The sequence below is a fragment of the Phallusia mammillata genome, chromosome 2, assembly GCF_965637545.1.
Source record: "Phallusia mammillata chromosome 2, kaPhaMamm4.hap1.1, whole genome shotgun sequence".
Classification (NCBI taxonomy): domain Eukaryota; kingdom Metazoa; phylum Chordata; class Ascidiacea; order Phlebobranchia; family Ascidiidae; genus Phallusia; species Phallusia mammillata.
Window position 1 is genome coordinate 26,425,642 of NC_137253.1, and position 120,164 is coordinate 26,545,805.

Genomic DNA, 120,164 nt, shown 5'->3' on the forward strand with positions numbered 1-120,164 from the left:
GTACGTTGCTAGGGCATGTTCGACATCATATGGAAACGCTGTTACTGCGCATGCGTAGAAGCGGCCATCGAGGAGCGCGATTGCCACCCAGGTGACTGGCGCAATCATAGCCGCTGCCGAAACTTCAGTGAGAGTCCATAGGAAGTACGTCCAAGTGGGCTTTTTTCCTCTCTGTTTGTGATTGCATCCTGTCAACAGCTTCCACATCTTTGGGTTTGAAATCATTCCAAAAACGAAAAGCGCAATGGCTGGCGCAATGATAAACGACAGACCATATCCGAGGTTAAGGAAATGGACGCACTTGGGACTTCCGATCTGAGTGATGTTGCAACCCAGTTCCTTCGAGGTAACGCAGGGACAGCGATAGACTGCTAGTGTTGTTAACTGTTCTATGCCAGCAGTAGCAAGCGCGATTCCTGTATTAGCTGCAGTGCCAGCATAATCTCCAGCTTTTTTGACAAGCTCCCCGAGCTGTTTTGCCATGACTCAGTACCTATACTGCTTTATAGAAACTTTAGGTACTTGTCTGAAGTAAAAGATTCCAGTTCAGGTTCAGGAAATACGGACTGGGTGCAGTTAAAATTTGCCCATCTGCAGGCCTTTTGTAAAATCAATTTAAAATGTTTGCCTATGCGAAGGTTAATTACAGCAATAAATTGCGCCACTGTTAACACTGAACTATAAAGTTTGCGAGCTGCTAGAAAAAATATAAGCTGTCGTAATGTTCCAAAAATTGAAGCGTTTAATCAAATGTCAGTTTTTGGTGTTGTTGCGTTACTTTCAAGGCCTCAAAATTTCCCTGACGCAATAAGAGATGACGCATTCTTGCGGAAGTTGCAACTTTGTCACATTTTATCGAATTATTATTGGAGAAACTGGTACTACTTGGAATTGTGCAAGGCTGGCTGCTATTTTGAGCATTTTGTTGTTGGTGGGAATTTTTGTGTAAAAATGATGACATTGTAACAACAAGTCATGATGTCATTGAGAGATAACAATGGATCAAAGTTAAATTAGATTTCTAATTCTGAAGAGACGTTGTTTTAGTTGCAAGTTCATGCTTTTCAGTAAATTGACTGCATTTTATGATAAATGTGTACCTTCAAAAACCTCTGCAAACAACGTTCTTGTGTGAGTTTTCAATTAACCCTTTTTCGTCGGTTAAAAAGCATTCAGGGCTGATATAAACTTTGGGCTAATTCGGGCATGCATCGACTTGATAAAGCACACCTTTTCTGAGACGTTGTTAACAGCAGTAATACATTGAAAGTGAAACTGAACATTATAATTGAATACGACATTATATTACAGGCTAGATTTAGTTTTAACATCTTGCCGACTAAAGGCCAGCTGTAAGCTATTGTAACAAATTTTTGATTGTCGATATGTGCTATAAAGCTATTGTGGCTTTGCTTAAGCACATAGCATAGGATAAAAAAATACCCACAAAAATAGGGCACTAAAGTCAATAATAATTCCTACTACAGGCCCCACAAACACAGCGGATGCACTGGAACAATAATTAGGACACCTAGAAACAATGTTTTGCTCAATCTACACGTGTGCTACACAATGACATTTAAGCCTAAATGCTGTAACTCCATTTGTAATGACCACTAATCACGTATCCCCATACTTTCAATCCTGGCAATTTATCTACATTCTGCGTAAATCTAAACAAAACATTTGCGTCATGCATAAACCATCTGATTCACTTACTAAGTTAGTCACTCCGATTGTAGCAGTAACTTGTTTTCAGTTCTGTAGTACTGCAGTTCTATGTTACCAAAGTGATGTAAGGTGGCCTGTGGTGCAACTACCTCCATAAGCGCCTTGTGCTTCAATACCAACCGGAAACTGTCAATCTGCATTACATTACGGTCAACGTTGTGGTGATTTGTTTTAAAGGCTTTGACTCAGTAACCATCTTTGCACTGGTTTACCTGTGTCAGTATTGTTGTTCTGGCTATCCTGCCTACTGAATGCTTCTGTAGTGCGAATAAACCTCTTTCAATTTATACCTGAAACGCTGTGGTTGGACCATTGTTTTGCTACTAACCTAATTTAAATAAGATGCAAAACAGTTTTATGACACACGGAAGGCAACCGAACGTTCAAACATAGTCTTTCACGTTTTGAACTGCAAGCAACCCACCTTCTTTCGTTTACAGACAATAAATACTCTATCTCACTAAGTGGTTTTATTTATCACTAACATTTCAGTTTCTGTAGGTAAAAAATATGTGTCCTTTTCTGAAAGGTCTGTTCTAATGCAGTTCCACAAGAGCTGGCAGCAAAACAATAGGCTTAGACAATGCAAGGAAAGGCTTCATGGAATTAGGGTGGTCGCGCTCTTTCCTGTCAAAAGCGTTGTGCGTATAAACCGCAATTAGAACCTTGCGTCAGCTTGTTTATTTTCGGTTCCACGCCCCCTCGCCCCCTAAGATAATTGTCCGACACTTTACGCCCACTCTGAAACAGACAACAAACGACTGTTTTGAACACTTGCACCAATGGTACTACCGGAAGTAACTAATACTTTGTCTGTATGTCACGATTTAAAATGTGTAATTGTCATAAGGTATTGCGTCATACTATTCCGTTTCTTTTTTACAACTCATGTGTTGTTTGCTCACAATCAATGCACTCCACTTGCAAAAAACTGGTCATATTTGTTTATTTGACTTTGCACTCACGCCCCCCTTGGAAATGTCTGAAGACATAAAATAAAGTTTGAATCCAAAGCATCACACGGCGACACTGTGTGGTCTATTTCCTTTTTTGGTTTGGGCAGTAGGTGACAAAACTAAGCGTTTTCTGTAATAACTATGTGCTAATTGGAATTGTGTAGTGTTAATTATATATATTAATTTTGACGGAAATGACCATGTTGATACATAATAAAGTTTAATACTTGACTGGCAACGTGTCTGGGGCAACAACGTATCCTTCGGTTTTATCCAAATTATTGTAGTTTTTTTTTTTCACCCCTCACTGTGTGTATAAATTACTTCAAGGTTTGTTTTAAAGATGAGCTGTATAAACCTAAAACAACTAAGTTACATGTTGCCCTGGCTAATAAGCCAACATTCTCATGCAGATAAGCCTAAATATTTTGTATTGTGCTTTTCATTAAGTTGCACAAGTGCTAGATGTTGATGGCACTGGATTGCCGCTTTTAATCGAATTAAACGTAGCCAAATTTCTTCATGCATTTTTAACGCACACCATTACGCCACTGTGTGATAGACACCTGTGCTTTAGGAAGTGATACCAACCAAACGGTGCTGATATCTAAGTGGAAATTTCATGCCACGGGGTCGTAACCTCTCTGCTTGAACCCTTTTAATATTTTATAGGTTATGTCTGCGTAGATTAGATTAGAAGATATTTCGTCTACTTAAGGCAGTGAATTAAAGGGTTTTAATAAAAAGTTCGTCATTACTTTTTAACACTATAGAGAACGACTATATGTGCTTGTATAGATTTGGTTATTGTTTCGTGTAAGTAGGCTGCCACGAAATCCATTGCCAGCAAAAAGTGTTGGTTATCAAATTTTAGTTTTTGAATTGACTTAAAAGAAAAAATGTATTTTAAAGGCTTTACAAAAAGAGTTAAAAATCGGTGCAAAATCTTTATTGTATATCCCCACAATCAGAAGAACACGTATATCGTAATTTGGGCGCAAAAATGTGAAGCGAAAAACAAACAAATAACACTGAATTTTTTTCGTGAATAACGGCCCCTAAAATTAGGCGTTAAATTTTGGCAACAGTTTTGAACAATGCCACCTGATAAGCCAAACATATACGTAGATTCAAGTTTTAAAGATAAGGAAATTGGTTTTACTTTTGTTCAATTGGATTTGCTTTAAGAAGAGAAGAGCATGACACTGTAATTTGCTTTGTACATAGATTCGTTATTTTGTAGCTGTTTAGATAAAGAACATTATCAAAGTGTTGACTGAACAATATTCTGTTACGATAAACGCTTTTTATCATACTTAAAGATACAGGTGGCATTTTGGCAAAGAAATTTACTCAGAAAACAGAACACACAGTATTTAACATTTTTTGCAAAAAAGTACAAATCATAGTTGACCATGGAACAAACAGACTTTTTGTTCATTTGTGACTGCAAAATCACGTAATCACAGTTTCAGCTGTGTCAGCACCAAACCCATCATCGGAAGTTGCCCCGTTGTCGTGGATAAGAAGTTCCTTATCAGGCTTACGCACAGTAGGCTTCTTCTGCTTTTGAACCCATTCATGTAGATGGGAGTAAAGAGCCAAGTTCTTCTTATCCCGGTGAAAGTCATACACCGTTGAAATCTGATCCCACTCTTCTTTAGGTCGTGGCTTTTCCATAAACTTAAGGACATTGGCTTCAGCGTCCTTTTGTGCCTATGGTAACAATTAAATTGTAAGTTTGGTGTTAAAATATGCTAAAAGCAATGATGTAACCTGAGCCAATAGTTGAAAAAACAGTTTTGTGAGAGAGATACCCAAAAAACAATACTATTTTTAAGTAAACTTCAAATCGTAATATAAATTATCACATATAAATTTATTAGTTCGTTCATTCTTTTGGCAAATTTGCTTGGATGGCTCTTGGCTACGTCCGTTAAACCCAGTGGTGGAATTCAATTTTTTTGCCAGCCAGTTCTATCACAAAAGTCATATTTTTCAGCCGATTCTGTTACAAAAGTCCATTGACAGTAACCAGTATTGCTAACCGGTTCGCTGATCTCATAAAATTTCGTGAGACGATTCTATAGAACCGGTGCGAACCGACTGAATCCCACCACTGGTTAAACCCTTCTACAGAATCTTATTCAAACTCGAAACATTTGCGTTCCATCACCAAAAGTAACACTCCTTTTTGCCCCAAAGAGTCGTTTTTATCAAACCCAGGCCACTGTACATTTACCTTCTTTTTCATTTCATCATCAAACTCCGCCACTTCATAAGCTCTGTAAAGGTTGAAGTACTTTGCGTGGTAATAGGTGAGGGGAGAACTACACTGGCTCCAGGCGTATAGGGCCATCCCCAAGATGATGGCTATAGCTAAAACTATCCAACCCAGAGTCTGAGACGCGCTCCGATTTCTTTGGTAGTGATTGGAGTATTTTGGGATTTTGTCTCCAGCAACCTGTTGCAAGCAGAACATAATATTGACACTTAAAATATTTTTTCTAACAAGTCAGTTGCTTCAAGGCGGTGTTTCTCCAAACCTTTTCTTATAACGTACCTCTAAAGAGTCTTGAACTCACATCGCATATACCACCCTTTTCAATGAGATAAATCGTAAAAGGTAATTAACAGTAAAAATAAATTCACATCTAAATGAATTAACAAACGTAGAAAGACTGCCATTATGGTCTAAGGGTAAATACAGAAGTTTCGAAACCCGATTTAAAAGGGCAAAAGCTTAAATACATTTGGCGGGGATACAGAACAAAATCCAAAAAACAACCTATAAAAGGCTTCATTCTTTATTCAACATACATTTATACCCTCCACCCCAGTCTACAAGCAAAGGTATTCAAAAATGTTGTTAGGTAGCTTAACATTTAACACAGCTTACGTACATATACGGACTGGGTATTAAGTTGCTAACTGACATGGATTTATTAAAGGAGAAGTACCAAAAGTTAAGTAAGTTTTTTCTATGCACATAAAAATACCTTTTCACAGCTGGTGTAAATTGGCGGGGTTCCAGAAACATCGAACGGGAGCGCAGTTACAGCGCATGCGTAGTAGCGTCCGTCCAGCAACGATATAATAACCCAAGTGAGGGGTGCAATAAAAGCTCGACCTCCGATGCCAAAAAATGTCCAGCAGGCTTCAGTTAAACCTCGGCGAAGCGCTTCGGTCTTCTTGCATACTCCAGTGACTGATTTCCATGTCCTCGGATTCGAAGCAATCCCGAAGACGTAAAGTGCAATCGCCGGGGCTATGATAAACGAAAGCCCGTAGCATTGGTTCAGTAACTGCGGGCGACACGTGTTTTTGCCAATAGTATTGTTGCATCCACCAAGTTGTGAAACTTCAACGCATGGACATTTGTACGTTGCTAAGGTGGTCAGCTGTTCAAGTCCTGTAGTGACGACGACTATGCTTGTATTGACAGCTGTGCCTGCATAGTCTCCAGCAAGGCCTTTAGCGTTCCCAACAATCTTTCCCATTTGTTTTGCCATGTTGCTTGTCACCTTCTCCTCAACAGGCGATGTTAAGAAACCAACTAGGGTGTAGAAACCAGATGGACAGTCTACCTATCACGTCTCTGCGAAACGCACAGTAATCGATAACGCCTGGAACGTTGTAGGGCAGAACCTTCAATTCAATTTAGGTTGCGTAATGGCCAGTGGTCAGTCGAAACTTACATACACAAATCTGGGTGATGAATAATTAAGCATTGTATTGATTACACGATGGGGTTTTAAATCTTAAAGTTATTCAAACACTATTAATTTGTTAAGCACTGGATTTTCTATGCTACAGACTCGAGACACGTCGACTTATGTTAAATATACCTTACTGCTTGCAAATTTCACTTTCCACTTGTTTTATTCTGTCGCTGTGCGCTATATCTGGCTTAGTTCTGTACAAACGGATCAGAAAAAAACTAACTAAACTAATGTTAATCCGTGTTTGTTTCATTCTACATGATCCAAACCAGAGCAAGGGGTTCTTAATTGGTAAGCAAACTATATCCCCTCAAAACGCTTTCGGTTGGTCGTGATCACCAAGCGGAAGTCATTCATAATGACACGAAATTTAGTGCCTGCCTATCTGAGCAATATAGCCTAAACGTAAATCATTTTTGGCAAACAATAAATCAAGTCAAGGAAATTTTATTGTTTATTCTGCGTTGAAAGAAGAAACAGGTCACGTAGCAAAATCTGTAACGGACTATCTCTGTTAACCTTCTGTTAACTTTTTTATTGAGGTGCTGTAAGCGCCTTCTGCCAGCAGCCTGATGACTGATCCTTAATTTAATTCTGTACATTACTTCCACCGTCCTGTGTTGGGAAGCCCAATTCTCTCGAGGCCAAGCACTAAATTAAATTCCCTTGTTACAAACTGCCAGCAACAACAAAAACTAAAAGCCACAATTTTCATAATGCAAATACTGGTTTATATGGATCTTAGCCGACGTGCTTGTATGGTACCTAAAACACTTTTTGTCAAACTTGCGAACAAGGCAGTGAACAAAGCTGTTACATGTGGTTAAAGGTATCCAGCTGTGCGACTGAGCGTCTGAAAATAATGACGTTCTCGGACTCTCTGCCTATAGTACAGCGTAAAACATGTTTCGTTCGGTCATTTCTTGGTACAATACCACTACTTGCTCTGACTAAACAGTTACTGGTCGGTTAAGCACAACCACCAGGCCTGACAAAACATACATTCTTCGTGATTTCTGTAACAACCAACCGCTAGCGCGACTTCCTGCCAATACCGGGCTGCAAATAACTAATCGTGCCGTTTTTCAGAGCAGCCACTTGCATTGAAGAGAAAATTAAATTGCCGTTTTGGTGCTATGAGACAGAGCCGACTGTAAATGGATACCGTCTGATTTTCTTTCCTTCATGAATTTTTAAACACGATTAAGTGATGTCAATGTTTCTAAGACAACCTGCTGCACAACACCTGGCCTTTTTACCTATAAGTCAGTAGCCTACACTGTAAATCGTAAAGGTGTAAACGACCACCCATACAGGTGGTTCAAAATTTCCACCAAAAGGTGGGAAGTTTTCTTAATATCCCAAGGGTAGAAACAAACCGATCTTCGCAAGCGGGTGTTTTTATACATTTTCACCCAATTTTATACTGGATTTTACTAGGTGGAATTGCAAAAATTCCACCCGTAAGTAATGAAAACGGCCTCGTAATTAAGGTGTATTTCCACCTTTCCACCCTAACATGCCATATCTTTTGGGAGGAAAACACCAATTCCACCATTGTCAAAACAATGTTCTCACCCTAAAACAACACTTCAAATTATTAACGAACACATCTTGTATTACCTTAACAAGCAAGTTAAAATGATGCACTGTAAATACTTAAACAATCTAACATGAACAATTCAAATGTAGCACTGTAAACCCAGTTTTCAAGTCATAAAACTTTTACAGCAAAGAAAGATACACACATATTTTTATGGCAGACAAAATCTAAGTCTTGGTAGCATTACAATGAGTTTATAATGCGCAGTACAGGTAAAGGTATTTTTACTCCAGATAAATTTAGAATATAGCCACACACAAATGCCATGGTTTTACAACATTGAGGAGGTATGACAACATCAAATACCCAATATGCCGCAATCAAAGTTGCAAATGCTGAAATAAGGTCACCCTCAACACAAATTTCTGTTCCATCAATGTGAACAAGAGTTGACGAAGGTGCTACAGTAACGAGTGGATATGGCCAATGGACATTCTACAAAAGTATCTTAAGTATCAGTTTGCAGATTTAAGTGACCATGTCAATTTACAATACCTTACCTCATCAAAATAAAAAAACTGCTCATTTTCTCTTGGAAAACTGCTGGTAAAAACAAGATCCATGAATTCTTCATTTCTACAGACACAAAAAAAGATATTAAAATTTTTATTTTCTAAAGTAATACCCACCAAACCTATGTTTTTTGCTAACATGTGCCACATACTACATTCATTTTTAAACTAACCTAAAATAGCATCATTGACTTGTCCTTCCCACTTAATTTTTGCTTTGATTTTTTGAAACTCATCTGCATGCAACTTTTTCATGTTAATCCCTGATACCTGTTCCATCTCCTCTAAAATCTAGAATATAAAGTATTTTAAATCACCACTGTTTCTTTATATAAAGCTAATATCAATGAATAAAATTGGCATCAAAGAACTAAATATGCACACCCATTTTGATGATTTTAAAGGTTGGTACATCTCAAGTAGGTCTTTAGCTGTTCCTTTAAAATTTCGACGAAACTCGTAAGTTCTTTTTAGTCTATCCCTTATTGTTTCCTCACAAGGTTCTCGCTTGCACGGTTCTTTTTGAAGCTGATCTACAAGGATATTTGTGGCGAAATCATCAGGCTGTGTCATATTTGCCTGCAATAAAATTAAAGTTTCAGATATCCCCACTACTCTCAAAAATCAAGTGTTTACATCAGTTTTTCTTTTTTTGCTACAGTCCTCATTTACCACAACAGACTTGTTGCTCCTCACATGACCATACTTTCGCTTCATAATTTCTCGATAACTGTTATTGGTAAACTGTCTGCGCCAGTTTGTAAACTTGGTTCTCAACATTTTCACCCATGTTGTCTACAAATAAAGTAAATGTAAAACAGCTTTATACAAATCCTTTTCAGAAAGCAAAAAAACATACAGTAAAAAGTAACAGCCAGTATTTGAGAATCGATCCCTCAGTATCGGGTATTCAGCAATGAGTGACTGACACACTTCTTGGTATTGATACGGCATTGGATATCTGTCAATGGTATTTGTTAACTCAACAAAAAATACAGCTTTAAACTTATTCTTACAAAGTATACTTGACCATGTCTTCAAAAATTATGGCCACAATCCTTCTCCTAAGTTTTCCCCCAATGTGTGCTGTGACTCCCTTCTCAACACTTCTGATTTCTGAAAAAATATGTGCCGGTAGCTCCGGAACTTTATATATCATCGGCCAACTTCTGGTGTCTTTACTTGATGAGGTAGAAGGCAACTCTTCTTTTAACTCAACTGTGTCTGATTCTGGTATGGTTGAAGAGTAGCTATTCTCCTGTTCTATATGTTGAAGCTGTTCCACATCTTTAATTATTACTTTAAGTTTGCCTGTGGTAGGAGCTTCTTGGAGCGTGTCGAAATCAACCCAGTCACTAAACTGTTCGACATAAGACTGAAGTTTAAAATCACTTATACCAAACACATTGGCAATCTCCTCATAAAGGTCACTGAGGCATTTTACAGTGACAAGTTGCTTTGTCTGGTTATGTGTCACATGAAATGTATATGACATTTTGCTGAATATCTGAAAAACACAAATGTGATAAATCTACAAACAATGTAGGTACTTTAATTTTGATGTAACTGTTGTAAAGTATAAGCATAAAAGGGACCAGCAAACTCACTGCCAAGTTTTACCACCTGCCAAAACTTGGATAATAATGAACACAGTATGCATGAAGCTGTTTGTTAACAAATAGGTCATAAATATTGCCAACTAAAAACCAAGCACGTTTAAATGACCAACCAAATTTCACTTTAAAAAAACAGGATTATCATCGACAACATTAGTCACAAACATGTCACTAATTTTGTAGTGGCAGCAATCAAAATACAAATCCATGCCACCATAAGAAAAAACATCTCCAAAAATTGAAAAACAAAAATAACTAATGCAGTAGGTAACATACTAATGTCCAACTTTTATGTGTTTTATGTGACAATTATGTGTTTTTCCATACATCATAGTTTTGTATTGTAAACAACAAATATTGTAATGTTTCCCGGCACTTAAGAAATCTTCAGTGGTAACACTGCATAGCTGCACTGGACATTGGAACGTGTCAATAAAAACAATTTAAACACAGTATACACAAACTGTTTTGTTTTTAAGAAACTTCTGATCAAACTTCTTACTGTCTAACTGCACAGCATTACCTGATTAGCATAGATAAACACAGGCTACAAACTCAAACGCGTGTTTTTCGCAACAACGTGGACTACAAAATACAAACGCGCATGCGCAGTAGTTGACCATTATTGGGGTGGTGGCGGCAGTTGTTTTCCAACGCCTTTTACAAAACTACTGAATAAAAAAACAGTAAACAACAATCAAACAAGTTGCTTTTTGCACAAAATGTAATTTAAGTAGGCTACGCCCGGTAAGAAACATTGTTGACCACGAAACTGGCACAACGGGGGGAAAACCCATATTCCACCTTTAATGTAAAGGCAAAAGGAGTAAAATATGCCCGTAAAGGTACATGTAAAAAATACAACCCACGTAAAAGGGTGGAAAAAAATCCACCCAACACAAATCCACCTTTAGCATTTACAGTGTACTACATGTGATAGCACACAACTCAGTATGGTCGATATGTTCATGCTGTATTCACCCAGTACACTTTCTCACGTAAATCACACATATCAGTTTCAGTTTCAAATCATTTTTTTTACAGAACTGCTTGGTCGAATAGCCTGTTTCTGCTGCAATTGAGTTCTCTGTACGCGGTAGTTTTAATAACGAAACTTCCGTTTTTTGTGGGCATTCAAACGTGCGACACGTGGTGCATTTTTTCATTGAAAATCTTAAGCATATTCCGATTCATGTCGTTACCACCAACTTACCACCAACGCTTATGTACAAATGTAACATGTACACAATACATTAATCCATACTGTGAGTTAACTGTACATAACTACATACTCTTGTTTAACTACACATAAATAGTCATGAAACTAGAGCGAGGGTTTTTTAAAGCATAAACTGCATGGGGATTTTAATGTTATAAGTTTGGTTAAAGCCCAGCACGTCACGTTTATCTGTCACTTGCATTAAATTTACGCAATTCAAAAGTTGGAAAGTTCAAAAAAACTGAATCGTGCTATATTTGATGTTTTTTTAGCACAGTGCTGGTGTAATCAATGTCGACTGCTGGGGATTTTTAAAGTGCTTACTACAATATTTCCAATTTAGGGTTTTTGTAAATCTACTTTATATGAAATGAGGCAAAAACATACATAAAATGATGCAAAACAACTACGCAATAGTCCAATTTCATTTATCGGAAGTTGTTCTTGGTTCCCAAAGTTCAATGTTTGTTAAGGAGTGATCTGGAATATGTGCCTATATGGTTCTATCTGATGCTTTGCATAAAATGATGCAAAAATTTGTTTAAGTGCCCAAAGTGCAACGTTTGTTAAGAAGTGATTTGGAATATGTTTAGAAACAGAAATATCCGAGGACCCTGCTATTTAATTCACAAACGCCACACAAGTTTCTGTATTCCTTAACACAGCTTCAAAATACGCTAACGTGGATGAATTTGGAAGACAAACACTTTTGTGTAAAAACGAAAAACTTGTTTAAAAATTGTGTACTTATACTTTTACCCAGCACATACTGACGTTATTTCTTAAAACTACCACTGTCCCAAAAGTGATACCTGCTGGCACCATTGTCTTTTCTCCGCAATTTTTTACGCTTTTGCACCCAAAAAACACAGGAAAGGACCCAAAAACACAGGATATTTAGAAAAGACGACAAAAAGTGTCGTTACTTCAGTTCAGCGGTTCCCAAACTGGGGTCCGCGGGCCTTTAGGGCAGGGGTCCGCAAATAGTGGGTCGCGACCCAAATTTGGGTCGCGAGACCGTCCAGTCTGGGTCGCGAAATATTTTAAATTTCCCATGAATATAAGCATCCCATCCCATTTAACGAACTTCGGCTTTTTCCAAGGTTCTAATTAACTTTTACATTGTTACGTATGACTATGTAACTGTTACATAAAGTCTATGTAACAATGCAATAAATTAAGCGCACCTGCAAGCATGCGGTTCTCATTTGTTAGAATAAATACATTCGTTTACCTACTGTTTTATGTGAAAATATCAACTGACAATAGCACAATACTAGTCTTAGTATTGACATTTAGTTGTTTAGTATTTTCCACAAACTTACAAGCTAACAAAATGCTTGGGTCGCGAGAATTTAGAGCAATTTTTTTAGGGTCGCGTCAAAAAGTATTTGCGGACCCCTGCTTTAGGGGTCCGTGAGGCAATTTTGGGGGGACCGCGAAGCGGTTGAAGTAATTCTATAATCTTATTTGGCGTCAGTTTGTGCCACTAAATAAGTTTAAATCAAAGTAGAATTGAGAATCGATTGTCTCTATTGCTAAACAATGGCCTTTATTGAATGACAACTATCAAAAATGCAATTGTTCGCGCACAAACGTAATGTATTTGTCCTGTTTGTGATGTCACATGCTGTATTTGGATGATTGTTATGCGCAATTTTGCATAACTAGCTAAAATCCTGCAATCAACTTTCGTTTTTTATGAAATACACATTTAGGCCTAAGGACCGCAAGCCCTCGAAATAATGGCAAAGGGACCGTTTTGAAAAAAATATGAAAAAGTTTGGGAACCACTGCCCTAACACAAGTCCGACACTTAACGGTTTTCCTGTATAGTTTGCCAAACAGACTTTCCATTGAATGACTTTTGTTAACTTTTAAACCAGCATGAAAATCGCCTTTAATTCTTTACACCATTTTGTACACATAATTTCTACGAAAACCTGAAACAGGCTGAAGTTGTTCGCACATTGTTACGTTTGTTGTGTCGCTTGCTTTATCCTGTGGTGTTTTCTACTTGAAAAAGTCAAAAAAACACATATATTGTCTCCTTTAATGATTAGTGCGAAATGTTGATTACTTTAAAACTTTAAATGTTGCTTTAAAACTTTAAATCTTTAAATGTTTGTTCAAGAAAGGACATAGTAGACTAATAAGCTTTCAAATAGTAAACCAATTTAAAGTTGTGTGAATGTAACAAGTTTGACAAGCAACTGGCGGATGATGAAACGACCAAACCGGTAATCAAGTCAGTCACCCGTGTTCCCGAACAGATACAAAACAGGCAAAAGTTAAACAAATAAACAGCAAGTGAAAATACATGTAACTGCATGAATTAAAACTCACGTCGACTGACGCTTAATTGATGGCATGCCAGTCCTAAACAGATTTCAATCCCCGGTCGTTTTGTCCATGTTAACGAAGCTTTATCGAAGCTACCTTGTGATGCATCTTTCTGCCATGAGTTTTTTTTGCCTATTTATTTATCGTTTTTTTTCTCATCTCTGCTACGACTTTCTGTTTGCTAACGTGCTAATATAATGCAAAAATGACGATAATTTATTTAAAAAAGACATATATATATATTATAAAATATAAATATATATATATATATATATATATATATATATATATACGGTATACAGAAATACAGTATTGGCCAGTTCGGTACGTTTATCATTGTGTAAATAAATTTCGTTATTTAGAGAGGCTGCAAAATATTTTTGGTTATTTGTGTTGCTGAAATGCAAATTAGCGATTCTCATGAAATACATTTCTTAGCTACACCAATGATTTTAAAAGTACCTTTAAAATGATTGGCTACACCTTTCGATCCTGTTTTGGTTCGGATATTGGGAATGACTTGTCAGGTAAATTGCAAAATGTCACTGACTTGTAGAGATCAGTGAAAATATTCATGATTATTATGATTTCTATGTATTTCAAAATCTCACGCGTGACTAACCTTGTAATTGACATTGTACTTTTGCACAGCGCAGGTCGCAGAGACGCAATAACATTGTTAAGTGCTTCTTGTTTTTATCGATAATGGGAAAATTAAAATTCTGTGCTAACGTATCGTGGATGTTCAAGGAATCCCCTTTCCTCGACCGATATGGGCTTGCCGCCAAAGCCGGCTTTAATGGTGTTGAGGCGGCTTGGCCATACGAATTTTCTATTGACGAATTGATTGCAGCAAAAAATGCAGCAAATATCGACCAAGTTCTAATAAATACTGGTTGCTCAGAATCCCTGGGACACGCAGCTGATTACAACAAAGTTCAAAAGTTTCGCGACGAATTAAGTCTGGGCATTAAGTATGCAAATGCTTTGGATTGCAAACGGGTGCACGTTATGGCTGGATTTCGTCACCCAGAAGCAGTGACAACAAAGGCAATGGCAACGTATGTTGAAAACCTGAAGTATGCCGCTGATGAACTGCAGGCCCATGGGTTAACTGGCCTGATTGAACCTATACAAAACAAGACAATGAAAAATAGCTACTTTATCAACACAAGTGTTGAAGCAATGCAAGTCCTGGAGTTGGTGAATAAGCCCAACATAAAGTACCAGTTGGACTTCTTTCATGTTCAATTGATGGAGGGAAATCTTACTGACATAGTAAGGTCGACTTTTCCCAAGATTGGTCACATTCAGCTTAGCCAGGTCCCAAAACGTAATGAGCCATCAACTGCTGGGGAAATTCAATACTCCTACATATTTGACTTACTTGAAATACTGGGGTATGATGGTTGGATTGGGTGTGAATATACTCCTGCTACCACCACTGTTGAAGGACTGGAGTGGTACACTAATTATATGAGTCTTTAATTGGGTGATTGACATCCAATACTTTCATCATTTGTTGTAATTTTTAAAACTTATATGTGTGACGCAATGAAGGTGCAATATGTACAACTACATTTTTCATGACCATGTTTATGCAATTTAAGTTTTTGTACTTTGTGTCTTAAATTTTTTTAAATCTTTGAACCTCTAATGGGAAACAATTATATCTTGCTCTGAAGCATACTGTATTAAGATGCATGAACTGCTTACTCAAATGCATATTATGTTGCAATGCGGTTGATCAATAGGTGAACTGTTGAAATTTTTTTATTGATTTTAGATGGTAGCTTATGTAATATTTTCAAAAGTTCCTAATTTTTTTTTGTGCTATTAGGTTTTTGAAAAACTAAAATTCCTTAGTTGCTGATGCACAGAAATGTGTTTGTTGTGTTTATGCCAAATATAAAAGTAAGTGAATCCATACTTTGTTCAAAATGCTATATGTGCTGTACATTTTTTGTTTTCTCCCCCAGGGTTTAGTTGTTGCACAGAAATTTACCTCAAACAAAGCCATAAAGTTCTGTGAAGAAAACAGTGGAAACCTTTTTATACAACTGCGAGCAAAACCAAATGCAAAGAACAACCAAATAACAGGTAAAATATGTTTCTTGCCTTTTAATACTTGTACACATACTGTTTTTTGAGGACTTTTTTAACATTTGTTTGCAGGTTTGACTGAAGAGGGTTTATCGGTCTCAATATCAGCTCAGGCACAAAAGGGTGCTGCCAACACTGCAATTTGCAACTTCATTGCATCAACTCTTGGAGTCCACAAGCGCCACATTACCATTGAAACAGTAGGTTTTCCTTTCACAAATGTCTATCACTTTATAATGATTGGGCAAATGCCAGATCTTTTAGAATAAAACATGCTGCTTTGTTTGTTGTTTTGGGCTAGTGAATATATGATTAAGTTCAATTACTTTACAAAACAAATGCTTAAATGTAACATTGTTTAATGTCAATAAATAGGTTAATTGGTTTGTACAACTGTTTTTTGTTGAATGTTTAACCCAGCGGTTTTTAACCTGTGGGTCATTATTAGTAATAAGTCCAACATGATGGTTTGACTTGTTTATAGGGAAAGTACATTGTCTGTTTGTATTATTACGTCATCCTTATGTGACGTTGTGGTTTGTAGTTTTTTGAAGAGGAGGCAAATGTAATTCGTCTGCTAGTTCTCAAGAGTAACAATAACAAAAAGGTTAAGAACCACTGATTTAACCCATTTGAACCCTTAACAAACATTTATTATTTACTTTACAGGGAGCAAAATCGAGAAACAAACTACTAAAGATTTCTGCCGACGCTAAACTTTCTGCAGACGATTTCGAAATCAAGTTGAGAGCAGCCATTAACGACAACTGACCATGAGTACTCCCTACAGACGCTTTATTTCAATTTGCACACTGTGGCCCAAACTGGAAACAAGATCTGCATATTCTGTAACTTTGCTCGATCACATAAAGAAGATAGGAAAGGCTAAATTTACTCACGAAGATGCAACACAACTTAAAGAGCCAGAAAAGTGTGATCGAATATTAGTAAGTTTAGAGAGAATCACAGATGATCATTACAAAAAAATGTATCCCAGAAAAAAGGATGCAACTTATACTGGATACCCGTTGGACTTTTTGACCCAAGGAATCGACGAGTTGCTGAAACGTGGGCAAAAGCATTTGAAAAAAGAAAAGAAATAATTTATTCTGTTTACTTCCGGCGTTTTGTTTCAATATATTTAACTGCAGCAAGTATCACTTTTGAACTAGAAGGGTGGCTTAGCACATATTGCCCTTGCATATACACTATAACCTATTTTAAAACATAAATATATTTCCTATGCTTATTTTGTGTTGGGTCCCATATTAGCCATCGTCTTTTATAACTTTAGTCGTTTCTGGAGGCAAAAACTCATGGGTCCCCACACATGCAAAGTTGAAAATAATGCAATTCAAGAGATAACCATGAGAAAGTCGAGTGTTGTAAAGTAAAACACAGTGATCGGCACTGGGCTTAAATAATAATGCTATGTAGAATACAAACTATAAAATTAGATTCACCCCAAGTATTGTTTGAAGTATGTCCTATTTAACGTTTTAAAAAACTGACCCATTTTAGGGGGCTAGTAGGGCAACTAATTGGGTTCGACACACAAACTAAAAAATATATAAAAAACACAATGACTCAGTCAATAGTACTGCAAAATTTCATCCCAATCCGCCAATGTTTAAAATTTCGACCACTAGAGGTGTTTTGAGCAACAACCGTTAATGTTTCTGACGTCATAGGGCTGTTAACAAGCCGGCGCAAAAACGACCACCAAGCAACATACAACTGGTTGCCCTTGTAGCACTATTGCTCCTAAGAAATCTTTCGTTTGTGGTGCCCAGTAACATACAAATACGTTTTACACTTTAGGGCAGTGGTTCTCAAAGTATGGGTCGCGCAGGGTCAAAAAATGGGTCACACTATGGTGGTTCAATTCTGTCCCCTCACTCGACCACGTTGCACAGTAAAATGAACTAATCATTGACAATAGCCTTCTGATTTTTGCTGTTACGCACATGGCGATTGTTACGTCATAGCACGGGGAATAAAAGTTAATCATGCAAAACTGAACGTGGATATGTACCACTGTACCAGTTAGCGTTTGAGGATGAGTATTCGTACACGGAAACATTTTTAGATTTGGGATTCACTTCTATCAATGACCATGGTGCTACAAAGCCACAATGTGTGTTGTGTTATGTAGTATTGTCGAATCGAACTCGTTAAACCTGCAGCCATTTTGACATGGGCAGACTCATATGCGGCGACAACGTGGCCTCGAAATTGTTACATTTTTTGATGTTTGAGGCTTGGGTCGTGAGATGTTCATAAAACTCAGATTTGGGTCGCGGTCAAAAAAGTTTGAGAACCACTGCTTTAGGGGCTTGTGGGGTAAATGTTAGGACTACAGGGTTGAACACAACAATCGACACCTATAAATGGCATACTATAAAAGAAATCCAAATTTCAGCCAATTCTGACACTGTTTAAAAACTCACCCATTTTAGGGGGCCAGGGGGGGTAAATACTGGGGTTATCAACAAAAACAAAGTGGGATGCACATCTACATGAATATATCTACCATCTGTGTAAATTTCAGCCAAATCCATCAAACATTTGATGGAAAAACGAGTCGGACAAACTTCCGGGTATAAAGACCCATTTTAGGGGGCGAGCGGGGTAAATACTGGGGTTATCAACAAAAACAAAGTGGGATGCACATCTACATGAATATATCTACCATCTGTGTACATTTCAGCCAAATCCATCAAACATTTGATGGAAAAACGAGTCGGACAAACTTCGGGGGAAAAATACCCATTTTAGGGGGCTAGCGGGGTAAATACTGGGGTTATCAACAAAAACAAAGTGGGATGCACATCTACATGAATATATCTACCATCTGTGTAAATTTCAGCCAAATCCATCAAACATTTGATGGAAAAACGAGTCGGACAAACTTCCGGGTATAAAGACCCATTTTAGGAGGCGAGCGGGGTAAATACTGGGGTTATCAACAAAAACAAAGTGGGATGCACATCTACATAACTATATCTACCATCTGTGTAAATTTCAGTCAAATCCATCAAACATTTGATAGAAAAACGAGTCGGACAAACTTTAGGAAGAAAAACAAAGAAAAAAAAAAAAAACAATTCGAGTAAAATCAATATTTGTCCCCTTCAGGGAAGGGGACCCATAATTAGCGACTGGCAGACTTAACCAGGTCGCTTTTGGCGTCGTAGCACTAGGGTCAATTTAGCCCAGAAGATTTAGTTGGGGTTGAATTTTTCGGATAACGGTTAACCGATTAACCGAAAGGTTTTTGCTATCCGATATCCGGATATGTTTTGTCGGTTAACCGAATAATCGTTTTTAAGCAATTTTAGAAACCACGCAAAAAATTAGCGCACGGTTTTCTGTTCATCCTAATTTAGCAGTAGGCTGTATTTAAATTGGTATTACGTACTACATACTGCAGGTAAAACCCAAAAGAATTAACGATAAATATATTTCACACATAGCAAAGGCAAACACGACATAGGTCACGAATCAAAACAAGGAGACATTCTCGTAGTCGCCACCCAAACGTTCAAGGAGGCGGTCTTACAGTCGTACTAGAAGTTAATAGCCTATATTACTATAATAGGCATCGTCGGAGATCCTAAATGTATATCACCCGCAGCAAAGGCAAAAACCCGGCCGGGGACTTTTTTGATGGAAAAAATGACAAGCAGGCAAATTATGACACTATCGATGTGTCGCGCTTTGCGTGTCGAAAAAACTAATGCCCTTCCGCCCAAGGATTGCAGTACGGTACGGTACGCATTAGATTTCATCAAAAAGTACGGTATGTAGGTGCGGTACGCAAAGAAAGCTGGGGTACGGTACGTGGTACGGTCCTTCACTAGAGCGTACCACCGTACTGGTACGCATAATAAATGTTGATTAAACGATCATTTTGAACCGTTACCATTTGCAGATAATATCAAAATTTTCTAAAACTTGAATTTAAATTGTTTCTGACATGATTTTGTCAAAATGTCCCTGTACCGATATAGTGCTCAAAAATGTTTATGACGTCACTGCCTAATATTTTGTGCTTACGGGCTGACCGCTATGGAAAACGAGGGTTACACGTCCTGTAGGCGCATTATTAAAACGCGCACATGACAAGAACAGAGAGTTTCTCGGCATTTGTATTGGATTCTCAAGTTAGTTAAAAAAGCTAGCTAGTGTTGTTGTTGTCTCTTTCGCAGCAATGATTTTAAGAAACATGCTGTTGAAAATTCCACACTGTCGCTGCACGAGCCCATCGTAGAAAAAACACATCAACCTTTCATTTCGAATAAGCTGATTGTAGTGGGACAGCTTGTTTATAGAGTTTAGACACCTCTCCTTAAGTGCATGTCATAAAACATATCCAACCTAATCCCGATTGGTTTATTTGAAGGTACGGTACGATTTTGCCTACCGTACCTCAAGTACGGTACGGTGGCACGGTACGTTTTGATTTTTGACATTTGGTACGGTACGCTCTACGTAACGAGGTAGGCTACGTGGTACGATGCAACACGTACCGTACTGCCATCCTTGCTTCCGCCACCACAATAAGAAGACAAGCAAGTTAATTTCGCTACCATATGTTGAACATATGTAATACAAAAGAAAATGCGACAAAGTTTAGACTAGGAAAAGTCAAAAGGTGCCAGCAACAAGAGGTGCAAATAACAGCAATTGTTCCTATCACAAAATCGTGGTGCAAGAAATATGGTTGCTTCGTCACAGCCAGATGAACGTCATCTCGAACGCAACGATTTTTTAATTATAATTCAATTAAAAATTTGTAACGCAAGAAATGTGTTTGACTGTTTGCTTAAAAATAAAAAGTTATTTTTAACGAAATATTCTGTTTGTTTTTTCCTCTTCTTTACCAACCTGACCAGTGACCAGTGACCACAGCTTTTCGTCAACGTGAATTGCCCTCATTGGATATGCAAATTGACAGCCAGCAGTCTGCGAAAGTTTTCAACAGCAAGTTTTGCTTGGCGTGCATTTTGTGAACATTTTTTTAAGTAATAATAAATTGCTGTATAAGTTTTAAATGGTGAAGTATAGTCTCAAGACAATGATGAATATCAGGTAAAATTTAGTTAGTGCTACTAATGACTGTAAAAGAGCAGGCCATAATTAAGAGTTACGAAACAATCTGAACATTTTATATTATAGAGAGATATTGTTAAACTAAACGTTGTTTGAATGTATTTTGCGTGTTTGCACACTAGCTTAAAAGTTGTGTTTGCTTTCGTGAAAAAAATGAAGTTTCAATTTAAGTCAAAGATTCTATTTAGTGAATTAGACAGATTTTAGTTTGTCCTTCTTTATTTTGCATGAGATTTGCAATTTTAAATTTTTGACATTCGTTGCTGCAAGTCAGTGCATGACTGCATGCATGCAAGACATGTCTTCCTTCGAATTATAAAGCCATTGTTCTTGCTTGGTTTTGCTATAGCCATGTCTTGATTCAAGGTTTCTTAGTTCCTTTCATTTGAAAAGAATGATCTAAAAGTGAATTCATGTGTGTGGCCGTGTGGCATGATAAAAAAATCTGGCTTTGTGTCAAAAATTATGAACTTTTCATGCATTTATATGGATTTTTTTCAACTTTAAAACCTTTCAATTCAGTTTTCATGTTATGATTTTATTAGTTCAGTTTAAAAAATGCCCAAAGCAAAATATGCAATACACCATAACTGCAATGGTAAATATATTGTGTTTATGCATAAAACTATTTTCTATTTTAGAATACATGTGTTTTGATGTAAAACCAGTAAAAAGTTCATAATGGGCAAACTAGGGTTCCTCTATTTCTCGATTTTTTCGTTTTTCTGTTGTGTGCATCGAGGTAACAGTTTTTGCGCTACCAAAGTGTCAACAAATTAAGCCACTTTAGGTCATGTAATAAATGTAACACAACCAAGTGTGATTACTCGTTCTTGACAAAGGAGAAAGTTTAGCGGTAATGCACGTTGAAAATCACTCTTTTGGAAGCAAAGAAAGAAACTCATGTTCCAATATGCGTTAAAAGCAAGATAAAACAGAAAAAAACGTAGTAAGGGTTGCCGCAATAATGTTTTGTTTTTAAAACGTGACATAATTTCTCATGAGAAAATTTAATTCATTTCCTGAGAATTGAGACTTATTTTTTTTGCCGGAGTGACCTTGCTTCAAAGGTTAATTCATATATATATTCAAAAAAGCGACTCTGACTAGCTAAATCCAACACTGAATTCCAACTATATTCCACAAACTTGACCCATTTTGAAACTTTAAATCTGATTTCCAGAGAATATGTATATACTTGAAGATTGTTTTAAGTTAGCATGTTGACACATTGATCTGTAGCAATGGTGAGCAGCAAGCTATCTGACAGAGAACAAGTGATGGATTCAGACCAAGACAGTGATAATGATTCGGAAGAGGATTATTTCATTCAAAGAGGCACAGGAAGACAGCGACGTTTTTCCAGTGACTCTTCAGACGAAAGTGAGAATGAAGAATTGTCAGATAATGAAGATGGCGAAAACAGCAATGATTCGAGAACCTATCATGTGCCACAAGTCGGAGGTATGTGTACAAGTTTGCAATAAAACTGTTTGTTTTCTTAAAATGCTTAAAAGCATGCAACAAGCCATAACCATATTGACTGTTTGGTTCCTTTCTCTCCATATTTTTACATTTTTAATTCAAAAGTGAAGGTGGTGTTTTAAAATAAAAGAATACTTTCTAAAACCACTATATTTAAGTATATATGTGATGTAATAAATAACACCTAAACTCTACAAAACAGGTAGAAACCTATAAGATAGTGCAGGTAATTTCACTTAGATCATGATCTTTGGCTTTTTTGGTGAAAAAACTTTTAATTATGAAAGCTTGGCCATTTTGCCAAATGATAATCTAAATTTATATGCATCTAATTTGCCATAATGGGCTGTCCTCATATTGCACCACAGGTATTTATATGATTTATTGGGTTTCTTTAACAAATTATGTTTTCCACAGCTGACCCTTCCTGTCCAATTTGTCTCAATGATTTCGCACGTCAGCACATCGGAGTGCCAGCCAACTGCAAACACATCTTTTGTGTTGACTGCATTTTGGAATGGACTAAGGTGTGTACTAGGGATTGGCCGAACCAAGCCAGAACCTGAGTACTCGGTTCCAAGCTACCCCTGTACAAATTCAAAGACAAAGATTATTTATTAGTTGCTGTTGTTACTCAAAAACATGGGTGTTTCACTCAGCGTTTACTTGCCTTACATGCACAGGAGTCCTCTTAGAGCTTAAATATGGCCCTAGTGTCTAGATACAGGGTTCCCGCGGGTATGGAAAACCTGGAAAGGTTTAAGTTAAATTTGTATTTTTAGGGCCTTAAAAAGTTTTGAAAAAAGCCAACTTTTGCAAAAGTCATTGAAAAAGTATGAAATTTGGCGCTTGTTTTACCCTGAAAATGCCAGTTAGAACTTCAAATTGCCTAATGTTTATATATCTGTTGCAAGTATGGTAAATTGGCTACATCTACCAAAGTCCCTTTACTAGTTTTATGATGAGAATTGCTCTATTTTTTCGAATAACGTTGTGGAAATTTGTTTGTTTTTCTTGAAAAGTTTTGGAAAAGTCATGGAATTTAAAAACAAAACTTGCGCGGGGACCCTGTAGATAAGGGACCTTAAAAAAAAATTAACGTGTATATTGGAATGGTTGATAAATCACAATACACAGAGGGTGGTTGTTAGCCGAAATATAACACTTGCAGTTTTGGCCCATCCCTATTGTGCAACAAATGATGCATCTACATTTTTTCACCTAGACATAATTACAGTCCAGTACAAAATTTAGTATATGGTTTCTGTTCTATTTTCCTCAATAAGAAAGTTTCCAACAATGCTGTAAACAAATGCTTTTGTTTAGAATGTCAATTCATGCCCAGTGGATCGAATCGACTTTGAAAAAATCCATGTTTATGAACACATCGGTGGATTGTTAATCCGAGAAATGGCAGTGGAGGGCAAAGTTTGTAATACAGAAGAAATCACAACTTCCTGTGAAGTATGCGGCCAGGGAGACAGGGAGGACACTTTACTGCTTTGTGATGGCTGTGACATGGGGTACATAATACTGGTTTACATTGCTGAATATTTAAACCATAATCTGTTTCTAAACTCATTAATACTAATGTAGAAAATCTGTTTTGTTGTCACCAAATATGCTGATTATAGAACAATGTACAATTGAATTGGCCGCATCAATGCAAACAGTACTAAATAATTCACAAGGCAGGATTGCATAAATTAAATTAATTTTGTTAGGTTTGTAGGTTAAAAAAACATATGTTGTTTATAACACTGCACATGTTGCCACAAAAACAAAAGATCCAAAGTACCTATTTGTTTTTGTCCGTATTTTTTTTTCTTTTTTTCTGTCCAACGCTGGTTTGTGAGATGCTTTTGGTCAAGAAAGAGTGCTTTAAATTTATTCAAATTTGCACAGATGTTAGTTATTAATCCAGATTTAATCCTTCAGAAGTGATTTTTTTTAAAAACGGCTGTACTGACTAAAATACATCATTTAGGAGTTATATGCTTTGTTGTTTGGTGCAATGTAAGGTATTTTAAAGAATTTTCTACGTTAAAAAAATCATTTTCACCCCTTAAACCCCGAAATATTCGTTTCTGTCTAACGCTGGTTTGTTAAACGCGTTTGGTCGAGAAAGAATTCTTAAAATTTATCCAAAATTGCACAGATGTTAGTTATTAATCCAGATTTAATCCTTCAGAAGTTTGACCCCGAACGACCCAGCGGTTCACCCACAGGCCCCCAAAACGATTTTTTTAAAAGGGTTGTACTGACTAAAGTACATAATCTGAGAGTTTCATGTTTTTTTGGTTGGTACAATGTAAGGTATCCTAAATAATTTTGTAACTTTTTATTGGATTTACCAATTTTCACCCTTTAAACCAGGGGTGGGGAACCTACTTAGTACTGCGGGCCGCATGAACTGCACAACATTTTCGGGCGGGCCAAATATTTTTTTTATTTTTAAATTCCGTGTAAAAATACCCTAAGCACACGTGATTTTTTATTTCATCGCTCCAAAATTTGATTTTTTTCTTGCTGTTACTTGTTTGCAACAAACAATGCATACAGGTTTATCACCTAATTCAAATAAAAACTGTCCATTCTTTCTGGAACACCCTAGCTCCATTATACCGAATATATTTTATGTAACAATATAAGGATCCACGCTAATAGCTCTAAAAGCAATTTAAAACTAACAACACATGGCAAACGATTTGTTACTGCAAGGAGAAACAATCGAGTGACTGTTACATCACAAATACAGCAAGTGGTTGGATGTGTGGGAATTTTAATAAGTTTGGCATCAAATGTGGAAATGTCGAAGTCTTTTCAAGTAAATATTTGTACATAAACATTTTATTGCGGGCCACATTAAAAAGGCAAGCGGGCCGCAGGTTCCCCACCCCTGCTTTAAACCCCGAAAAATAAGGTTTAGTTTTAGGCCACAAATACAAGCTCAAATCTCAAATCTCGTAGTTTATTGGTTTACGATTAGGGCGGGTGAATGCAAAGCGGGAGGGCTCAGCTTAACATCCGGACGGGCTTTTTACGAGACAGTTGTTTCGGTGATTAGAAATCAGCTGTTTTTGTGCAGCTATGCTTTGTCGTTTTATTAGGTTATCACGCACATTTTTAGATTTGAAAATTGTTTTCAAAAACTGACCTTGAAAGACAGTATCTGGGTCAAAGCATAAGATTAAATTGAATGTATTTTTCCCGTTCCTATTTACTGTTTTTTTTTGTAATTATATGACAATAATGATGCAAAAAGAATACGGACAAAACTTAAAGTTGGGTTAATACCTTTTGAAAGTTTTTCCCTAAAAATCTAAACATAACCGGAACATTTGTTTACCGTAAATCCGCATAAATGCGCATTTGGGGACCCATTTGTTTTTGCTTGCAAAAGCAATCATATGTGTAGATCAAATGATGTGTATAGTAAATTGGTAAATCGATATAGAATATATAGAGTGGAAGTATATTAGAAAGTCACCTTTCTAGTTAATGAGGATATTGTTTTCTATTTGGTAAGAATATTCTACACCCACTAGGCAGTAATCAGTCATTTTTCCTGTTGGGAAAAATCATTAACTGACAAAAAGCCAACATAAGTCAACATAAACACATGTCAACATAGTTAAGGTTTGGTTTATCTATTAAGGTACCACTGTGCTTGCTTGCAACCTGCTTTGGACGCAGTTCCAGCTGATGAATGGTTTTGTCCCAATTGTGCCAGACAGAGAGAACCAGGTAACCCCAAGTTTCATTTTTGGGTATAAAATGTGTACATGTGCTATGTTTTAACATTCTGCTTTTTGCCTATTTAGCACCTGTCCCAACAAGACAGAATAGACTTGTTGGTCGAACAATTGCAACAGAGCGTGTGAGAAGTGAAATTAGCCGATCTCGTCTTCGCCACTCGGCCACAAACTCTAGTTTAGATAGGGTAAGTCAGTTCTTGATGTTGTGAGTTATAATGGCTCCTTGCAAATATTTTTTTTACACTTTTAGCAACTTGACGCAATTGTTGACGACATTCTAATTAATGCTGGACGAAGATTGAGGGTAACCATAGTGGGACGAGGTCAACGAAGGAAGTCAAGAAAAACAACCAAATCAAGATCAAAATCGAGATCAAGAAAATCTAAGTCAAGTCGGCGAAAGAAATCTCGATCAAAGTCAAGAAGAAAAGCAAAAACCCCTTCGAAAAATGGTTAAAACAAAATATGTTTAAAAAAGTTTTTGTCAATAAGAGAAAATGTTCTTTGATGTAGTAAAACATTGATCTAAATCTCAGTTGCCAACTGTCTATATATATATATATGTTTCTATTTGCCAAGGCCTAAAAACATAAAAAGCAAGTGTGATTGTGGTGCATTGATGTTCCGACCACAGAGTTGAAAATAATACAATATACAGTAAATTTTTCCACACAAAATTAGACCTCCGGTTGATATGATAAACTTTACTGTTGTGTTTATTGGATGTAAATCTCTCAATTGTGTTACAGCCTGCAGCAATCGCAACAATGTGAATGTGAATCGACCTACGGCATCAGGCGATATTGAAAATCCTGCTTTCAACTCATTCACTGTTAGGGGGGTTGATGATGAATTGGATGAGTTTTATGCTGGGTATGTTAATGACCTGCATTTATCCTTATTTTGGTGCAATTTTACAAATGGCGCTTTTTTATTGAAAATATGTGAGATTGCAATCAGGGTTGCAGAGGTCGTTAAAATAACTCAGACTTTGGACTGACTTTACAACTCTTATTTTAATGTCTAGTACCTTTATTAACACACTTCACAAAGTTAAACATTCCACTTTGATTAATACAGAGAAAAGCATACGCATCTATTTAAGAGTTAGGACAAAGCGCATATCACTTTTTACATCTATTTAGGCCAGTGGTTTCCAACCGAGAAGGAATTTAATATATCTTTTACATGTGGTTTGTAAATAAACACCTAACCTCTGGACATATGATTTGTGAAGTTGAAGATCCAATTTTAAACGACCTTTTTATGGTTAAGCATCTAATATGCAGTATAATAGGGAAGAATAAACATGTTTTGAAATTGTTGATGGAGGAATTTGTCAAAAAGGTTGAGAACCACTAATTTAGGCCATTACATTTCTCATTAGAAAAGAAAGAACATATTGCAAAAAAATCATTTAAACCTTTTCTTTCTTTAGTGGTGTGACTGAAAGTGAACCAAGTTTCATGATTGCTCACAAACATCGGTTGATGTCAAGGTCAGCTCTTCGATTTAACACACCTTTGCCATCCTTGCTTCAGACTTCATCTCACAATGCAATCCAAACAAGGTTCTCTACATATTATATTGGCATCACGAATTTTGCTTATTGTGAAGAATGCGATGTGATCAAACGGGGCACAAAAGTCTGAAGTGTGGTGTCAAGCTAAAATTAATTTGCAATTTTTTATGCAAAAAGCAAAGTATACAAACATAAAAAACAAGAGTTTCACAAAAGTAAAATGTCTGGTTAATGTAATGACACCATTGGGTTATCATAATGTGCATAGAAATTGATCTGTTTATTTTTTAAAACTAAAAATGTCTTTACTTGATCAATAGACAAGATTGTTTGTGCAAAGACGAAAAACACACATTTGACATTGCATTCTTAAGAAAATTGCGGTTCTGTACACAGTCCCAAAGTTTATTGCTTGCCTGAGCATTATGAATTACGATAATCAGTAGTATGCCCCTTGGTACTGGCCTTTCCCAATAAATGTATACCATCTTATTACTGAACTCATTTACATTTTGTTTTTAATCAGGGTGCACCAGTCTTCCCCGGTTCCTGATCTTTTAGGAAGCATTCTAAGCTCGCAAGAGGTTCTGCTTGCTCCCAGCTCGAACCTTTGTATCAAGAAAGGTGGAAAACTATGCCTGAATAAAAAGTCTGTGAAATCACCTATGCATCAGGGAGTCGAGAAACCAGACAAGAACACCCGAAGTGAAGTACCTGGCAGTCATCAAAGTGCTGTCTCCCCAACCAGAAATTCCAGAAGTAAACACTGAATGATTTTGTTTTTTATTCAACTTTAAGTCGTTGTTTTAAGTAACACCTCTTTTCTACATTAACATTTTTGTACGTCAAACCTAAAAATGAATTACCCAGCTTCTTGCTTAGTTAATGTAAACTATAATAAAACAATGGTTTAAAGTTTTTTGTAGTGTCGTTTACTAGGTGTGGACTTCAGCATGACGTTAGATATTTCATGATTACAGTTTCACAGATACGATGTGTTATGCCCATTTACAGATATTGATGATGCTACTAAAGCAAAATATATATCTATATCTCAAGGACAAATGACTTGGTGTTTTACAAATTTTTACAAAACTTTACAAATTTGCATTTACTTTGTATTGATTTTTCTATATTTGTTTTGCAGTCAGTTCGCTGTCAAAGACATCCAATGTGCAATCCACTGGATCAACTTCAAGGGGTAACTCCGCACGATGGAGTACTGATAGAAATTCAACAGCATCAAGTTCAAATAATTCTTCTTATGGGGGAAACACCAACAATACAGAACATGTGGACAATAACGTTGAAAATGATTTTGACAAGGCAAATAAAAAGTCAAAAATTGAGCGTCGGCCCTCTGCAAACTCTAGCAATATAAAAGCAAGAAGGATATTAATTAGGCCAGTGTTTAATTTGCCTAACACAGTAGGAGAAAGTAGTGGTGGTAAATCAGGAAAATCCACAAAGACAGAGACATATGACCCATTTGAACCGACTGAGATTGATGATTTGGATTATGCTGAGTCATCAAATTCTGCTCCCAAACCTGAGGCTCTTTATGATCCTTTTCAGCCTACTTTGAGTGATGAAGAAAAAGATGGAAATGTGTCTAATGATGAAACCAGTTTAGAACTAAATCATAATGACAATGATGAGATTAAACAGGAACCGGTAAATGATATTCTCCCTCCTCATCAGACAACTGAACCAATTGGGGCTTCTGAAACCACACAGGAAGTGAATGTGGATGATTTACTAGATGAACAGCTAAGCTCTGTTAAGGAAGAAAAGCCTTTGCCACCTAAAGAAAAAGCAAAACCTCAAAAGACTTCATCAAAAGGAGAAACCAGTTCGAAAGCAAAAAAGGTGAAGTCTAAAGTGAAACTTGATATTTTTGCTGAGGAAGTTTCAGAAGAAGAAGATGGGATCGAGTCTTCTCAGGGAGCTGTGGAGTACCAGGACTCACTGGACATGTGGAGAGACCAAGTGAGGTCCAAATCACCAAGTGACCGAGTAACTTTACCTGGTTTTCAAGCAAGCGCCTCTTCAGTAGTGCCGATTAAGTTTAAAAAACTAAATCGAAAGTCAAAACTGGCTGCGAGTGATGAAGCAAAAAATGAAGGTCCGACAGGTAAAACTGAAACAACTGCATTACCTGCTGCTCATCAGACTGATAAGGTTGGTACTAGTCAAAATTCTAAGCCTGCAAGTTCTGTGTCTCATGACAGCAGTGAAAACATAAAGAAAACCGATGTAAGCAAAGAAGAACCTACAATGTCTGAAGGTAACACAGAAAAACGACGAATAAGCAGATCTTCAAGCAGAGAAAAGAATAAAACAGACAATAGCTCACTATCACCTAAAAAAACTGTTTCAAAGGACAATTCAAGCCATAGAAGTTCTAAACGACATGAAAGAAGTCGATCACGACATAGGTCACGAAGCAAAACAAGGAGACATTCTCGTAGTCGCACACCCAAACGTTCAAGGAGGCGATCGAACAGTCGGACTAGAACTTCAGGTAATAGGCATCGTCGGAGGTCAAGGAGTAGATCGAAAAGACGATCAACAAGCAGGTCAAGGCACCGATCCAGAAGTCGAACAAGAAGAAAGTCAAGAAGTGGCTCTAGGCATCGTTCCAGTCGGCAAAGAAGGGATTCACAAAGTAATAGACACCGGAAGCGGTCCAAGAGTAAATCTAGAGAAAAGGATTTAGAACACAAGCATAGAAAGAGTCAACATACTGATAAAGATCATGAAAAGCAGAAAGACAAGCCCACAAAAGATAAAAGGAATGATGTCAAACAGGAAACTGAAGCCATACAGGAGAGTAAGTCTGACCAAGAAAATCAGATAGACGCTAATGACCCATCTCCACAAAAAGTTACGAAAGTCAAGCGAACCAAATCTTCAGAAGCAAAAGAAACAAAAGAAGTGCCAAGAGCTGATGATGAGGACATTCTCGATGCTTTGTTCGCAATAAACTCCTCTAAATCACCAAAATCATCCATGAACAAGGATCTTGATGAAGGTACTTGGGTTGAAGTCACTAAAAAGCCCAAGAAAAAGAAGAAACACAGGACTGATGAGGTATTGGTGGACTCGCCAAAGGCTGTGGAAATGGATGTTCCTGTAAAGCATAGCAGTAAGAAAAAGAAGAAAAAGCATAAGCATGCTGACATTTCTGAAAGCGATTTGCTGGAAGACTCGGAAGTTGAAAAGACTGTTTCAAAAAAGAAGAAGCGCAAACATGCCTCAGAAACTGATTCAGAGGTGGAACCTGAGACTAAAGTTTCCAAAAAGAAGAACAAACATCGAAGGAAGGTCAACGAATCTGACTTGGAAGATACAAAACCGAGAAAGAAACACAGACAGCATGTTGAGAAAGACGAAAGCTCTGAGTTTGAAGAAGTTTCGAAAAAGCATCGACACAAGAAGAAAACTCACAGTGTAAAAAGCGAAGACACTAAGGTGGAAGTTAGTAGACCCAAAAAACACAAGCAAAAAAAGAAAACTAAGGTTAGTGAAACAGGGACGGATTCTGAAAACATGACAACGTTTTCCGATAATGATACTTCACCTGTAAAACATAAGCGAAGGAAAATGAAACATGAAGTACCTGTCGAACAAATTGATATACCAAGCTCCAAGAAGAAGAAAAAACACAGAAAACAATCAAGTGACCAAAGGGACATAGCTAGCAACGGGGATCGTAAACATCATACGAAAAAAATTGAAACAGAAATAAAAGCTGAGGCACAGCATACTGACAAAATACAGCAAGAGAATGAAACAGATATCACTACAGAACCTGAGAAGGTTGACATTGAGAATGAAGATGACTTTGTTGACCAACTTCTTGATGACCTTGCAGACCCAGCTCCCAAGGTCAGAAAAATGTCGCTGAATAAACTTGATGCAAATTCTATTGAGAAGCCTCATAACGGTTTACCTACATCAAGCCAAGAATCTCAAGAATTGGACATTGATGATCTTTTGGAGCAGCCCTATAAACATATTGATGAAGAAAAACTACAGTCACCAAGTGAGTTTAGCAATGAAGAAGAAACAACTGAAAACGTTGAGGTCGATGAAAAGAAAATGAGAAGTCCTTCACCGATGTCGCCATCACTACTTTCTCCCAACTTGAGCCCTGAAGAGGAGTCTTCTTCCAGTCAAAATGTCCAACTTAGTCAAGAGTTAACAGAGGCACCAAGCTATGCAGAAAAGTTTCTTGAGCAGTCAAGGAAGCGTTGGAATGAGACGTTGCGGAATAAATCACCACATGTGGCATCATCGCAGCTTTCCGATGAAAGCACACCTGCCGATTCCACCAAGGATATTTCTATTGAATCAGACTTACCAAAACCATCAACTGTGGTTCCTGATGTACAACTTATTGAGACAGGTTTGAATACTGAAGCAAAATTATCACCAGAAACTAACCTTGACACAGATATGTTTGCTGAAACACCTCCTAATATTGCAGAAGTTCAACATGATATTGAGGAAAAAGGCGCCAAAACTCCTACAGAAGTTTTGCCACCATTTCTGGGTGGTGAATCTCATGATACGGATATCCGCTCTTTAATGCTGTCAAGCAAATCAGAAATTATACCTGGACTTGGTGGTGACAACACAGAGCAGTCTAAAATAAAGCAATCTGAACCTGAAATGGCTGAGATTGAAGAAAAGAAAATAGAACCAGAGCCTAAAGAAGAAAAATCTTCTGCCAAGGAAAAGCCACTGAAAAAGGAATCTTCCAGAAAGGAATCTAGGCATCGGAGATCACGTTCAAGATCAAAACACAAAGACTCACATTCTAAGCGTCATGAATCACCAAGAAAGAGGCACTCAACTTCTAGAGATCGCAGCAACCGCCGTCGGCGCTCAAGAAGTCGCAGCGCCAACCGCCGGAGACGAGAACGAACCCCCGATCGAAGAAGACATCGATCACGGAGTAAAGACAAAAATCGATCTCGTTCTGGTCGCCATGCCAGTCGATCACCAAGAAAGTCTGACAGGAGAAGATCTAGAGAAAAAGCTGTTAGAACCAAGTCATCTGATAAGAGTCGCGATCGTTCAAAAAATGATTCATATCACAGTGAATCAAGATCTATTCCTGCACATACGAACCAATCCCAGACTGTGAAGCCTAGTTTGTCGCCGCAACCGATAGCAACAATTAGTGGCATATCTACTGTGAGGAATTTTAGTCAAGTTGCTAACCACAGCGCTGAACAGGATGAACCGCATATAGACGAACCTATGCATCCGTTCCAGACTCTTGGAACTGAAGCAAAGTCATCCGCTTTAATACAGATTCCCACCATTGATACAAGCAACACTAAACCAGTTGATACACATAAGGTGGAGAAATCATTAGTCATACCATTCATTGAAAAGGACAAGAAACAGCAAGGTTTGATTATAATGTATTATTTCCTATTGCTAAACTGTACGAAACTTTTTGTGCAGACAAGTTGTCAGTTACAAATGTTGGATAAAACACCTGGTAAATCATAAAAAAAGTATTTGAAAACTGTGATGTAAATTTTCTGAGAAACCATCTTAAACAGTGGTTCTCAACCTTTTGCTCATCATGACCACCTTATGAATTTTTCTATGGCTGTGTGCCACCTAAACCCTCATTGGATGGGTAGACCAAGAGATTTGCGTATTATTTTCGACTAGGCTAGCTTTGAATGTGTAGAATAAAATATAGGAATTCTTCTTTACTAATCTAGCATACTTCTAAAACTACAAGAACTGTCTAGAGGTATGAGTTTCGCCCCAAATCAGGCCCAGTTAGATGGGTCAGCTGAGTTGCAATTCTTGTCTGCTCAAATTAAGCGTAGTAAAATTGATCCAATACCACCTGAAAGGTACTGTCTTACCACAGGTTGAGCACCACTGATCTAAAATATTTGCCACTTCATGGAATGTGTACTGTTTCCCCTTTGTATTTAAATTGCAATTGAATGCATTGACAGGTATGGGTGACTTATATTCTCCATCTTGCCCGATGTCACCTGATTCAGCTGACATTCCACCAGCCCCAGCCAAGGTGACCCCTATAGCCCCACCTCCTCCCCCACCCCCAAAGACGAAACCCATAAATGAATCCCCTGTGAAGGATTCAAAACCCTCCAATGAAGTTGCCAAGGCACTTCCAGCAATTCTGCCAGGTCTCGCTGAACTGGCCAAGGTCAAGGACTTGAAAGAAGATGACAGTGTGTTAAATCCTACCCAAATTCTTAACATTGTGGGCCTGAATCCTGTTCAGCATTCAGCAGCTAAAGATGCAATTATGAGTATTGCTGAGTTATCTAAACAACTGCAGTTGGGACAGGTTTGTGAATAGGTTTTGTCCAATTTTGTGTTCATTTTTGGATTTTACTAGGGATGCGCCGAGCCGAGCCAGAACCCGAGTACTCGGTACCGAGCGTCGCTTTTTTTGATGCTCGGTGCTCGGCCGAGCAGTTGCACAAACTGACCCGAGCATTAAATTTGCATATTCATGCCCTGCTAACATATGTAACTAGTGGTCGAAAGGGTGTCTATCAACAAAAACAAATGATTTTTCAAATGTATTAGATTGTGGAAAAACGTGTACTTTTGAGGCCTGTAACAGCTTAATACACCGCTGGTGACGTAAGAGGCCTTGCAGAGCTAAAACGTAAAAAGGGGATTTTTTTTGACGTCATAATGCACCGAGCGTGCTCGGCCTAGCACCGAGCATTAACGTGAGATGCTCGGTGCTCGACCAAACAGAACATTTGCAGTTTTGGCACATCCCTAATACTTACCACTATGATAGCATCGACATGATCTCTGAAGTATTTCAAACGCTCGTTGTAAGCTTTCCACTGACGGTAACCTCTCCATTGTGCTTGTATCAAGGTAACCAAACAGAACATTTGCAGTTTTGGCACATCCCTAGATTTTACCACTTTCAATATAAGTTTAGGTTATCTGCAGTGGTAATTTTTTTGTCAGTCAGTTCTATCACAAAAGTTATATTTTTCAGTCGGTTCTGTTACAAAAACTCCATTAAAAGTAACCAGTAATGCTAACCGGTACGCTGTTCTCATAACATTTTGTGCGACAGTTCTATAGAACCAATGCAAACCGGTTGAATCCCACCACTGGTTACCTGTTAGCTCATATTAAGTACGCACAACGATGTAAATTGTCAAGGAGTTTTGTGTGCCAATAGAACAGATTATAACCTTTTCTTATATCAGTGTCTGTGTGCCTTTCTTTGCAGCATTTGCTCTACTAAATAGTCTCTACTAAACAATGAAGCTCTACATATAAAAATAATTCTTAAGTACAAAACAATTAAAAAGGGCTATCTGATTGAGCATTTCTTGTACTTAATGATAAAAAGTTACCTTAAATATGTCAGAATGTGGGACTAAAGTGTGTTTTGACATTTAAAAAAATATGTTACAGGCTAAATATACAACAGATCAAGTTTTTGTAAATGCAGATGACACAACAAGATATTAAGTTGGATTTTCTGTTTTATTTAGATTCTGAACAAATCAGAGAAATCCAAAGTCAAGGAAGAAAAACGAAAACGACGACAAAGTAACAAAGAAGCTGATGGACTTTCTCCAGTCTCACTTGACAACATTGAAAGCTCTGCTGTGGAAATGTACAACAAGGATAAAAAAGAAACAGTAAGTTACTGATTTTATTTTAAGCCACATCTGTACTATTGTTGCAAACATGTGATCCAACATAATGTTGAGATATACATGGGTTTTTCCCATGAATTTGGACTGACATAGTGTTTGTGCTTATTTTTAGTTGGAAAAGAAGAAGAAGTTCCAACAGTCTGTTGTAGAGGAGGCAAAAACAGCAATCAAACCTCACTACGAGAGAAGGGAGATCAACAAAGCTCAATACAAAATCATTATGAAGCGAGCTGTGAATAAGGTAAATTGTTACACCAGTGTGTGTGGATGAATCAAACCTGCAAGCCATTTTTGTCAGGCCTTACCTAACTTACATTATTGATTTTGTTTGACCATTCTCACTCTGGTTGTGGTAACATCACAACAACAGAACAATCACTATATAGGTATTCTGTAAAAATAAACCTTACAAAAGTTGAATTTAAAAAAAACATATGTTGACATGATAAAACTGGGTTACACAATGTAAGTGTTTATGCTGGGGTAAGTTTCAGAAACAGTCACACTTACAACCAATTACTTAACTGTGTCCGTTAGGCATGTCATTGTGTACTTTTATTCTATGTTATAGAGTAAACCTTGGTTAATACAGATTTTTGCCGAATTCAGGCAAACCTTTGGGTTAAAAATGATTTGTAATGTGGTAAGGCTTGAAGTAGTTGACAATGGTTTATCCAGATTTTCACCTAATCTGGAAAATATTTTTGGTCCAAAACGTGTCCAGATTTACCAAGATTTACTGCATTTCCAATCCACCCATGCAGTGGTGGGATTAAGCCAGTTCGCACCGGTTCTATAGAATTGTCTCATGAAATTTTATCAGCAAACTGGTTTGCATTACTGGTTACTGTCAATGGACTTTTTGTAACAGAAATGGCTGAAACATATTACTTTTGAGATAGAACCGGCTGACAAAAAATTTGAATCCCACCACTGCCCATATGTGCTTTAAAAGTGTTTCAGTATGAGCACATATTTTTGGTTTTCACAGATTTGTCAGAGCGACCGTACTATGGAAGTAAATGCTGTAAAAATCAGGAGACTGATTCGTCGATATGTGGTGTGCTATCAAGACAAGAATGAGCAGAACAGACAAAAAATGAGGACAATGTTGAATAAAAAAGTAAATAAACAGGTAAGTTACACAACTTGTCATTGACTATTTAATCGCAAAGCGTTTTTTTTGTTACTGTACACACACTTAAATTAATTGGCATGAATTTGTAAAATACTAGTTTTCATCTTTGTGTTTGGTCTCTTTGAAAATATTTCATGCATTTTTGAATTAAATGCAACATCACCCCTGCAAAACCTACATTTTTATGACAATTGCCTTGTATACTTGACATATTATAAATATATTATAATCTGTATAAATTGATGCAACTAAAATGTCGAGACTTGGTTGATTAAAGATGTTTGGTTTTTTACATGCTCCTACAGCACTGAGTTATTTCATGCCATGTGTTATGGTCTTTAAATAATTTCTTTTTTAGCAGCATAGCTCCAAAGAGATTGAACTCCCAGATAGCCCTCCTAGCCCTGTCGGCTCGCCACTAACTGCTCCAGACTCTCCAATTGACGACACAGGACCCAAACTCACCCTTCTTAAAAAGGAGCCAAGAAAGATTGTGACATTACCTGATCTGCCATTGCCTCCGCCACCTCCCCCACCAAGACCAAGATACATGATGTAAAGAGGTGTGAAAGATCAGTATCAAAACCCATGAGCTGGGTAATCAAGATCGACCATGGTGATGGACATGTGATCAGAGCACATATGGCCAAGTTGTCAGTGTGGTGCTTTTTTTAGACATTTTACTGAATGCACAGGCTGCAAATGCCTAGTGGTTGCTTTTTTTATTCAAAATTGACTGATGAGGGCTTTTGGTTGCGAAGATGAATTATGTTGTCCTCAAAACACTTAATGATATGTACAGCTGTACATACTTCATTAAATTTGTACATAACTTAGCAGCGTCAGTGTGTATACGCATTTAATAAAAGCACCACAAATCTATGCCAAAAAGTTTCTTTATCTGGACAATAAGCAATGTATATATGTACAATAATGTTGGTTGTAAGTAAAATTAAGTGGTTGCTGGTTTAGGTTCTTCTTCTTCAACCTCTGGCTTCTTAGGGGCTGGCTCTTCAGTCTTGGGCACTCCACCACTAGGTTGAGGATTAGGTCTGGAATAAAACAGTAGTTAGTCAATGTTTCTGCGGCTGGGTATGAAATCTATTTGTGGTAAGGAACTGGGACTACTGGCTAAGCTAATTGAGCTAAATTTTTAATCAATACAATATGGGGCTTAGTAGGCTTTGCTGTAGGATCAGAATTACTAAATGAAACATCCCTGTAAGTTGACTTTCTTTTGCTTGGTGAAAGACAACATAGAAGAACAATTGCACAAAAACAAACAGTATAGAGCACAAAAAATGGTGGGCACAATTGTTGGATAATGGCTGAACACGTTGTAGCTATTCCTTATTACAAACCGTTATGTGACGGAGCTCACAAGAAAATGAGTGTGGCCTGCAGTGAGTTTTTTGGCAAAAAAATATGCTAATGCAATTATTTAAAATTCCTATTGAATCCACAAGTTTTTTTTTCATGTAAAATACAAATTTTAGGAACGCAACCGGAGAAACTAAAACTAGAAGGGTGGCTTAGCACATTTTGTTGTTGCATTTACACTATAACCTATTTTAAAACATTACTATAATTCCTATGCTTATTTTGTATTGGGTCCTTTTTTTATTTTTTATTGCAGGCAGAAACTCATGGGTCCCCACACATGCAAAGTTGAAAATAATGCATTTCAAGAGATAACCATGAGAAAGTCGGGTGATGTAAGGTAAAACACAGTGATCGGCACTGGGCTTAAACAATAATACTATGTAGAGTACAAACTATATAAATTTAGATTCACCCCAAATATTGTTTGAAGTATGTCCTATTTAACGTTCTTTAGCAAAGAAAAGACAGAGTAAATAGTGGCATAATGGGGTAAAACAAAAAATGGACAACTATGATTAGCAAATTCTACAAGCTGTCCAATTTTCATTCAATTCGAACATTGTTAAAAGAGTCACCCATTTTAGGGATAGTTGGTTAAGTTGTGGTGCTATAGGGCAAAACATAACATTTGAGGACTTAGTATGTTCAATAAACTTTGCAAATTTCATACAATTAGGAAGTTTTTTAAAAGTGTTGGGGCTACAAGGTAAAACATCAATCAAAACCTACAAATAGCATACCCATTTTAGGGGGCTAGCGGGGTAAATACTGGGGTTATCAACAAAAACAAAGTGGGATGCACATTTACATAACTATATCTACCATCTGTGTAAATTTCAGCCAAATCCATCAAACATTTGATGGAAAAACGAGTCGAACAAACTTTGGGAAGAAATAAAAAAAAACAAAAAAAAAAGAAATAAAAAACAATTTGAGTAAAATCAATATGTGTCCCCTTCAGGAAAGGGGACCCATAAATAATATAAAAATAATTAAAAAATATGTTTTGGGGTTGAACAGTTACCTGTCAAAATGTGTATGTTCATCATCACTTGGATTTCCTGTTACCAAGACCCAATGGTTGTTATCCTTCTCAGCTTTGTGAGAGTCAAGGACAGTGTGAGCTGATACCTCAAACTCACGACCAAATGGAGTTCTTAAACATGGTTAAAAAGCAATAGTTAGCCCTATCAACATTTTGTTACAAAATAGTAGGATGGTTGTTAGTTTACTGCATGAAGTTCTTACTGTATGAATTTATTTGTTTTCAACATTTTTGATTTCATAAAATTAAAAATGCAATTTTTGGAAGGCAATAAAAGCATGCAACATGCAATTAATACAAATCAATAAAACACATTTGAGGGAATAAAAACCAGATTTGTTTATTCATCAGGCATTTAAAAATAAATTCTTAAAGAAACACGATTTGGGAAATTGTATAATTATCATGCAAACTAACTAACATGCCTTGAATAGATTTTGCAATTTTTTCTCATACGTATGAGGTTTTAGGTGGCTATAGCAGTGGTTCCCAACCCGGGCCCATGGCCCCCCAGGGGGGCCACGAGCTGTGTTCCGGGGGGGGGGGGGGGGGGGGGGGGCACAGGTGTAAATTCACCAGAAACATCCACTAAAAAACATTTTCTTTTTAACTTTATTCCCTAATTTAATCGACTATTTCACATACTATTTGTTTATAATTAATTTTTTTTGCAATTTCGGATTCTTGTTTACTCTATTTGACATTTACATTTTTAAGGGGGCCACAGGTCCTACAGGGTTACTTGAAGGGGGCCACAGGGCCCAAAAGTTACTTTCAGGGGGCCACAGTCCATGAAAGGTTGGGAACCACTGGGCTATAGTTTCCAAATTTGATTAACACAGGTAATAAGATTGTTTTAAAGTAGTCCAAAAAATTTAATGTCCAACTTCATGCATATTTAATTGATTGGTCTGACTGAGCATGCACTTTGGATACCTGACCAAATACTTGTCGTGGATAATCAAGTTATTTCCGGTTTTGTTGTGATGTAGGATGAGCTTAGTGTTAGCCTGGCACAATTCAAAAACAGTTCACAGCATTGTAAAGCAAAATGATGGAAAAAGCGAAGCATTAGTGATGGTTGAAAACAAAACAATAGCATTTTTTTGAAAAAGTTGAAAAAATACATATGGCTTCAGGTCACACCACACAATCCCACTGCCATTGTGATGTGTTGTACCTACTTAAGGCTAATGTCAGAGGGCACGGACATTGCGTTCCCAGTCTTGTTGTGCATTATAACAATCTTGCAATTTGCCTGACACAAATAATACTAGTTAAATAGTGTACCTATACTGTTCTACAGGGGTCTGCAACCTCCTTTTATGGCGCCAACTGAGTTGCATATTTATGTTAAAATAACAATTTAAACCTGGTACATTGCTTGTTTTCAGTTTTTTTTTATTTCATTGTCTGAACACTCTGCTTTCTTTTAATTTATGATATCTGCTAGCATTAGTCACTAATATTTAGAAAAACGTTGGCACACAATGTCATTAACACATGGAAATAGCAAGTAAATTGGCATGCATCACCTAAAAGGTTGCCGACCCCTGTGGTATATAATTGTAAAAGCATAGAGCCAATAAATGATAAGCTGCAGGCACTGCACACTGTTTCGACCTATGAGGTCTCATCAGTGCAGCTGGTGACGAGAGATCAGCCGCATTGGCTAATGTAGCCATTCAACAGCACTCCAGTTTGTTGGAAGCAACAGGGTACAAACCCATGCCTCACCTATTTTGTGCGATGTCACAACTGGGCATACAGCACATATGAAACTGGCCCATGATGACCAAGCAACTGCTTGGGAACCAAAGTGAAGTTGGCTCCGTGGCACAGTATCAATGTAAAAGCATAGGAGTGCCGTTGAATGGCTACACTAGCCAATGCGGCCGATCTCTCGTTACCAGCTGCACTGATGAGACCTTATAGGTCGAAACAGTGTGCACTGTCTGCAGCTTACCCTGTTTTATAGTTTAATACTTACTATGTGCAGAACTAAAAAATAAATAAAGTGTTAGCATGTCATAAAGAGGAATATATATGTTACTTACTGGAACAGGGAGACCCTCCATCTCAAGCCTCTGCATTGGATGAAATGCCAGGACTTGCCAGGTGCTGAGGTAACTTACTTCGTCAAGAAGTTGCACAATCTGCTGCCTCGATTTTTTGGCATTGAGGTTAAACCTAGCATGGTCACTGAATAGTTTCAGCTAAAACAGAAAGAACAAATTAACCACGTTTGAAACAAATTTAGGCTGAAAGAAACTAATTACATTTCCAGCATATCCTGAGGTTGTGGAAATAGCAAATGGTTGTCCAAATCTTAGTGGAGATCCAACTTCACTGCCATCAACACTTTACAAACAATCATATATGAGTTTATATGATAGTGTTTTTGACAGATTTTCTCACCTTGTAATGACAAACGAATTTCTAGCGCAAGGGTTAAGGATGCAAGATGCTGACACAGCACATGGTCCTTCCACCTGCTTTGCTGTGTGCATCTTATGCTCATCCATATTAATAGCTAGTGATGTTGCTGGACGTGGAGGGTCAATCTGAAAACAAATTGGTTATAAACAAGCAATAAGTGACTGCAACAAAGTCTAAACCATACCCCCTGCAGGGCCTTAGGAGTGTTCTCTTGTCCTGGATTTACAATCATAATGGTGTCTCCAAAATGAACAAAGCCATCATTGGTGACCGTTAGATCCACCTGAAAGTTTGTGTCAAGATTGAATACACTTACTAGGAACAAAAGTGCCTTAAAGTGGCATGAAATGTATACATTTTAATCTTATTAAACAAAATCAGTAAAATAATCAATAACAACCATGGATTTCAATCAAAAGATAATACTTACCAATGCATAGATTGATGTACTGTGCTTTAAAAATGAATAGTAAACTATATGAAGACTTCAATCACCTTTTTTAAAATATTTTCGAGAAGGTTGTGTGTTTTTTGTGTCAAGAGTTCTCCCCTTGCTTTTTTGCCAAGAAAATCCTTTAGTAGATCCTAAACAGAAGTTCAAACAAGGTAGTAGAACATGAAAGATTTGTGGTTATAAGTTATGACAAAATGACCTTTCCGTTTACTAATTAATCTTTCAGGTTTTCAGTGATAAAAAATCCAATACTAACCGCACCTCTTCTAAGCAAATGTCTTCATTCCAATTGCCCACCCGAACAGATGGATTATACGTTCTAACACTCATTTTTAGTGTATTAATGTATGGATGTAAGGAACGTAATGTAACAATTTAACGAGATTGTGTCTTTCAACTGATGCGAGTGGGCTGTCGCCATAACAATAGGGAAAACCCCAAATCAGCCATGCGTCAAAAACACATTTGTTTTATTTTGGATAAAGTGATCAAAATTCTAAATATTTCATTTTACCTTAGTTATTTATAATAAAAGTACATAAAACTTACATATATTTTAAACTCAACTCTTGTGAGCATTTATGTACAATGCAATTAATTTAACATGTTACTTTTAGCGATGTCGTTTTTGTATGCAAAGATAACACGTCATACAGTATTTGTAATTTATTTCAACAAAATACACAATTATTAAATCATTTTTTTTAATTCTTAGTCATTTTGAAAAATTTGAAAAAAAAATTCGCTGGAGGCGAAATGAAATCGTTTTTATCAGTCGGCAGTGGGCGATACGTATCAAGTATTGTTACGTAACTATAAAGAAGTGCACGCTTAATTTAACAGTTTGTCACGAAATGTTTTCCAGTGGGAACAAACAGATTGAGTCGGGACTTAACCTTTGGCGGTTGGCGGGATTATTTGACTATTGGGCGTGGGATACATGTCTCCAGCGTTACTACAGACAGATTGGGCTTGAATTTGTCTTTTTGTGTTGAAAAATTGCTATATATTTCTAATGCATATTACGTGTGTTGCGTAACTTTTGTAGGAATTCAAAGAAAATGTAGTTTTTCTTATTATTGGTTTCAATTAAAACAAGGACAGCAGCCAACATTATTATTGCTTTGATAGTTAGGCAGATAGCTAACGTTTAATTCAAGCATGTATTTGATAAAACGCATCAAATGATAAGTGAAGAAATTTGTGATTGTTTAATTTGTTTGTAACATTGTAACTATAAACAGCTTTTATCACTTTAACTAATGAAACTGTGGGTTGCCTGAACAAAAATACAACTTGTTTGACAGAATTATGTGTGTTTTGTTTTTGCATGTGCTTTTAGTATTTTCTTTTATAAAATTCATTTAACCCGTTGTTCAGCTTTTTATTAAGTATGATAATTGACAAAAACTGCACTTAGTCAATGTTTTTGTCTACGATAAACAAAATGTTTAAATCATGCTAATCATACTTTGTGAGTAAAGAAATTTGTTGTTTTATTTGAGTCAAAGGCGTTAAATAAAATCCTAGTAAACACACATCACAATTTTTGGCATGTGACTCGGTGGAGAATTGATTTTAATGTAGTCCTGAAACCTGATAGCATTTTGTATGTTGTGCTTTACTGACATGCTCATTATTTGACGTATAAAAAATCAACAATCACCGGCTGTACAGTTAAATGGCCCAGCATTGTCTAAACCAGGAAGGAAACATGATTTTAACATCCTTGAGTACAGTTATCTAATAGTGATGATGCTGTGACCAGTGTAAACCCCAGATGTTATTTTCTTGTGTAAACCATAAGTTTGTCTTATTTGACATTTTTTAAATTAGAAATGGTGGACAATGTAGTAATATATCAGAGTTTGAAAAAAGTACTGCTAAAATTTTTGGCATTATATGCTCTATTTGAAAGTAATAAATCTAAAGCATGTGCATCTATTTGAATATAAAAAATATGAATGACATGTCATAAATTGTCCTAAGAAAACAAGTATATATGTCATATGCCAAGCTAAGGTAGATGATGACCTTATCATAAACTGAAGGTCAGTAATGAAAATTTAGTATGCCCCCAGGTTACAGACTTTCACTGTGCTAAGGATAGCATGAGTTGGTAATATTTCCAGCACTATTATGACGTGTCTGTTTGGTGGCTTACTATATTCAGACATGGTTAGGTTGTGTACATGTAAATTATGTTACAACGAAAAAACCCCTGTCAATGAAAGGTTAATATGTTAGTTGTACAAGAACAGTTTAGTTACATACTGACAAAAGTTACATCTGTTAGCTGCATAATATATGTATATACTGTTTGTTTTGTAAGGGTGTGCTTTTTATTGAGGACTTTATTTGTACTTACAAACTTTCCTAATCTTGTTTATGCAGTCTTATTATGTGGGCCACTTGTTTTTCATTTGTTTACTCTAACACTGTGCTATTGGTAAAATACTGTGGTATGTATCCACAATTTTATGTGTTTTAGTTGGACTGCTGACATATAAACACATATATATGTGATAATTGTGTACATATATATATAATGATGCAAAATAACAAAGGACCCATCTTAACAGTCGGTCTATTTCCTTTATGCAGCTCTCGTGCAGACGGAAGCTGATGTAGGACGTGCGACCTAATGTGTGTTTAACAACAGCATATTAATATACCCTACTGCTTAGGCATTACTGCTGCTCTGCCTTTGTCACGAGGAAGTAAAGAACATAATATACTTGAAAACAGCTTCAGGGAGTTTGCTGCATTGAAATCTTTGCCCTTGATGCAAGAAACATGTCAACTGCCGTGAGTTCTGATGACACAAGGGCAAGCTATGGCTGTAAGTACAACCTTTTTTTGTTACAAAGTTAAAGATAAAAGCCGGTATAAAAATGAAACTTATGTTATTCACAAACCAACATAATCAAACAGTAAAAAATGCACCATCTCTTTTCAGTTTTGTATGTTTTGTTGGGAGTAGTGTTAAGGTCTCTTGAAATATAAAGTTTATATACATCAGAAGCATGCTACTTAACCTCAATTCAACTATGGTGCACCAGATAAAGAACTGTGTCATTGACAAAGTTGCACTTGGGGTTCAAACATACATTATTCTGTGTGCAAAGAAACTTGTGTCAATGATCTTAAAGGTGTTTACAAAATGGGCAGTCTAGGCATTTCCGCAGTTGTGTCAACAAACTTTTTGTCTGTGACTGTGTAAACAGTTTCTGAAGTGTATGTGGCAATTCAAACAAATTTAGTTAAAAGTTTTGTGTCTGTTTGGACTCCTCAGTTGTTTTGTTGTTAAATTACATTTCATTTTTTGCCAACATTTAAATTGATATTTTTTTGAGTAACGGCACATTTCATAACCTAACACTTTCTGAAACAAAAATACTCTTGACACCATGAGTCCATGACTGAAACTTTTGTCACTTTCTGACATTTTCAAAACAATGTTCTTGTGAAAGGCCAAACTTGGGTTGGTTAAAGGCAACAAGGTAAAGCTGGACAGTAAACAATAGTGCTGCTAGCATCTTACATGCAAAACTTCACATTTGCATGGCGATTTGCTCTTTCCTGTCCCCAGTGAATATAAAACGCGCCTACACGATATCGTGGGTGTGTGGCATGTGGCCGTTTTATCATTGCCCAGTTAAACGTCTTTACGTGCCTTTTTGAGTAAAACAAACAAAATCCACAGACCTATCATGAATGCCTCGTTCGTGCAAAGATTTCGGCAACCAGGATTTTTTTGCAGAATGTAAGAATGTGCTTAAGGGCAAAATATTAGCTAGTTGCGTTTGTGCTCGTTTGACCCGCTACAAGTGTAGCTAAATTTAGGCCTCGATTTTCTGACTGGGATTTTCAGCGCAATTTTTATAAAATAGTACAAAGGGTACATATCTGAATAGTGAAGGACAATTCGAACAAGCCACTTTTTGCTACAGTGCTGTACCCTTATCATTCCTTATATGGTAGTGTTCGGTTTGGACTTACTGAAGGCTAGGTCTCTGTCTAATACATATACACTCTTATAGGAAAACGACAAAAATCTGGTGTTTGGCAACTGGTAAAATCAACAAAACATGATGCATTACGAACTATGTGGCTCCTTGCCGCCGGTGTGTTGTGACATTCCTTTGACGCGCTATTGCTGCAAGGCAAACCATACAACGCAAATTGTGTGCATTTTTTGTGGACGTGTTTTAGTTGCCTTGTAGCGGTATCGTCTGTTTTGTAGAATAACGATAGCAAATGGGGCGTGATAATGTTTCCCGTTTAGCTGGATAACTTCATAAGCATGATTATCAAAACTTGTCCAGTTGTGTGAAGGGTAAAAATTTACTCACAACGCAATCAAAAACCGAGTTTTCTGGTTTATCTACCAGTAATAAGTTGTTCAGGTTATAACAATAAATATGAAGTCAGAATTATATCATGGTAAATATGTGAACAATTTTCGCCATGTTATCTTCACTTCAAACCAACGAAGTCGCTCGATTCACGAGCACACGGAAATCCCTCAAAGCACTGCGTCAGCCACTCCCTAGCGCGTCCACTCACCGCACGTCCGTAAAGCAAAACAATGCGAGACTCTGCGCGCGGTGCGACCTGCTCGCTAGAGGCACAATGAGAGCATCGGCACCCGTCGCATCACGTTCCCCCTTCCTCTTCGAAGCCACCTCCGGAAACTCACGCTGTGCACACACAAGTCTCAGCTCGCATCATACTCTCTGCTTCGTACGGCCTTCGATCGCCCATTCATCACTGTCCTCACCACGGTTCGCGCTTTTGCCCGTGCAAACGGCACCGATAAGTGTGATCGTGATACCACGTGACCCGTTTGGCAATTATGCCTACTATGCATGTGTGACCTCTATTAACATGGACTGTAGTGGCTTCGGTACAACCAATGTCTGTGATTTAGGTGGAAAGATGCAGACTTGTTCTTGCGCCTGCTCTGGTCACATTTAACGCTATCACGAGTTTTTTCTACGACCATCAGCTTGCTGTTTACTGTTGCAATACAACTTTGAAATGTCACGCAATTTGGCAATGCTGCATGTGCTACTTTCCGACGATCGGCTGGAAACGCTTTGCAGCGCAATATTGGCACTGATTCGACGTGGTATTGAATTAGTTTTGAGCAGTTTGTGTCTGCTGAGGCAGGAATCGTTCGATCGTAACTCGACTACCAGGCGATCAAGTCTTTAGGACCAATTCATGTATTATTAAAGACCACCTGTGAGGCAAAGTCGCATGTAGCCTGTATTTGCAGATTGCTACATAACATAGGGTATGCGTCAGCCGGTTGCACAGATTTAAGATTATTCAGTCAATTTTTGATGGTGTTTTTGGGGAGGCCAGGCAGTATTGTTAAAGCTAGTTTAAAATCGTGGTAGTCTTTTATGATTTGATGCAAATTTAAAGATTAAATGCGTTTTATATCTGATAATGAGATTCTAAAGCCAGTATTTTCATGTTTTCGCCGTTTGATTTTCTCATATCATTAGATATCAGTTTTGTTTGGTTGAGTAACATATTAAGGGACTAAAACTCATAGAAAAAAGTAAACAATGGCTTTTCGGGGTTGATGAGGTATTCTATTCTGACATTATGCATACCTAAGTACGTTTCTAAACGCGCTTCCAAACTCAGGTTCGTTTGGACTTTTGTACTTCTTGACAAAGAGTTATTTACATACAATGGAGCCTGTATCGGTCTGTATTACTACAAATAGTGCATTGGCCTGCATATCGTGCAGATATCAGTTAGATAATATCACAGCAGGGCCATCATATACTACGAGCAAGCATGCATGATCAGCTATATACGCTGAAGAAACCTCTGCTACAATTTAGGTGTTTGGCAATGGTGGTATTTCAGTGCACTAAACTAAACCATTCGCCATATGCTGCTTGTTGTATGACGTAAGCCTGTCACAAACAGCATCACAAAGCACAGGAAATTATTATTTCGACGTCGTAGTGTAATTGCCAAAATGCTCCTGGTCAAGGTAATGATGCCCTGATCGTATTTACAAAAGCCTTCCAATGCATGTCCTTGTTGTTTACCCAGATCGTGTAAAACATGCTTTCTCCGTTTTTACCGGTAACGTGCATCGATCGATTGAAATTTAGCCTTTACCGAAGACTGTAATTGAAAGGAATGCTGATACAAAATTAATGTGGGCTTAAAATTTAAAAGCATTTGTGTCACCGCATATGTTATGTGTACCACGCGAGCTAAGGCCAACAGTTTAACGAGGGGACAAGGCCTAGGTGCAAAATAATAAGAAATGCTTTTTCATACCAACACCCCTTTAGCTTTAGCTAGATGCTGGACAAATGCGTTTTCAAAATGGTTACCATTTGGCGAGGCAATCAACTTGAGTGAAAATTGTCTTTGGTCTCGTTCCTGAGCACTGCGTTGCCAGTTCTTACCTTACACCAATTTGGAAGTGCAGTGTACGTTGCGTTTTCCCGCTAACCCAGACAACGTGGCATTAAGGAAGTGGTGTGCTCGTTTGCTCGTTTCTTTTAACATTATAGACTGCATGTACCGGTTGCCATGGGTCGCCTGTAGATCAGGGACGGCATGCATGTGCGCGTGACAACTTGGAACATCCGTGTTGTATGACGCAAAGGCCGCATGCCCATGCAACTAGGTGTTTACAGGATATTCAAAAGTTCATATACACCGTGTTGATCGGTGTTGTGAAAAGTGCACTGCAAAGTTAGCTGTCGCAAGTCCACAACTATTAAATAATTGTAAACTTTGGTTGAGGTGTGTTGCAGATAAAACAGGTTTATAGGTGAGCTGAGTGTCTGTGCGCTGAGTCAAAAGAAAGCCATTGTTCATAGGTTCGAATCCCATCCAAACCACTTGTTGTTTTATCCAAGTTTTGGTGTACGTTGATTACACGATGTATTTTTTTATCAAGACAGTTGGACCTGCTTTTTCAAACTATGACTAGCAATTATTAAAGTGGACAATTTTTCTCAGTCTAAACTCGCCAGTTATGTGCCATTTCAAACAAGTACGATGCTTTTAAATGGTCGCAAAGTATATTATAACTAATGGCGTATGCCGTATATAGTATTGGTGATGTTGCATTTTTGAACTGAAGTCCTGCCTTGCTGGGTGCCTCGCATAGCGAATCCAAAATTGTGTGCCTTTAAGAACAAACGACGTTTGCGTAGTAAGCACTTACACGTCGCCGACATCGTTTCACAACGAGGTGTGGATCAGAGCTGAATAGCGAACAAGAAAGGATTGTGTCGTCAAGCGGCGGAAATGTCCGTCCCTGGCGAACCAATGTCGTTTTTATGACCCTCATAAAATTCTTCTTTGTTCCTTTTATCCTTGCTTCTTGTCCTCGACCTGTCGGGTAGTTGTTGCATGAGATATGCAAGTGACTGTGGACTTATACGTTTATTATGGAGTTCAAAGGCAAGGAAAAGTAATTTACGTTTATTATGAAGTTCAAAGGCAAGGAAAAGTAATTTTCAATGTGCCATAGTGCAGCCTTTATGCCATATTAAATAAACCATTTTGGCATGGTTTGTTGTAATTAACGAGATTTATCTAGTTAGTCTAGTCTAGCATAAGATTTACTAACTCTTAGGGTAAAGGTAGTTTGCAATGTGTTTGTTTTGGCATATTGAACGAAAGTTGTCCTGCTTGTCTAGTATAAGATTCACTAATAATTACTATGGATAACATGTGATTTAAGGGTGCAGTCTGGTTACGGCCTTTTCACATCTACAGCTCGTCAGCGGTCATTGAAGCACCCACCCAATGCTTTGTGTGCATTTTTCATGTCAAAATACCTTTGCTTGTAGTGTGTGGTTCATCGTTACAAAGCTCAAATGAATTAGCAAGCTTTTTGATTTCGATTGGTTGATCTGGCTGGCAATCGCTTGGCACAAGCATATTTGCGCATAGAGATTTCATTGCAGGTTGAAACCACGCATTAGAATAATGAACTACAAAGTGTGTTGGCCAGTACAATTTTATAAGGGCGTTTTTACCATTGAGGTGTGGCTCATTTAACATAGTGTGTTGCCTTCAGTAAAGTTTGATAGGGGCGTTTTTTTATCATTAAGTCGCGGCTTATTAAATTTGCACGGCCATTTGCATGAGCTTTTATGACTAAAATTCGAATCGCGACCATGGTAAATATGAAACCGAGAGTCAGTGAGTGATATATTTAATATTGTAGTCAGTATCAGTCGTAGTCGCTTCACTGCTATAAAACTGAAACTACACGATTCGCAGATTGCAAGGCAAACAGCGTGTAGCTTTTTGCTAACTCGATAAGCTTACGTCATACTTAGCTTCAAGCTTCCGTTTCCTGCCATGCACCATACGCGTCATACTTATTTTCTGCACTCCGCTATGCGCATGCGCACTAGGGTAGGCGCAACGTAATGTTTCGTCCGTCACGTCCATTGTTTTGCAACAACGCTATTGGGCTTATTGTTTCCTAATAAGGCTTTGTGTGATGCTTCTGCTTTATAACTGTGTTTCGTTGTGTGAAATGAATGATAAGTGAATAGGTTCTGCAATAACTAGATTTTCGAACACTATAAATTTCTGTTCAGAAGTCTAATGATGAAAATAACAGCCCAAATATACGTAGAAAGCGACATGCTTTATTGTTCAAACGTTTTGGCAAATGCTCATGTATTGGATGTATTTAAATGATGTGTATAATCTATTATGCATCTGTCGAAGCGAACACTGCATTTCCGCAAAATGAAAAACCACATAAATAGCAGAACCAAAAAACTAGACCAGCCTCTAACAAGTATATGCAGTAAGGTAGAACACCTATTAAACTACACAATAACATTTGAGATGAAATAAATTCGTAGTTCCTTTTTACAAGATTTGCCGTTTGCATTGCAGCTTGGTGATTATTTCGCCTTTGGTTTATGCTTCTATACACGTGGCCGTTTCTGTGGGAAGTCTTTTCTTGACTCTTCGCAAAAACTGATGTGATTTAGAATGCTATTAAATATTAAATGTTGTTGAATAAAGTTAATTACAAGTTTATGAAAAACAACTAGTATTTTGTTAAGCATCTCACCAGTCCGATATCAAATTTGTAAAATATGCAGCCTGGTGGACGAAACGCTTGTTCAGAATTTTCTAAAGCTATGTTTTGTTGATTGCAATGTAGTAATACCAAAGGCTGCAATGTAGCTTTTGTATTAACGCCAATGATTGATAATATGCCAGTATATTCAACAAATTTTACAAGAACCCTAAAAACGTTGCAATAAATTCAACCATAAAATTGTATCTGTCATTTGAGGGACAATCCTTTCAGCAGCATTGCTATAGATTTCTCGTTTGTGGCAATCAAGCCAAAATGTGGGTGTTTAATTTGTCGCTCGGGAGCAAAGGTCTGTTTGTGGATAAAAACGCGTGAAATATGATACGCGGGATGCGCGTATTCATGGCTTGTCGCTCATTCATCGGAACAATGTCATTTGGCGCTGCTTGTGTATGATTATCCATCTCTGTTGCACAGTCTTATGATGGAAGGGTTGTACAGAGCAGACGTTTACGAGAGTTCGTTGTCATTTTCTCAGACCTTGTCACGCTTTTGGGCATTCCTTACACGGTGCATGGATTTTGTGTACTGCGATGGAGTTAACGTTTTTCGTGTTTCAGCTCACGCTTTGAATTTGACAATGTCACCATTTTGGAATGCAAGTATTTAGTTTTGTTGCCTTGTGAAAATGTAAGCCGTGTTTAACTGGAAAAAAATGATGTTGCAAAGCTTAGTGTATGTGCGTAAGTTGTTTGGACTATAGATAAGTGCACAGTATATTCATTATACGTTGTGCTATAAAAAAGTGTTGTTTAACTTTGTTGTACAGCGACTGTATTGAAGTTTGCATGATAGATTTGTGAAACGTGGTGAAGTACAGAAAATGTAACTTCTTTTACCAACTATTTCGTAAAGCCAATTAAATCTTCTTGTTTCAAGCAGACCACAGTGTACAGATACGTACGTTAAAAATACTAAAAATGCTTGCTTGTCAGTCTTTCAAGAAACGCCTGTGCAATTTTTATGTCAATTGAAACCAAACTCTTTGGTAACAATCGTTTTGTTTGTTTCCACACAGAATTGCGCTTTTCCACACAGAATTGCGCTGTTAGGCCCCCTAAGTTTTTTGCCCTTTGTTGCTTTTGGTTTTAGTTTCGTCAGTAGGAACCCGGTTTGTTGTTGTTCGTCCTTGTTTTTTAATGTCCGATGTGTTCGTGGTCGTATTACCTCGCCCTGTGACAGTAACACTGGAGTTATCAGTTGTCCAGCAGTTGGCTGTATAGAAAATGCATTCCCGAAAATACAGCACTGGCAGCGCAGGGAGTACGAATTCCCTACACCGCAGGCAGTCTCTGCGAGCAATAGACTATGGTGAGTGAATTCTGGCTCCGACAACGTGTCTGTTGGGTTGTGATTTTGCCAAGAAAAACAAGCTTATTCCCGTAGGTGCATTTCAACGTCTTGATTGACACCTTAAACAGTTTTCTTTGATGAAATTGACACTGGTTATACTATGTTGCTGTTTGTGTATTAACTCTCGATTTGGTTATACAATCGCTTTGGTTCGTTTGTTGGCAATGGAAAATGCTGACGCAAAAAATGAATTTGTTGCTTGGCTTATGTGACTTGCGGTAAATTTTTCTTAATAAAGACGTTATTTTTTCAGGCATCACCAAAGATGACCGGCTTTCGGCCGAGGAAATGGACAATTTGCGTGATCAAGCTACAGCGTACGAATACCTATGCCATTTAGAAGAAGCTAAACAGTACGTATTATATCTTGTTGTATTATTTTGTCTGCGATTTTTCGATACTCCCTATAGCGCCTTTGTAAATAACACAAGCTGTGTAAGAGCATGGGCCTTTCTTGTGTGTGGCGGCGACGTGAACTTCGCTTTTCCAGAACTTTCGGTCGCTTCAAGCCTGATTATACAGCTAAACGGCCGATTTTAATGTAACCCGCTGAGCCAATGCTTTCCGCCCATTTACCTCGTTATACACTGGATTTCAACGTCACGCCGACTTCCCGTAATCACGCTCTTATAATGAATGACTGCCTGATTGCTGGTTGTGGGCAGAATATTCTTCAAAGAATAAAATTGCCACTACATATTGCGGTGTACATTATAAACATGACATGACTAAATTGAAATGACATGTGCATACATGTTTGTGGCAAAATGATTGTTGAGAAGATGTGATAACATAATTACTGACTGCTTGCGCACACCTACAGGGGTTAAGAACACACTTAGTATGCAATTATCAACTAGCATTACATGAAGCGATTGCATTAGACCAGTGGTTTCAAACCACTTTGATTTGTGTCCGTTGTTGTAAGTATATAACTTTAATGGTAAATTCAATTTTAATGGTAAATTACTGGGTGTCAGCAAATGTGCTTCACAAAAACAATAATTAAGGGGTGAACAAGAGTAAGTGGTTACAAATCTTTGTCTAAGATCACCTTGGCTAGATGTTTTATAAATTTGTTTTTGTGCGAACACTTTCACATGTCTCAGTTAGGTTATTATAACTTGGGTAAACAACTTATTGCAAACACAAAATTGTAAACACAAATATTTCTTTGAGGATACTCAATGGAATACATTTGCTCAAAGATGTTGCTCATTTCAAGCATTACCAGAGTTTGCTTTTACTTTGTAGATGGATGGAGTACTGTTTGCAAGAAGATTTGCCCCCCAGCATTGAGCTGGAGGAAGGATTACGTAACGGTGTATATCTTGGCAAACTTGCCCACTATTTTGCCCCGGATACAATCCCACTGAGAAAAGTCTACGATAAAGACATGAAAAAGTACAACCAAAAAGGCCTGCACTTCAAACACACTGACAATATCAATCATTTGTTCAAAGCAATGGAAAAAGTTGGATTGCCTAAAGTATGTTTTAGTCTGCATCTTTTGTTTAATTCTTGTTTTGTAAATACATTTTTGGTGCATAAATTACAACTTTTAAGGTTCTACTGTATATTTGTACTTTTTTTTGAAAAAAGCCTGGAAGTAAAATTGGAACTTTTTAGCATAAAAATTCTCTGGCGGGCTGCTTTTAAGAATCATAAAAAGTTTGAATGTGTGGTGATAAAAAATCACTTAACCCCTAAAGTTTTTCATTCTGTTTTATGTTTCGTTTTTCATGTCATAGGTCAGAAACAGTAGCTCATGGCATAGTTGTTGTTTCCACTTCCTTATTTGGCAATTGTGTTCTAGTTTTGCACTGCCCTTTAAATGGCACCAGCAAACTTAGAACATTGTGAAATATATCATGGGATGACTGTGCCTCCCTATGTGGCGAACATTCAAACACACCCTTTTCACTGTCTGATACAGATTGTGTAATGTTAAAATGCTGCCTGCTCGTTAAGTAATTGTAAGACATGGCTATATATATTTCTTGGCCTAAAACCATGTTTCCTGAGAGGCTAGTTCTTTTCTCCTCAGTAAGGCTTTCTTTTTCTGGGTATTTTTTTGATGACACTAAACAAGCACTCTGTGATTTACAGATTTTTTACCCTGAAACAACAGACATTTATGACAGAAAAAACATGCCAAAGACGATTTACTGCATCCATGCTTTGAGCCTGTACTTGTTCAAACTTGGCCTTGCACCACAAATGAAAGATTTATATGGGATTGCTGAATTTACAGGTGTTGGATTGTTTGCCATCACTTTTAATTTTGCAACATTTAATTTTTGTTTTGTTTTTTTGTTTGTTCAAACCAGTTTTTTCCTGTTGGTCAGAAATGAAACTAAGCCCGTTAACTTCAATCTTTGTAAAAAAATTATGTACAGTAAACATCAGTTAAACCAGATTCAGTTAATCTGGATCTTTGCCTATTCCAGACATATTTTTGTGTTTAAACAGGGTTTACTATATCTATATGTATTGTATTTTTTTAAAATTTACTTGGTTCTAACTTGGAAATGCTACACCTGGACTTTAAAAGTAGCTTGGCCAAAAACCTTTTTTTTTTCAGAAAGCTTGTGTATATTTACAACAATAATAAAAAACTGCTTGCAGCACTAATCTACAGGTGAAAACTATCTATGACAGCAGTACAAGGCTATTCATAATTTCAAATCCAACCTTAATGTGACCTACTGCAATATTCTTGGCCTTCTTAAAGTGGAACGTTCACTCCATTCAATGCTAAATTTGTTTGTTTTATTTCAGAGGAGGAACTGAACAACATGCAAAAGGAATTGGGCAAGTATGGCTTACAGATGCCTCAATTTCACAAGATTGGTGGAATCCTGGCCAACGAACTATCAGTAGATGAGGCTGCATGTAAGTAAAATCAATTGTAGTGGCAATTTACTACAATTTGAATAGCCTTATGTTGGTGATGTATACATATATATATATATATATATATTTGTGGCCAACCAGTTGTATATCTATGTTGTTGAACAAACATTTTTGCAAGTCCATAGTTTTTTTAACAAACATGTCAGAAAACCTCAGTCTTTATATATATGTATATATTTATACATATATATTTCCATTTTTTACAACATAATATGTCAACGACACCTTTTTTCTGTTGTGTTTTAGAATACGTGTATGAAACACTTAATGACAATAATGAGAAAAACACTAACAACTTCAGAAACCAATTACTTTAACTTTGCGAACAAAAATACCTGTTTAACCAAATTATGTATTAAAAATATTTGGTTACTGCAAGAAGCATATGGTGAAACAAGAAAAAATGGAATTGTAGTTTTGTTGTGATTACATGTTGTGTTTTATTCTTGTCTCACCATGTCTGGTGTTTTTCTGGCTTTTACATGCTGTCTGCTTGTAAAGTTCAGGCAAAAACCACAAGCCGACAACATTTACTCGTGTGAGACATTGTGTGTGAGCTAGTGCTATGTAAACAAACTTTTCCTCTTTTGCTTGTGCTAAAGTAATAACTCCGCACATACCAATGACCTTGCTGAATAGTGCTGCACCATTAGCAAATGATTTTACCTTTTTGCCCTTTATATTTGGTTCAACTCACTTTTAAAGATGTTAACCCATATTAATCACTCATTTAGTACAGGAAGTTAGAAAAAAAAGTGTTCTATTTATTGATTGGTGTTAAAGTGGTTACACTATTAGATATAGATTAATAAGTTGACGTAAGGCAAAATTATTATAAATATGCAATTAAAGAAGTGATTAGTATTAACCTCCCATAGCTAAAACACATTTCTCATTTCATTTCTAATTTGATCATGTTTATCAAAATCAAATTCTTTGCTGAACAGGCTAAAATGTATGTTACATCCTTTCTTAGTTCTGCTGGAATAAAAATGTAACATGTATACTTTGTGTAATATTTTGACTTGCATCTTATGTTTTATCAAATTTTCCAGTGCATGCTGCCGTGATTGCAATCAACGAAGCACTAGAAGCTGGGGATGAAGATGTAACTATGGCAGCAATGAGGAATCCCAATGCATGTCTGAATCATCTCGATGGAACCAATAAGTCGGATTACCAACAGCGCCTCCTTGCTTCAAAGCTTGCGAAAGCTGATGCTGCAAAAAACAAGGTAACATCCTGCTTTGGTTTTATTTGTGATTTAATCTAATCTCAAGTAATTGTTTGACAAAGCCACCCAATTTTGTTTGCTATTGGTGACTTCTTTACAAATACTTTTTACCGAACAGCCACCATTGTGTCCCATTTTTTTTGCTTATAATAAATGCTTGTAAGAAATAGGATTTATCTTAGAATATCCGAATGGTATCTGCTACTACTATTGAAGACCCAAAAGTATAGTACATGCACTCTCAAAACATTAAAGATGTGGTAGCTCAAGGCTTGAAAAGATGACATGTTAAATAGGTATTAAATTCTTAATGGCTGAGAATGAAAAATGATATCCGAGTAACAGAATTTACATGGGATATACATATTTCGCCTGACATCTTTAGTTCATTCTATTTGAATAAATGCATTAACTGATTTTGTTACTTGGGAATCATTTTTCATTCTCACCTAGGTATTGTCATAAACAGTGAATATCAATGACCATGCTGTCTGTTGGGGGTACGATATTGCTTAGTATAATCACTCGGAATTGTTAATGTTAATATTTTTATAATTTTAGACCAAAGACAAGCCTGAAGATGACAGAGACATGTATGAGGAACTCTTAACTCATGCTGAAATACAAGGAAACCTTACCAAGATCAACTGTAAGTTAAAATTTTTCTGTTTCCTATTTCTTTGTTTGCAAACTTTTTCTTGTCTTCTTAAATGTCCAAATATACAACTGTATATCATAGCACCAGTAGTGGCAAAGGTTATTATAGTGATTTTGGAAACTAATTGGAAACCTTCTTTTGCAGTGGACATCAAATTACAAAAGATCAACGATGAGCTTACACAAGAAGGTGAGGGGCTGATTGATAAACTCAAAGACCTTGGTATTACCAACCTTGATCCAAACAACCTATCATGGTACCTTGAAGAAATGAGGAAAGCTTTGGAGGCAAAGAGAGAGGTTAGTAAAATGTGAAAGCTTCTAAATTAAAGTTTTTAAGCAGATGCTAATGTATGTCACTAAAGAAAATGGTTTAATTAGTGTTATTGGCAAGAAAAAGTGCTAAATATATATAGATATAATGGTTATCAAATTGTCTAAAATCGGATATTGGTTTTTATGGTATTTGTTGCATCCTCAAAGGTTCCTGTATTATTCCAGAATCAGTTTCACTTTCCTTAAAATCATGTATAGCAATAAATTTAGATTATTTACACAATTATACACACAATCAACCAATGTCTAAATCTAGAATTTACATGTAGCATTAGGTTACAAATGACATTTTGCAGTTCCTGAAAATGGTTTTGTGAACCCAAGTGTAAAACCACCATGGTGATATACAAATTTGTGGCCAACCGGTTGTGCTTATACTATGAAGCTGACATGTGCAGCATACAAGGCAGGCAACGGTGCTTTTGACAGACTAGATTTTTTTGATCCATGCCTTGCCATATGGTAAATACTTAGTGGCCAGCTGATTTGATATAAGCCTTCAATGGAGCTGGCATACTGTGATGTGTGATGCTTTTAACAAACATTTGGCCGTTTAACAACGTAAATACAGGCCATGTTGACCTACTCAGTTTAAGAGAAACAATATGTTGTTTGATAACATTGTATTTTTTAGGCCACAGGTGACCCATCATGCAAACTTGATAAAGACGAAATTCAAGCTGCCATCAATGCTGCTAATCTGAGAGCTTTAAAGCAGAAACAAAGTAAGATACAACGTTCAATTAACAACCTTTAATTACTGCAATGTCATGCAATATTACTATAGTCAGTGCAGAATGCAAACATGACTTGGCTGCACCACAATTACATAACTGTGCCATTTAGAGGGCATTTAAGTCCATCTAAACTGCATGTGAACATGAAGGCATTTGTTTTGCCTTGTCTCCTCAGGCTATACAATTTAGTTGTGATGATTTTTTTATGGTCTTGTGTTTGTGCATACCAATGCTGTAAACTCTTTAAGTGATTCATAAAACAATAAATAATTTATGTTTTGTAAGGTGATTTAGAGCTTAGGGCTGTTAAACGTTATATCTGGTGTTTCCAGAATGCGCACCAAACATGTTTGTTTCAAACTGACTTCATCTAACTTGGTTGTTGTACATGTACCTTTGTGTAATGTCTCAAAATTATATTGCTTCCCAACACCTGTGTGTGTGTGTGTGTGTGTGTGTGTTAAGCAATGTGCCACACCTTACCAACACTAGTGTATCATGAAAGTCTTGTACACAGAAGATTTTTTTTGCTGAGTGCATAGCATACCATGTTTTAGTGTGTGATCACAGTATGTCTTTATTATGAACTTTACTTGAAGCAATTTGTTACCAATATATGTTTTCTTGAAAGCTCTCATCGACCACATCAAAACATATTTCTAAATTTAAAACAACACTTTAGCGTTTATATTCAGCAAAGTATGCCCAGAACCAAAGTTAGTTCCATTAGTGTAAAAAAGAGTGGGAAACACTGCACAACAAAATACTTCATACTCATATTTTATTCGCTTAAAAACTGATATGCAAGAAATTAGCATTTTATATGTGTGCGTTAAGTCATTTTTTTCATAGTTTTTTCCTTGTTTGCTGGAGTTTTATACAACAATGATATTTTTCAGGAGAGGAAGCTGTTCAAAATATCAACACACTGTTGGTTGAGTCTGGATCTCCTGAAGATCTCATGAATGAACTTCTTCGTCCGGAAGCAGATTTTCCCAGCATCCTCAACAGATTCCCTCAACTTTATCATCAAGAGCTCACAGAATTAAAAGAAAGCAAAGGAGAGGTCAGTTGTAACTTACATTAAAAACTACCTACATCAGTATTTGAATATACCATAGGTACATTAAGTAATTTGCTGTCCGATATAGTTTTTAAAGACTTTTGTTTATAACTTAAATATGACAGTGTTGAAATTTTTTGTTTATAGTTTTTAAATTGCATCAATGTGTTTGGTAGCATAAAAGACATAAGTACAATGTCATATTATAAGTTTTACCCTAAACCAAGGCAACAACCTATATTACCTTTTTAAAATATACTGTAGGTACATTAAGCGTTTTGTTTAATGTTGTTGTTTTGACTTCTCTTAACCTTGACAACTTTAATAGAAAGTTATTGTATCCTTGTGACATGAAGTGTTTTCTAAAATGTTTTTACCCAATGTAAGCATAGCTAACAATTCTGGTTTTCTGTTTGCTAACACTACCTGAATTCTAAATAAAGCAACCCTCATACAGTATTTCAATTCCAAACGGGACTATATATTTCATTTCATTTTCAAATATATTTCGTATTTCCCACCAGGACTTGACACATGAAGAGATCAGTGGTTTCCTTCCACATCTCAGTGCATTGGCTGCCCTAAACCAGGAACTGGCTGCAGGCGACACTGAGAGTATATGGAAAGCAATGCAGGAGCCCGAACTTGGACTTGAAAGATTGGAAAAGGGAAACCGATCACGCTGCTGTGTAAATAGCATTCCTTTTTCTACAAAGAATTGTTTGTTTAAAATTGGATGTAAAACTCTATATAAGCTCACAGAAATATTACTGCAGTGTATTTTGTGTTTTAGTGACAGATTTTGCCTTCTGGGACCTTTTTTGTTGCCCTCGATAAAGCCTTACATTTGTTTATGCTTTTCTTTCTACAGGAAGAACTGAAGAAGCAAAAACAGGAAAAGTCGTATTTGGGATACGAAGACGTGCAAACCACAGTGGATGATGTAAACAGCACAGTACAAGAGGAACATGCAAGTATGAAAAACTACTTGTTTTTGTTGTGTTAACCTCATAGTTGTAGTTAGTATATTTTTGTATTAATTTAAGGTAAAAACGAGCACAAGGTGATAATATGCAGTAACTATGCAATTTTATTTGTTTCATGTCGGAAAATGTAAATTGGAAAAAAAAACACCACTTTTAGCTCATTTTTTTGTCGATTGTCTGAAAAGTGCAAAAAATTGTTACTTGGAAATACACACTACAGTGGCAAATCTTAAAGTACTAAAACAATAAAAAATGTCTATACTCGTAATTAATAAATTTTCTTTGTCGTTGGAAAACAAAACAAAAAACACTGGTGTATTTTAAAAACAAACGACAAAAACATAACCCATATTTTCCCTCGAAACAACTAAGCAAGCTAAACGGAAAAACCAAAGTCTGATAAATACATTTGCCATTACAGGAATCAAGGCAGTAAACGATGTTAACGATGCTTTGGCCTCTAACGACCGCGATGCAATCTTGTTGGCTCTTCAAAACCCGGCTTTGCAACTCACTAACGTTGAACCCGAAAACATCACTCACTACTTGCGTCTGATGAAAAAGAAGAAACAAGAAAAGGTGGAGGAGACTGGTGACCCGGATGCTGCTCTTTGGATTGAGGAAATCCAGTCGTGCATTGACCAGGGAAACCACCAGACCCGCCAGGCCCTTAAACGTGAGTTTCTGATTTTGGTTCAAATATTTTTGGGGACATCTGTTTACACTAAGGTGGTTATTGCCAACAAATTGTATGACACTTTTAAACACACGGTTAGTGTATATATTTATTTAGCATTTAAGTGGCATAAAAAAGATATTCTCAACCCGTTTTGGCTATTTTACTATATGCCGGATTGCGAAGATCAATATTAGTCTCAAGTTTTTTTAGCCACACTACTTTTACCCTTATGAATTTTTTTGCGTACTTTTAATTTCCAATGCATCTCAATTTCACCTCTTGGAACTATATTCCCCATATAACTACTTGTATGCCCTACCCAAAGGGGTCCCAAAACACCTTTAAATCGGCCCAAACCGTAATTTTATACATTACAGCAGGGGTGGGCATCCTTTTTTTACTGAAGGGCCAATTATAAATGTCAAAATTGGATCGAGGGCCGCACATGTGCATAACACAAAGTGATTTTGCTTTGTTTCTTACCAAATATGCTTAACTACAAGTATAATTCGTATTTGATTCTAACCACATTTTGCCAGATCGCAGAAAACTAGCATCAGGCGCATTAATTAGCTCAAAAATATGTAATAATTGGAATCGTTTGCCAGTACTTTTGAAATCCAAGCGTCTCTGCGGGCCGCACAACCTTTAATGAAGGGCCGCATGCGGCCCGCGGGCCGCAGGTTGCCCACCCCTGCATTACAGTATTTTAGTACTGTTGGAATGACAAACGTGTTTTAAAAACATCTACGAAAAATCTCATTCAGGTTAATGTATAAAGTTACAAAATCGTAAAGCATGTATTGCATATAATCCATAACTTTAAATCAAAACGGCTTTTACCCTGTTATATGCCTCTATGAATAATGTCGCGTTCAGTTGTTGTATTGTTTCGCTGAGCTCAGTTTGAACTTTCCATTACAATTGGCACATTGTTGGTTTAATCCGGGTTGGTTACTACGTCGCTTTGTTTGGAAGTCCGGTTGGCTGTTGGTCTTGTTGGCCTTGCTAATGTAAACTCGCCGTGACATAGAAGGCCACCTGTGTGCTGATGACTGATCGCTGTAGAGTCAAAAAGTCGGTTAACTGTTGAAGCTATATAGTTTGAAACAGTTAACATTGTATATGCTGTTGTATATGTGGTCCTAATGAATTCCTAATGAATTATAGATTTGAAACCGCGGTTAGCTACACTCTTTCCTAAATCGCCAATTGAGAGTGCCAAGAAATATTGGAAATATATCTCCCAATTTCGCAGTTGCATTTTTTATGTTTGTTGCTTAGCAATTGCAACAGCCACCTGTAAAACTTTGCAAACATATTTTAGCTTGTCTAAATTTGATTTTAGTTGGCCATTAAAACAAATGCGTTTTTACCTATTTTTGTCATGTGGCGTCTTGAAGTCAAAACCCTTGGAAAATGAGTTCATTTATTCTTAATTATGTTGTTTTTTGTAATACTTTGACAATAAATGTTGTTTCGAATTTATTTCTACTGAAATTATATTTGCAGAGGCATCAGCAGTCACCGCTGTGAACATCGCCATTGAAGACGAAGATTGGGAACAAACTTACGGATTGTTACGTCACACTGACATCGCTCTTGCATCGCTGACAATGGAATGCGCTCAAACTTATCACGAACAACTGAAGGAAGTTCGGACGGAAAACCTCGACGAAGGTACGATATGTTCTTGTTTCTAAACCTCGTCTTCAGTTAATTAGTGCTAGCATGGTTACTTAACTAAGGTTTGTGGTGACTCTGGTGAGTTTCAATAAGGTTACATGGACATAAATCTAGGTTCAGCTCGGGTTACCATTGAATTTAGATGCGCTTGTTAAGTCTTATCTTCAAACGTCGTACGATGGTTGTTAACATTAGAAATGAGCATATGTCCTATTCATTGATCTGGCTCAAGGCAGTGATAATGTTTAATGTCTGAAATTGACAACACAATGTAAATGTTAGTGTGTTTAGTTTGAGATTTAAAACAGCACGCAATTTGTCAAATAAATCGATTTGGGAACCCATGTACAATAATTCTAGTTGTAACGGGACATGGTGTTATAACCGAACGCAAGTTTGTTTCTACGTTCTTGGTCAAAAAAGATTGGTTAAAACTTACTAAAAATTGTACATGTGACAGATTAGTGTCTAAAATGTGCTATATAATTTTTGCCCATAAGTTACTAAATTGTTAACACTCACCCAGCAAACATGACAAGAGTTTTTACATTCCCTTTTAATATAAATTTTGTTGAAAGTGCCACAATTTGCTGACGTTTTTTTTAATTTATGGCTTAGGCTTGAAAGATACAACCTGGGTAGCTTATAAGACGAGAGAGGGTGATACATATTACTTCAATACTGAAGAGTTGGGCGGATCATGGGACAAACCTGAAGATTTCCAACCTGAAACAGCTCAGCTTACTAAAGAGGAAATCCAAGTAAGACCTGTTAATGACCAAAGTTTTTTACCAAACGAACCATTTTCAAAAAAAAAAAAAAAAACTATTATGTAACTGTTAAAATGAACATAAATTCATAACTGGGATCGGTCCTATAGCGTCTGTGCAGATCAGCGATCCAGGCCCCTGTAAGGCGTTATACCGAATCAGCCGGTCACCAAGTATTTTACTAGTTTTCGTGGGTTCGAATCCCACCACAGGTTAAAATTTTCTAGACCACGCCTAGGCATACCAGAATGCTTCGGTAAAATGCCTTCAATGGGCCTGGCGTACTTTGATGTAATATAATATAACTGTGGTTGGTACCCAGTTACGTAATCTATAGATTACCATATTTATTTTACGTAGGAATGTATTAGCATGGTTTCTGCGGCATACGATCGTGCACAGTTGTGGCGCGACAACGAACCCTTGATTATTAAGCTTCAAGCCTTTTGCCGCATGTATATCGCGAGGAAAGCTTACAAGGAAAGGAAGAACTTCATTGCAAACCAGGTACCTAGTTCAAAAAACTCACTCATTCACTCACTTTTTCTCATACTTACTTTCTTTCTTATTGAAAGACTTATTTGTTAGTCACTCACCCATTTTCCCACTTTGTCTAACTTAACAACTTGGAATACACTTCACTCATTTTTCCGAAGTTAGTTTAATACCATTCGCTCAATTAATCATCACTTAAAGAGTTCTTAGTAAATTTTAAGCATTAACGTCACTTATGGCCACCTGCTTATATATGACCTAATGTTTACTTTTTAATGTATGATTTATCTACAGCTTCCTGCCATTACCTTGATACAAGCACAATGGAGAGGTTACCGTCAGTGGAAAGCTTACAACGAGCGTTTGAAATACTTCAGAGATCATGTCGATGCTATCATAGTGGTAAGTATTAGGGATGTGCCAAAACTGCAAATGTTCTGTTTGGTCGAGCACCGAACATCTCACTTCAATGCTCGGTGCTCGGTCGAGCACGCTCGGTGCATTATGACGTCACAAAAAATCCCCTTTCTACGTTTTAGCTTTGCAAGGTCTCTTACGTCACCGGCGGTGTTTTATTAAGCCGTACATGCCCTTAAAGTACGCGTTTTTCCACCATCTAGTACATTTAAAAAATCATTCGTTTTTGTTCATAGACACCTATTAGAACACTAGTTACGTATGTATGCAAATTTAACGCTCGGGTCAGTTTGTACAACTGCTCGCCTGAGCACCGAGCATTAAAAACAGCGATGCTCGGTACCGAGTACTCGGGTTCTGGCTCGGCTCGGCCCATCCCTAGTAAGTATTACGTAATGCCGGTCTTACGTCATTGCGACAACACCCCTGCTAATCATATACGTTGAAACGTCGGGTTCTTGATATCAATGCGAATCCACTTGAGGCACGTTGCCATATATGTATATTGGACGCTCGGAAGTGTACACAAGGTAAAATGCGCGGGTTTCACTAGGCTTAGGTAAAGGACAAAACCACACCCAAAAACCAACACTTAAATACGAAACGCTACCTTGTTGGGCAAACCGCTGACTGTGTACCACATGTTATGTATTCATTTTATAGTGCGCAGCGGCAATGTAGTTATGCCACTATGCGTTTGTAGTATAAGTGTACGGAATTGCCACATCCAATGTCGTTGATACTAAAGTTAATTTAGGAATTACGTCACTTATTTATGACGCCATAATCTAGTGTTGTGGTTCCCAAGCCTTTTTCGACGATTTCCTTACTTACAATTCAAAACCCCTAAAATAATACATGGTATTTTGCGAAACCATACAAAATCGTTTAAAATTGCGTCTTATATCAACTTCACAGGTTATATCCCTAGAGCAGGGGTTCTTAACCTGGGGTGCACGCACCCCCAAGGGGTGCGGTAACTGTTCCTAGGGGGTGCGGGGATGCTGAATCATTAAGGTTGGTTAGGTCTATTCTATTTAAGCAATTACAGAAGGGGGAGCGAAAATTGGTTAGTGATTTGCAAAGGGGTGCGAAAATTGGTTGGTGAATTGAAAGGGGTGCAGCAAGGAAAAAAGGTTAAGAACCACTGCCCTAGAGCATGTCAATTTACAAACCATATGTAAAAATTTAAGTTTTAAAATACCTCCCCGGTTGGGAACCACTGATCCAGTGTAACTAACCAGTCCATACACGCTGTCCCGTTTAAGTAAACTGAACGTAGTAACGAACAACATCTGTGTAGTGGAAACCTCCATAGTGTGGTGTTCGACTTGGCAAAATGTCATGCGTTGTAGCATTTTATCAGCGGTTAGGTTGTGAATTATTCAGTGTTGTTCCCATTTTTTGTCGTTTCCCCTGTCACCTTAATGTGCACGTGTTGATTTCAGATGCAAAAATGGCTGCGTATGCACCAAGCCAGATCCAAGTACACCAAGCGACTGAATTACTTCAAAGATCACGTACGTACCACATGTTTTGCTTTCATACTACGTTTCACGTATATGGTGTACGAAACAATTTCATGTTTCTTTAAAGGTTTTCATGAATATATAATTCTGCCTTAGTCAGGTCGTTTGATTTCATACACTTTGTTAAACATTTATCTATGTACAAATTGTAAAGACGTTGTCGTTTTTTTGTTGTAGGTGAAAACTATTATCAGACTTCAAGCTTGGTTCCGATCGAACAAAGCAAGACACGATTACAAAACATTAAGTAAGTTCAAAGAATCTTGAATAAGGTCAAGAATGCACTTTGATTAAGGCAAAGAAAATTTGTAAATAAAAATACTGAGAAACGAAACAAACTTTAACAAAGAAAACCTTTTCGGCAATGATAAATAAAACAGAATGAGTGTGCATTTTGTTTGGCCTGTTTTTTAACTTTTAAAGCTAATTTCTTTACAATAAATCCTAATCCTGAAAGCAGTACCACACAAATGCACTCACCATGTTTAAACGCAACATCAAGCTACAGTGTAAACCCATATTTATTGTTGTTTGTTTAATGCTGTATTACACAAATGACCAGCATAAAACCTTTGTTACCGGCATCATATATTACGTGTAACAAGTGACGAATAAAGTCACTATAGGTCACTTGCTGAAGTCGATTAACAGACGACCTGTTTACTTTCAGTTGGTGTGGAAAACCCACCACTTCCCGTCGTGCAAAGATTCGTGCATCTGCTTGATCAGCGAGCTACAGATTTTGCCGAAGAAATTGGTAAGCATGTCATCTCTCAGTCTTTTCCTATTGTTTGCATCCTGGCCTTGTTTATATCCGTGAACTTTCAACGTTTGTTTCTTCATGTCGAACAATGGAACCAAGTTCAAAAGTACAGACGAAGACAAACTTTTTCTTCGCGAATCATTAATCTTTTACCTCAGCTAGTTTTGTCAGGCGAATTTCTTTAAGAGTTCAAAAGAATAATATTTAAGTTTCAAATCGAAAATACGGTACAAAAACTAATTGCTATGTAATATGTTTCTGTACTAAAATTCTCAGTACTTGGGCAAAAACGTAAGATGTGCACAAACCCTGGAGAATGAAAACAATCACCCATCAAAATGTGTTTAGTACAGGTGTAACAAAATTCATAAACTAAATATAATTACAAAACTATGTGCGCTTTATGCATTTACTACATGTTTACTATAATGGCCACTTCGTTCTCAAAACGCACTAAGGCTACAACCAAGCCAAAAAAGTCCCAAACATTTAATTGGGTTTAGTTATATCATTGTCGACGTTGATAAGTAGCAGCGTTCTCATATTACAGAGCTCCAAGACTTGAAACAGCGCGTTGTGCAGTGCATCAAATCCAACAATGAACTGGAAGAAGCGCTCAACACAATGGACATCAAGATCGGTCTGCTGGTTAAGAACAGAATCACTTTGCAGGTATGTTAACCTTGTTGTGGCCGAAAACCTCGACTGACAATGGCTTCATGAACTTTGACCCCGTGCTCTGTCTTTGGGCTGTAATGGTCCGCATCGGTATTTCAGAACTGGCCAACGAAAAATAAACTCTTTTTCTGGGAATGTGTGCTTTTTTCGGTAAAATGATTTCACTAGAACTACAATTTAGTTTTTCGAGTGGATCAAGTAATGATACCCAACGTACATGTAAAAACATCAAACCGATAAATGATAAGTTAGCTGCAGACTGTGCACACTGTTTCGACCAATAAAGTCTTATCAATGCAGCTGGTGGCATGATATTGGCCATACATAAACTACATGACATATTACCAAAATGCTCGTTACGCGCTTGTTTTTGTTTGTGCCTTATTTCACTGATGATGACAATTGTTTTTGTCGAAACGTTTGCTTAATAAAATGTCTACGTTTTATTCTACATCGCTGGCAATTTTGCTTTTAGTAAAGCTATTATTCAAGTCCGTGTCTTGTGTAACAATATTACCAAAACTTGTCAAAACACTCGTAATTTCATTTCTTAGCACAATTGCAGTAAGAAGGCTATCAAAAACTTAACTTTTCTGAACTAGTCCTTAATTTTCTGCACAGGATGTAATCAACCACAGCAAAAATCTTCGCAAAAAGCAAGGTAAGGAATCAGCAGTTAATGAACAAAACGCTGGTGGTGCAGCGGGACTGAAATCTCTCAACAAATCCAACAGAGCAAGATTGGAAGCCTACCAGCATCTCTTCTACCTACTGCAGGTAACACTTGGAAACTGTAAATTGTTACGTTTAACTGTCTGCTTTATGACGCCATAGTTGCCTTGTGATGTCATAGTTGATTTATGACGTCATAGTAATGTGTTTGCTCCTGCGCACCGAGTCTTTTGATGCTTACCTAGTTAATTTTGAACAGCTGACGGTTAATAACCAAACAGTGCTTTTAACTGAAAATTAGTTATTTTTTCGCTAAAATTTTGAATCTTTTATTTAAAGCTATAAAACTTCGTGTTATTATCTTTGTCTATTCTCTATATCAGTGGTTCTCAAACCCGGTTTTCGGGGCCGCATGCGGCTCCCAACTACTTACTTTGCGGCTCGCACCAGACCTCAGAAAACCACCAAACATTGCTATTTTACCTTTCAAAGTCGTATTCTTTAGTGATTTTCTCAAGGTTTCGTTTTTTTTTCGGCTCCCCACACACTTAAAAACTACTTTTTGGCCCCGACAATACAAAAGTTTGAGAACCACTGCTCTATATTTTTAAAATATGTGTCTTAAAATGACATGCTATGTAAAACTATGTCTTACAGATACCTTTAAACTTTGGACTTTAACGTTAAATCATTTTTTAACGAATTTTTGGAAGAATTTTGTTTTTCACGCGAAAGGTTACATATCAAAAACACAAATGTTTAGAAACACATACCCTTTTCAAATTAGTTTCAAATTTTCAAATTATTTTCAAAAATGTATTTTTTACAGACGAACCCGACTTATTTCGGCAAACTGATTTTCAAGATGGCTGCCGGTCGTACGACCAACTTCATGCAGTCGGTTATTCTGACCGTGTACAACTACGCATCAAACCAGCGCGAGGAATACTTGCTACTGAAACTGTTTAAGACTGCTCTTCAGGAAGAAATTGAGTGAGTCGGCTTGAGACATCAAAACTTGCGTTTTTTGATGATTTTTGTTTCCCTAAGTGTGACAAATTTACGTTTTTCGTGTGAGTTCAACTGGTTAAAAGCATCTTTCAAATTTTCTTGTTTTGTTTCGAAAATGCTGCCATTGAGATTGGCTTGCGTGGTGCTTCCGATTTTTACAAGTTGACTTGTTGCGAAAAACGCGATTTTTCACGACTACAATAGCTGTATGGTGAATATTTTTATAAACTGCATGTAAGATTTATCCACAAACTTTGTTGTTTTTGTCACTTAAGTTTTAATTTATCTACTAAACCGAAACTAACCATTAAAAAAGGCCCAATGCCAAACCCTTAACCTTAAGCGTTCTTATTTTTGTTCATTCAACTAACTGCAAAAAAACTCCTATTCGAGATTAAACAATTTAAGTTGATGGCATTTTTCTAGTTTACCAGCTTAAAACTGCAGCTGCCTAAAAGCGCTAGCCAAAAGCGGTCTGTGGGTGTGTGATCTAATTTGCTCTGCATTACTAATAACCCTAACACAACTAAATTCTCAGTTACATTGCCGGAAGCGACGAGGAATCAGGGTAAGAACCTGCGTTTTGTGGCAATGTCTAGCTGTGATGTGCTTTTACACAACTAACACGGGCGACGTGATGTGCTTGTTGTTGTTGTTGTACCGCTTGGTGGTGCCCTCTTGTACTTCTTTGCTTGACTGTATGTGTCACCTGTTCACCTGCCTGACTGACTACACCAGGGGTGGGCAACATACGGCCCGCGGGCCGGATCCGGCCCGCGACGGGATTTTGAGCGGCCCGCGACGGGATTTTGAGCGGCCCGCAGACAGTTTCTGGTCTTGCATGATAATGTGGCCCACGGCCACAGTCTTCCGCAATCCCCTACTACTTGCTTACTGCGTCAAATTGTAGTTGTAACGGACAGTAACGCTCCCCACTACCAAAAAACTTTCCCGCCGTTGTAACCATCGCACCATACGTCCATTGTTACGACATAACTGCCAACCTTGTGGGTGTCCTGATTTCTCGGTTTTCTTTCTTTCCACACGTGTAGCCTAGTTAGTGTTTCAGCAGTACCTAAGTCTGTGGTGTATGCATTAAATTTGCTGTGGTGAATAATTTTATGTTATATCAGTTAGATTGTTTGGACTGTATTGTAATTGCGTTCTTGATTGTATTTAGTTTAGGTGGTCAAAAATCCGTTTTAAATCACTGGATAAATACGCGATTAATATATCGATTCAGGAATCCGGCCCGCCAAGTACTTCATTTTCCCATATCAGGCCCGCCGACGGGAGAAGTTGCCCGCCCCTGGACTACACGCTACTGTTTTGTGTGTTTGATATGAGGTGAAACCGGATAACCTTTTCGATTGTCACCAAATTGACTCACTAAAAATCACCATATTGCTTCTTGATTGACTTGTCCGCTTTCACGTGACGTCACATCGTTCTGACGTCATAACCTATTACGTATAATTTCTAACTCAAGCTGTTTGCCACGAAGATATATTCAGTTAACCATTGGTCTATTATAACCAGTACTGTTTTTGATGATATAAGCGGTTATGTTTTAATAATGGTTAAAAAAACTGAATAACAGATATAAATACTTTAATCATAAACATTACTGCCAAGGTAGTGTTGTATATAGAATACATCGTGTAGACGTTTCGACAATCTCTGTTGTCATCATCAGTAAAGATATAAATACGTTTTAAAACTTTGCAGCACGTTTGTGGCACGAATCGGTTTTATTATCAATATATTTTGGACCAATAACAGTAATGTGTGCCACAAACAAATTTCCTTACTGCGTTATCTAACACGCACGTTTTAGCAAGTTAACATTATCTATACAGAAAAGCTTACTTAAGTTCTAACGCATCAAATACAGTGTATGTTTGTGGTTTTCTGTGGTTTAGTTCAAAATGAATATCCAGTTAGTGCCTTTCTCTGCACCAAGGTGTGCTTTGTGTGAAGCTGCCATCCTGGGTATTTCTGATTGTTAAAATGTGTTCTAACACTGATTATGTGAAGTTGGGAAAATTACTTCGACCTTTTCGGTGCTGTGGTTTTCTTCCTATCTTCCGCAATGATATAAGCCGCAATGCAACCGTTGATTGCTGAAAACGATTTCTAGTAGCCGATATCTAAACTCTGAACTGAAATTCTTACTGATTTCTCGTCTACAGTTCTGCAATGAAGTCTTATCAGTCCATAGGCAGTGCCAATGTTTAAATTTCTAACTGTTTAATCTTGATTCCTGCATGACAATTTTTGTAGCGTAGAAAGTTAACTCTGACATTGTTTTGTAACCCAATTTCCAATAGGTAACTAAACTAACACACCTAAAACTCTTAAATTATAAAAAAGCCAACATGAGTTTGTATAATATTGAGTTTGAAATAAGGCCTATAATCTTAGCGTCCAATAATTGACGCATTTCGCTTCCAACCTTAAATAGAAATTGATTAACTCATCTTGCTACCTAAAACCATACTGCTTTTGTAGTGTGTTAATCAAAGAAAGTTCGCTGTTGATACGTTGTGTGGTGAAGTGCTTTTTTTCGCTTAATTCAAAATCAAAAATCATGGTCCAAGTCATATTCATGCGACAAAGTCTGAATGCGTCATCTGCCAAGCATGACTCTTTGTGGACGAACCCATTACGTCACAAAGCAGAACGAGGCCGATCGCGTGACTTTCAGTGGTCACGTGATGCGAGATTCGCTGCATGATTCGCATCAGTGCTTTTTTATCCGGTGGTCAAGGACCGATTTTCAACAGTTCCTTTTCATGGCAGGTCAAAAGTGGACAAGGTGAAGGAAATCGCTACGGGGAATCCCCTCGTCATCAAGATGGTTGTGACCTTCAACCGTGGGGCCAAAGGTCAAAGTTCGCTTCGACAGATCCTGGCTCCACAGGTATAGCGTAAAAGTAGACAATATTTTTTAAAATGTAAATAATTCTACAAAAAATATTTTTCTTTAATAAGTGACAATACGAATTTACTCGACACTTTACTAATGAGCTAAACTGTGTTTGTATTTTTAAGTTAATTGGCACCTTCAATTTGTTTCTTTACGCCAAATGCATTTTTGTGTGTTTGTATTTGTATGCGTAAAACTTTGACCTTCAGACTTGGACTGAAGACTTTGATAACAGTTGTGCATATTCTTCTTCTCACAGGTGCAAGAGGTGATGAAGAATAAGACTCTGAGCATAAACATGAGCCCGGTTGAAATCTACAAAGCTTGGATCAGCCAAAAAGAGACAGAAACCGGCGAAGCTTCGTAAGTTGACACAAAACCCTATTCATCCACAAATGTGTAAAAAAGTAACCATAATATCTTCTAAATAAAACAGAGACTTACCGTACGAGGTGTCAACCGCGGAGGCAATGAAGCATGATGAGGTGAAGAAGCGAGTTGAAGATTCGATCACTCAACTGCGGACAGTCACTGATTCCTTCATGACTGCTATCCTTAACTCAATTGACGCTATCCCGTAAGTTGTTAACTTAACGCCTCAAAGGCGGAATTAACGCTTTAAGAGTGCGCTTATGATGGGTCCCCATCTTCTTGTGTTTTTAATGCTGTCTGGTTTCTCGTGCAAAAACTGTTTTGAAACTGTTTTGATGTAGAATATACAAATTGTAAATATATAGAATTTTGAGATTTATTTGAGTGCCTGCAATACTATGACATGTTGTTTTTGCAGATACGGTCTAAGGTACATCGCTAAATGCTTGAAGAATCTTCTGAAGCAGAAGTTTCCAGACACACCCGAGGACGAAGTGCTGAAGGTAACAGCAAACTAAACGAGCACTTTTTTGTAGCAAAGCCCTAAAGCTGTGGCCCATAATCATTTTGCTACTGCTGCCTATTTGCGATTTCATATATCGGCCTCCATTCTTTCCACTAAACCCGAATAAAATTCTATTAGCTGTGTATCTTTTTAGACCCAAAACTCTTTTTGACATCTGCCAGTAGATATGTTTTTTAAACATGCGCGCGATCATTTTTTGGTATGCGCTTCACAGGTTTCAAGATTGAAAAATAAAATAATAAAATGAGACAAGAATAAAGATTTGACTTTCTGCTAATATGCCAACGCCCTTTTTTGTGTTTTACTTCTAAACTTACTCCATTACCATATTTCCATGTCTTACTTGTGACAGATGGTGGGCAATCTGATCTACTACCGATACATGAACCCAGCCATCGTGGCACCAGATGCTTTCGACATTATCGATGTATCTGCCGGCGCATCGGGTCTCAATAACGACCAACGACGTAATCTTGGTTCAATCGCCAAAGTCCTGCAATTTGCCAGCACTGGAAAAACGGTAATTTGTTTGTTTTTTGACCACGGTTCTAGATTAGTTATCGGGTTTTAGTAGGCGTAGTACCGATTCGTATTGTGATACCCGGTACGAAATTGCTTTTTGTGACGCTTGTTTGACGGAATATCTTATTGCAAAGAATAAAAGGTTAAAAAAGGCCAAGTTAAGATTTTAAATGCATTATTCATAAGGTCAAAACTGAACACTTCTGTCCAAAACATGCCGACCATTATATCTATACGCCACAATGCTATAAAGTTACATAATACATTAACACAATATTTTCAGCTATCAAACAACTGCTGAGTTAGTAGCATATCCTTTTTTACTATTGTGTATGAATGTTACTTCCCAATATATCTGGTTAAAGAAACTTGGGGTGTTTGTTTTGTTGGGTTCAACAGAAAGTCATGCAGGAAGAACTGTCACAAATCAAATACACATAACAATGGCATATGTTCGATAGTGTTTGTATTTGAATCTGACTGTCGTTTTGTTTCAGTTTGCTGGAGATATGCAACATCTTCGATCAATCAACAATTACTTGATGGAAGCCTACCAACGTTTCAAGTGAGGCGTCCACTATTAAATTATGTTCGTTTTTCCAGTAAACTTAAAGCACATACCTAACCATACACTGTAAATGCACAGGCAACCCTATACAAGTGAAACAATATAGGATGCAATCAAATTTAGGTCATATGCAGCAATAGACACCAAACTAGGTCAATATGAATGCGTTGTATAAGCTGTTTCTGCCGGGCATAATATCAACTTTATAGACCTCTACATATGAAGGAGACCTGTATAGGACGTCGAAACGTCGGTGCAAAAATACAAATGCAAGAAGACCTCTGTAGAGTTGATCAATGCGTTGTGTTACTTTCACAGAAATTTTTTCGTCGCTGTTTGTGAAGTGCCGGACCCGGAGGAAAAATACAACATGGACGAATACAGTGACGCAGTGCTCCTTGTCAAACCCGTCATATTTATCACTATCAAGGAAATCTTGGACACGCACAAAGTTAGTTTTTGTCTTGAGAGTTTCGAATCAATAGTATCAATTGTAATGTCTGCCCGTTTAAGGAATTTTACAGTTGTTAAAATGACTCCGATTCTGGGTTTTGACAAACTTAGGAGTATTTTTTGGACTTTTATTGACAGACTTAGAACTTTAAAGTGCTCTGAATTTAAACTTTTGAAGACCACATTTAACGGTGTAATTCAGAAGTAAATTGCATTTAACGAATACAAAACTCGAAAACCAGTTGTTGCATTGAAACTGCCAAGCTTTATTTTTGAGATCGTTATGTATTTTGCTGACCTCTCAAACTTTTGCACAGTTGCTGCTGGAACACGCTGACGAAATTGCACCCGACACTACCGACCCACTTCACGACACACTCGAAGAACTGGGGGAAGTCCCCGACTTGGCAGCGCTAGTCGGTATGTCACGTGACTCATTTGCAATTCGGGCGCATATTCAGCTTTTAATGCAACCGTTATACAAATGTGTTTATAAGCGCTTCAAATAAGCGCGGTGGCTTGGATGCGGGCATAGGCTGCTACGCACATTTAATAGTTTTCTTCAGAAAAAGGCGCCAAACGGTTATTTCAAGTTTTGGACGCATACAATTTGCTCATCAAAACCATTGCAATTGAAGAATCACTAAACACCTAAAATTTGTATTGAATGCTACATTTTCTTATTGAATACCGAAACCCGGTCATTACCTTGTATAATAGTTGTAAACGGGCCCGAAATTCGAATCCTAACTCGAAAAAACAAGCCTGAAGCTCGACTCGAAACCGAATTGTTTTTTGAGAAGCCCGTTTAAGCCTGAAACTTTGATTGCCAGGCCCATACATTTTTTAAGCCTTTAAAAAGTATGGCACCAATAACGTAGTAAAGAATATAATAAAGAAGCCATGCACAATAGACAATTAAACCCTAAACCCTGATCTAACCTCAACAATCACCAAGGTACGACCATGGCAAAGTCACCGAAGAGAGGTAACTATAAAGTAGTTGCTTGCAACCCTGGTGCATTTTAGTGGTGCTACTGGCCTCTAGTGGTGCATGTTTCCATGACTGGTGCCTTTGCAGCATGTATCAACTATTTCGGGGTTTGTACCCCGAACATAACAGGACTTTTGAAGTGATGCTTACTGGACTTGTGTAAATTTTAGTAGGACACTAATATCTAGCATGCTGGTTTAGAAGTTTACAGTTAAACTGTGTTGTATTTTTGGTATATTTAGTGAAAAATATTTTAAACTTACATATGGATGTAAAGGTTTGTGAAGTATTGATAGAATCTTATGAAAATTCTCGTACAGTAGTTGTTATCTGTTTGGTAGCTTTTACTAACACAAGAAATGTGGTTTTTGATGCCGGTAGACGTCTAACTTCTCATATTGCATGATGAATGCCGTTTCAATACGTTTCTACGGTGTGTTTAAATATTTTCGTGCCCGCATTTTGCCTCGTCAAGATGTGTGGTGTATGGTTTGTGTCATTTCACCCCCATGTGTCAAGTGCAGACCTCGAAATGAGATCTGGTTTAAAGTGTTGTTGAAATGTTACTCCCTTATTACTTGAGGTCTGGTTTAGGTTGGTACGCTTGTAGGCTTAGCTGCGATTCAAATAAACCTGAAAATATGGACAATTACGAAGCAATTTGTGATTTTCTTATTATAAGATAAACAATTTGTCTCAGAAAATATATCTTTTTTCCTTTTAAATTCGACTCTTTGGAAAAACTAGTCTTACCAACCAACCGTACCTTGAGGCCGCGACTTAAAATAAAGGTCATTTCTGACAAATAAGAACAATGACAGTACTTTATCGTTTAAAATAAGGTCTCATCTTGTTTTAAATAGACTCTATGGTAGCCCTGATTTTAGAGCTTTTGTCGTAATTGTTAGAAATTTGTTTGCGTTGTATAGCTCTGAAACATGACATGTACTGCCAAAATTCGAGTACAAATTTTGACCAAACATAAACTTGACATACTTGCTTTTCTTTGTGCACCGTTGCCCTACTACACCAGTTTTCATGTTAACTACTACAATTTGTGCGCTGAATAACGTTTCAAAGACTGTTTAACCTACACATCGCCTGCTTGTGATATGTTCAATCCTCGCACGTTTCTGTACAAACTTCTTTAAGAATGTCATCTACAAACATTCCTGCCTTTGCTCCAGCATTAAATACAGCCTGTGCATGTCCCTGTCATTGACATTTTGCACTACTTTATGCACAACGCCATCTTCCAACATACATTTACGACCTGTTATTGCTACTTGTGTAAAATGTCCAACTTGTGTTTTTAAGAGGCCTTTTGTATTTGAATTGTTTGTAACAACTATTTTTTTGGGTTGAAACAGGTGAACAGGAGGGTGGAAAGGGCGATGGAGATCAAATGGATCATATCGTCAAGACTGAAGTTTCTCTCACACTTGCGAGTCGTGTTGAAGTAAAGGAAGACGACGATTCTGACATTAAGAACCTCCTGCTCAGGTAAAAGTGGCAAATCAGGATTTTTCCAACCCATCATACTGCAGTTGTTGTGTGAGCTATGTCATTCTATTGAAAACGAATGAAGCTCATTGAGCAATTGGACCTGTGTTTTTAAACCTTGTAGGTGCTGCTACCTTAAGGGCGCTGTACAAAGTTAGATAGGTGATAAAAAATCATCCAATAAGTTAGATTTACTTTTAGTTTTATTCAAAAAATGGTTGGTGGAGTAAAAAGGTGTAAAATCATTTGGTTGGACAAACGCGTAGAAGATAGCATAGGGTTTCGCTTAGCGTGTATGCAAATGTGAAGATAGGCCCATGTACTCTAGTAGAAGTCGTTTTGGTGGTTTGTTTCTACACATCAACATCTTAATAAAGTTCCCGTTTTGTTGCCGCAGGACGAAACGAATGGTGATCGACATCATTAGAGTGCAGGTTGGCGAGAACTTGACAGATGTTCTTGACACTGAGGCAACAGATCAACAAGTAAGAGCGGAATTTGTGTGTTGTAATCAATCACTTGGCATAGGGATTTGAGAGCTGCAATACTATAAATTTGTATTTCTCAGAATTATCGATAGCAGGTTAACAAAATAGTGTCTGGTTTGAAGAGTTTGTTGCATCCAAAAGTTTGCCGACTTGTGTCATATCTCAAATACAGTCACTTGAATAGTATATTTATTACATAAAAGCACATAGCTTTTACATAATAAGTAAGATACAGATGGTGTACATTCTTCAGACCTATAATAAGGTCTCAGTGCTGCTTATGACAAGGTATTGGCCGTATATATACTATAGCCTTGTGTATAACCACATTGCGACACTCCAGTTTGTTGGGAGTAACAGGTTAAAAAGCCATGCCTCGCCAATTCTCTTCGATGTCACAACTGGACATAAACCCAAAATTAAACTGTTTTGTCACTTATCTTTAGGAAGAGGAGCACATGCGCAACGTGGAGAAGCTGGAGGAGAGGAAGAAACAGGAGCAAGCTGATGATAAGGACAAGGATGAGTCGATGCTCCGGACTCGATCTCTTCTCAATGAGAACAAGCTCCCGCTGGAAGACATGAAGAGAAGAGTAAAGAGAAACCTGGAAAAACTTGAATCACATGGCATCGTTTCGAAGGATGATCATTACCAGGCTATTGTGAATCTCATAGCAAGGGTAAGTACTGGTTTGTAATGACTTCATTGAAGTTATAAGGGGCTGAACTTAATCGAGTAACATTATGCGAGATCAAAATACTTGATTTGACTCGGAAAAGCTGTTTGTAAAAAAAATCGAGTTATATAAACGTTTGTGACGAAAAAACGGTTTTGAATTATTTACCGAAATAGATAGTTACCGAAAATTAGATGAGTGTTTGAAAAAAATACAATAATGGCTTCTATCGTTATGTGACTTTGTTATACCTCGAGTCACGAACAATTGCAAACTCAAACTAGATTTGAACTCCAATTTAGATTCCAATTGTCTTGTGACTCGGGTATAGCGGCTTACATTCAAAACTTTCTGCAAGTGTACGTTTTGTTAATCAAGCTTGATCGGTCAGTGCAATTTTCAATACACTAATCAATGTATACTGTTTGGTTAAAGCGGTGTAAATCTTAAATGTAGGTTGAAATACGATTACAACGAAGCGTTTTCATATTTTAACCTACTACCTAAGTCAGTCGTCTCACCCAGATATCCTACACCAGGGGTCGGCAACCTTTTTTGCCCTGCGGACCCGATTTGAAACTGAAATTTTATCGCGGACCGGCCTTCAAAAAACTCCAAATATTCAGGAATAAAAAAAAATCATAAATTACTTTATAATCCCCGGGAAGCACGGACAAAATGTTTCAAAGCATCTGACCTGAAAACGTATACGGCCCGGTTATAAACTCTTCGCGGACCGGCACCGGGTCGCGGACCGACGGTTGCCCACCACTGCCAAATCATGTTTCGCAAAAAAATATTTTTCTTGCTTCGATTACAGGATATTCGCAACCAACGTAGATACAGACAGCGCCGTAAACAGGAACTCACAAAACTCAAGCAGAATATGGACCGACTTGATCAGAAGGCCAAGTTCTTCGAGGAGCAATCCGATTATTACAATCAATACATCAAGAGCTGCCTGGCTAGTTTGGCAAACAAGAGCAAGAAGTATGTTTTTCATTTGTTTCCATTTTTAATGCCGGTGTAAATATTACCTGACATCACGCTTTAGAAAAAAGTTGCTGACTAGATAAAAGGAGTAAATGGCAGATTGTTACCAAACTCTAAGGTAGTAGACCAGGAATCTTTAACACGCAGTACCAGGTTATAAAATGAAATATATATATTTTTACAAAGTGACTGGATTTACACATGATTAGTCGCGCAGCTATTAGTGATACGCTTCGTTAAGAATGTTGCTCTACTTCGTTTAACCGTTTAACGTAATTTGTTGTTTTCATTTTAGAAACCAAAAGAAAAAGCGCAAGGTGCAGGCAGTGAAATACACAGCATCCGAACTACACCGGAAGAAAGTTCTACTGGAAATTGAAGGCCTCGAAACATCACAGTAAGTCGCTCTTTTTAATTGTTTGTGCATATTTTTTGTACAAACACCAAGCATTACTACTAGTGATTATTTTTACCGAGCACGTGTTTTGCGTATAACGTCATACGACTTACAAGGGCTATTAATACGTTACATACATTAGCTGAATTTCCGATTTTGATACTTCGTAGTTGTACGTGTACGTTTTTGTGTAACTTGCCAGCTAACAGGCAATGTTTAAATGGCAGAAACTGTTGTATTGAACTGAAGCATTGTTTTCGAATTCTGTCTCATCTGTACATCACTGGGGTGAATTTCAAATATTGTCCAGTACTGAACTTCATTTTTTCGATATGACGCTTGGATGCTTAACTACATGTTTTGCGAAACAGATTCCGCAACGTAATGTTTGAGATCGCTCAAACGGAGGAAGACGTGGGTCGCTTCGATGTCTCAGCCAAGTTCCTTGGAGTTAACATGGAAAAAGTCAACCTCGTTTTCCAGGTAGGCGATTGGTAAAAACGCTTTAACACGAAACTCCGTTCGACATAATATCGACTCGCATACATTGCAGTTCGCCACACTGCAATAATATATAAAATTAATCTAAAAAAGACCATAAACAAAATCTAAAGTACTTCCCGTTTGGTATTTAGGCAATTTTAGTTTTCTGGTTGTCATTATGCACATTAAGTCTGATTGTATGCTTAGCCCAATGTAACGTTTTTCGATTTTGCATTTTGATTGGCTTTTAAGCGCTTGTTTGGGACATCGTACTGGTAAAATAAACAATGACGGCATCACAGAATATGTTGCAAGATTTTTTCGCCAACAAAGGTTTGTTACAACAGACAGTATAGTCATTCAATATTGCACCTTCGACTTTTATGTAAGTTTTAACATGGGTACTATTATGTAGTATTGGACGAAATTTCTTCCCAGTGGCTTCCTGAAATCCCTGTTGCCAGTCCAATATCAGTGGATTAAATCGTGTAATCTTCTTTTACCAGGATTTGCTTCAGCTCCAGTACGAGGGTGTGTCAGTTATGAAGATGTTCGACGGGAGGGCGCGAATCAACGTCAACCTTCTCATCTTCTTGCTCAACAAGAAATTCTTTGGGAAGTAAACCCCCCACAACGAGCCCCACACATCAGAACGGGACGATAGCGTCGCTATGAGGGAAATACCCAAAGTCCCCTTTCATACTGTGACCTATCAGTGTCCATTGAGGTTCGCGTTCGACAAAAACGCATCGATTTTAGCTGTATTCTTTAACTCGCGTTTCTTGCATACACTATCCAGGTCTCTGCCGCTTAATATGTATATTATATAAATATATATTGGTATGCATTTAAGTGACTGCATTACCGGGCTGACAGCGTTTTCTACATTGTACACCACTGCTCATAGCAGGTGATCTTCTACTTGTGCATTGTGATTTTATGCGTCCTTGACTATGGGTGGCGACTTACATAACCTACGCTATAATACTTGAACTCGCATATATTCCACTTACAAACAACAGCATTTTTTGTGCCATTCCGTACAGTAAATGAATCTGATTTATCATTCCACTAACTTAACACTGCTCCATTCCACACCCGAACCAACCTTAATGTACTACAAATATGTATTTTCTCAGTGTAAATGTAGTTGGACTTTTGCTACGCGTTTTTAACATTATTCCCCGGTAGAGCTATCAGTATGCGTAGAAGGCATCGCGTATTAGACTGGCAGTATTTTAAAACAGCGTTAAACCTTAAATACTTCCAAACGAAATTTGCACGAAATACCTGGAGCCTATAAAACACCCCCTTTTTTGCTGTATCAATAAGCACAATTTGTAACATATCAAATTTGCACTGCTACTTGGGATATACACCACAGCGCGAACTGCTTTAGCCTTGCAATCATTCTTTGTGTTTTCTTATGTGGCCTAATTTTGTGTAGTGCCCGCGTTATAACTTTAATATCGCTTGTGCCTGGTTGTCGCTTTTGCATCGTCCCTTTTCTTTTTCCGCGTCTTGTTTTAACTTTGCCTTGACAACGATTCGCGCCGTGTCAGCGCCCCCTATCGCTCAGAGGAATGGGAACTCGAAAAACAAACGTTCCCCTAAAAAAAATTGTCAAGAGTGTATGTGGCAGAATAAAAAGGAAGCAGAAAAACAAATCAAAATTAGAAATGCTACAGCGCATTCATTTCTTTTTTAAATCCGTTCAAACATTTAAGTCTAAAACTAGTCGAGACTGCAAATTAAGCCTTGTTTTTTTAGAAACTTGGTCACACTTTATGTCTTCGATGCCGTTTTGGTAGATTAAACAAAATGTTAGAACCGAAATGTTATCAGGATTTTGTATCGACCAGCCGTACATCACCAAAAACACATTATCAGCCATCAGTTAACCAAGAGGACTTCCCGCTATTCTAAACAGCAGTCTTACTGTAGCATAAAACTTTTTAAGGGGGGCGTAACAGATCCTCCAACAGAATTGTGCAACATCATTTCCTTGGCATGTGAAAATCAAAAAATTCGTGCCATTTTTACGGATCTGACGTTGTTTACTTGCCAACGTGACTTTAGATCAGTGGCTTTCATACGTTTGAGGCTTGCGGCACACAAACCTTTTCTTTGCGTGGGACGCTTTGCAGACTAAAACACTGGTTCCATCATTTGGCAGGGATTTAGGCCTTCGTTATGAGCCTTGATTGCAGAGTCTCAAGCCTTTCGCATAATTAAATGAGCAGTCTCGGGTTTGAGATCAGGTTATAACAGGTTCTTGGGTTTGTTGGCAAGGTTAATAATACCACACAATTACTAATTCCCGTACTGGCAAAAAAAGTGTGAAACACTACCACGTCCACCGAATTCATGATCTAGCTAGGCCTGTGCTTAATTGTGCTGTTATGTTTCTCGAAGTTGGTCGACTAAAAAGTCTTATACATCGCGTATTTTGTTGCAAACATTTTAACCATTTGACTTTGTTATGCGGCCTTTTTAATTCTTACGAATTATACCAGCAACTTCCAAAAAGTTAACTGGATTTGCGATGATTCACAATTCACAAAATCAAATGCAATGCAATCTAAAAAGCCGATTTGTTTATCTTTTAAGTTCGTTTGCACATTATATGCCCGACTCCAATTAGTAAGATAAAGAAGAGAAAATCACAAATTATCGACAAACTTTTGCAACCAACATCCGTCTTCTTGTGCTTGGTTTCTATGAACTTGCCTTTTTTCTATTTCACGTAATCACGTGACAAAGCGCCAGATGTAAATGAATGTTTCTTCTTTCTTGACCTTTCGGAGCTGGTGTTGACATCTCGTTGGAGCTGTGCGCGAATCTATGAAAAGGTAGGTGAAGCGGTTTTGTTGAAATTTAATTGCAAAATTTGTGTAAGAAAGGCATTTTACCTGGATTTAAACGATTGGAGAACGCTGTAATTTTTAAGTAAAAAATATATTTTGTATTTTAAGTAAAAACACTTGTGAACGCAATAAAAGTTTGCTTAAGATTTGTCAGAAACAAAGTATTTTTAGCGCGGTTATAATAATAACGTTAGGGGATGTTTATACGTTGTCAGTCAAAGATTGGTAAGCAGTCATAGCCCACATTTTTTCCGAGCAAAATCTAATCAACCAGAAAATCAAGCTTTTAATTACAGTTTCGTTGCGTAACATGTTGTCGTAAAAATTAAATGATTAACTGAATATGAATCTTGTAAAATAGCTTCTTCGGTAACATGGGTAATGCTTTAGCAAGATCTTATCAAATCAAGCTTTCAACAATAGGCAAGTTCTACATTTCGTTCCTCTGTGACATAACAATGCCACGTTGTAAACGCAATTCCCGATGCGTGCTGTTTTCAGGCGATCGGCGCTTTTTGCTGATAACCGCGCCAGTTGCGTTCCTAGCCTTTCAGAATTCAGTTGTTATAGTTTTGTTGTCGGCAGCATAGAAAAAAGAAAGAAAACCTAATTGCTTATCCACAGTTACTTGAACTGTTTCAGATTGTGCTGGTATCAGAATGCTTCTGAATTTAGGCTGCACAAGATCCGAGTTTTTCAATGCTGATGGCCCAACTACAATGAACGGCATTTGCTGTATGATTTGCATGCCATCAATGTAAAAGTAAGTTGTTTTACTTATTTTTAGACGTTCTAATTTTTGTGACAAGTCTTTGTCAGCTTAAAAACATGTGCGTTTGCAAGCATGCTATTTTTTCAACTTACGTGCAGTTTATAACTTAAGTATGCCAACTGAAAATAGTTGTATAAATAGTTGATGTTTTGTGTTTTTGTTAGGTCAATTAGTAAAATTGGCAAGAATTCATGTAGGCCTACCTTTTGTGTTTCCGCTATACAGCCTTGTCTGCATTGTTGTAAAATAAACATCAGTCGAAAAAAATTGAAGAAATAGTTAAATTGTTAGTTGTGGGGTTAACTTGACAATGGTCTTAAGTTTAGACATCAAGTATCAATTTGGGGAGTTGTTTAGTACATTATAGATTTGAAGGATGTGTTTTTACAGAATGTGCATTAAAACATTATTTGTGTGTATAAAGTGGTTGTAAACAAAAACTTACAGGGGGGGAATTACTTTAATTTAATCAACAACGTCAGTCAGGCCCCAACATTTCTTGCGCAATAATCGTCATCCAATCCACGTGTTGCATAAATGACGTAACGATTCCTGGTATGCGCAGGGCAGTCACGTGACAAATTATGCCAATCATCTGATTCTATTTGCTCACGCAGAAACAAGCGCTGATTGAATTTTTTGTAATCCAGGTTGATTGCGAGACTTTTGCGTGCCTTCGGTGTTAGCTACCGATTAAATGTGATCATGTTGGTCCCTTTTATTCTAAACTGAGTAATGTACATCGTGGGTTCGTGGCTATGCATTTTAATAAAAACAAACAAAAGCAAACTAACGTTAAAAATTATGTTGCGCACCGAACTTCCTATCATTAAGGTGGTTTAAATAATTTTGTGATCAAACATTGTATGTAGGCTACTAAAAAGAAATAATACATAATAAAGTTGCTTATCCTTTTGATGATTTCCCGGCGGTTTCTCTTTAAATGACTTTGATATTTTGGTGCTTAGTAGGTAAATAGCACCATTTTGCAACTAACGTTATTATTATTATTTTTTCAGGTTAAGCTTCTTCAATGGAAGTGCTTCGAACGATAAATCGACATAAACGTCAAGTCGCGTATACATTCTACTGCTCCTGGCAAAGACTAGCTACGACATCTATAATAAAGGTAAGCTTTCGTTTGCCTGTGCAGTATCTGTCGTTTTGATGTGTTACCAACTAAGCCGTAATATTGTTTCGGGAATCAGATAATTGTTCAGCGATTTGACATTGCCCACAGCTGCTTTATGTTTTGTTTTGTTAACAGTAAAAATACTGGATGCCGGTATACTGGATTTTGTCGTGTGCTAAACCAAGCTTTAAAGCTTTGTGTTTATCATTGTAGTTAATCATACCACAAAACAGGTAAAGTGTATATTGGTCAGTGTGTTGTTGTCGATGGTCTTCAAGTCATTGGTGCCGAGTTTTCATATTTGTCCGTTTGGTAATTGCATTTCTTTATGTTAAGAACATTATTTTACTTGTAAATGGTGCTAAGTTGACTCTGAAAACTAGCCGGCCGCAACGTTTAAGTCATGTGGTTTTTGCTTAGTTTGGATAAAAGTAAGAATTGTCCGAAAACTGGATGCTTAAGCTTTTGTATGTTGTTCGCTAACGCTTTGTTTTAACTATAGCAGAAAGTAATTAAAACTTATGATTATAAGTAACTAAAGTAGTTAAATTGTTAATTGTTTGTTGGAATTGCAGTGTTGTTGAATTCGGGCACTTAATATCAATTTTAAAGTTGTTTTGTTATGTTGGGCTTAAATGTTTGGCACTCTGTCTGACCATTAGAACAGATTTTGTGAAAAAATATATCGGGTGGCTTTATTTAAACCAATAACTCTATTTAAACGTCAAAAAGTCTTGCGCAATCTTCTGCAATTCACGTGTACCTTAAGTGACGTAACGAAGCTTGGTATGCGCAGGGCAGTCACGTGATAAATTAACCCAATCATCTGATGATATTTGCTCACTTAACTCGCTGATTGCTGTATGCACATATTTCGGACTGATTGCAAGATTTTGCGTCTCCTGTGTGACCTACTAATCATAACAGGTCACCACGTTTGCGTGCGTCTTCTCGTTCTTGAGCATTGCAAGTAGATCGTTTATTTATGCTTTAATTGCCAATTCCCAAGTATGATGTACCGAATTTAAACCGTTCTGAAGATGGCAAAATGACTGCTTTGCTTTAAAAATTAGTCACTGTATTACCGTAGCAAAATTGTTAACAAGTCTATTTTGAGACACTTGCTGTTGTAAACTTTATTTCAAACACTATCTCGCTAAACGTTTAACGTATTGCATCACAGTTAAAAAGAATGATAAAAAACTGATGCCATCTATAAAAAGTTGTCTTGTAAAATAACGATATGTGAATTCTAACTTACCACATTGTTTACAGAATACACCTGTCCTCGTCAACAAAATATGCACCAGATGCGGATCACCATCATACACCAAGGACAGTCGAAATGTGATTGCCATACGTACATGCGCATTTTTATGAACTTAGACTGCAAAATCACACCTTAATTTCAACTGGACCTTCAGAGCGATTTCATATGCGTACCGGTATTATCGTGGAAGACTTGAAATCACGACGTTACCACGGTCAACCAACACCCACATTCATGGACAGCCATATATCGGCATTATACGCAGTAGACTGACACCATGATGTGGACGCATTGTGGACGGCCAAGTACAATGCATTGTGGACGGTCAAGTAGTTGCCGTACGTGCGTCGGCATTACACGCCATGGACTTGGACTTCTTGCGCTTGACATATTGACTTATATTGTACGCGGCGGTTTGTTAGTTACGAATTGTAATTGCAGTCGCACAAGTTACAAGTTGGTCAAGCAGTAACAGAAACAGCTCGAATAAGTGCAGTTGAAAACTGTTAAGGTAGCCTAACTCTTAGATTGAGACAAAAGTTATTAGCAAAGCTGGAATTCAAATTTAGAAATAAAACAGTAGCCCAGAAAGGAGTTGCGCATTCAGTTGATTTTTCCGAATATTGAGTAGTTTGTGACGTTCATCGATTTTGGTGTTGCGTGATGTTTCTCGATCACTGAAACCAGTGCATGGTTTCGGCGTTTGGGAATTCCCCTCTACATGTTAACTTGCGCAAATGCCCCCAAACCCCCAACACCTGGTTGTTCAACGTTGTACCTGCGTATTCGTGTTACAAGACTGTGCACAGTTCTGTAATGCGAACGGTATTCCGAAAAGTTGCTCTGTTTGTGCATAGTTTTAGACAGTTCGGTTGAGTTGAAGTAAGAAAGAAGGCAATAGTATAGTGAGGTATTATTAACAGCGGTTTTAGTTTATTTGTGTGATTGCAATTTGTTTTCTTGTGAAACGCTTCTTTGTAAAACCCTAGAGAATCCTAATGGTAAATTGCTTTGCATATTAGTTCCCGCTTTGATCATATTGTTGTTACAATGTTGATATGGTATATTTTAAAATGCAACGCCTTTTGACGGTTATTGCCTTCAAAGCAAGTGTTTGTCTGTGCTGGACTGTATTGGGAAAAAGCCGTTTACCGTTGACTGGAAATGAATTGGATTTATAACAAGCTTTTACAATCATGTAACGACTGAAAATAATTTACATAACGTAGTATTGTTCATAATTACGTTACCGGGTCTGAAAATGCATAATATTCTGTTTGATTTTTGTATTACAAAAACATTATATTTATTACGCAGCGACGGCTGACGAAAAAATTTGTATACTGAAAATTTATATTGATTTGTGGTGCTGTATTTTGTTTTCTTGGCAACCCTGCGATTGCTGTTCTTAAAGCAACGAACCTAAAAATTGTAATATTGTGAAAATTGGCCCTTTTACCACCCAGCGACGGCTGGAGATAGTTTTTAAGACGCAGCGATTGCTGACGATAAATGGACGCCCCAAAATGCACGTCGCTATTTTATTGTCATTTGAATTCGTCATGAAGCTGCTGTAGTTGAATTGTAAATATGTCCGCTTTCATAACTCCCCGTCGACTGGATATTACTCAAAATGCAGCGTTTATTAGCTGCATATCATTGTATTGTGTTGATTTGCTTTTTCGAAAGGCACATTTCACAAAAACTGCCTTTTTGCCAACGACGTTAGGAAATAGTTTTCAAACTCAGCAACAGCTGACGTAATAGTAACAAACCTTAAAAGTGCACGTTTGTATTTTGTGCTGCATAAAACGGCTTTTTGCTACCCAGCGACGGCTGGACGTAACTATACGCTCCCCTCGTGTGTTTTTGTGTTCGCAATAACCTGTTGCTATTGTCGCATTATGAATCAATCGGTGTCGTGCATCACACTTAAAAGTAAGTACCCGTGTTGCAAGTCAAAAACCCTGGGCATTTTTTTATTTGGCTATTTTTACCTTCAGGCAGATGCACGATGGAAATGACGTCACCAACGGTTGCCATGGGAACCTGTTGACATTCGGCCGGGAGGGTGGGTCCTTTCGATGAATCGCAAACTTCGGGTGGTAAGTTATGTTTTTTGTTGTTTTCACAGCTCGTGTCTTGTTTGCTGTTGCCTTTGATCAAAAGAGAAATGATGTCAGAATGCATTTGTTTCTTTGTTGTAAATATAGTCCTTTCTGCCTCAATCAAATCTATCATACCAAGATAAATTCATAAATTCGGCCGTACATGACTTCGGTTTCAAAATTAATTCAATTTTCTATCTCCAGAGAAAGCTGTCTGATGCATCGAATGCCGTACTCCTAGAAACCGGAAAACATCAGCTGAAATCCTGATCCGCAGCACATGGCCTCCTGTGATGCAGCAATTACAAAACAGGTTTGTAAATTTCACTTTTTTGGAACAAATATTACCCAACTCGCTGTAACACTAAAGAGCACATTAACTCACAGCGTTATTTAAGACTGTAATCACTTTCGCAAGTCTTAGTGAAATACGCATCTTTACTAAGGCGGAATTTTCGAATAAAATGCTACTCCAGCACTTTTCTAAAAAAGTTTTATCGAATCCAGAGTACTGAATCCTATTCTGTTTAATCCTATCATCGAGTTGGACTTTTTGGATTTGTATAGTTAAGGAATTAAATCCCCACTTAGATGTTCCAAATTGCACTTTTCCAAAAAGTAAACTTGTCATTTTTTTCTACAGGTTACCACAATAACACGAACAGACAAAAGCACGTGACATGACGTACCACGGTTTATTCGTTCTCTGGGTGAAGATGATGGAGGCTAAACGTAAGTTTATAACAGCACACACTCCTATTTCTGTTTAACAATAGCTTTGTTCAGTACAAAGTAGATGAAGCAAACAGTAAAATATTTCTATGTAGGTTTCCATTTTTTCATTGTAGTTTTCCATTTAGTTTTGATAAACGGCAATTTAAATTTCGTTGGACTAACTGGTTTGTTTTGTGCAGGCGAATCGGATTTTCCTGCTGTTGGGACCTTAGTACGTCTACATCGACACTGAAAACACCCACCCCAAAAGCTTCAAGGTACGAACTACCAAAAATAATTCTGCGCAATCTTTTTCCCAAGTTGAAAGCCAGCATGCAGTTCAAACGATTAGCCGTTTTGCAGTTTCTTCTTTTTTTTTGCTTATCTGATACAACTTTGGCTGCAAAACGATTCCTTAAAAAACTGCATCGTCAAGGGCCATACAATCTTCTTAACAAAACAGTTGTCTAACACAACTATCACACCGAAGTCGTTTAAAAGTGTTTAATCACATAAACCCCAGCTGGCTGTAATACAACAGTGTAACAAAACGTTGGCATTTTCTAATTTTCTTCTCTGTTTCAGATTCTTCATATCCATCAACTCGCCTTCAAGTCTCCGTCCCGTTATCATCTACAAAAATACGGGATGTCAGTTATTGGTAGGAGGCTGCTGCGTTATAGTCAACATTGAATGCGAGATTTTCACCTATAGGCCCATAACTCTATGCTAACTTGCGCTGGGCCTCCATTCGTCATGGTCAGGTCCAGCGGATTGGAGGCCCACGTCATTTTTGTTTTTTTTGGTGCTACAAATTAAGTCGCAATTAAGTTTATATGTAGTTGTAGCACCGATAACTAGGGGTAAGAATAGTTAGGCTGGGGCATTTTTGGGTTAGCGCGCCGCATTCCCCCTTAGTTATGGGTTTAGTTAGGCGCGGCGCGTTAAACTTTAGCGTTAAAACCTAGGGATAGAAACACGTCGCCCTCACCCACCCAGGCCCGCTGGGGGTCGATTCCACCGGAGTTTGATCCCCAGGAGTCAAAATTCCACCGGAGACTGGTACCGGTGCAGGCGGCCTCAGTCTCCCCTCATTTTTGGGCTGGAGAGGAAAGGTTCGCGAGCACGCCGGCTAAAAATACCGTAAGGATGTTTTCAATTCCCCCCTAAAACTGTCTGAATTTGGGAGGGTCCGTCTTTGATGATGTCTTTTTCTGACCCTCTTTGATGATGATGTTGTTTGTCACAGTGTCCTAAATTTGTTTGCGGTCGCCTTTTTACACGTGGCACTTTCTCTGTCTTCCCTTGTCGTTATAAGCTTGAGCGCATTTTAACTGAGGGATTGTCGCTTGTTGTTGCACTGTTCCGTCGGTGCCGTGCATCTGTATTGGCTGAACGACCCACTCGCAGTTTATTCTTCCCTATGAATACCCTGGACTGCGGCTGGATTGCGATGTCATGCAGGTGCACACAATGTTCTTCGGTTGTTGTGGCAAAGCCTGCCACCCAGCGGATCTTGCAGCTCGTGTATTTTTCCACAGGTACTTTTATTTGCAGGTACATTTTTCCACAGGTTTTGTTCGTTTTTTATTCCATATGCTGTCTGCATATGTTATATTTTATTATTAATATTATATTATATTATTACCTAACTACCCAAATCTCGCATTCCTTGTTGACTCGGTCGGATAAACCCATCTAAAAGCTCTGTTTGTTTCATAACTTTGCTTTTCGTGAGGTTTAAACTGCCAGGCGCGGCAGCCTCACATTTTACTTTTATAGGCTGCTGTTGAGAAGTCCAATAGATAGCGAGCTCAGAAGCTGTTTTTTCCTTGTTTTTGTTTGTGATCTAGTTGCGGCGGCATTATAGGGGCGCGCAGGACGATGGCGGTTCCACAAGTATGTTTGTGAGTTAGACTTAATAACGTTAGGTGCAAATAGCACTGAAGAAGATGAACAACCAATCGTGTACGATTTGATAGGAGATCAACCAATCGCGTACCAGATGAACGAAGAACAATTTTATAACTTAATTGAACACACGAGTGGCTTAAGCTTACTTTTATTTGACCACAACTAACCATTGGTGGTTACAGTTGTCCACGACTACATTTTAGTGGCAACATGGTTACACAGGATTCAAAATAAAGTGACCTATAGGATGCTTTTGTGACTACAACTAACCATTGGTGGTATGGGGGAAATTGATATTACTGTTGTCCACGACTAAATTTTAGTGGCAACTCGGTTTAGCTAAGATAAACGAACTACAACATTTACTCTGACAACAACTAACCATTGGTGGTTGCTTTTGCGAAAATGATATTTTAGTTGTCCACGACTAAATTTTAGTGGCAACTTTATTTAGCAATCTTGAAAACAACATGAACGTTTTCTGTGACCACAACTAAACTTTGGTGGTTACTTTGAAACCTTTACTTAGTTGTCCACGAAAAACTTCTGGTGGCAACTTGGTTTAGCAGGTTTAAAAATAAAGTAACCGAAGTAATATTTCCATGACCATACCTAAATATTGGTGGTTATTTCATGCAAAATGACATTTTAATTGTCCACGACTAAATTTTAGTGACAACATACTGAACTGAAGTTAACAAACTAACCATCCTTTATTTATCACAGGAAACCAGCTTGTTTGAACTTTTACGCAGTTTAATATGCTGCTTGAAATAAGTAGTTTAGTATACTACTTGGATTTTGAACCTAAAAGTAGTTTAATATACTACTTTGAAATTAGAACCAAAACAACAAGGTAGTTTGATATACTACCAGAAAATTAGAACCTGACTATTATAAAATTGTTTGTTTATTGTGTAAAATCTTTCTAGGTTTAATTTGTTGTGTAATACACGTCGCGGTATAGGCGTTAACTCTTCCTTCCTTATTTGCTAAAAGTTGTTTAAAATTGGCAACCTAACTTAGATTATATTGATGTGAATGGGATGTGTTTGGATTTATATTCTCTCTAAATCGGCGCGGCGAATTTAGATCCAGTTTAGTTAATACTGCGAGCTGCTTCGTGGTTAAGTCAGCCAGGCAAATCGGGCCGCCATCGTCAGATGCTAGCATTTACAAGTACAGGGTCATAGTTACAGAGGCTGCTTGCATAAGATCAAGGAATCTGATTTTGGAACGAGTTTTGAAGTTGAGCATTGTATATTGTTATGTGACGAACTAACACTGTTGTTTTGTTTTGCAGATGTATGGAAGATTGCAAAGGGGAAGCTGGTTATTTTGTATTCACGACTTTTTTTTTTTTTTTAGGTACGGCCCAAATGGCGAGGAATTTTGATGGAAAATTAGAAGGGTGAATAATAGTATAGTTTAAGCTCAAAAATTAATCCTATTTTTTATACACGATTGACACAAAACAAAAAACAAACAATGGAAAATTGTAATGGAGTATCTAATTATATCAAATGGAATCACAAAACAATAGTCAATCATATGGAGTATATATTGCTACGTAAGTGCACAGGTATCAAGTAGGCGCCCATTTGCAGAGATTTTTTTGGCAAATGGACCAGTGTTGTCTTCCTCGTCTCGGCCTGGTTCTGCGTCAGACGAGGGTCTCTCCACTGCCAACCAACGAGAGACCCACTGCGAGAGTTGGCACCTCGACGTGGTTCAGTGGCCTGATTTAGAACTAAGACCAACTCGCAGAACCCAAAATAATGCTTTAGAATTTCAATGTAAACAACAATAACGGATACCCAAAATTGTGCACAAATTAGTGCCCAGTGCTAATTGGTAAACCTGAAATTTGAACATGAAAAATGGTTTGTTTTGCAGAGTATTGAAGATTGTGTGGTTTGAAGGGAGGGTTATGCGTATTATTCAGTACAAATTGTGTAGTTTCACTAAATAAACTGAGATTTGTTAGCTGGGTTATAGTTTTATAAACCCAAACTTGCTTACAACACCTTTCTGATCACATAAAACGGAAAATTGGACACATAAACTGACCTCCACCGTGTAATGAAAGAAATATGTGCAATATAGTCTTTACGACTAATTCAAAAACGGATAAACAACAATTAGTTAAGACAGGTGGCTACATTAGGATTTAGTAAATCATTGGCGGGCTGCAAGTCTCAAATGATTGAATTTGCTATTCTGATTGACCTCTTGTTTTGGGACCGAAATAATATGACCACAAAGTGCCGATATTTGCAAAGAGAAAGAAATCAACGCGATTATGTCGTCACAAAGAGCGCAAAAGTCCTTGTTCATATCGACAAGTATTTTGATGATGAATTTAGGAATGTGACTACTGCAATCGGTTAGATGATTGTGTGCAGAAAGTTTTCGCGAGCCGCCCAAAACGTACCGACAGGACGCATGCGGCACGCGTGCCAGGATGAGTTATGACGTCATAAATTACCCGGTCTTGTTTCTTCATGCCTGCGCCCATGTAGTTTATGCTAGATTTGCACAAGTCAAAAATGATGCAAGGGCCACAATTAATGAACTGATTGTCGCAGGTTGCACGATATTATAGCTTGTAAAGTTTGTGCTATGAAATATCGTCTACATTCGACAGTGACTTAGAACTAAGAAATCCATTGATATGCCAGTGACAAAATCGAAATAAAATCATAAACTTCAAAAATTAAGTTTAGAGAAATGTCGACTCCCAAACAAACGTAGCTTATTAGTCACAGGATTAACAGATTCTACCAGACAATTACATATTGTGCGGAAACAATACTACACAGTTGGAATGTTTTCGATAATACGTTATAGCTGTAAAATAATACCGATTTAAAATCGCAGTAACAAACCGAATAAACTTAAATCCTCTTCGCGGGTCGCATAAAGACAATACTCTGTAGAAAAGAGGCATGCTTCTATGAACGATAAAGAACCACAAAACTCGAAAATTCGAAAAACTGCTGGCTCATTGAGAAGTACCATTTTCGAAAGAGAAAAAGTATAGATCAGGCAGTGCATGTTGCCGTGGCGGTGGTTATTCCGCCGAATGAATGAGGCTGATTTGTGACATGAAGTTGCTGGTTTAAACACCACAAATCGACCCTGTTGGCTATGGCGTGTTAGCTCATGAGAAACTCTGTACCCAGGAAGGTCGGCACATTGTTCTCACCACGCTTGACTATCACTTAACTAAGTGCGGCGCAGTTTTATGGTTAGAAAGCTAATCTAGGTAATCTGCTTGCAAAAAGGTGCGTTTTACAGATAAAAAAGACATAACCCATGGCACAAAGCCTTGATGCAATTCCCTCTTTAAATCGGCGCTGCAAACTCAGATCCACTTTAGTTCTACAGAATACCGTGAGCTGCTTCGTGGTTACGGCAACCAGGCAAATCGGGCCGCCATGGTCAGAAGCTAGCATTTACAAGTACAGGGTCATAGTGACAGAGGCTGCCTGCATAAGACCAAGGAATCTAAATGCTGATTTTGGAACAAGTTTTCAAATTGAGCATTGTATATTGTTATGTGAACTAACACTGTTGTTTTGTTTTGCAGATGTATGGACGAAGATTGCAAAGGCGGGACTGGTTATTTTGTATTCACGACTAACGTTTGTTTCTGTTTTTATAGATGCGGCCCAAACGGTGAAGGATTTTTTATGGAAATTTGGAAGGGTGAATAATAGCATAGTTAAGCTCACAAATTAATCTTATATTTTTGTACACGATTGACACAAAAGAAAAAACAAACATGGAAAATTTTAATGGAATATAAAATTAAATTGAATCAATCGGAATCAAACAATTGACATTCATTGGGATCATATGTGTTTACACGTAAGTTCAGAGGTATGATCTAGGCGTCCATTTGCAGTGATATTTTTTTGGCAAATGGACCAGTGTTGTCTTCCTCGCTCGGCCTGGTTCTGCGCCAGACAAGGGTCTCTCCACTGCCATCTAACGAGAGACCCACTGCGAGAGTTGGCACCTCGACGTGGTGCAGTGGCCTGATTTAGAACTAAGACCAACTCGCAGAACCCAAAATAATGCTTTAGAATTTTAAAGTAAACAACGATAAAGGATACCGAAAATTGTGCACAAATTTAGTTCCCATTCACTTTTAAACTAGCAAACCTGGATTTTGAACATGAAAAATGGTTTGTTTTGCAGAGCATTGATAATTGGGTGGTTTGAAGGGAGGGTTATGCGTATTATTCTACACTAATTGTGTAGTTTCACTTAAAATTTGTAAGCTGGGTTGTAGTTTTTTTAAACCCAAACTTGCTTACTACAGCATTCTGATCACATAAAAGGGAAAATTGGACACATAAACTGACCTCCACCGTGTAATGAATGAAACTGTACTTTTGTGCAACCTCTTTTTTCTATTCTTACATTGGGAGCATTCGCAATGTGTGCAATATTGATTCTTAACAACTAAAAAAATGATAAACAACAATTAGTTAAGACAGGGTGGTTCAATACTTTAAAATAAAGGACTACATAAATATTTGCTAAATACTCGGCGGGCCGCAAGTGTCAAATGACTGAATTTGCTATTCGGATTGACCTCGTGTTTTGGGCCCGAAAAAATATCACTACAAAGTGCCAAAGTTTGCAATAAACAGAAAAAAATCAATGCGATTTTGTAGCCACAAAGAGCGCAAACGTGTTTGTTCTCATGTTTTGACTACTGCAATCTGCAGCCGTATCAATATTTTTGTGGGTGTTGTTTTGTACCATTGTTGCCTTTTGCAATGTGTGTGCATGTTTTTTCTATTCTCTGTAAATTTAATAAAGTCATGTTATTTAACACAGTGGTCGGCAACCGCCGGGCCGCGACGAGTTGGTTACCGGGCCGTATAATTTTTCAGGTTAAATGTTTGAAAACATTTTACCCATGTATCCCGGGTATAATAAACTCATTTAGGCGTTTTCGGTGGTAAATATTTGTAGTTTTGTGAACGCCGGTCCGCGATAAAATTTCAGTTTCAAAAACGGTCCGCAGTAGATAAAAGGTTGCCGACCCCTGATTTAACAGATATATGGTTTATTGGTGCCAGACATAATATAAATGTAATAGGTATCCTGCCCCCTTTTCTTTGTTTTTGGTATTGTTAAAAGTCTAAAAGTGGTATAAGTGTGCCTATAGCTTGGGCTCATGTTCATGCTTTCTTTATCTACACCAGTGGTTCTTAACCGGTGGGAAATTTCCCACTAGTGGGAAATTTAATGTTTTTGGAGGGAAATTGTGTGAGTCAGAAGTCACCAAACTGGGGGGCCGTGGGTTGAAACTAACCGTTGAAAGTTAATTTAATACACAATTTTCCGCAACAACATGTAAGATTTACTTCACCTAGTTTTACAAGGCGCATAAAAATCCAAAAAATCGTTTGTTACGTCACAGACATTACTAAAAGTATCAATGACTTTGTTATTGTTCGCGAATAAATGCATTTGATCTGTTGATTGTGATTCAATAAATGACTAATGCAAGCACATGGGATTTTTCAAAATTCCACCTGATTTTACTTTCTCACGAAATCACTATTTAAACCCAATAAGATTGCAGTATACCTTTAAGGTCCCGACAAAATCGCTTCACAAAATTGTTTCGATTAAAGAATGTTTTTGTTAATGTTGGGCACAAAACATCATTATAAAAATAGCAGAGGGGGAAATTCGAACTTGGTGATTTACTTAAGTGGGAAACCACACCAAAAAGGTTAAGAACCACTGATCTACACACTTGTGTTTATGTTCGTTTTTTGTACTTTTGGTTTAGTATGCTGATGTATTCAATATCTGAATTTTCATGCACGTTTTATTACTGCTTCTTGTTGTTTATTTCTTTATCGTGTTCTGTCTGATGGGGTTTAAATACTTGTATGTACAACACATGCATGTGTCTACAAACTAACCAAGCCATTAAGTTTTTTTCTTGTAAAACAGTTGTTCCTCAACGGGTGATCCATAATGATTTTGTATGTAGTTCACAGGACGTCCATTATGTTTGATGATAAAAAGGAGATAGTTTTATACTGTGTATTGAAAGAGCGTTAAAATGCAAGCTGTCAATAACCTTGTGTCACTTCATAAAATTCAGTTTTTCAACGAGTCAAAATTCTTGATGTGCATGCTTATACTTACTCAAAATTAGATTGGGCCAAGAGATTCTTTTAATTGGGACAGTGATCCTATGTCTGAAATAAGTTGAGAACTGCATCCGAATTTTAATTGCGCGAACCTGTATATCTAAATACACTGTATGACACAGATGCCTTTGTTAAATATTTGTTGCATTGATTGTTTTCACGAGAACATGAATATAAAGTGAAATTTGATTTTTTTATGATTGTGTAATAAATTAGATTGAGATAAATGTCAAGTGAGGGGGCATGGTAGGGTTATAACATGGGTCGTTTATTTCGAGTCAGATTAGGGTAATGTTGAAACAAATTCGTATTGAGGTTTAATTTCAGGCTTGTATACTTTCAAGTTCAAGGCTCACAACTTTTAGTCTGTTTCTGTAAACTTATTTTTTCACGGGGTTCGAACCCAGGTCACCCCCGGGGACGACTCCCCATCAGGGTTTTTATATCTGTATATGGGTCAGGCGCGCCAGACCAATTGCTATCACTAAGGGGGCGCTGAAGTATAATTGTGCGATTAGGGAGTTCTGGGAGAAGATAGAGCAGTTAAAACGAAACAAAACGACAAGTCATTTTGTCGGGCATTAAATATAGCAAAAAAACAACAAACATTACGATGAGCTTCAATAGGAACGGTGTTTGAACGTCACAATACACCGAGCGTTAACGTGAGATGCTAGGTGCTCCACTTAACAAAACAATTGCAGATTTGGCCCATTCCTGGTACCAAATTATAAAGCAAATGAGTACTTCCAGTAAAACATATAACAGAGAAAAAAAAACTGCTGTTTCAGGCGTTTATATTTGGTATACTTTTAACACAGGACAATGTATATGTTAACATTTTTGTCATGACAAAATAATTCACGTAACACAGTCTTAATGGTTACAAGCACCGATCACAAATTTTAGGATTCTTTAATGGAGCCAAGATGACTTTCGAAATTTGAAAAAAGGCCTCATATTTTTTTTTCGAAAACCGTGTCAAAATTTCGGGTTTTCGATTCCGGTTTAAACCGGTGTGGAGGTTCGCTAGGAGGCAAAAACCGACCAGAACCAGTTTGAAACTGGAATATTTCGTCGAAAACTGACCCAAAACCGGATTTTTCTTCGATTTTTTGACCCCGAAAATCGAAAAAAGGAAAGGCTATAGCCTTAGGGTTTTTTCGAAAATCGGGTCAAAATTTCGGGTTTTCGATTCCGGTTTAAACCGGTTTGAAGGTTCGGTAGGAGGCAAAAACCGGCCAGAACCAGTTTAAAACTGGAATATTCCGGCGAAAACCCACCCAAAACCGGATTTTTCTTCGTTTTTTTTACCCCGAAAATCGGAAAAAGGGAAAGGCTTTTTCGAAAATCGGGTCAAAATTTTGGGTTTTCGATTCCGGTTTAAACCGGTTTGAAGGGTCGGTAGGAGACTAAACCGGCCAGAACCAGTTTGAAACTGGAATATTCCGGCGAAAACCCATCCAAAACCGGATTTTTCTTCGTTTTTTTGACCCCGAAATTCGAAAAAAGGGAAAGGCTATAGTCTTTGGGTTTTTTCGAAAATTTCCCACCCAAAACCGCATTTTTCTTCGATTTTTTGACCTCTGAAATTCGAAAAAGGGAAAGGTGATAACCTTAGGTTTTTTTCGAAAATCGGGTCAAAAATTCGCGTTTTCGATTCCGGTTTAAGCCGGTTTGGAGGTTCGGTTGGAGGCTAGAACCAGTTTGAAACTGGAATATTCCGGTTTGAACCGGTTCAAACCGGTTTGGAGGTTTGGTAGGATTATAAAACCCTACTTTAAGTTGAACTCCGTCTGATTTATTCCATAGCTATAAATGATGGGTCATTTCGATGTTTTCGCGACAAAATTATGTAATAAATATTCAACAAAGGGGCATCAAGTTTGTTTAGACATGCAGGTTGGTGCAATTAAAATTCGGATGCAGAGATTTCTTTTACAGAACACTGACAAGTGATAGCATCTCTTACAACACACTACGCTAAATAAGCATACACAACAAGCATTTTGATTTGGAACATACTTGGGTATGTTTTATATTTCAATTAAGTTCGCTTCTGACAGATTATGTTGTTGTTGTTGTTTTAGTTTTTGTCCAATCGTTGGAACCCTGGTAAAGTGCTTTTCTTGCAATACCGGCGATTTAAATATAAACTCGATCTATTTATCATATGAACAGCAAGAAAAGGCTTGGAAAAAGAATAAAGAGCCATCAATAATGTGGCACGGCGCTACGGTTATAAAATTAAAAGATGGAAAATGGCGGTAAAAAAACAGAAAAACCAAAATCACCCACAAGACGAAATTACTACAGTATTACACATCGTTTGTCAAAAATAAATAGTTTTCTAAATTGAATGTAGTTTTATTCTAAAAAACTGTTGCGTACGAAGGATTAGTTTCTTCACCATTGTCGATGCCTTAGAATAGTGCGAACGGGCATGCTTCGTAGTTTTTCTTACAATTGAGTGCTTTCGACCACGCGCTGCTCAATAACATCTCCAAGCTCAAAAGACCTGGTGCTAAACCCGCCGTCCAGCGATATGTTTCTGATTGCTATGAGTTCAATATTGGCTTCCAGCGGTTCCACTGTGGTGGTAGCTTGCTTAAATCTATGTTGTAGCGAGCCAGTGACGTACAGCTTGCGGATATGACCTCTGCACCGTCGTGTGACCTTCAATAACGTCTCCCAGAGGAAATTGGAGTAAATCCACGGATTGACAGCGCTGTTGACTGGAATTAGAAAGGCTGCTGTAACGCCGTACATGATAGAAGGAATTTCGACGCCAGCAAAAGACACGAACGATGTGATGCATATCGGGACCCAGCACACCAGGTTGCTGGCAATCAGTCGAACTATCCTGCCCCAGATTGCGTCGTTTTCTTTTGCTCGTTTGTCCACATGAACTTTGTCGTTGTGATTTCGAGGCGTTCCTATTGCTGAAACAATATACTTTTATTTACATTTCACTTAAGAAAACCTAATAGCCATCTTCGCTACTTAAAACAACAAGCAACCTATTGAGTAGTAAAGTAAAAAGTAAAGCCCAAAACAATAATTTTACTGTGACTCGTGAATATTTAGTATACTACTAGTCTATAGAAATGAACAAATGCGCATAAGTGGTAAAAATGACCAACTGCAGTTTACAAATGAAATATTCCAAGCGAACATCCTAATTGAATACTGTGTTTTGTAATTCCACACCCACACCCAAACAGGGAACTATGAAAAATTCCATTAGTTTTTGCTGTAATTTGTGCTTCAGTTTCAAACAGAGTATAAAACGGTTGGATGCCATGTATACCCGGTTGCATCGCCGAAGCTGTTTCGAAGTAAATCACGGAGTAGGCAATGATCATAAAGACGATGGCAACACTATCGAAAACCATGATAGTGAGGGTGTACGTTGCATTGGGTTCATCTAAGCTGCCGTAAAATCTGCTAACAAGAGTAAACAGTAAAACAGAAGTGTATGCATCACTTCGTTAATTTTTCCACCAGAAGGCACTACTGAGTTATATCAGGTGTCTTAATACAAGTAGGGACTTCTAGGTTATGATGGACTTTTGTTTGTTTTAGGTTATGATGGAAAAAAGGAAGTTTGTGACCGAAAGCGATGTTTCCCGTTACATGATAGTTTCTGAACAATCTAATTTTGTAAACTCTGTGTTTATCGCAAGCCGAAAAGCAATGACCTGCAAAACTCACCGTGGCAGACAAACACCGTCAGAACCATAATACCCGATAGAGCGAATTTCCTGGTTTTTACAAGCCGCGGGAAAAATGTTGCAGAATTCTGCTGGAAGATCGTTGATGTTCCCGTCAACGTTGTATGCCACATTGCTTAGATTTGAGGCGGAGGAAAGTGACCGTGCTCTATCTACGACCATGTGTAACTGATGAACTGTTAATATGTTTTTGGTGATGTACGGCTGGTCGATGCGAAAACCGGATATCATTTCGGATCGCATGACCGGCAAACTTCCCACTCCGAGCGAAGCAATCCACATGACAATCATGGAAACGGCAATGTATCTACAACGTATTACTTTGGCCTTGAACGGACTGATAATGCCGTACAGACGATACGCCGTCATTGAAGCCATCACCAGTACAGATGACTGGCTCGACACGTTGGCCAAGACGCCCAGAGTCTGGCAACGTCTTCCTGCCAGCCATTCCAGCTTTTCTTTACAATAGATGTCGCCAAAGCCTGCATTATAGGATCCAAGGAGTAGCAAATAGATTCCCATCATGAAATCTGCTAAAGCTAAGTTGAGGACAAGGATCTTATTGCCAACTAGTATCCTGTCGGATGCATGTCCATAGCGTCGTCGCATTTTCGAGGCTAAGTCATATGCCATGTTGCCTATCACTGCCGAGTTCCCAAACAAGGAGAACAGACACATAATCCACACCCAAGCGACCATTACATTCCAGGCTATAAGGTGTGTTGGAGAAGATAGGATGTCGTTATCTTGCGAGCATTCGTCTCTGAAGTCTTTGCAGTCAAATTTACCATCTCCAACCTGGTATAGTCTGATATAGCGCTCACTGATGTCCGTTCGGTCACAGTAGAAGTGGTCACTGCAGTCCATCTCGTCGGCCGAGTTATCACAATTTGCGTTGAAGTCACATCTAAGAAAATGGTGTTTGGAACTTTGTGTGTTATATATTGTACGTTTTTTGAATAAATTGATTATAGCCTATTTAAAGTAAGGTATTTTATAATTGATCTGCTTTGAATTTTATTAAATTTAAGGTAACTGTATTTACGCTAATAAAAATGCACTTGGAATATTTTTTTTCTATTTATTTTTATTGGCAACAGGATAAACCTAAAAGTCACATAGCCACGGCATTAAAGATGTCGAACTGTCATTTATTGCCGACATTTCAGTGGTGTCTTCCCATTAAGAGGTAAAGCCATTTGGATTTTGTTAGTTTACACTCAATACATCAAACCGAAGCAACAATACATAAAATAATTCATCTTTCACCGGTAGGAAGCATCAAGTCCAAAGTGTTTAGGGCCACTCAAAGGGTTTATTCAGGCCTTGCTTATAGAAAATGTTTTTATTATTATTATAGATCTGTTGTCAGTTCCTTATTCAAATAGAAACTATTTATGTTGTTTAGGTAATAAAAACATATCACCGGAAAACCTATTGTTGAAAGGGTTGATTTCAATACAAACGGCACTTATCCTAGTATCAAATCTACATCTTCTCAAACCCAAACATGACTTACTGAAATTGTTTATAAAAGCTTTGAGTTGAATCTTTTCCACCACAGGCAATTTTTTTCGAGCATAGCTCCAAGGATTCATCCGCACCGTCTGTACAATTAGCCTCGTCTTCCCGGCAAAAACAATCAACCTGGCCGTTGCACAGATACCTGAGGTCCAGCGTAGAGTCGCATCCTTTCAAAATGAGCGATCCGTGTTTTGTGATATTCTTACAGAAAGCTGGTTCATCTGGACAAATAAGTAAATAAAAGCTAAAAAAATGACAATGGTCTGTTAGTCACAGGGGTTGTAAAATGGCGGTGTAGCAAAACTTTCACGCTTTAACTATGGCGGGCCTATAAATGGACATGGTAAGTTGTAAAGGGCGATAAAATGCAATCGTGTACGATTTTTTCCAAACTGGTGTGCATTTGAAAGGCGATATGCAATGGCTTCTATTTAAGTCAAGAAATAATGGGTTTGTTATCGAAGCCAGAAATCTCTTTTAAAATACCCAAAAAAGTTGTAATCAATAAACACGCATGAAGTATGTGGCTTTAAGCCTTGATACTGGTCCATGGTCTTTGATTGCTACTAGATCGTGAAGAAACAGTTCTTAAACTACATATACGACCGCTACTTTACCAAGTTAGATTTAAATTGTTTTATTCGTCTCTATTTCTTCATAGCCAAACAATTATACGATGGATGCTTTTGGTACCCATCGAAAGTTTTTTTGTATTCAAACTGTAGAGGTTATGTTCTTGTCGGCGAAGTATTACGTGTACAAAAACACGTCTTTCCTTCAAAAGACAACATTTACATGTTTTGCTACATTAATCTGTTAAATATGGGCAGTTGGAAACAAGGCCTATATTTAATAAGGTAAAGTTCGCTGCCCTAAATGTCATAAACTCTATACTATTTTAAGAAACTCCCGTCAACAACTTGCACAACCAACCTAAACAACCACATTCGTCTTCAGCGTTTCGGCATTCCGGTATTCCATTGCAAAAAGTCGCCGATCCATCATTGCTGTTAAAAGAATGCTTTCGTTAACAAACTATAGGCTACTAATCCATCGTTATTATCATTTCGGTGATCAATACATTATACTCAAATAATTATTTTTATAAACGACAGTTATAAGTAACCAGAGGTATGTAATTACTGTTGCTTAGAAATATAGAAGCAAGAGACCATCCCCTTATCCCATATTTTTTCACACATGTAGGATAGACTAAGGAGGTTTTAACCCTGACCCTACGTGTGTGATAGAAGGACTGTTTTTACACTTTGTCCTTAACATGAGCAAAGAAAGTTTGCAGACCAAAATATTGTAATAATAAAATCGAAGAATCTAACCTTGTACATCTACGTCGCTTCTCTGCAGAAAAACTCGTTCGATTTACTGTTTTACAATCCACAAACGAGTCATTACGAAAACATAGGCATTCATCTGTCAAGTCGGGACAGTTAATCTCGCCATCACAAACTTGTTGACGCTGGATGAGCGTGCCGTCTGTGCACGGCCAACACTTTGAAGTGTCCAACACCGGTCCGGCTTCCGTCGATATAAAGCAACGATCAGCGTCTTCAGCGCAAACGGTAAAACTCGGTAAATTGGACGTCTTGTTCCATCTGGTTAGGAACTCTTGAGGCAAAACACACTGGGAAGACTTAATACCCAAGATCTGGCGTTTCAACAGGCATTTGAAGCCGAAACCATCAATGATTTCATCGGAACTATCTTTGCAGTCAGGTATGCCATCGCAAAATGATTGACATGGTTTACGGTTAAAGCTACAGGTACGGTTTTTAATGCCAGGAAATGGTAAACAGTCGCTTGTTCCAGCACATTGGAAGAAGAGACTGTTTTCACATCCCTGCTCGTCCTCACACTTGTCACAGTCTTTTACTTCGTTGCATTGTTTCTCAATGGGAATCGAATATGGTATCCCTATCGTCATGGTGCAATTGAAAACGGTTTCATCGGTGAAAGCCGGCCTGATTTTGAGGACGATTATGCAAAAACCAACAACAAAAAAGTATACACACTGCATTTTCCTAATCTTATGAAATCTAACACTGAAAATAAAATGCATGGTATGGGATACAACTTTACCAAGTTTATTTCTTTTGGACCTTTGCTAAATTCTAATCTGAAAACTGAATTCTGTTGGTGACAAAATCTGTAGCTAGTGTTCAATATTACAAATTAGAAGGCTCAATAAAGGCAGGAAATCCACTAGAAACCGCAGGATTTGTATACCGTGACATGCAAGCTGCTATGTGCGCCTATACGTCCTACAAAATCAAAATGAGTTGCTCACAATGAATCATCCAAGGTACATGTGTTAACAAGTCATGTTCCAAAACGTATAGGCTTACGCACATTGTCCTACTTTTACATGAATCTGACTTTTGTGTGTGAGAACGTCAATGAAATAAAACCGTAGAAAAAAAAGTAAAGTGCATGTAAATTGTAAGAACATTTTTATCTTAAACACATTTTTTCAAAACCTAAATCCTACAAGCTTCGGTATTTATATTCTGGCTTTAGCGTAAGTTCCAGCCACTGATTGTTTCCAGTTGACTGTAAAGCATTTGTACTATGCATTGGCACTACGCTTTTTTGTCCCCATTAGTGTCGCACCTATTAGATACGCTAACGCTTTATCAAGGAGAAGCTATTTATACACGTCAATGACAACAATACGTTGAATTGGCAGTGGTTTCGACTCATCTGATTTTGCCCACTTCCTGCTATGAATGCGGGTTATATTTTGGGAACGTAACCGCAGTTGATCCGAAGGGTTTTCAATTTCGCATGTTTAAGCATGGGAAATGCATGGTCTGACGCATTTTAACCCTTGTATTAGCATGATTTGGTACGCGAAAAGGGTTTGGGGTTAGTTGTGATTTTAATCATGTGTTTTGCTTTCAATGATTTACGTCAATGATGATTGAAATTCCTTGAACACAGAAATTGCTCATCGCTAAACAGGGCAAACAACACATTTACATACTATGTGTAGATGCGATGATCTTAAATTTAAATTTAAAGTTAAACATATATTATAATAACGTCGAATTGTCAATTAAGATACTTAATTTGAACAAGTATTGCTTTAAAGTGAATTGCAATTCTAAGGTAGCCATTTTTCTGACATATGCATTATTTGTGTGCCAACTTTTTATGCCATATTCAGGTGGTCTTTGTCTGTGCAACGTACACCCCAAAGACCGAGCATATTATTTTTATACTACCTGACATTTACAATTCATATCTAACTTAAAAGTACAAAGTGCAAGTGAGTGATAAAAAATGTTCGTTTATTTGCATTTATCGGGAAGATTTGACAAAGTAGAAATTCCAATAATCGCTTGAATCCAATACCGGTAGGCTGTCACTTTGGTGTAGACCGCTTGTTGCCCAGGCGTCCTACAATCACGTGACCCGTATGACGTAATACCGATGACGTACCAGGCACATGACTCGCACAACTGACACATGAGCGGCCCACCACTCTCCATCTATAAACATGAAATTTTATCACAGCATATAGTAAACCTTGGGTATACCGAAATCATTCACCCTGGATCTTCCCCTTTGCTTATTCGGACAAAACTCTAGGTAGAAATGATTTGTAATGTGGTAAGACTTGAACTAAATCGGATCTTCGCCGAATTCGGACAAGTTTTTTTGATCCAATCGGTCCAAGGTTTACTGTACTTGAGCAGGCCATAAAATTGCATTCTTTATGCCAAGTCGCATATTATAATGCAAAAATATCACCGAATTTACATAGGGCCCTGCTCTCGGGGAAAGCATATTCAATAAATTTGTTTGAAATAAATAGTCGAGATGTATTTTTTTGTGTAAAGTTGCGTGAGTCAATTATGGAGTCTATAAATCAAAACAATAAGCAAAATCAACAATTCCTTTACTCATTGAAAATGTTTGCCACCATTCATTTAACATTTCAAAAACAATTATGCCACATGCGTTTTGCTAATATTATACCCGCTGTATGATGGCGCAATTTCAAATTGTAATCAACTTACAAGGCAAGTATTGGTGTTTGTGTCGTTGTTAGATTCCGCGCACAGAACATAATTCGACAGGGTGGGGTAATTCAAGTTGCATTGTTCTTGTGTAACAACTTGCATGACAACCTCGTTAAGGTTTTGAGATTCCACTGAAGTAGATAATAGATCTGCGAAATACAAATGTATCAACACAATGAGGTTTGACCTTTTAATTTGGGATCATAATTGTGTAACAACATCAACGTTTTACACAGCTTGGTTGAAATTGAAGACCGAGGTTACTACAAACAGAATGATTACAAACAATCATAAACAGAACAATAACAATGTAATCATCGTTTATTAAATTCCATCTGTCTGTACTCTTCTGTTCTATAGTTTTCAAAGTCAAAAAATACAATATAAGTTACTAAATAGCGACGTTTGAAGGTCTGTGATTTTTTAAATTCATGGACCGTTTGTGACGTTTAGTGAAATAACCAACCAAAGCTCTTTAACAAATTTTACAGGTACTTACTTTTTCTCCAACCCGCAGTGAAACAGGTTTGACCGCTGAGGTCTGTTTCTGTGAAAGACAAACAGATTGGACGAATGTATGCTGTGATTGGAACATCATCCGAAAGCTAAAGCAATAAAAAACGTTTTAATTTGCAACGTAAGAAACTCTCAACATTTTCTCGAGTTTTTTACCTTGGTCGCTCCAAGCTAAGAATCCTGACTATTTTTGTACATACAGCCCAAGCACAATGTTTGTTACCTGCAATAAGGCTATGTCGTGCTCAATAGTGCCATCCAGTGGATTTTGTCTGTAAGTAGGATGAGTGATTATGTTCTGGATTCGATAAGTGTGAGAATATGAACCGGTTTCTTCGTATTTTCCACCGAGCGTGGCTGTGACATTGCTAAGGTCGATAGGACTGAAAATTGAAGAAGTTTGTGTTATACGTGTTAGTTGTTTCACTTGCAGAAAAAGCTTACTCGAAGCAGTGGGCTGCTGACATTACCCATCTTCGGTGTATTAACGTTCCTCCACACACTAAGAATCCAGACCTGAGGTAAACCTAAACCAATAGCAGATTTTATTGCGTATATGTAAGATATCCATAATTAAAAATAATATTTTTTTATTTGAAAACAAAAAGGAATTTTCCTACTTTGCGTTAACCCAAAACTTATCAACGTAGCTCTAAATAGGTTCTGCCTAATGTTGCTGCAATATCACAAGCTATGTTTTGAAATTTTGGCACTATACGACACTTTTCCACGCCACAAACGTATGTACCGATGCTCAATCAATTGATTTTTCATTTTTTTGAAAAATACGACCTGGAAAAGACCAATTTGGGTACATAAGAAAACGTGCCAATGAAATGATTAATTCTGGCATCATTGAGGTGCAATAAGGCCAGTCGCGACTGTCGCGAACCCAGCCGCAGTGATGAGATCAGATAACCACCAGCAGAAAACTTTTCGTGCTTGACAAAATGTTCAAAAGTTTTGGTACCTAATAAACCTACTTACCATCCAAGGCCAAGTCGTTTGATTTCCGGCCTCTCCTTCTCCGATTCCGTAATTTGCCAAATTTTGACCACACGTGACGTTTCGGTTGGTGACGCAACACTTTGTTGAGTTTCTCCGAAGGGTTTCGCCTTCGGGACACGGTGGTTCTAAATAATGCGATTCGCGATACATTTTGTAATGCATGACAGATTTTGGGGAGGTTAAAACAAAGTTGTGTTCTTAAGTACTAGAACTTATTAATTAATTAAAGCATAAATGGTTTATATTTTAACTAAATAGAGTTTTCTTGGAACAAAATGCGTTTATTTTAATGAACATTTGGCCAAAAGGTTGTAAAACACTTCGTTTATCAAGTTTTATTTCTGTTTGTTCTGTTTTTGCGTGCCAGATGCAAAACCTACCTTCACATACGCAAGCTGCGCACATGTCGCAAGTGTTTGGGCAGTATTCACTGGCGTAGGTCGGAATTTGCGAACAGTAAGGTTTGAATTGATCGCAACCCGCCCCTTCTCTATCTTCGCACTTACACTCGTCGCAGACTCTGCAAAATGAATTTCGATTTTTTTAATCAAACTGTTCATCCGGCAGAAATATTTGTTGTGATTTATTATATGTTGGCAAAAAATGAGATTCACTGAAAAATGACAAGTACTGTTAACTAAATAGCACAGGTACAGTCAGCAAGATATATTTTATGAAATAGAATGATTTCGGTCAACTTACGGACATGGATTTGTCACGCAAATACCCGATTCAGTGTTAAGCCCTTCGCATGATTCACCAAGGCAACGTCTTAGTCGATACACTGTTCCATTTCCACAGCTTACAGGGCAATTGCTCCACTCGGACCATTCGCTCCAGCCTGACAAAAAAAATGCAATGCATCAACCAACAGTAACTCCTGTGTCATAAACTTAAGCTAGTATAGCCGCTTTAACATTTTCGCGTTTTACAGGCTGTTGGGAAAGCTGGATTGACCAAGGTCAAGAATTACATTGACAGATTTCGTTTATGTTTATACCCCTTCAGTAAGTTTAACGCACTTTTTTTACCAAGCGGGGACAGTAAAAAGGGAAAAAAATGGAAAAAAGTAAAAACGAAAAGGGAAAAAACTTACAAAAACGAAAAGCTTTATTTTCAAGGAAGTGAACCCATAAATGTTGAAACTTAATTTGAAATAATCAATTAATGACTTTAAATGCTTAACCAATGCGACAACAAGACAGAAAATGCATCTATAAAACAGGTAAGCTTATTCCATCGCTAAAATGCTATCAAAAAATGGGAACATGGGTTTTGTTTCTTTCACATTTTTTTTCGTTCACGACGAAATAGTTAATAGTTTTCAACAAATATCGTCCTCTTTGACAATTACATTTCTTATTTTACCGAAGAACACATAAAATCTAGATATGTTTTTACCCAAAGGACACGGATCTTCAGTGCAGGGTAAAATCTCAACCGAACCGTCTCCGCAATCTTCAATGTTTCCTGAGCTGCAGGATCTGAGTCGAGTTTTTGTGCTCTCGCCACAAGTGGCAAAACAACTCGACCAATTGCTCCATTCTTCCCACGAATATTCTAAATACCATTGCGAAAACTCACTGTGGTCCTTTAGCATAGCGAGATTTCACAAGGGCTATCCTTATCTCTAAGAATACTATGCCCACCATGCAGTTATAACTTATTTGTGGGGTAGCGTTTCAAAACCACAGTTTTCAAATCATGATTTTACTTAAGGACTAAATCTGGGTATACATGTTTGCATTAGATTAGCAGCGTAAGTGGTAGTTCGGTAAATCACCACTAAGCATGTTCACAATAATATCATATTGTAATCATATTGTTATTTTGTAAATCTATTTGTAGCCCAACTATATCTCCATTAACGTGTCAAATCATGTAGTGTGGATACGATTTGTTATTCACGACTTATCATTTATTGAGATCAACGAAAATTTTCCTAGTTGCACACGATCGACCGATCAGTAAAAATTTAAGTTGTCCACTTGAAAAGCAAATACGCTATTTGGGTGCATTGTTTCGTAGTTTCCATATTTGTGTTCCTGAATTGTACTTTTCTATTTCAGTTAGGTATAACTATGAGGTTTCTTAACTAAGTATGTTTCTTTGCTGTGAATAGCTTTGTGCTTCAAATTTTTACATCAACAGCAAATGTGTAATTAACAAAATCACACAAATTGTAGTTGTTAGGACATACGTGACGTCAAAGTCAAAATAAACCATTGATTTGTTAATGGAGAATTCAGTTGGCCAGTCGAAACTAAACGTTTGGCCGGTCTATTGCGATCAAATTTTTTATGTCCCATCAAAAACGAATCAGTGACCCGGTGAACCTACCAGGTTGGCATGGATCTGTGTTGCATGGAAGAGTTTCCCTTGAGCTTTGTCCACAATCGAGAATATTTCCCGAACTACACAATCGGTTTCTAGTTCTGCTTCCACCTGCGCACGATTCCGTACAGTCGGACCAGCTGGTCCACGAACTCCAAGTATAAACTATAAAGTAAATCTACATTAAATCTAATTAAAAGTGTATGTACAGTAAACATGGGTTACTTCGGACCCGTTTGGACCAAAAAAATACCACATTACAAACCATTTGGAAATTTGTCCGAATTAGGCGAAGATCCGGATTACCCGAATCTGGTTTAACCGAGGTTTACTGTACATATTATTTCTGGACAAATAGTCACTTAGTTGTGTCCAAGAATTTATAAAAATTCTAAACTGAGTTTTACATACCAGGCGGACACTCCTCAGTGTTACACGGCAAGCTCTCGAAGTTAGCTTGTCCGCAGTCGCTAGTTGTTCCTGTACTGCATAATCGTGCTCTCGTCGTCTGTCCTGTTGCGCAGACTTTACTGCACGGTGACCATGAATCCCAACTAAGCCAAGTTGTCACTGCAACAAAATACCATTTAAAAAGGACACGTTGAAAGAGTCAGCTTGTGTCGCCTAATAAGGCAACCTAAAGATCATACCTGGACACAAAATTCTTGTACATGATTCAACATTAATTGCAGATCCTTGACAGTCTCGAGCATTACCGGTGTTACAACTTCTCGTTCTGCGGCGATCTCCAGGCCCACATGACGCGGAACATGATTCCCAGTTATTCCACTTGTTCCAGGCTTGCAGAAAGAATGACTAAGTGATCAATATTAGCAATTCCTGACCCTCAAACATACAAAATGATTTAGTTTAAAATATAAAACGTATAACATATTTGAGAATACCGAAATTATAGTAACTTTCGCTGAATGATATGTTCCCAGTTTTAGGTTTGAAAAGGGCGGTTAAAAAACAAACTTTATTGCATTGACTGATTTATTAACAAATATGTGGCTCTTTCAGTAGTTTTTTTATACAATATTAGCCGACGTTCCGACGTACCATACGAGACAGCTTCATCAGGGTAGTGACATAATTTAAAACTCGAAGATAACGAAACGTCGGCTTGTTATAATAAAAACTAATGGAAGAGCCAAATATTTGTTAATACATTATTCCTGACAGCAACAATCATTGACTGATGTGGTTTCAAAATAAGTTACCATCGGTGGTATGTTTTGTCACAGAATTCCTACAAAATGTAAACCTATATAGTAAAATGATTAACAGTCATAAATCACAAGGATATGTTTCCTTTTTTGTGAGGTATCCCTGAGGTTACTCAATGATAATTTTCAAAACTTCGGCAAATTGTACACACCAGGACATGCAAACTTGTTGCACGATAAAGTTTCCTTAGAAGTTGTCCCACAATCCGAATTCCGTCCAGTACTGCAAGATCTTGTTCGGGTACGCGATCCGTCTCCGCAGGTTTTTGAGCAAGTTGTCCAACCGTTCCACGCGTTCCATTGACCAACTGTATCATGGAAAACAACGTTTGTATGATAAAGGCAATTAAACACAATTACACAACTTTACTTTGAGTCAGTAAAAGTTACATTTTAGACATAGTATTGCATCGAGTAATAGGATTCTATGTTACCATATGGGTAGTAATAGTAACAAGTTTCACGGGTAAAAAGGATTGGATAGCACGTAATAAAATCATATAGTATTGTAACGAGTCTACTTTTGCTCTAAATAAGTCTAATCCGGTGTTTTTTTAGCTTTGGGTAACGTTGGGAGCATACATGCTCAAGAATCTGGCTGTCTTTTGTATATTTTGTTTTCTTTCTTTGATATTTTGAAGCTTGTTTTAAACAATATATTTACACTTTTAAACTTTTTAGATGTAAAAATGAAAAGATAGAATCGTTATGTTGAGGAATAACTTACAATTTCAATGTTACAAAATGGGTAAAATAGTTGGATAGCTCTGATTTCAATCGTATGGTTCCTTAGACAACTCATTCGATCGCTAAAAAGGCTATCCTAAAATGGGAACAGAAGTATTGCTCCGTTTTTATTTTAGACCAAATAGTTTTTACTCTACTTTTACGTGACGACCCACTAACCTCGGCACTTCTCAGTATTGCATTTCCATTTCTGTCTCCACTGGGTTCCACAATCAGCATTTTGTCCAGTGGAACACGTCCGTGTACGGGTCCTTGTTCCGGAGCCACAGGACTTGGTACAGGGACTCCACTGAGCCCAATTGTTCCATCTGTAACCTATTATATTAAAAATAGTGTGACTATTGAAACATTCTCAAATCTGTTACTCGAACTTAGTTCACACAAATCGTGGGCAATGTCTTCTTCAACATTCTATACCACCACCACTAGTAAGTGGTTACTGACAATACCGTGCGGAAAATGTTAGTCGGAAATATATGTTAAATAGTTAGTGTTATATTCACAGAGGCATCCTGTACTTGCTAAAGGGACACACATCTGTGTTACAAGCCCATGTTTGCTGGGGGTCTTCACTTCCACAATCGGCATTCCTTCCAGTATTGCAGCTTCTACTTCTTGATTTCTTTCCACCGTCGCCACACGATCTTGAACACGGCGTCCAGGGACCCCAATCATTCCATTGTTCGTCTAAGTAACAAAGTTTTTTAAACTGCTGTACACATACCAATATCCGGTAAAACAATGGTTTAACTCAGTGGTGGCCAAACTACGGCCCGCGGGCCGCTTCCGGCCCCCAGCAGTCCTGTTTCATCCGGCCCGCCAAACACCTTGCCTGTTTTTTTTTTCCAAGCACCATATTTACCACTGTGAACAAGCAGTGCAACAGCGCTGGCTGCTACTAGCAGTAGCTTGTGGCAAGCGTTGTTATAAATAGAATAAATGCCCTTGCAGCGTTATTTTTAGAACAGTCTGGCAACCAGTTACGACAAATTTTTCGTAAATCTCATTTAATCCGGCCCTCCAGTGGCAAGACAGTTGCAAATTTGGCCCTCTGGTAAAAAAGTTTGGCCACCCCTGGTTTAACTGGACCATTTAAATCAAACTATGGTATACGTGAAAGCCTTTTAAATGGTACTTAAGTTGCCAAACGTATGAGAATTATGCAATGAGCTATAATTTTAGCAAAAGTTTTTGATTTAAGCAGTGTGGCATGTTTGTCCACGAGGAAATGCGGCATAGGTTAAACTATTTTTGTTTAAAGTAACTGAATAAAACGCAATCTGCAGTACGATGTATACCTGGGCAATCGTGCATGTTACACTCTTCACTCTCGCTAGCAGTTGTTCCACAATCCAAGCGACGACTCGAACTGCAAATCCTTGACCGAGACCGAGTCCCACCTCCACATGGATGAGTGCAAGATCCCCAGTTACGCCAACTGTTCCATTGAATTGCTGCATATACGAATTGAGAGTTTAGAAACCCCTATTAATGACAAAGTTGTTAGTAACATGAAACTGATAAATAAGCAAAGGCCTACAGGTGCTGTGTACTCGTTAAAGGAAAAAAATGTTCTAAGTATATTATTAGAACAGGGGATTTAATTATCAGTGCACAACTCCTGTTAGGACTGATCTTTTGTTGCGGTGATAATTTACTGAATCCGTTTAATGTACAAACGCTAAACCTGTATAACCAAGAAAAGAAATTGCCCATCCAGCAATTTTATTGTAAACAATCGACGTTTCGACGTCCTATACAAGACGCCTTCATCAGGATATTGACATATCTTGCAGGACAAATTTCTTATAAAGCGACAAATTGTAAAACACACACACGTAATGTCAACACAAAAAAATGTTATGTCAATATCTATACATTTTTGCGGTAACGAATCTATGTACACTGCCAAACGACTTCATGATTTTTTTTCATGTTGGAACGGGCAAAATGTGTTTGCACCTGGACAATCGTGTTGATTGCAAATTTGCGCTTCTTGTACAAGATCACCGCAGTCCCCATTGTTACCAGTGTTGCATTCTCTTTCCCTAAATCGAAATCCCGTTCCGCATGGACGATTACAGCTCCCCCATGGTTTCCATTCCAACCAGGCAACAACGAAATCTGAAAAACGGATGCTTGTAATCACGTTCAAAGCAAGGATTCAAAGTAAAATACCCAATCTAACTTATTTATGACTACAAAATACCCACAATAAACATAATCTGTCCAGAAAAAAAGCTAGAAAGATAAAAACAAATTAAAAATTTAAACAGCACAACTAACCAGGACACAACAAGTTGTTGCAGAACTGATTTTCATCTTCAAATTCTATGCAGGGCGACGTTAGACCAGTATAATAGCAGTTCCGCCTTCTTGTCTTCACTCCCCTTCCACAACTTTTTGAACAAGCACTCCAATTGGCCCAGTCCATCCAAGTAAACACTAAATATTGCGTTCGAGCTTTTCTTGCAAAATATTTAAGCCGCAACAAAGGGACATTTTTCGTAGAGGTTTCTAATTCGGGATTCCATATTAATTTACTTTGGTTTTGGGCTATTCAAACTTAATGTTTGAAATACTTAAAATAGCCTCTAGTAGTTTTAACGTTTTTTTTCTTGACAACCATCTAATAAAAACTATTAATCAAATCACCGGTGCAAGCAAACTGGTTGCATGGCATAGATTCAGTATATTCTGTTCCACATCTTCCAGTGTTATCGCTGCAGCTTCTTGTACGATACGAAAATCCAGCCTCACACGTTTTTGTGCAGTCGCTCCAACCTGACCATGGGTTCCAAGATGGCAAATCTAAGCACAAAGCAGAAAAAAACCTTGTCGTGAGTAGGTAAACTAAAACAGGAGTTGTACAAAAAGCTTATCAAAATAAACAAACAGAAAGTTATGTTTTGAACAAAATAAAACATTGTCTTACTAACGACAACTAGATTTGATCTAAAAGCTAATGTAAAATAAAGATTTTATTTTTTTTCAACAAGGTTTTCTGTAATTTTAACCAAACGTTTTTTGTTGTTGTTTGACGTTTGTTCAATTTGAATGTAATAGGCGTAGTAGTAGCAAAAGGCGATTATAAAAGTATATTACACTGCACTTGTTTTAAATCAGGCCAGAAGTAAACTATATAAGTAATTGTTGTATATTAATATTTTTTACTCTTGATCATAAACCAACCGGCATTGCATGGGATGTCATTACAGTATTCATTTTCACTCCAATTCGATCCACAATTGCTTTCCTGCCCAATATTACATGATCTGGACCGTGACCTCGTTCCCCGCCCACATGGCAACGTACACGCACTCCACGTTGTCCATGGCAACCAGGAGAACACTAAATTAGGAGATTTGTTTTCCTTTAAATTAGTGACCACGTGGACAAGTTGTTTAAGTAAAAAAATATGGCAAATTTTATTACCTGGACAATCAAATTCATTGCAGTACTGATTTTCAACCGGTACACCGGGACAGTTTGACGCCACCCCGATGTTGCAGTTTCTTCTTCTGGTTTTCACTCCCTGCCCGCATGTGCGAGTGCAGCTTTCCCAGTTTGACCAACTCAGCCACGAATAAACTGAACAGGTAATTTGTTTTAACATGGATAAATACATCAAACACAAACAGAAATGCATTTTATATATTACAGAAATTGCAACAACAGTAATTTCTTTGCAAAACGGCTTTCACGACAGTTGCTGTGTGTATCGTAAACACGTGTTTTATAACGGCGATTGTCAGTTATAAATCAAAGCATGTATTGTATAACAGGTTAGGCATTTTAAGCGGCCACAGATGTTTTGACTGTAATTGTACGGTTTAAACATAACATTAATTATACAGTAAGGCACACCATCGTTTTACAGTATAATTGTGTTTAACCATAGTCCGATTGTATTTGTCCATACGATGGCAAAAACAATACAGTGCAGTCCTTATTTTTTCAAATATTTTTTTCAATATTTTGATTGGCACATGAAATGCAAAACAGAACACACTAACCTGGACAGGCCTGGGAACGAATACATCGCTGTTCTTGTCGCAAAACTTCCGAACATGGAATAAAAAGAACCGAAAACGTGCTTGGATTAAGACACCTTCTAGTTCGGACCCGAATTCCAGCACCACAAGTAACTGAACACGAAGACCATGCACTCCAGGTGGAGTAACCTGTAAATTCAGGATAATTAAGTTTAAGCGAGTGAAAAAAAGTAATCACCGGTTATGTGCAAGCATAGGAGTTCATTACATTTCGGTGAAAAAAACTTTGTTTTACTATTTTTCAGAAGAAAAATGTTATGAAGCACAATCATTTGTTATTGCACTGTGTTTTCGTTGCATTTGGCGTGCGTGCGTTTAAAACTGTTTTCATTTGTTTATCGTGCAATGTACTACGCGCATTCAGTGTTATTTAACAGAAAATCGGTACAAAAATACAATTCGCCACACGAGCTCTATAAACTTTAATAACTACCAAATTGCAAGCGATGTTAGAATAAAACGTATTCAATTTATTAAACTTACGTTTTTGACAACAACAATTGTCATCATGAGTGAAAATAATGTAAAAGCAGAAACAAGCGCGTTTATACACAAGGAAAAGTAAGGAGAAAAAGCTTTTATGAATACATTATATTCTACATCGCTGGCAATTTGGTTTTTATTAAAGCTACTATTTAAGTCCGTGTCTTGTGTACCTGAGCTCTACAAAGTTAATATAAATCTAGATTTATCCTAGATAAGGGTTAAAACAATACATCAATAGTTAAAACCGCTATAATGTTGCATAAACGTAACATTTTTGGATACATCTTATGCTACATTAACTCACGATCGGTGTTACAAGACTGGACATTGCATTGACGTGCTTCCTGGCTCGGAGCGATTCCGCAGTCCTGACTTGGACATGTTCGTTTTCGCGTCTGACTCCCAAGACCACAAGAAGCCGAGCACCTAGTCCATCTACCCCATGCACCCCAAGCTCCTGTTAAACCAAAAAGACCGAGTAAAGGCTAAAAGTTCACGGTTTTAAAAATTCCAACAAGAAACAAACAAGCCAGCTTTTACTGACTTCACGTGCTGCTTGGTTATACAATCATTCATTTAAGAATAACACAAGTTGCTGTCGAAACGTAGGGTTTTATACAAATACACTGGCTTGTTTGTTTCTTGTTGTCATAAAGTGATCTTAAAAATCAAGATGTTAGTTAAAAAAATATTTGGTTGTGAATTGGCATGATATCAAAAGCAAGTTGCCTTGTTGTACAATCTTCTTTTCAAGTGAAGCATATGACTGCGACCCAGGAGTCATAAGTTTGTAGCAGCAGAAAACAAACCAATAATAAGCTTTAAATGTTATTTTTGACACAAAGGCATTTCGTTTTGCCAGCATCTTTAGGATTAGAAAAACTTACAGCGTATAGTAAAATGCTTCAAATATCATTAGGATTTACCTTTCATTAAAAAAGATTGCAGAACAACATCACTAATGCACGACAAAGTCTAAATCTAAGCAACACGCAATCAAATTACTTCGTCGTTACAATGTAAATGTGTAGACCTGTAAGCTAATAATTTAGATCAGAAGTATTTAGAAGTGTGTTATTACCTACGGTGCACCAACCACAGCTCAACCTACAAGTGTTTTCCAGAGAATCCTTAAATTGCTCGCAGAGTCCAAGTACAACGTAACTGCTGCAGCTTGCAGCGCTGATATCAAAACAAGGAAGGGAGCCTGCAAAAAAACATATCAGAACAAATCAGCCGTATTTTATAAAAATACGGTTCATGGCTATTTTTATATAATGTGGGACTTAACAACCGAAAGGAATGCGACGTTTTATACGTAACACTATTCACACACGATTTACGCCCAAGGCAAAAAAATTCGCATAGCTGAAGCCTTGCACTTCAAAACAACACTGCAAATTGCGTTTTGCTTTAAGTAGTGTAATCGAGTCCAGGAAATAAATTCATGATGTTCTGTGATCATTTTTGATGCAATCTAGCAATCACTTAACCACAAATAATCTTACGTCCAGTTGCGCATAAATCGCAAGTTTTTGCACATGACAGTAACATTTCTGTTCGCCTGATTCGACAAGCATCTTGAAGTGACAGAAGTCTACACTGCACTGCGCCGAGTTGATCCGCACAAACCTCTGTATATTTCAACAATATTAAACCAGATTAAATTACATCTACCTGAGCTGAAAGTTGTGCAAGGCGGCAAAATTATGAGGAGTTCAGGCAAACACCTTAAGTTCACGTATCATGGTATGATACACAAAACCAGAACTGAAAAACAGTTGTTCTTCCTTAGTTTACTTCTATATGACTAGTTGCCAAATGTTGAAAAATATGCATCATTTCAAGCACTAATAGACTTGTAGTTTTCCTAGCAGAACTACATACATGTATCCATACTGATAAGTAATACAAACTCTTACCTTGACTGACACTCTGACCAAAGAGGACTGCAACCAATGTAAAGAAGTAAATCAACATGTTATCTCGGTCATGTCTCACAGCTGCGTTCCTGGCTTTATCTCGCCAGGCGATAAAACGCTGATTGCTTGTGAATATTCCACGACTTTTGGCCGCCGTTTTACTGCCTGGAGGGACGAGTGAGTCATTTACAAAATTATTCGCGCGCTGTTTACGATGCGACCATGGGATTTGCGGCTTCCTGCCGATGCCTTCGTGAGCGTTTTCTGACCAGAATAGGTGTCAACTTAACTGCAGGGCGTGTTGCTTTCGAATTGAAACACTAAAATTGCTATGAAGCGAATTGATGCTACTTTTGGAAACAGATTTTCGAAAACCCGTTCGAATCATACGTTTTGGAAAATATTCAAATATATTTCGAATGTTTATGGTTACTGTTATTCAATATAGTAGGCGTTTAATATTGAAATGACGAACCGATTTTAAACAGTTTCTATATAACATCGTTCTTTTAAACAGTTTTCTGCTGCTTTAAGGAAAACTGTCCGTTAGACTGCTATTAACATTTTATTTGTCCAAAATTTTTGCTGCATCTTGATTCCATCTGACAGTTGTGTGAATTACCAATTCATTTAGTGATTAGCTTGTTGTTGCAATTTTCGATTGATGATTTGAAAAGAGCTTTGATTTGGGGACTGTGTAAACGCGCAACATGCATCACAGCAAAAAGGAACTTACACACAGTGGCGCAGATTATTTTTAAGCGCGACCAAAAAACATTTTGGGTCATAAATGTTGCGACCCTATAGGTCCTACAAGCTCGTTTAAAATACCAAATGAATGGATCAAACACAAGCCTTTCATCTTTTTGTTCCAGGGAAAGGGGATGACGTGGCTGTTAACCAAACCGTCAGGCGCCTAAATGTTTTTATTTCTTCGGCAATTTTTCATAGCTACAGCTTTTAAACATGGCCTCAATTTTATTCAAAATTGCCTAAAAGCAACTGTAGGCATAAATTACCAGAAACTGCCGTATAGACATAGGCCTACCTACCTTACATTTTTTGGTTTGTTGAGAAGTGTTAGCACCGACAAACATATAGCAACGGCATTGCTAAACAAGGCCAATACAGAACACTAAACAAATATACTTTTTTACTTGTCACTGCTTTGTTCAGTTTAACAAATTAGTTTAACAAACAAAAACTTTTTCCCATTAGGTAGATGTCAACAAATTGACAAAAAATCAAAATAATAAAGGACATTTTTGTTGAACGTAATTTGTTCGCAGTGACGAACATTAGTTAGCTCCTCTAAACAGCGTAGGTAAATTGCCGGTGAAGTAAGTTTATACGTAACGCTGGCTTTCAACAACACAAAGCCTAGAGTAATACCAATTTCTTTTTTTCATTGTCTCATGAGCTAACCGAAAAAAATAAAGGAGTACAAACGGTACTCAAAGCCTTGTCTTTACGTTTAGTGTTTTTAAACTTTATTACAACTGTATCATTGTTGATAGCTCACCACTTGCTTAAAAGTGTTTGATCAAAACAAAAAAAGCACAAATGATGCTGCAAGATTATATTGGAATTGTAAAAATTTTGTTAGTATGAAAACATCATGTAAGTTTAGTAGTTATTGTACAGTATATTTTTAAACCCAAAAAGAATTCGACTGACGTATGAGCCACCGATTGGAAGTAATTCCATGCAGCATGGAACCCTTGT

The 120,164-nt window shown here is 37.6% G+C and overlaps 10 protein-coding genes and 1 long non-coding RNA gene across 24 annotated transcripts in view; 5 read left to right on the forward strand and 6 right to left on the reverse strand.

Annotated features, from left to right (window-relative positions):
• Positions 1-1,064, reverse strand: part of LOC145214746 (calcium homeostasis modulator protein 6-like) — a 4,914-nt gene extending 3,850 nt beyond the window's left edge. The window contains exon 1 of the mRNA XM_080083350.1: positions 1-1,064. This exon is cut by the window's left edge and continues 15 nt beyond it. Coding sequence (XP_079939476.1) covers positions 1-483 — 483 coding nt within the window. The 5' untranslated portion in view covers positions 484-1,064.
• A 2,557-nt stretch (positions 1,065-3,621) lies between these two features.
• Positions 3,622-6,404, reverse strand: LOC145214751 (calcium homeostasis modulator protein 6-like). Its single transcript, XM_080083355.1, has 3 exons — positions 5,687-6,404; positions 4,930-5,151; positions 3,622-4,403 (listed from the first exon to the last, which is right to left on the reverse strand). Exons 1-3 carry the CDS (start codon positions 6,197-6,199, stop codon positions 4,143-4,145), a joined length of 996 nt encoding a protein of 331 aa, XP_079939481.1. The 5' UTR covers positions 6,200-6,404; the 3' UTR covers positions 3,622-4,142.
• A 2,074-nt stretch (positions 6,405-8,478) lies between these two features.
• LOC145214162 (uncharacterized) lies at positions 8,479-10,043 on the reverse strand. Of its 4 annotated transcripts, XM_080082638.1 has the most exons (5): positions 9,541-10,043; positions 9,161-9,319; positions 8,909-9,103; positions 8,698-8,815; positions 8,479-8,588 (listed from the first exon to the last, which is right to left on the reverse strand). In XM_080082638.1, exons 2-5 carry the CDS (start codon positions 9,302-9,304, stop codon positions 8,509-8,511), a joined length of 537 nt encoding a protein of 178 aa, XP_079938764.1. In that variant the 5' UTR covers positions 9,305-9,319; positions 9,541-10,043; the 3' UTR covers positions 8,479-8,508. The 4 variants fall into 4 exon arrangements, 3 of the variants coding, with proteins under 3 accessions (XP_079938764.1, XP_079938765.1, XP_079938763.1); XM_080082639.1 differs by lacking the exon at positions 9,541-10,043 and having other exon boundaries at positions 9,197-9,389; XM_080082637.1 differs by lacking the exons at positions 8,698-8,815; positions 8,909-9,103; positions 9,161-9,319 and adding an exon at positions 9,397-9,485 and having other exon boundaries at positions 8,533-8,588.
• Positions 10,044-14,320: 4,277 nt separating this feature from the next.
• LOC145214825 (putative hydroxypyruvate isomerase) lies at positions 14,321-15,489 on the forward strand. The gene has a single exon (XM_080083429.1). It carries the CDS (start codon positions 14,408-14,410, stop codon positions 15,188-15,190), a length of 783 nt encoding a protein of 260 aa, XP_079939555.1. The 5' UTR covers positions 14,321-14,407; the 3' UTR covers positions 15,191-15,489.
• A 62-nt stretch (positions 15,490-15,551) lies between these two features.
• Positions 15,552-16,642, forward strand: LOC145214826 (UPF0235 protein PCC7424_0673-like). 2 transcript variants are annotated; one of them, XR_013857136.1, is made up of 5 exons: positions 15,552-15,616; positions 15,682-15,802; positions 15,878-16,005; positions 16,290-16,412; positions 16,475-16,537. XR_013857136.1 is itself a non-coding variant. In XM_080083430.1 (4 exons), the coding sequence occupies exons 1-4, from the start codon at positions 15,575-15,577 to the stop codon at positions 16,574-16,576; spliced, it is 393 nt and encodes a 130-aa protein (XP_079939556.1). In that variant the 5' UTR covers positions 15,552-15,574; the 3' UTR covers positions 16,577-16,642. The 2 variants fall into 2 exon arrangements, 1 of the variants encoding a protein (XP_079939556.1); XM_080083430.1 differs by lacking the exon at positions 16,290-16,412 and having other exon boundaries at positions 16,475-16,642.
• A 5,432-nt stretch (positions 16,643-22,074) lies between these two features.
• Positions 22,075-37,414, forward strand: LOC145212610 (uncharacterized). 2 transcript variants are annotated; one of them, XM_080080786.1, is made up of 15 exons: positions 22,075-22,384; positions 22,823-22,932; positions 23,732-23,928; positions 26,064-26,152; positions 26,230-26,348; positions 26,414-26,615; positions 26,913-27,036; positions 27,602-27,733; positions 28,212-28,444; positions 28,833-33,110; positions 33,682-34,040; positions 35,227-35,376; positions 35,507-35,635; positions 36,386-36,529; positions 36,891-37,414. In XM_080080786.1, exons 1-15 carry the CDS (start codon positions 22,165-22,167, stop codon positions 37,089-37,091), a joined length of 6,687 nt encoding a protein of 2,228 aa, XP_079936912.1. In that variant the 5' UTR covers positions 22,075-22,164; the 3' UTR covers positions 37,092-37,414. The 2 variants fall into 2 exon arrangements, with proteins under 2 accessions (XP_079936912.1, XP_079936913.1); XM_080080787.1 differs by having other exon boundaries at positions 36,894-37,414.
• On the reverse strand, positions 37,413-42,375 carry LOC145212611 (cilia- and flagella-associated protein 161-like). Of its 2 annotated transcripts, none has more exons than XM_080080789.1 (9): positions 42,115-42,375; positions 41,895-41,984; positions 41,584-41,682; positions 41,379-41,524; positions 41,240-41,321; positions 41,018-41,176; positions 40,145-40,218; positions 38,940-39,071; positions 37,413-37,584 (listed from the first exon to the last, which is right to left on the reverse strand). In XM_080080789.1, exons 1-9 carry the CDS (start codon positions 42,181-42,183, stop codon positions 37,485-37,487), a joined length of 951 nt encoding a protein of 316 aa, XP_079936915.1. In that variant the 5' UTR covers positions 42,184-42,375; the 3' UTR covers positions 37,413-37,484. The 2 variants fall into 2 exon arrangements, with proteins under 2 accessions (XP_079936915.1, XP_079936914.1); XM_080080788.1 differs by lacking the exon at positions 40,145-40,218 and adding an exon at positions 39,897-39,970 and having other exon boundaries at positions 42,115-42,374.
• Positions 42,376-44,424: 2,049 nt separating this feature from the next.
• LOC145214732 (ras GTPase-activating-like protein IQGAP1) lies at positions 44,425-81,550 on the forward strand. 5 transcript variants are annotated; one of them, XM_080083330.1, is made up of 40 exons: positions 44,425-44,695; positions 52,590-52,689; positions 53,591-53,825; positions 54,446-54,590; positions 55,118-55,231; positions 56,308-56,486; positions 57,048-57,135; positions 57,289-57,443; positions 58,114-58,204; positions 59,116-59,282; positions 59,804-59,968; positions 60,151-60,253; positions 60,687-60,941; positions 62,457-62,624; positions 63,249-63,391; positions 63,761-63,907; positions 64,190-64,297; positions 65,761-65,832; positions 66,019-66,088; positions 66,512-66,598; positions 67,155-67,276; positions 67,904-68,059; positions 68,784-68,947; positions 69,504-69,533; positions 71,768-71,888; positions 72,154-72,257; positions 72,331-72,471; positions 72,685-72,769; positions 73,145-73,312; positions 73,812-73,879; positions 74,201-74,333; positions 74,653-74,755; positions 75,294-75,323; positions 76,700-76,832; positions 77,230-77,317; positions 77,767-78,000; positions 78,818-78,987; positions 79,286-79,387; positions 79,759-79,870; positions 80,377-81,550. In XM_080083330.1, exons 1-40 carry the CDS (start codon positions 44,650-44,652, stop codon positions 80,491-80,493), a joined length of 5,019 nt encoding a protein of 1,672 aa, XP_079939456.1. In that variant the 5' UTR covers positions 44,425-44,649; the 3' UTR covers positions 80,494-81,550. The 5 variants fall into 5 exon arrangements, with proteins under 5 accessions (XP_079939456.1, XP_079939455.1, XP_079939453.1 ...); XM_080083327.1 differs by lacking the exon at positions 44,425-44,695 and adding an exon at positions 51,996-52,294; XM_080083329.1 differs by lacking the exons at positions 44,425-44,695; positions 69,504-69,533 and adding an exon at positions 51,986-52,294.
• Positions 81,551-82,637: 1,087 nt separating this feature from the next.
• LOC145214744 (uncharacterized) lies at positions 82,638-90,298 on the forward strand. The gene is made up of 9 exons (XR_013857108.1): positions 82,638-82,722; positions 83,380-83,500; positions 84,529-84,638; positions 85,917-87,849; positions 87,915-88,016; positions 88,224-88,332; positions 88,663-88,751; positions 88,934-89,011; positions 89,319-90,298. It is a non-coding gene; the product is annotated as an uncharacterized LOC145214744 (long non-coding RNA).
• A 7,294-nt stretch (positions 90,299-97,592) lies between these two features.
• On the reverse strand, positions 97,593-104,903 carry LOC145214736 (uncharacterized). Its single transcript, XM_080083337.1, has 6 exons — positions 103,437-104,903; positions 103,033-103,106; positions 102,095-102,320; positions 100,553-101,482; positions 100,149-100,282; positions 97,593-99,780 (listed from the first exon to the last, which is right to left on the reverse strand). Exons 1-6 carry the CDS (start codon positions 104,174-104,176, stop codon positions 99,299-99,301), a joined length of 2,586 nt encoding a protein of 861 aa, XP_079939463.1. The 5' UTR covers positions 104,177-104,903; the 3' UTR covers positions 97,593-99,298.
• Positions 104,904-105,386: 483 nt separating this feature from the next.
• On the reverse strand, positions 105,387-118,712 carry LOC145214734 (A disintegrin and metalloproteinase with thrombospondin motifs gon-1-like). Of its 4 annotated transcripts, none has more exons than XM_080083332.1 (26): positions 118,440-118,712; positions 118,026-118,151; positions 117,599-117,724; positions 116,822-116,971; positions 115,993-116,160; positions 115,412-115,567; positions 115,169-115,327; positions 114,632-114,787; positions 114,263-114,421; positions 113,939-114,100; positions 113,275-113,430; positions 112,499-112,663; positions 112,136-112,291; positions 111,382-111,537; positions 110,651-110,800; positions 110,412-110,570; positions 110,007-110,165; positions 109,068-109,226; positions 108,369-108,507; positions 108,047-108,186; positions 107,646-107,791; positions 107,103-107,185; positions 106,882-107,041; positions 106,642-106,747; positions 106,140-106,291; positions 105,387-105,608 (listed from the first exon to the last, which is right to left on the reverse strand). In XM_080083332.1, exons 1-26 carry the CDS (start codon positions 118,495-118,497, stop codon positions 105,408-105,410), a joined length of 3,807 nt encoding a protein of 1,268 aa, XP_079939458.1. In that variant the 5' UTR covers positions 118,498-118,712; the 3' UTR covers positions 105,387-105,407. The 4 variants fall into 4 exon arrangements, with proteins under 4 accessions (XP_079939458.1, XP_079939460.1, XP_079939461.1 ...); XM_080083334.1 differs by lacking the exon at positions 112,499-112,663 and adding an exon at positions 113,016-113,027 and having other exon boundaries at positions 110,651-110,816; positions 112,136-112,275; positions 116,822-116,974; XM_080083335.1 differs by having other exon boundaries at positions 116,822-116,974; positions 118,440-118,701.
• Positions 118,713-120,164: the final 1,452 nt, after the last annotated feature.

Excerpts from the sequence above, each read along its gene's own strand:
- LOC145214751 (XM_080083355.1), bottom strand. The coding sequence starts at position 6,199 with ATGGCAAAACAAATGGGAAAGATTGTTGGGAACGCTAAAGGCCTTGCT. Across the intron at positions 5,152-5,686 it reads TTTACACCAGCTGTGAAAAG|GTTGCTGGAGACAAAATCCC; the intron begins GTATTTTTATGT and ends TGCTTGCAACAG. Across the intron at positions 4,404-4,929 it reads ATGATGAAATGAAAAAGAAG|GCACAAAAGGACGCTGAAGC; the intron begins GTAAATGTACAG and ends TTGTTACCATAG.
- LOC145214162 (XM_080082637.1), bottom strand. The coding sequence starts at position 10,019 with ATGTCATATACATTTCATGTGACACATAACCAGACAAAGCAACTTGTC. Across the intron at positions 9,486-9,540 it reads GACATGGTCAAGTATACTTT|ATATCCAATGCCGTATCAAT; the intron begins GTAAGAATAAGT and ends TACCATTGACAG.
- LOC145214825 (XM_080083429.1), top strand. The coding sequence starts at position 14,408 with ATGGGAAAATTAAAATTCTGTGCTAACGTATCGTGGATGTTCAAGGAA.
- LOC145214826 (XM_080083430.1), top strand. The coding sequence starts at position 15,575 with ATGCACAGAAATGTGTTTGTTGTGTTTATGCCAAATATAAAA. Across the intron at positions 15,617-15,681 it reads TGTTTATGCCAAATATAAAA|GGTTTAGTTGTTGCACAGAA; the intron begins GTAAGTGAATCC and ends TTTCTCCCCCAG. Across the intron at positions 16,006-16,474 it reads GCCACATTACCATTGAAACA|GGAGCAAAATCGAGAAACAA; the intron begins GTAGGTTTTCCT and ends TTTACTTTACAG.
- LOC145212610 (XM_080080786.1), top strand. The coding sequence starts at position 22,165 with ATGGTGAGCAGCAAGCTATCTGACAGAGAACAAGTGATGGATTCAGAC. Across the intron at positions 27,037-27,601 it reads TTGGATGAGTTTTATGCTGG|TGGTGTGACTGAAAGTGAAC; the intron begins GTATGTTAATGA and ends TTCTTTCTTTAG. Across the intron at positions 36,530-36,890 it reads ATAAAAAAGTAAATAAACAG|CAGCATAGCTCCAAAGAGAT; the intron begins GTAAGTTACACA and ends TTTCTTTTTTAG.
- LOC145212611 (XM_080080789.1), bottom strand. The coding sequence starts at position 42,183 with ATGAGTGTTAGAACGTATAATCCATCTGTTCGGGTGGGCAATTGGAAT. Across the intron at positions 41,985-42,114 it reads AAGACATTTGCTTAGAAGAG|GATCTACTAAAGGATTTTCT; the intron begins GTGCGGTTAGTA and ends ACTTCTGTTTAG. Across the intron at positions 41,683-41,894 it reads TCGAAAATATTTTAAAAAAG|GTGGATCTAACGGTCACCAA; the intron begins GTGATTGAAGTC and ends ACAAACTTTCAG.
- LOC145214732 (XM_080083327.1), top strand. The coding sequence starts at position 52,210 with ATGCATTCCCGAAAATACAGCACTGGCAGCGCAGGGAGTACGAATTCC. Across the intron at positions 66,599-67,154 it reads AGATTTTGCCGAAGAAATTG|AGCTCCAAGACTTGAAACAG; the intron begins GTAAGCATGTCA and ends CTCATATTACAG. Across the intron at positions 78,988-79,285 it reads TTGGCAAACAAGAGCAAGAA|AAACCAAAAGAAAAAGCGCA; the intron begins GTATGTTTTTCA and ends TTTTCATTTTAG.
- LOC145214736 (XM_080083337.1), bottom strand. The coding sequence starts at position 104,176 with ATGCATTTTATTTTCAGTGTTAGATTTCATAAGATTAGGAAAATGCAG. Across the intron at positions 103,107-103,436 it reads AAGCGACGTAGATGTACAAG|CAATGATGGATCGGCGACTT; the intron begins GTTAGATTCTTC and ends TTCTTTTAACAG. Across the intron at positions 100,283-100,552 it reads GACGGTGTTTGTCTGCCACG|ATTTTACGGCAGCTTAGATG; the intron begins GTGAGTTTTGCA and ends TCTTGTTAGCAG.
- LOC145214734 (XM_080083335.1), bottom strand. The coding sequence starts at position 118,497 with ATGTTGATTTACTTCTTTACATTGGTTGCAGTCCTCTTTGGTCAGAGT. Across the intron at positions 110,166-110,411 it reads CACTGAGGAGTGTCCGCCTG|TTTATACTTGGAGTTCGTGG; the intron begins GTATGTAAAACT and ends TTTACTTTATAG. Across the intron at positions 107,042-107,102 it reads TCAGCAGCCCACTGCTTCGA|TCCTATCGACCTTAGCAATG; the intron begins GTAAGCTTTTTC and ends TTCAATTTTCAG.